Source organism: Hemiscyllium ocellatum, chromosome 10 (assembly GCF_020745735.1).
Source record: "Hemiscyllium ocellatum isolate sHemOce1 chromosome 10, sHemOce1.pat.X.cur, whole genome shotgun sequence".
Taxonomy (NCBI): Eukaryota; Metazoa; Chordata; class Chondrichthyes; order Orectolobiformes; family Hemiscylliidae; genus Hemiscyllium; species Hemiscyllium ocellatum.
In genome coordinates, this window is record NC_083410.1 from 109480906 (window position 1) to 109592954 (window position 112049).

The window sequence follows — 112049 nt, forward strand, 5'->3', positions numbered from 1 at the left end:
TAAACCTGTTGGACTATAACCTGGTGTTGTGTGATTTTTAACTTTGTACACCCCAGTCCAACACCGGCATCTCCAAATCATCACCTTAATAGAACGTGATTTCTTGCACAAAAAGTGAGGATACTGAAAAGGTTTCTTTGTGTGCATCTAATGAAAGTGAATTAACAAAGCCAAGAAGGAGAGACATCGGGTCCATCTTCACCTCCGTCCTCAAGGTCTTCTCTATTTTGCCTGCCCCAGCGCTCCAGTATGCCCACAGTCTGTGGCAGAACCAAAGACAATGAGTAAGCGTGCCCACACTCGCTTTACATTTAGGGCACATTGGAGATGGTCTTGCTTTAAATTTAGCGAGGAGATCTGGGACAAATGGACCCTATGGAGAATCTTCAATTGCAAGGCATGGGTCCTGTTGGAAATAGAGATCCTTCTTGCATTTTCCCAGGCATCATCACATATTTCAGAAGAGATTTCATTGTCCAGCTCCCTCTCCCATACCTTACAGAGCTGTTCAGCCTCATTCCAGGGATCCTCTCCCAGTCGATGATAAGCGTTGCTAACAGATAATGTACCCTCAGCACTCAATACCCTCTTTTCCATGGCTGACCTATAAGGAGCAGTTAGAAGTGTGGTCTCTTTTCGTATGAAATTTCTAATTTGAAAAAAAACAAGAGAGGTCACTACTGGGTAACTCATATCTCCGAACCAGCTGGTCAAAGGACATTAATATGGCACCTTCAAATAAATCACCCAGGCAAGGCACGCTCCTAGCTCTCACAATTTAAACCCAGAATCCACCATCCCTTGCTGAAAACCTGGCATAACTACTATGGGTGTAAAAAATGATGTTTTGGCAATATTGCTCCCACCCTGGCGCATTTCCCTCCATTCTTTGACAGTATGGATGACTACTGGGCTATGGCACTGTTCCCATTTTGTCTAAGAACAGCAGGCTAATAAGGGGGCACCTTGCCTGAGATGGTCCGATGTCCAACAATAATGAGTTAGGGTTCCCCCGGGCCCAGTCATTCACTTAAGAAAGCAAGGAGCTTAACTGATAGTTGTTGATATATTGGAGGCCCACTCCTCCCAGTCTGTAAGGAAACTGCAATTTAGTCAGTTTAATTAGGGGCCGCCTGCAATACCAGATGAAAGAACTGAACCAGCCGTTCAGTCTTCTAAATATTTGCTCAGTAAAAAGCAGAGGTAGCATTCACATGGGGACACAACAGGTGGGGTAGAATGTTCATTTAAACAAGGGCTATCCGACCTAACCAAGAGATCGGATGCGCCTCCCATCTATGAAGGTCCTGTCGAATAAATGGACAAAATTGGTTTTAGACAGCTGATTGAAAACAGGGGCAATAAACAGACCAAAGTAGAGAAAGCTCTCCTACATCCATCTAAAGCGGAACGGAGATCCGCCCTCAGGATCAGGCACTCTCGGGAGACCACCCATGGGCATGGCCTCTGATTTCATAAAGTTGATCTTATAACTCAAGAAGCCTCCAACTGGATTGATGTATTGTATCAGGAGTGACACTGAGACTGTTGGGTTTGATAAGACGACATGAAAGTCATCTGTATACATTGTGGTCTTATGTGACTTTGTCCCCATTTCTGGAGCGGTTATATTGGGACCCCTGCATATTGGTGATCGAACTGCTGGCGGAGGCAATGTGAATAGCAATGCTGCTAAGGGACAGCCCTGTGGACTGCCCCTACAAACATCGAAATTGCTTAACCGCACACCATTGGTCAGTACCACAGCAAGGGGGTTACTATACAAAACATCCAACAACCTGATGAAGGTTTCTCCCAGGGCAAACCACTTTAAAGTATAAAAAAGATATGGCCACTCGACCCTGTTAAATGCCTTTTCCACGTTTAAGGAGATTACCAATCCCTGTACCGATCACTGTTGACATACTTGGATCGTGTTAAGTAACTTCCTGACATTATCTGGCAATCTGCAACCTTTTATGAACCCTGTCTGGTCCTCCTTAATGATGGAGGGCAGTACAGTTTCTAGCCTTAATGCTCACCTCTCTTAGGGATGGTGGGAGGAGGCCACAACTATGTCAGTCATTAAACATACTGAGCATCAGCTCTGACAATATACTGATAAATTCCTTCTAGAACGCACTGGGGAGCCCTTCAGGACCCGGTGCCTTTCCACTCTGGAGTTGCCTCACAGCCTCCTGCAACTCTTGCTCTGACAACGGGGCATTGAGGAGAAACTGTTGTTCAGGGGTCACTCCCGGGAGGTCCAAATTCTTTAAAATAAGACTCCATCCTAACCCACCCACCCTCATGGCTTCCAGATCAGTATAGTTCAGAGTAAAATTTCCAAAATGCTGCACTAATCCTTTTAGAATCGTAAGTTAAATTTCAAGTGTACTCCGTGATCAAGGTAATGGCTTTGGGGGCACTCCTTTTCCTGGCAAGGAATGCTAGGTACGTGCCCGGCTTATCCCCATGCTCAAACAGCTTTTGGTTTGCAAATGTAAGCTCCCTTTTGGCTGTCTGAGAGCATGGAGTTCAGTGTAGACTGAAGCGCTGTGATCCTCTACAGTTTAGCTAGTGAGGGCCTGTCAAAATGTGCCTTTTCAGCTACTTTCAGATGGGGCTCGAGCAAGCATTGCTGCTCACCCAGCTACCGCTTCTCACTGGCTGAATGGGAAATAACTAACCCCCTAGCATAGGCTTTAGCTGTTTCCCAAAGGATGGATCGGCTACTGGCCGAGCCTAATTAATATCTAAAAAAGCCCTGAACTCAGCAGAAAAGAATTCAGTAAACTTGCTTCCTTGAAGATGAAGGGTGAGCCTACCAAAGTATCCATATTCCTACCCATTAAACACACTGGGGTGCGATCGGAAATAGTGATCTCGCCAATTGTACATGACGTCACTGAGCCCAGGTGTGCTGACAGGTCAGAAAAAAATCAATCCTGGTATGGTATGTGGGTTCAAAAAGAACGCAAGTTCCTGCCAGTAGGGTGAAGGTGCAAACATCTACAAATCCCAATTCAGCACACATATCTCCTAATTGTTCAGATTGCAAAGAAGATATCAGAGGGCCTTTGGGCAATCTGTCCATCGTAGGACATTGTTAGACAATTGAAATCCCCTCCTTCGATAATATGCTTCGAAGCAAGGTTAACAAGTCTAGAAAGTGCTTCTGTCAAGAATTTAAGGGGGTGGGCCAGAGGACAGTAAACATTTAAGATCCTGTATTCTTCCCCATGTATCAAAGCTTTAAGGATTACAAATCTCCCATGTGTGTCTTTAATGCACTCTAATAACTTAAATAGGAGATTCTTTCTAACTAAAATGGCCACCCTTCTATTCCTCATATTGAAAGATGAAAAATAAACCCAGTCATACCCATTCTGTTGCAGCTTCAACTGCTCTGCGTCATCCAAGTGTGTTTCTTGTAATAAGGCAACATCCACCCTCTCCTTTTTAAGGCTGGAAAGGACCTTTTTCCTCTTGACTGGCAAATGACTCCCCTTAATATTCCAGGTACACCACTTAAACACATCCATAGCATTATCCTCTATAGCACTACTTAGGCTCCAGTGAGGAAGAACCCAAACTACAATTCGCTAAGCTTTAATGAAAAAAGATCCACACAACCCAAAAACTACATTGACTAAAATAACTACAGCCAACAAATCTACAAAATGTAAAAAAACTATGCACAGCAAAAACAGTAAAACAAAAGATTGCCGAAGGCACTGATTGGAGGAATTTACCCCCTCCCCCATTCAAAGGGGGTACCTACACATCCTACAACCTTACGAACCATCTCAACTGCCCTCTCAACTCTTACCAGCTAGGGTCGTGCCACATACACTGGCAAACCGGGGGGAGAAAAACACCACCAAGAGCAAGATTAGTACAATAGACAACTAAATTAAAAAATAAATATGTCACCCATTCCTTAACATAACTTAGAGATTAAAGATAAATACTCTATCCATCCCAGATATCATTTAACACAACTTATTACCAGAAAGGAGATGCCACCACATCCTTTTTAAAGAAGAACAAACCTGAACAGCTCTGTCCTCTGTACCTATTCAACTCAAGTCAAAGTGTCCACAAAATTCTTTCCTTTCTCTGGTGAGTTGAACAAGAGTACGGATCCATTACAATTGATCCAAAGCACTGCTGGATATCTTAAAGAACACTTGATCCCAAGCTTCCTCAATCTCCTCTTGACGCCATTGTTGGACTTCCTTTTCTGGATCTCCGCAGCCAAGAAGTCTTGAAAAAATATGACCCTGGAGTCACCACATGCCATTGCCCTCGGATCCTTCTCCTGGGTTCTAGAGGCTTCCGTGACCCTCTGCTTGTCTTTATAATGATGGAACCTTACTACGACAGGGTGTGTGTACTGATCCATACCTGGCTTTCGTGCCACGGTCTAGTGAGCTCTCTCAGTTCTTATCCTTCCCTTCTCAGCCTCCAAAATAAAGAATTCCAGGAACCACTCTCCATGTGTCGCTCACCTTCTGTCCTCTCCGGTATGCCAACAATGCACAGGCTCTTTCTTTTGCCCCTGTTTTCGAGATCGTCTACCAGATCCAACAGACCTGTGTTTCCAGGTCTTCAATCCGCCTCTTGGAGGAGTCAATCTCTGTCTCTACCCCTGCAGCCCAGTGCACGAGCTCATCGGTCCTTTTTCCCAGGTCTTGCAGCATAGCAGATACAGGAACCAGCTCCTCTCTGATTTTTTTTTACTTGATTTACTTCCCCACGTACAAACCTTAAGAGATTTGGCCAGCTCCTCAGCTAGGGTCTGGTGAGTAAGCACGCCTGATGCTTCAGTGGGTTCGGCTGTGACCCCTCACCCGGCGAGCTTCCTCATTCCTTCGGTATTCTCCAGCTGCAAGAACAAAGGGAAGTTGCTATTTTTCAGGTTTTAGCTCCTTTACTGTGGTTTTACTCATGGGTTCTCACACTGTTGGGTCAGTGTTGTGGCACGGAGCACAGCAAACACAATGCGAACAGGATGCCGCCATCTTGGATTCTCACTCATACTTTTAACAAAGAGCACGTCTAAAGAATTTCAAAAGGTTTTGCAAACCCTTGCAGTGGAAACCAGCCCATGTTCACTGTCGTGTATCTGCCAAGCGTTTGACTAAAGACTGGGAGAGTTTTATGCCTCTGTTGTATGTCAGTCACTTGTAGTTGAAAATGTGTTGGTGGAAAAGCACCAGCAGGTCATGCAGCATCCAAGGAACAGGAAATTCGACATTTCGAGCATAAGCCCTTCATCAGGAAGTCACTTGCAGTTGTCAATTTACAGACTTGTAGATAATTTTCTAAACAACCTGCCGGTGACGTTATACCACACCTCTGGAGCAGGTGGGACATGAAAACAGGTCTCCTGCCCCAGAGATGGGACATTGCCACTACACCACAAGTGCCCTTATTTATAGACTTCTACAGTTGCCTGACGAGACCCTTTGCTGGTTTAATTGGTCTGAAATTAACTCAAGTTGACATGGGATACATTAAACTGGAAGGTAAGAAGACAGTCATTGAATGCAGTTTTCCAAAATGAGATAGAATGAAGTCGAAATGTTTCTGCCCACCCTTTCAATATGAATGTGAACCGAGACCCCTGACCAAGGAAGTTTCATGACACATGGTACAATATTAAAAGAAACAAGAGTAAAGTTGTTATACGTTAATTTCCTCCATAACAGAGAACCGAAGGTGAAACATACCTCTATATGCTCATGTCTGTCATCCCTTTGAGTTTGTTAACAGCCTTCTCCTTCTGCGAAAATCCTAAACATCTCAGGTTTGCTCCGTACGGAAAAATAGATGAATGGATTTGATGTCCTTCGCAGACAGTAAGAACATGTACATGCCATGTGCCTGCCTCAACTCAACAACTAGTTGGCAGTCATTCACTTCACAGGGCAATGCCTTAACCAGATTCAACCTGCCAGGTATAAATTCAAACAAACTGTCCTTCATCATCCACTGATGCATTCTCCATGGAAACACTTCCACCAATCAGAATCAAGTTGCCAACCAGTCAGTATGCCCTCCTCAACAGTATAAAAAATATTTTTAAATATCAGGCTGCCACTCCAGTAGGGAGTGCAGCACCGTCAGAAAGGATGTTAAACTGTGCTGCTATCTATCCTAATGCTGTGGCTCAATTGGGAGCACACTTGCCTGTAAATCATAAGGTTCCGCGCCCAAGTGCCATTCCAGAGTTCTGAAAAAGTCATACTGGGGCTTAAACTGCTAACTTTGTTTGTCTCTCCAAAGATGGTGCCGGTATTTGTGTTTTTGAAAGGTCACTGTGACACTGGAGTCTTTTTTAACAAGGCTCCTCAGAGATCACACAGCTGGAGACAACTATTTGCTTTGCTGTAGATTTCTACTGGAGCTGTTTGGAATAGTGGTTGATTTGGGGAGATTCTGGTTTTTCCACTGGCCTTTGGTTGGGCAATGATAAGCCTAAGAGACAGAGCTGCCCAGCTGATCTCTCCCATTTCAGAAAAAAAGCCTCTTGTTGAGTTCAAAGAGAAACCTATTTGTTCTTCTGAAAGAGTAATTGAGAGGAATTCTCAAAAGTGTAATTCCCAACCTGTATCTGTATTATAATGTTGCCGGGAATGGAATGTTTGAGTTATAAAGATAGGCTGGGACATTTTCACTGGAGTGTAGGAGGTTGAAGGGTGACCTTATAGAGGTTTATAAAATCATGAGGGCATGGACTAGCAAGGGTCTTTTCCTTAAAGTGGGGGAGTTCAAAACTAGAGGGCACATTTTAAGGTGAGAGGGGAAAGATTTAAAAAGGATGAGGGGCAACCTTTTACACAGAGGGTGGCTCGTGTGTAGAAAGAACTGTTCGAGGAAGGGGTGGATGCAGGTACAGTTATAATGTTTGGATAAATTTATGAATAGGCAAGGCTTGAATGGATGAAGCTGAAAATGTGTTGCTCATTGAAGGGCTCATGCCCGAAACGTCGATTCTCCTACTCCTTGGATGCTGCCTGACCTGCTGCGCTTTTCCAGCAACACATTTTCAGCTCTGATCTCCAGCATCTGCAGTCCTCACTTTCTCCTTGAATGGATGAAGGCCTAACACAGACTAGTGGGACTGACTTGATCTGGGAATATGGTCAACATGGATGAGTTGGGCCATGTTGTAAGACTGTGTCTAGGACATCATTACAGCAGACTGGAGAACATTCTACACTTTACTCTTTTGCTTTTAAGAATAAGCCATTGGTGATTTTTTTTTCAGAAAGCTAATCTCTGCACAGCAGTCTGCTCTCTCCCCCTTCTTTTCCTGAGGAATGTATTTGTTTGTTTGTGTGTCTGGTGGTAATACCTAGAGAGATAAACATTGATGCATTTTGGGAGGTCAAGTACAGGTAGAAATTATACTGTGAATGTCAGAACCCTTAGGAGTATTGATACGCAGAGGGATCTGGGTGTGCAGGTCCACAGATCACTGAAGGTGACAGTGCTGGTAGATAATGTAGTAAAAAAGGCCTATGGCATGCTTACCTTCATTGGAAAGGATACTGAATATAAGGATAGACAAGTTATGCTGCAGCTTTATAGAACTTTATGTTAGGCCACATATAACTTCGGTCATCACACTACCAGAAGGATGTGGTTGCTGTGGAGATGGTACAGAAAAGGTTGACCAGGATGGTGCGTGGTATGGGGGATTTTAGCGATGAAGAAACGCTGGATAGACTGAGTTTGTTTTCACTGGAATGCAGGAGGTTGCGGGGTGACCTGATAGACGTTTATCAAATTGTGAATGCCATGGAGAGAGTGGGAAGAGTGAAGCTTTTTCCCAGGGTGGAGGGGTCAATTACTAGGGGACACCAGTTCAAGGTGTGGGGCAAGTTTAAAAGAGATGTGCGAGGCAAGGTTTTCACGCAAAGGGTGGTGAGTGCCTGGAACTCGCTGCCAGAGGTGGTGGCGAAAGCAGACACAATAGCAGCATTCAAGAAGCTCCTGGACACATACATGAACAGGAAGGGAATAGAGCGATACGGATCCTGTAAGTGGAGGCAGTTTTAGTATGGAAGGGTAAAATGTATCAGTGCAGGCTTGGCGGGCCGAAGGGCCTGTTCCTGTGCTCCATTGTTCTTTGTTTTGTTCTTTGTTACTGACTGTATGTTAACCAATTATTGCATCTTTATTCAATAAGTTTAGCATTAACAATATATTGTTTTTATTAAAAACATGCTTGTTAGGTCTTTTTATTGTTAAATCCTGAAATAGATATTTAATTAGCTGGTTGGTAGCTGGAAGAATAAATTTTATGTTGTGCTGTGATCCATGGATTGGCGGGACTAGAACAGTGCATGCCTCTTGCTTCATTCATTATAAACCCAAAACTAAACCTGCCACGTTAAATACTGAAATTAGTCATGGGCCATTACCACCCTTCCTCATTCACAGCATTCTAAATCTGCTTTGAAATTGCAAATTTCACTAAAATCCAAGCATTACATATTTAATTTTTGGGACTGAAATAGGAATGATATTTTATTCCAATTGATTCCAGGTAGCTCTTGCTATACAAAAAACAAAGGTAGTCTTTTGGTAAATATCAAGCTAGTGTTATTTGAAATTGTCATCCTCTAAATATTTGTTAAATTATGCCATTGGGATTCTGTGTTTGCAGGTAATCAGAGACAATGAAATGAATGGTTCTAGCTGACTGAGCACATGAATCACAAAAGGTTAGTATGCAGATACAGTCAGCAATTAGGAAAACTAATAGAGAGTTATTATTCATTGCAAAGGTGACTGAATGCGCAAATAAGGGGTTGATCTTTCAGGTAAACAGGGAATTGACAAAATCATATCTGGAATACAGTACACTCCAGATTGGTTTCCTTATTTAAGGATGTTTGTAAATGTATTGGAAGTAACTCAGGGAACATTCACTGGGCAATTACCTGGGGTGGGGTGGTGGTCGGATGAGGAAAGCTTGGATAAGCTGGGCTTGGGGTTAAAAGAGTAAAGGATAAGTTGATTGAGACACAAAAGATCCCGAGGGGTCTTGGCAGGAGGCTTGTGCAGAGAATATCTGCTCCTGTGGGACAACCTCCAATTAGGGGACACTGTTATTATGTCGAGATTTTTTGAAGGAATTTCCACCACAAGGCCCAACGAGTTTCCTTGCTGCATTTTACCAAACTCAGCTCATTAATAACCTACCTCAGCCCCTGGTGTGCCTCACCACCTCTTCCAGACCTATCCTAACACAGGCCAGTCCCAGAATTCGCCACTCAGCTGGCATTCCAGAATTCCCTGATATTAAGGGCGGCACGTTGGCTCAGTGATTAGCACTGTTGCCTCTCAGCGCCTGGTACCTGGGTTCGATTCCAGCCCCAGGCAAGTGTCTGTAAGGAGTTCGCACATTCTCCCCGTATGGGCATGCATTTCCTCCGGTTTCCTCCCACAGTCCAAAGATATGCAGGCTAGGTGAATTGGCCATGCTAAGTTACCCATAACATGCAGGGATGTATAGGTTAGGTGCATTAGTCATGGGAAAACATAGACGAATAGGGTAAGGGAATGCATCTGGGTGGGATATCCTTGGGAGGATTGGTGTGGACTTGGGCCAAATGGCCTGTCCCCACACGGTAAGAATTCTTGCATTCACACCATCTTTGGACACACCCTGTCAGTCCCGAGCTGCCCTGCACAGTTCCTGGCATTTGCCCTGGGCATGGCAGAAAGGGGGAGGCCAGACTTTGAAGGCATGATCCAGGATGTCTTGCTGGACAGGGTTTTACAGAGCCAGGGCTTTCTCTTCTCCCAGGACCAGTGGTGGAAACCAGGACCTGAGGCAATCCCCAGACTGGTCTGAGGCTGCCAGCCAGATCAGTGCAGCCTCTGAAACAGTGCCCAGTAAAGTAGGAAGGAGGTCAATGAGCGTCTCCACTCTGCCAGGGTAAATGCCACCATCTTCTCTGTGATACCTCACCCTCACTCTTTCTGCAACTGCACCACCTCCGCCACGCACTTTCACTCCATTACCTGCCATGCCTTCCCCACTCGCTGTCACCCATCCTGACCCCTGACACCATTAACCCTCTGTGCTGCCCGCTCACTCATTTAGGATACTTCCTCAATCTGCATCAACAGTAACAGCTATGTCAGTGTTATGGACGAGGGCAGACCACTCAAAACATTCTTAAGCAGGCACCCCAGACTATAACTTTGCAATTTGTTTCAGTATGTATACAGTGAAAATTACCCAGATTAAGATAGCTAAGTTGACTACCAGGTTTTAAAACAGATAAAAATTTATTCACAGAATTACACAATGAAACACAAAGAACAAAGAACCCCTACAAAACTCAGTCTATTCAAACTAGACTTAATTATGCTGTTCCAAATATACACAACAGTCCCAATAAGCAAACCCCCTTAAAACACAAGTGAAAAAAGAAACAGATGCTTACAGGTTGAAGTTAGAAGGGCAGAGAGAGAGCCAACGAGCAGCGAAATCGACGTTTCGGGCAAAAACCCTTCATCAGGAATAAAGGCAGTGAGCCTGAAGCGTGGAGAGATAAGCCAGAGGAGGATGGGGGTGTGGAGAGAGTAGCATAGAGTACAATGGGTGAGTGGGGGAGGGGATGAAGGTGATAGGTCAGGGAGGAGGGGGTGGACTGGATAGGTGGAAAAGGAGCTAGGCAGGTCGGACAAGTCATGGGGACAGTGCTGAGCTGGAAGTTTGGAACTAGGGTGAGGTAGGTGAAGGAGAAATGAGGAAACTGTTGAAGTCCACATTGATGCCCTGGGGTTGAAGTGTTCCGAGGCGGAAGATGAGGCGTTCTTCCTCCAGGCGTCTGGTGGTGAGGGAGCGGCAGTGAAGGAGGCCCAGGACCTCCATGTCCTCGGCAGAGTGGGAGGGGGAGTTGAAATGTTGGGCCACCGGGCGGTGAGGTTGATTGGTGGGGTATCCCGGAGATGTTCCCTAAAGCGCTCTGCTAGGATGTGCCCAGTCTCCCCAATGTAGAGGAGACCGCATCGGGAGCAACGGATACAATAAATGATATTAGTGGATGTGCAGGTAAAACTTTGATGGATGTGGAAGGCTCCTTTAGGGCCTTGGATAGAGGTGAGAGAGGAGGTGTGGGCACAGGTTTTACAGTTCCTGCGGTGGCAGGGGAAAGTGCCAGGATGGGAGGGTGGGTTATAGGGGGGCGTGGACCTGACCAAGTACTCACGGAGGGAACGGTCTTTGCAGAAGGCTGAAAGGGGTGGGGAGGGAAATATATCCCTGGTGGTGGGGCCTGTGATCAGTATATACAATTGCCCCAGATGGTAATATAAACACTGAAATGTTGTAATGCAACACCAAGTTTAAAGTCTCTTTCTCCACCGTCAAATATTTCTGTTGATGAATATTCAACTTCCTGGAGAAATATCCGATGGGTCTTTCTATTCCCTTGTTATCCTCCTGCAGGAGCACTGCACTGACACCACATCACTGGCAACGATAGCCACCTTGAAAGGCTTTATCTAATCAGGTGTGGCTAATACTGGGACAGTGGTTAATGCAGTGTTTAGGCTGTCAAATGCCTTTTGACAGTTCATCGTTCACTGAAGCTTCTTGCCCTTTTTTGACAATTTCATGAGTGCAGCAGCCACATTGCTAAAGTTCGGCCCAGGAACCGTAGTAATTTTTTTTGTCAACGGTGTGGGAACTTCCCCAATTACTCTCATTTTCTCATCCCGTGGGGTCATTTGTCCATGTTCAATAACATGGTCCAGGATGGTGACTTGGTCTTCGGCAAATTCACTTTTAGCCAGGTTTATCACCAAGCCTGCCTTCCGAAGTTGATTTAACAAGTCCGATAAATGCTGTAAATGTTCCTTTTCTGAAATGTGGCTGGAGCACTTTTCATACCAAATGCTTTTCATACTTTGACTTGATATAGTCCACTTGGTGTTACGAAAGTCAAAATCGCCTTTGCTCTCACTGACTGAGGTACTTGTCTGTAGCCTCTGAGCAAGTCCAACTTCGAAGTGTAAGTTGCTTGTCCCAGTTTTTTTGACACAGTCCTCCAACCATGGATTTGTAATGGTGTTGACTTTGCAATAGTCCACATATAACCGTTGGGTACCATCTGGCTTTGGCACCATGACTATGGATGATCTCCAATCACTGTAACTCACTTCAATTATGCCATCTTGGAGTATGCGCTCTTTCTCCTTCTGAAACTGTGCCAACGTTTGAGGGTTACGCCTATAAGGATGTTGCTTAATCGGAACAGCATCAACTATCTCTACACCATGCACAATTAGGTTAGTATTTTCCAGTTTATTTCTGCATCTCCCTCCATGTGATAGTAATAACTCTTTCAGATCATTTTGATTTTCTTGTGAAAGGTAACTCAATAATTTATCCCAATTTTTGACAACTTCCTCATTGTCCAATTTGATTTGAGGCATGTCCAATTCAGAATCCTCTGAACCTGGCTCTTCCTTCTGCGCTGTAATCACTAACACCTTCTCCTCTTGCTTTCCTTCCCTATCAAAACACCTTTTGAGCAGATTCACATGACACACTCAGATTTCTCCCTGTCTGGAGTCCTTATCATGTAGTTCACTTCAATCTCCTCTCGATTTGATACCATCCACCAAACCTTGCTTTTAAAGGCTCCCCTGTTACTGGAAGTAACACCAACACCTTATCCCCAATTGCAAAATTGTGAATGTTTGAACTCTTCTCCACGTCCTGTTTCATTGTATGCTGTGATACTTCTAAATACTGTCTAGCCAACTCTCCATCTCTATTTAATCATTCTCTAAAAGTTGACACATAATCCAAATGGGTAGTCTTTGAATTCTGACTTATTAATTTCTCCTTCATCAACTTTAACAGCCCTCTCACTTCATACCCAAATGTTAATACAAATGGATGGAATCTTGTTGATTCATTTGGTGCACCTCTGATTGCAAAAAGCACAGTCGGAACTCCCTTATCCCAACCATCTGAATAATCCTGACCATAAGCCCTCAACATGGTCTTTAATGTTTGATGCCATCTCTCCAGTGCTCCCTGCAATTCTGGATGGTACACAGTAGATTTGAATTGCTTTATTCCCAAGTTAGGGGAGAAAGTGAGGACTGCAGATGCTGGAGATCAGAGCTGAAAATGTGTTGCTGGAAAAGCGCAGCAGTTCAGGCAGCATCCAAGGAACAGGAGAATCGACGTTTCGGGCAAAAGCCCTTCTTCAGGAATGATCCTTGGATGCTGCCTGACCTGCTGCGCTTTTCCAGCAACACATTTTCAGCTTATTCCCAAGTTATCCTTGAATAGTTTGGATGTGAAGTTTGATCCTTGATCTGACTGTATCTCTATTGGTAGCCTGTATCTAGTAAAAAAATTAAGTAATTCTTATACAACCATTTTTGCACTGATGTTGCGTAATGGGATTGCATCTGGAAATCTAGTCGACACATCTATTATTGTTAATAAATACTTATTCCCAGTCTTTGTTTGAAGTAGGGGACCTCCACAATCAATCAAGATTCTTGTGCAAGATTCCTCAAATGCTAGAATAGGTATTAAAGATGCAGGTTTTATTACTGCCTATGGTTTTCCGATTAGCTGCATTATATGACACATCTGGCAAAATTCAACTACATCCTTGTGTAATCCAGGCCAGTAAAAATGTCTTTGTATTTTAGTCTGTGTTTTCCTCACTTCTAAATGACCTCCAAGTGGTAGTTCATGCAGCACTCTCAGCACCTCCTCTTTATACCTTAATGGCAAAACAATTTGATGAATCTCTGCCCATTTCTCGTCTGCTTGAATATGTGATGGTCTCCACTTCCTCATTGAGATATCATTTGTTAAGTAATGAAACATAGGGATGCAATCACTCTCCTCTTCTGTATATGCCTTCCAATATAACTGTTTTAAGTTCTCATCTTTCTGCTATAACTCAATGAGCATAGCAAAGCTAAAGATACTTGCATGTTTACCTAATCTGTCTGACTTACCTGATCTAAAAAAGTCTCAGATAAAGCTATGTCAGCTTCTTTAACTGTGTCTATTGATCTCTCTTGCTTCAACTTGTGCTTCTGTGATCTTATGATCACACAATCTGGGGAAATTCCTGGATCAGCACCCTTTATTTCTTCAGTTGTCTGCGTCTCCACTGGCTTTTCAACTAGAGTAGGCAGCACACCTACTGGTGAATCAGCTATATCATTTGCAAGGACAAATTGTATTCCTGGAGCTGAGAGTTTGTCCAGTACTCTTACCACAAATTCTCCACTGTTCTGTGAACCCTCTACCCTCACTTTACATAATTGTTTTTTGTCTCACCATGAACTGCTGTTACCAGTAACTTTTCTGGTAATAGTCCCTCAGGAGTGCATATCTCCTCATCCTTCAGCATCTCAGACTGAGAGGATCCTGCATCCCTTAATATTGTAACCTCTCTACCTGCTACTCCTGGCCTATGTGAATAAATTTTACTCTTGCATGTATATTTTTTAAGCAGATCAGGCACATCCTCCTTAACCAACTTCTGATCATCTTGTACACTCTGAGACAATTGTGTAACTTCTCTTGTGGTTTTTGTTACTAGTTCAACAAAACTTCCAGGCTTATCTGGTTTTTCCACATCTGGCTTTCTCCTAGCCCACCAACACTGGGATTTCGTGTGGCCCACTTTATTACAATGAAAACACCAGAGATTTCTAACTTCTTTGTCCCGCTCAAGGGTTCCTTTTCTACCCTGTGGTAATTACCCTTACGATCTTCACTGGGAAGTACCTTTCCCTTTCCACATGAGGATTTCTCTCTGCCCCAATTTCTATCCCTCATGGACTGAAATTGATTCTGGAAGCCAAAACATGTTTTATGGATCAGCTCAGAATCATCAGCCCCTTCAGCTGCTAACCTTGCCATTTTAACTCTGTGCTCTTCCACATGAGTTCACACTACTTCTCGCTAAGGTTACCTTCAGCCTGTATCTCCAGCCTTTTAAGCTAATTTTCCTTTTTAAGCGTCAGTTTCTGAAGTTCAAAAGCTCTCTCTTTTTCTTTCTCTTCTGTTGCCCTCTCCTGCTTTTAATTCTAACGCAAACAATCATTCCTGCTGCCCTTTCCTCATCTCTCATCTTTAACTCAAACTGCTTCATTTGCAATTGAATCCTTGCCATCTCTATAGATTCTGATGGTTTCTTCTGCAAGTTTAAATGCTGACCTACTGCTGTAATTATCGCTCCTTTCCTCACAGAAGCAGGCAGGTCCAATTCCAGCTTCTCTGCTAATTCCTGCAGCTTGGTCTGATTCACGTTTTGCAAAACTTTCAAAGTCACTGCATTCACTTCCAGAAAACTTGTGGTGACTGAAAGATACTTTACTATCCCAAGCTTTGTCTACCCACCCAAACCAACACCCAAAATAAAGATGCTAGCACCTACCACATGCTGTTTAAAATCCCACAAAGAGCCCCCAATCTGTTATGCACTAGGCCAGATCATCACTGTACACTTACCAAAACAAATTGCAAAGTTAAAATTACTCAAAGTTAGCAAGGTTGACAATCAGATTTTAAAACAGCCAAAAAGTTATTCACAAAATTACACAATGAAACACAAAGAACAGAAATAAAGAACCCCTACAGGACTCAGTCTATCCAAACTAGACTTAATTATGCTGTTCCAAACATACACAACAGTCCCAATTAGCAAACCCCCTTAAAACACAGTAAAAAAAATGGAACCGATGCTTACAGGTTGAAGTTAGAAGGGCAGAGAGAGAGAGAGAACCTGTTCACACAGTCCACTGCCGAGCTCCTAACTAGTTCTGGTCTGAAATGCTCAGCTAGAGAGCTGACCACTCCCCTTCCATTATTCAGGTCACTTCTAAAACTTTGGCCTGAAATCTCTTCTGTTTACATACAAACAAATAGGCCTCGCAATACCCTTTAATCTCTGTACTAAACTAGTCTAATCGGAGGTCAGCCCATTTATGACCCCTCTGAAAAAAATCAAGGACACAGTATCCTTGAGAAAAGGAACAGCTTTTAGAAAAAAGGGAACAGCTTTGTGACACTAGCCACTTTCAGCCTTCTTAATATCCATCTCTCTCATTCCAGAAGGAAAACAGCCCATAATAGTCAAGACTGGTGGTGTGCTGCTCTGTGTACAGCGCCTTATCCTGACTCTGACCACCCTGAGCAGCTGATTGGCCGTGTCTAAGCCTGAACTGGTATTTGGACTGGATAGCCTTGACTAACTGTGCTGGGATTCCTTGTCTGAAGGCTATTCCCTCTTGACCTAAAGGCCACTGACAATGACAAGCTTCCTGCCCTTGCATCAGAGCTGAATGGCAAGCTAAGACAGTAGTATGGTCCTGGTATCTCTGGCTGAGGGGGCAATACTCGAAAAGGCAATGCAATGCAAGGCAGGAAAGCCATCAGCATCCAGGACAGTTCAGATTGAGTGATAGCAAGTGGACATCTCGGAGATCCAGCCTGGTGCAGTCCCTGAGCACACAGTGTCCTTGCTGCAGCATTACAATGAGTTACAGGGGCAGCCCAAGGTGCAGCATTGAAGGGCAGAAGCGTCCTGTAATTGGATCAGAGATGTGCTATGAGGGTTCAGACAGACTGGTATATGTCAGATGCCAGTGTGGACACGGGGTGCATTTGGCCAGTGGACATGGAGATGTGAGATGTTGGTGCCCGGTGTCCAACCTGAAGATTCTTCAGAGCAAGCAGCAAGCTGAATCCACCCAGGCTTGGCTTCTTGCTTCCACATTTTCTCCAGCCAGTTTGGTCAGATAGGGAGCTGAAAGTTAATGAGGCAAGTCAGGCAGTTATCAGGGTGTTTATCAAGCAACTATCCCCTTTAATTGGCAGTTTGTCACTGCCTAACAAGACTCTCACCACGCCACTTGTCAAAACCATGGAAGGTGGAGTGAGCTATGTCCAACGTGAAGATGAGTGTAGCCAAATTCTCATCTGATTCTGCCTCAAATCTCACCACAGACGATGTTGCTCAGACACCTACAAGATTCTACCCCAAGACTTTGAATATTTCTAAGCTACTGGTGGATAGGTCTTTAATAAGTGATGGGCTAAATGGTTATTGGGGCCTGGGGGGAGGGATAGGCAGAAATGTGAAGTATTCAGATCCATCACGATCTTATTGAATGGTGGAGCCAGCTCCTCATTTGTATGTTCACACGTCTCTTTCCTGTGACTTTCTGAAACTGCTGCACTGTCAGCCCAAGGACAGAACTGGAAGAGTGATGGCTAACAGAAAGCTGGACTTTTGAAAACAATTCTACCACTAACAATGCAATCTCCTTCTTTATGTGAGACACGTAAATCAAATTGTCTTTGATTTAATGAGTATATCAATTATAACGAAGGGATGATGAATGAAGAATTACTTTCGGGCTCATGATGTTGTTTAATGCGTCATGAACTGTGTAGGATTACTGCAGTTTAAAGCAACAGGTACAATAAGTTGATATCTGAATTACAAACTATCAAATCATGGAGTGATTCACCCATCATGCCCGTGCTGGGTCCTTGAAAGCTGTCTGTTTAATCCTACTTCTGCTCTTTCCCCATAACCCTGCAAACTTTTCCGTCCTTTTCAAGAACCCAGCTAATTCTCTTTTGGAAAATACCATTGAACCAGCTGGCACTTTCAGCTAACTTCTCATAAAAAGATATTTCCCCATCTCCCTTTTGTGCCATTTGCCAATATTGTAAATTCCCTTTGGTGCAATTATTTCAAAATCACCTCCTGTGCGAACACTGGTACTTGTTGTCTATGTAAGATGTGAACCAAAATCTGGCCCCAGTGCTATCAGCACAATAAAATAATGTGTACAGATCACTTTGGAGGAATTGTACTGATGTTTATGGACAGAATCCCTGTAGTGCGAAAACAGGCCATCTGGCCCATAAAGTCCACATCAATCCTCCAAAGAGATCCTCCAAAGACCCTCCCATCCAGATCGTCTGCCCAATCCCACTCCACTCTCTCCTAACACACCCAGCCTGCACGTCCCTAAATATTACAGGCACGTTAGCATGGCTAATCCACCTAAGCTGCACATCTTTGGACTGTGGGAGGAAATGAGCACTGGAGGAAACCCACACAGATACAAGGAGAACGTGGAAACTCTATACTGGCAATCATCTGAGGCTGCAATTGAACCCGGGTGCCTGGCACTGTCAGATAGAAATATTCATCCGAGTGCTGGCACCTTAGATGAGAGAGCATGAATGATTCGCTCTCAAAGCCAGACGGTCATGTGTCACATAATTTGTATAAACATCATGTAATAGGACAGACCATTTTTAATTTAACAGTGCCGATCTTAAAGTCTACAAAGCTTTAAAGGTCCATGCCCTATGCCACAAATATTTGCAAAATGCTTTAAAAGGTATTGAGGTGTAATATGAAAGCAATTCAAGACAAATTACAGAGCATCAACTTGCCAGTTAGACCTCTGTTAACTATCTTTTTTCTATAATACCAGTTGTATCTCACCATTGGGTAATATATGCAAACCATTGAAGTGATGGATTTGAACATTCAAAACACATTTGGATATGTACATCAATAGGAAAGGTTTAGAGGGATATGAGCCAGGAGCAGGCAGGTGGGACTTGTTTAGTTTGGGATTACGTTCAGTGTGGGCTGGTTAGACCAAAGGATCTGGTTCCATGCTGTATGATTCTATCTACACAATTGATAGTGAAATCCTTTTGTTCCCAATCCACATAGAGAGCTGGAGCTTTCTTCATTCTACCAATGTTGACTTCAGGGTAATTTATTTGGAGGTCTCTAGAACAATGGAAGAATTTAACTTTATCCAGTGCAGGCATAACATTTCAGCCCTTAAATACAATACTGGAAAGACATAGACGTCTCTGGCTGAACCAGCATTTATTACCCATTCCTCAGTCCCTTTGGAGAAGGTGGTGGTGAGCTGCCTTCTTTACCATTGCAGTCCTTGAGTATAGGGACAACCACAATCTTGTTAGGGAAAGTATTAACAGGATTTTAACCCAGTGACAGTGAAAGAACAGCAATCTATTTCCAAGTTAGGATGGTGAGTGGCTTGGAGGGGCGCAGGTTGTGATGTTCCCATGTACCTGCTGCCCTTGTCCTTGCAGATAGTAGGAATCACCGGTGTAAAAAGGAGGAAACATTTATATTCAGATGAAGCAGAGCAAGCAATTAGAAAGGCAAAGAGTAGGTTAACTTTGCTACAAAGGGCTTGAAGCAATATGATTACAATCATACAAGCTATTAGTGAGGCCACACCCAGGATTGTATGTTGTTTTGGTCTCCTTAATAAAATGCATTCTTGCCTTGGAGAGGGAATGTACTAGTTCCTGGGATGAGAGGATGATCTCACAAGATAAATTTGAGTTAATGATGTCTATATTCTCTGTAGTGGTAATCCAAATGAAACAAAATATTTAAAGGAGTTTGAATGGGGAGATGCTGAAAAAATATTTTCCTCCTGGCTGAGGAATCTACAATACAGGGTCACAGTCTCAAATCAACTGTTTCAGAAGAGATCTTTCTTTGTTCAAATGGTTGTGAAGATATGGAAATCTCTAGCCCAGAGAGTTGTGAATGCCCAGTCAGACAGTATATGCAAATCATCAACAGTGTTAATGGGGAATCCAAGATGGCGGCGACTCAGCAAGTCTGAGTCTATAGTACTCCTCCCAAGACTTGGGTAAAGTGGGCCACCCGCCTCTACCACACTTAGCAAATCATTTAAAGTAGTTTTTACTTAATGTAATTAGTTGCTCAGTACTAAATTTAAACAGTCTACTCTCCTGTAAAAATGACTAGGGGGAAAGGAGCCTGCAGTTCTCAGCAGGGAGGAACCCTTCCCCCAACCTCCCCAGCTGCAGCCACCCGGGGGACTTACCTACAGTGGCGAGCCTTGTGGAAACAATCTCCAAACTCGATGCGAAGATCGATGCTTTCATTGAAGAGTCCCGGAGCCGATGGGACTCACTCTCGGCCGCACGACAAAAGCACGACCGAGACATCGAGGAAATCGAGCGCCGAGTCAGAAGGGTGGAGTTAAAGGCCTTGACCTCCGAGGCCATCGCATAATCGGCCATGGATCGGGCCCGGACTCTCGAACAGCAGGTCTGGACTTTAGAGAATCACACTGACGATCTCGAGAATCAAGGTCGTCGAAAATATATTCGTTTGCTGGGCCTTCCTGAACGGGAAGAAGGCCAGCTTAATGTTCCTCGAGCAGTGGCTTCCACAGCTGTTAAATCTGGAGGCTGGATTAGGCCAGGTAAGGGTGGTATGAGCCTAACGGATTGCAGTGTAAGGGCCCGGCTCGAACCACCGCCTCCGCCCAGTCCTGTTCCAGCTGCAGAGCTACAAGGAGAGGCAGATGCTCTTGAAAGCTTCCGGAAATCTTGGGAAAGATCCCCAAGCCATGATTTATAAAGGATCCAAGATGATGTTATTCCAGGACTTTTCCCCAGCTTTGGTCTGAAAGAGGAAGGCGTTTGATGAAGCGAAGAAGTGTTTAAGGGACTTAAATATTCAATACGCCTTGCACTATCCAGCTACGCTATGCTTCAGCCGTGAAGGGTCCGTGTAGAACTTCAGATCGCTGGAGAAGGCCAAGGAATTTTTGGACTCTCTTAGATAAATTGTAAGAGTTCATTGATGTTGTTTTGCCCTCCCCCCACCCCCCAGTTTACCTCACTTTCTTTCCTTTCATTACCTTACTGTTTAATATTATCTCCAGGGGTGGGGAGAGGGGTTTATTTGTTTATTCTTCACTTAGCGATTTTCTTCCCCTTTTTTATATATATATAGGCCAGGGGGTCTAGATAATGTATTTGGTGGGGGGGGCAGGGGCGGAGTGGTTACCTTATCCTATTTTATTTCTGTCCTTAGGAGCAGGGTTGTTTTCCCGTTATTTTGTATTACTATATTTAATTATTTGCTGAGACTGTAATCTTATAATCATATATGTTCATTACATGGTATTAACATTACCAAATATATCCAGGTGTTGGTGTGGGTGGAGGGTGTAGGGTACTCATTGTTAATTCTAGCTCAGTAGTATATTTGAATTTTTTTTTATCCTATCATGGGGTGCCTGGGTCAAGGGTGGGGCACTGATGGGAGAGGTTATGATGGACTTTTGGAAAGGAAGTGATGCCCCCTGGGAACAAGGGGGAAGATCTCTGTTTAAATAAGTTTTATATTTTTTTTATTTAGAAATAGTTTTTTTAATTATATTGATCTGAGTGTATTCAAGAGCCTTTATTTTTGTGAATTTTATATGCTCTATGCTCAGGATGTTTTGGGTAGGGTTTCTTCTCTCGAGGGGTCTCGGACTTGCCCAGTGATTATGGTTAATCAGTTGATTAAATGGTGTACCTGGAATGTCACGGGGAGTAATTCACCAATCAAAAGGAAGAAAATATTATAAAACCTCAAGAAAGAAAGGGTTGATATAGCTCTCCTTTAGGAGACACATTTATTGGATAAAGAACACCTGAAATTACGACAGGGAAGAGATTATTTTCCATTCTCTCTTTCTGTGCAAGGAAAAACATTTTGGTAAACTGGGTGGCTGAGGGCCCTCATGAACTTTCAAATTGGCACTACTCAATTTCTGTGTTATCCATCGTTTTTTTCTCTCTTGAATAATGTAAGAGATTTAATCATACACGCTGGTTAGTTGTAGGTTAGATGAGTAGTTAGTTGAGTTTTGTTTTTTTTTCCTCTTAGTATTTTTTTTTCTGTTTGATAGATTTTGGCTATTATTTATTTAAGATTTAATTGTATATCAATGCTTATACTTGGATTTTTTTTAAGTTTTCTTTTGTAAATGTGTAAAAACATGTTACATTTTCAATAAAAATATCTATTTAAAAAAGTGTTAATGGGGAAACTGAGAGAAAGGCAGTGTAAGAAGTAGAAGATTCAACTACCAGCAGAGTCTGTGGCCTTGCAAATGGAGAGAAGAGTCAAGAGATAGTAAAGGTAAAGCTGCCAGGTACAAGGGCAGGGTGAGGTTGGAGAGGACTGGTGGTGGGCTTAACCTTATCATCAGCACACCTCAGGTGAGGGGAGAGTGAGTTTGAAAAGCAGTATCTTTCATGATAACCTCATGGGATTGAACCCACACTTTTGCTATCAGTCTGCACCACCAACCAACCCCCATGTCAGACATGTATATATATGTAGCAGAGGGTTTTTTTTAAAAAAGGGGGATAAGTGAGAGAAGTTGTACAATAACAAGGTAAGTGCAACGGTGCGTAGAATTCCAGAGGCTATGGCTGCCTTGAAGCTCCCAATGCCAAAATTTAGCTTGTGACTCCATGTGGCTTTGTCACCCCTCACTTTGGGAAGCCCTGATCCAAATCATTAAACTGGCTTCAACTGTGAGAGGTGAGCTCCAAACCAAACTGGAAACCCAGAACAATTTACATATTTTGAGTTGATTTTCTTCCCGTTTGAGAGTCTGTCAACACAAATAACATAGTGTCAATAACTGTGAACAGTTGAAATTATGTCAGATGACAATCAAAAAGCAAATATTGTTAAGTGCCTCCAGAACAAACTGTCCTGGGAAGAACTTGTTCTGCACTGTCAACCAATTTTTTGTTTGCTTTTCATTTGGGAACCATTAATAGGTACTAAGAGGTGAACTTGTAGATAATAGTTCAAATTCTGCAATCTGACTACTTTCAGTAGTTTGGAAGCACAGCACTGTCAGTTTCAAGCTGAAAGATTACCCAGTTTTTCACTGAAGTCATCCAGTGTAAATATTGCAATAATCTAGAATTGAAAATACTAAAACAAAAACACACCATAAAATCTAGCCTAAGTAATGTTCAACAGAGCAAAAGTTCAGCTTTAGTGGGGATATGAAACTGTAGTGTGGGAGGTCAATTTTATTGTCATTATTGGGGACTACAGCAATTATCTCCTATTGAGTTACACTTCCTGTCCAGTCTCCAGGATGTTATTAACAACTGGAGTTACATTTTGATGACAATGTTGTTAATATACAAGAAATGGCATTGAGAAAACATGTTGAAATATTTTGTCCCTGAACATGGCCTGAAAAATCAACAATTCATGATCTGGTCATAAAAGTTGACTCTTCAGGAGCACAACAGGCAGTGGAAAACCAGAAAATGTTGTTCACATCTATAAAGACACCACATTATTGCTGAGTATGATTTAGCGGTAGACTTGGTGGACTGATAAACCTCCCTGAAACAGAGCCAGAGGTTCATTCAAATGTCACAAAACACTGACATAAGATGTAACAGTTTTAGAACTAATGAACTCCTGTACTGGTGGTCACTTTCAAAATGAGAGGTCACCCACTTAAGGCAGAGAGGGAGAAATCCTCTCAGAGGATAGTGTCTCTTTGGAACTCTCCTACACAAAAGCCATTGGAAGCTGAGACCTTGAATATTTTTGAGGCAGATGTAGCTAGATTTTGATAAGGGGTGAAAGGTTATCGGAGTAAGTGGGAATGTGGAGTAATCAACTCAGTTATGGTCTTGCTGCATGATAGAATAGGGCTCAAAGAGCTGAATGATCTTATGTTGCTTCAAGATTTGTATATTGTCCATTTGCAGTTCCAGTGAGCTTGGTATTTCTCAGTTTGGCCACAATTAAATTCACAGGCAACTATTAAAAGGCTAAAAGAATTCCAATTCTTTTTTGAGGTGCATTTTTAACATTGGAGTTCCTTTATTAGTTTTGACGCTGTTTGGTTTTTCACTTCCTTCAGAAGAGAGAACTTTCTTTTCCCCCAGCAACTCAGTAGAATCGAGAGTTCGGTTCAGAAGGGACAAGAGTTTTCTCTGAAGAGGGGAACCAGTCATTCTAGCTGAAGGGTTGTCTGTTGTGGAGCTTCCAAACCAGGAGAGTTTATATAAAATTCTTCAATTAGTTAGAACAGAGAAAGTTTTGGCCATCGGAATTGTGAAAAGTTCACGGCAATAGAATTAGAAAGGAATTAAGCAGTTGAGTAAAAACATTAAATAGTTGACACACAAGCATATTTCTCTGAAATTAAGCATCTTGAAAAGGATAATGTTGGGAAATAGCTTGAAACTTGGTTTTGCAGTTCACATTAAGATCTTTCTATCACATTGATATAGCATTTAATGTTAAAAATCACAACACCAGGTTACTGTTCTACAGGTTTACTTGGAAGCACAAGCTTTCGGAGCGCTGCTCCTTCATCAGGTGGCTGTGGAGCAGGATCATAAGACACAGAATTTATGGAAAAAGATTACAGCATCATGCAACAAATTATGTATTGAACAAATCTAGCTTGTTGTTAATAATGGGTTGCAGGTTTCAGTTCAATAATATGTAAATCCCGGAACTTCTTTTAAGTCACATTCCTGAGATAACTTGTTTTATATAAAAAAAAGTGACATCTCAACTCAGACAATGAATGCATTAAAGGTGTGAGGTTAGAGTCTGGCTATATCCTAATCTTGAGTCAGACTAGTTCCATTTGCAAAGTGGAATTTATAAAATATTACATGGATTGACTGCCTGCAGACTGTGCATTTTTTGAGTATTCTGGGATATGACTTGTTCAGTATTACGATCTTAGAATAATGAAACATCCCAACGAAACTCCTACGTGTAACAAGATAGGTGAATGTATCAACTAATCAGTCTTTATACTAATGGACACTTCAATCATTTGTGCATCTAAAAATTATTTATCTTATCATTTCAATCATTACGCCAAACTGATTTGGCCTTCAGCCTCCTAATTATGTAGTTCATGAATACCAAATATAAATGCATTAGCATCTGAAAAATAGATTAAAGTACTTTTATTTGAATTCTTCTGTTATATCCATTAGAAAAGAAACATTTATTTTCTGTAGGCCACAAATATAGATCTAAAGATTTATTTAATGCTTCAGATTCATTACACTATTCATAACCAATCTTCTCTTGTATGTCTTCCATTTAACTCTAATGCCTTTGATTCAATCTGCCAATTTTCATATGTCACCAGAATTGCCCTTTAAATCCAGTCATTAGATGTAGATTAGACATGATCTTAAGAGAACGGCAAAACAGGCTCAAGAGGCTTGTATGATCTACTCTTGCTCCTATTCCTTATGATCTAACAGTCTACATTAGAGTGGTGCTGGAAAAGCACAGCAGGTCAGGCAGCATCCGAGGAGCAGGACAATCGATGTTTTGGGCAAAAGCCCTTCATCAGGAATCCATTCCTGATGAAGGGCTTTTACCCGAAACGTCAATTTTCCAGCACCACTCTAATCTAGACTCTGGTTTCCAGCATCTGCAGTCCCCACTTTTGCCTTATGATCTAACACCATATTCATGTGTGCTCTTAGTCAAATATCATTTTGAATGTTAATAGGGCAAAACATTAAAACGAATGCAATTTTGAATCACAGAAAATGTATACATAGGTACTGCAGGTGACTAAGGTGGCTCGTGAAATCTTGATGTTTATTACAAGAGGAATTAAATCAGTGTTTCTAAAGCTCTACTGGATATTAGTAAGACCATACTTGGAGGATTGTGCCCAGTTTTGATCTCCTTATTTAAGGCAAAGGGTGCACGGTGGCTCAGTGGTTGGCCCTGCTGCCTTACAGTGTCAGGGACCCAGGTTCGATTCCAGCCTCAGACGACTGCCTGTGTGGAGTTTGCACACTCTCCCGGTTTCTGTATGGGTTTCCTCTGGGTGCTCCGCTTTCCTCCCACAGTCCAAAGATGTGCAAGTTAGGTGGATTGGCCATGTTAAATTGCCCATAGTCTACAGGGATGTGCACGTTAGGTGCATTAGTCAGAGGTAAATGTTGAGGAATGGGTCTGGGTGGGTTACTCTTTGGAGGGTCAGTGTGGACTTGTTGGGGCAAAGGGCCTGTTTCCACACTGTATGGACTCTGTGATTCTATAAAGGGTAGGTTACTAGATGCTCAGAGGAAAAAGGAATCTGGAGTTGTCTGCCCACAGATCCCTGAAGGCTGTAAAAAAAAACTTGATAGGGTGGTTAAGGCGGCACATGGGACACTCCATCATTCATGACAGGGATCACAAGAGCAGGCAGGTCATGCTGGGGCTATACAAAACTTTGGTTAGGCCGCAGCTGGGGTACTGGGAGCAGCTGTACTGGGAGCTATAGGATGTGATTGCACTGGAGTGGGTGCAAAGGAGACTCACCTGGATGTTGCCTGGAATGAAGCATTTTAACTGTGTAGACAAGCTAGATAAGATCAGATTGCTTTCTTCAGAGCAAAGAAGGCTGAGGAGGCACTTGTTTGAGAGGCATAAAATTACAAGGAGCATGGATAAGGTGGATAGAAAGCAGTGGCTCCCTTTGTGAAGGGTCAATCACGAGGGGGCATTATTTTAATTCCTTTTCTCTAAAAAAAACACAATCCAAATTTTATTTCAATGAATGTGCTGAATATTTTTCAGATTTCAAAATTTGAAGTTTCGAAATAGAAAATGCTGCAAGCCGAGAATAATATTCTGTGAGCACAATTCTTCCTAAAGCAAAGTGAGATATCTTGGCAAAAATATTCATTCCAAATTTACATTTCTGGGAAAGACCAAGACTTTTAATTAAAATCTTTAATGGAAGCATTAAAAGACACATTAATAGCTAAATGCAATAACTCTGTTGTGGAATGTGCCATTTAAACTAAAACATTTTAAGCCTAATTCTGAAAGTTAGTGCAAGATGAGAAATTCAGAAGTTATTTTGAATGATTGTATCTCTGATGGTTGTTGTGGTTACTGAATCTCAGTAATCACAAGTATTGTAGATATTTTAGTAGTTGCCAATGAGCCACCACATCCTCACACAACAAATTTAAAATATGAAGCGAGCCAATACAGCAACTCAAACCAGCAGACAATTTGTACATGGCTGAAAATGATGTTTTGTTGAAGTTTTTTTTGCCCTGCATTATTCAGGATAATTGCCAAGAATACCAATTCAACAGGAAGAACACCACATATCGTACAGGAGGAGAATACAGACTAGTTGGTAAGTGGACTCTGATTGGTTGACATGTTAATGATGTCGGACACTGCTTGCAAATTGCCCTGATGAATGCAAATTGAAACATTATGGCAAAATGTCTTTCTTTAGCAATAATCATTTCCATATTACCAAAAAAATTAAGTGCATACTGTATTGACAAATCTGTACACCAATTATTTTCAAGCCAGCTTCATTTAAACAAAATCCCACATTATAAAAATAATTATTTCAAATATATATCCAACCTACAAGGTAAAAAGATGTTATGATTTTAACCTATTTTTGGTTTATCTAGAAACAGTGCACATTACAGAGAAATTCAACTGCAATCAACGATACTGCCTTTAAATAACGGCCATGAGCACGTCACACCAAGACAAGATTTCACTTTGACTTTCTCACCATACCACCGTTGACAACTAAAGAGCCTTGCCACGTAGAAGGAAATTGCCAGATTTACTAGGGAGATAGACAGGAAGGGACTCTGAAAGTGGTATTTTACTGGGATATTCACCAGATACATAAAGAAAGTTGAATTTGGATACATTTTTAAATTAATACATTTCTATCCATTGCAATGCAAAACTCAGTGTTTATAGCGACTTTCCAGATCCAAGTCCATTCAACACAAACAATGGCATTCACCTTTCCATCAGTTTTAAAACCTGATGAATGGCTTTTGCCCGAAACGTCAACTCTCTTGCACCCTGGATGCTGCCTGACCTGCTGTGCTATTCCAAAATCACTCTAATCTTGACATCAGTTTTAAAACCCTATTAATGTATAGGATCAGCATCAGCTTTCTCTTCAGTAGCAGTACTGTTACAAATGCACATCCAGCTGGTGACCAACAGGAATTCTGTTATTGGGGGGAATGGAAGGAGGAGTGCTAAAAGCCCCTTGTATTGAGTGCACACTGCAGAGAACCCACAGAGGTTAGTTTCAGAGTCACCTTGGTGGTTAGGTAGTCAGGAGAAAGTGAGGACTGCAGATGCTGGAGATCAGAGTTGAGAGAGGGTGGTGCAGGAAAAGCACAGTAGGTCAGGCATCATCCGAGGAGCAAGAGAATCAGGCAAAAGCCCTTCATCAGGAATGAGGTAGTCAGATCTACACCAACCATAGAGGAAGGATAGCTGCCAAGATCAGAAGTTGAAATTAGCATTAGACACCTTAATGCATTAGTGCACCGCTCCAATCTGAATCAGTTCAGCCAGATAAGGCTAGACATCCCTTTCAGATTCCAGGAATTCCATTGACACCACAGCAATTTGTGGGCATTTCTGTGATCAAATCAGAACTTTGACATCAGCCACAGAGTTTTTTTCTTTAAATTTGTTTTATTGCTTTACATCTGAACTCAAACAGACTGGTTGCTGGAAAAATGCACACCTAAGGAGGTATTAGGCATTCAAAAACAATGTGCACTCTGGCCAAAAAAGTATATTCTTCACTGCCTCTCTAGTACAAACCAGAGGTGTTTTGCAAATTTTACTAAGTAGTTAAACTTAATTCTAGTGGGCATGCTTGAATCAGTTGACAAATGTGGACACTAACTCCACAGTAAAACTCCAAAACTGCTTTATGTTTGGCTCTTTCCTTACCTGTCATTGAGGCCCTCTTTAAATGAAAGACAAAATTAGACTTTGCACTTAAGTTGCCAAAACCTGAGGACATGTAGCTTGCTAGGACAGCTGAAAAGCCCAAAGATAATCCCCTTGTTTTCACTAGTACAATGGTAACAATAAACTGAAATATCACTCCTTAATGCTTATCTAGCAACAAGCAAAATTCTGAAAACTTTATGTCCTTCCCCTAACTATCCATCAAAGCAGACACTGAAAAGGCTCAAATTCCATTTCCAGAACTCAGTGAACTAATAATTTTGAAGTGACAGATGATTCAAACCTAGATATGAATTAGTAACAAGAGGGCAGTCATGTGATTCTGAACATAAAAAGTTAACTCAAGCCAATAAACGTCAGTGCTAGTGCAATCAGAAAGAAAACAGATTCTCAGTGCACCGAGTTGAAAGGTACAAAAAACAAGCTTCATTTTTTATTTCTTACAAATCTATTAGCTTCTTTTGTTAGTGTTTCAATATCTTCATCACTATCTGAACTTGGCTCCCAATCAGAATCCTCATCAGTTGGTTCCAGATCCTCCTCTTCATCGTCAATAAAGCTATCATTCAGGTCATACTGGTTAGGTTCACCATCATCATCACTCTCACCATTCAGACCTCTTTTATCTGGCAGAAGGAAAACATTTGAGATCAGCAATTATTGGCACATATTAGTTCCACAACAGAGCACTCACTACCGATCAAGAGTTATTACCATCGCAGTAGAGGGGAATGATGAGCTCCTATTTGACAACATTAATCCAACTTGGTCTTAAAGCTTGCTTCTGTTTGCAGTGTGGAATTGTAATATTTCTTAGATAATTCTGCTCATACCTTCAAATCTTGAAGTGTTTGTTGGATTCAGATGTATGCCTGTTTTCTATTTCCCAATATGAATTGACAACGCTGTGTATGGAGATATGATATTAGGATAATTGAGGATTTAGATAAGACATGTTGCTTGGCAACTGATCCTAAGTGAGTTGCATGAATATATGTTACTTTCTTAGTGGACATTAAAAAATATTTACAAAATGGGGACACATAAATGAACCATTCAGCCCCTTGAGCCCGATTTGTCATTCAGTTAGGTTTTAACCACTCTGAACGTCAACTCCCTTTACCCACAATTTGATCAGAATCTTTTGATGCTCTTATGTTAAACAAAATGCTGTAGACTTTGGTCTTGAAAACAGGCAGGTATATTAATACAAAAGCAAAAAAAAACTACAGATGTTGGAAGTCTTTGCCATGAGTAAGTTCAGGAGGTCAAAAATGTTTATGCAGAATTAAAAGATATATTCATCAATACACAGGATGTCTGAGACAACTATTAAAAACTTATGCACATTATGGAGCTATCATGAATAAGGGCATTTGACAGATACAAGATTTTTCTCTTTGTATATAACCTCTGCCATTATTTCACCAAACTGAATATTAAATAAACACAAAATTCACATTGAATAACATTCTTTGTTTGGTAGACTGCAGAACATTCAAAGTTTGGGAGAAGATTTGTAGCTCGGGTGCTCATTGTTGTAGTTTTGTTCGCCGAGCTGGGAATTTGTGTTGCAAACGTTTCGTCCCCTGTCTACGTGACATCCTCAGTGCTTGGGAGCCTCCTGTGAAGCTCTTCTGTGGTGTTTCCTCCGGCATTTATAGTGATTTGTCTCTGCCGCTTCCGGTTGTCAGTTCCAGCTGTCCGCTGCAGTGGCCGGTATATTGGGTCCAGGTCGATGCGTTTGTTGATAGAATCTGTGGATGAGTGCCATGCCTCTAGGAATTCCCTGGCTGTTCTCTGTTTGGCTTGCCCTATAATAGTAATGTTGTCCCAGTCAAATTCATGTTGCTTGTCATCTGCGTGTGTGGCTACTAAGGATAGCTGGTCGTGTCGTTTTGTGGCTAGTTGGTGTTCATGGATACGGATCGTTAGCTGTCTTCCTGTTTGTCCTATGTAGTGTTTGTCCTATGCAGTCCATGAAAGGACTGCACAAAACACTACAGAGGACAAACAAGGAAGACAGCTAACGATCCGTATCCATGAACACCAACTAGCCACAAAACGACACGACCAGCTATCCTTAGTAGCCACACACGCAGATGACAAGCAACATGAATTTGACTGGGACAACATTACTATTATAGGGCAAGCCAAACAGAGAACAGCCAGGGAATTCCTAGAGGCATGGCACTCATCCACAGATTCTATCAACAAACACATCGACTTGGACCCAATATACCGGCCACTGCAGCGGACAGCTGGAACTGAAAACCGGAAGCGGCAGAGACAAATCACTATAAATGCCGGAGGAAACATCACAGAAGCGCTTCACAGGAGGGTCCCAAGCGCTGAGGATGTCACCTAGACAGGGGACGAAACATTTGCAACACAAATTCCCAGCTCGGCGAACAGAACCACAACAAGAATGTTATTTTCTCCAATGTTGGCTTCGTTTTCACTTTTAACTCTATTTAATGTTTCAGGTTCCTACTTGCACATCAAATGTCAAGCTAAGAATGTAGGTATATGTTAAGTGGGCTCTTCAATAACAATAAGGTCACCGCATACAATCAAACATACTGTTCTGTTCCAAGAACACCAATTTTCTGTAACAAAAACTGAACACAAATGTGAACTGATTGGAACATTGTAAGCTCTCAGCATAACATCTCTAGACTTGTCCATTATTATTCGAATAAGATACCTTAACTATTGGCTCTTCTAATCCCTTTGTCTGAACACTGATAGTCTTGGCATGTCTATGATTAATGTTGTGTGACAATTTAAATCAAAAACTTTTCCAAGGCCTTTTAGGGTGAAAAATCTCCACATTTCTAGTACCCCTTTTTTGTGATAAAGGGCTCAAATTTCATTTGTTATTGGCTACAATTTTCAAGACTGTACGCTTTTGTTCTGAATTTCCTTAGGTGAATAAAATAGCTTTTCATCATTAAGTCTAAGTCTTGACTCCTTTTATTATTGTCATCATCTTTCAACTATGGACCAACTATTTTATGCAACCTATCCTCATAATTTACCTCTTTGAAGCAATACCGTAATTCTAATACTGTGTCTAAAGCTGAACGTAATTCTTCATAAGCCAGTTTTAAAAATGTATGCCATTATGAGATGTAGATATTGCTGACAAGGCCAGCATTTATTGCCTGGCCTTAACAACACCTTTAAATGAGAGCCTTGATAGGCCACTTCAGAGACCTATTGAGTACAACCACACTGCAGTGGATCTGAAATCAGATATCCACCACTACACTGAGGAACTACAAACAGTAAATGAGGCAAATGACAAATTTTGATTGCACTGGTTGAAGAATGACAATCTAAGTGTGATTTAAAAAAAAACTCTTACCTTTTTGAGACCCTTTCCTCTTTGGTCTTCGTAATTCACTTTCTAAAATTATAATGTTATCAAATAAGAAAACCCAAATAACATGATTATAAATGACAAATTACAGCAATCTGAATTCTTGCACAAAATTCAACCAGTCTGAAGTAGATAACTATTTTTGCAGGTGATAAGGTTATGTCACTAGTTAACACAGAAATCACATTCATTTATGACTGACTACAACAGATTGTTTTAAAAAAACACATGCAAGAACTGGTCCCACAATGGGTTATGCTTACTATTAATTCATCATTAGAGGCTTGGTTTGAGCTTTCCACTGAAGAAAAACCTCTCTCTGCTGTAGGAGCAAATTATTGCAGAAGCTGGAATCTGTACTGAAAACAAAGTGCTGGAGATCACAGCAGGTCAGGCAGTGTCCATGGAGAGAACACAATCTGCAGGGGGCAGCAATGGGGGGGGTAAGGAGGAGAGAAATGTGGAGTGGAGCTGGTTGTTCTTTCCAGTCTGACAGTTAGACACACCATTTGTTCTGCAATTCCCACATTCCGATCACTTAATCTGCCCGATCAGTACCCTTTCTCCCCGAGCACTCCACAGCTTTGCCTCCCTGCCCCCCCCCCCCACCCCACAACTTGCACATAAACACTGGCCCCTCCACACGTCAGTTCTGATGAAGTGTCATCTAGACTTGAAACATTAGGTTGCTCTCTCTCCACAGACCCTGCTTGGCACGTTGTGATCACCAACATTTTTCATTTTCATTAATCTCTGCTGGCCTTGAGCATCTATACAGGAACCACGATTATCCAGCATTTGATTAACCGAACTTCGGGGGGATCATCCCATCAAGATCGCAAGGTCCCAATGCATGGCTAACTACGTTATCCGGTATTCGATCAACTGAGCGAAATACGCCCCGCCTGTGTCCTTTCGATAATCGAGGTTCCTCTGATATGAAATGGGTTTTAGCAGTCTTGAGACAACAACTTTAACCCCGGGCACAAATTACAGCACTGGCCCTAACGTGTCAGCAACCTGCCATCTCCCTCACCAAAGGTCTAAAAGGGAACAGTGCGTAAAGGGTATAGTGAGAAATGAGGAAAAAAGTGATTGACGTGGTACAGACTGCTATTCTGAACCCGAGGTTAAGTCACCTAGTGGAAGAAATACTCTACATACGGCTGTGATAAGCTTGGCCTGACTGTGTTGAATCCTGAGTTGGAGTGCTTGAAAGAAAAGAAAAAGGCTTCCACTTCTCCAGAGAGATATTCCATTCACTGCTCAGCATCAAATTAATCTTTATAACATCTTAATCATAAATATTTAAGTGTCTCTTAGATGCACATCGGTCTATACTGTAGCGCTGGTAACTTTATTTACCATTCTCTTAGAACAAAGCACACACTTACTTATAAACTGCAAGTGGAACTATGATTTATATCTATTTTGCTCGACCATACTATGCAATAAATGAATCAAAAAAAGGTACTTCTATATATCTTGACTTAAAATGGAAGCTAGAACTGAATTCAAGTATCATGGGAATGAATGTGACAATGCAGATAATGATGCAATTCTGATATCAGACAGAGGCATGCTTTTGGGATCCGAAGACAAAAGGAACAGAACTATATTAGAGATGTGTAATCAGTATTGTTTCAGGATTTAAATAAAGAGTTCACTGGAACTCCTAAGATTCGACATCTTAAGTCACACTCATAAGGCAGAGGTAGAGGTGCCACAGAATCAGAGTAGGAACAGTCTGGCTAAGTACAGTATTCTCAAGAGTGCAATACAGAACTGATCACACCGAGCCCATTGTAGGCAGAATCCACCAGGGCAGAATTAAATACAGTGCAATCCATGGAATCCACAGATCATTATGGAAGTGCTGTAATATATCAGACATCCATGAATTAATAACAGTTAACAGAGAAATGGAATTGTGGACTTTTATGAAAGCATAGAAAACTTTGTTATAACTGGCACCTTATGAACTGGCACTCTTGATAAACCAGCAAAAATTACATACCTAAAATACTGGAAGTTTACTGTATTATCGCAATCTCCGCAATGTAGAGTGGCCAGTTGAGGGCGAGTGTGAGAAGGCACTCTGCGGGTATGCTTTATTTAAGGTAAGCTTGTATTATTTAAGTGCTTTATGGTGCAAGCAATGTATAATAGTGATGTGCATCCTCTTGCATCACGTTTCTATTATTTAGTCTGTGTTCTTATGTTGACTATGCGGTCCTCTTGAGCAAATAGAATATTTGCCAACTGGCAAATTCCTGGTCTAAGAGGTGCTGGTTAAGAAATCATCTGCTATAACATTATTTACATTTCAAATTCAGGTCAAGTTGACCTAGATTTGTCATTACACTAAAAATAAAAGGTGATTGCTTTTCATGGCACTAAGTCATTTACTACCTTCTGAAATTGCTGTATCATAAAGGAGCACCCATAAAACCATAAGACATAGGAGTGGAAGTAAAGCCATTTGGCCCATGGAGTCCACTCTGCCTTTCAATCATGGCTGATGGGCATTTCAATGCCACTTACCTGCACTCTAATATAGTTCTGTTCCTTGCAAGATCAAGAATTTATCAATCTCTGCCGGGAAGACATTTAACGTCCCAGCCTCCACTGCACTCTGTGGCAATGAATTCCACAGGCCCACCACTCTCTGGCTGAAGAAATGTCTCCTCATTTCCATTCTAAATTGACCCCCTCTAATTCTAAGGCTGTGCCCACGGGTCCTAGTCTCCCTGCCTAATGGAAACATATTCCCAGCGTCCACCCTTTCTAAGCCATGCATTATCTTGTAAGTTTTTATTAGATCTCCCCTCAACCTTCTAAACTCTAATGAATACAATTCCAGGATCCTCAGCCATTCATCGTATGTTAGTCCCACCATTCCAGGGATCATCCGTGTGAATCTCTGTTGGACACACACCAGTGCCAGTATGTCCTTCCTGAGATGTGAGGCCCAAAATTGGACAAAGTATTCTAAATGGAGCCTAACTAGAGCTTTATAAAGTCTCAGAAGCACATCGCTGCTTTTATATTCCAAGCCTCTTGAGATATTCCAAGCTCTTTACTCAGCGGGTTGTGAGTTCATGGAATGCTCTGCCAGTAGCAGTGGTGGACTCTCCCTCTTTATGGTCATTTAAGTGGGCATTGGATAAGCATATGGAGGTTATTGGGCTAGTGTAGGTTAGGTAGGCTTTGGTCGGCGCAACATCGAGGGCCGAAGGGCCTGTACTGCGCTGTATTTTTCTATGTTCTATGTTCTATAAATGACATTACATTTGCTTTCTTAACCACGGACTCAACCTGCAAGTCAACCTTTAGAGAATCCTGGACTAGCACTCCCAGACCCCCTTTGTATTTTGGCTTTATGAAGTTTCTTGTCCAAAGTTTTGTTTTATATCATCAGTGAATCATAAGGCCTCCTTCCATGGAAGTTTTCATGGAAGAACTGACAAGTTCAAACAAGATTGCACATCAATTATCAGAAGGTACAATTAAACCTAATGTTAAACCTGGAGTTGGAAAACGTGAAATAAAAGTCATCCTTGTTAGTTTATTAACTTGTTAATATAATCTACTCATTATTTCCAGCATGTTGATGTTTGAAATGTCCAACTCAAAGTAAAGAAAACCTTTAAAAATATTTCAAATACTTTGAAAAATTACCATTTAATGTTTGTGTGATAAATGATAGGGATATAGATGAAAACAGAATCAAATTTATTACAAACTTCTGCAGTTAGAGAAAATTTATGACAAAACCAAGATATCAATTAAACTTTATGGATACTGAAATCAATACCTGGAGGTTGCGTGTGCTTGTACTCCTTCTTGTGTTGGGGATTCTTCCTGTAAAGAAGTGAAACACGTTAATTTATTAATTAAACACAATATATGCCCTAAACTGCTAACATGCTTCATTCTATTAGCCTTTACAAATGGTAGTAGGATTATTTAAACAGGACAGTGCAATGATCATAAATATTCACTGGCTACACTTTTCCAGTTTTGCCTTAAAACATTCACCATGTTTGACAATTTTATTTCCAATTCTATTCTGAAGGCATTTTATTTCTGTTGGGTGAAAGTCCCATAGGTTCCAATCTCGCCCAAATTGCCTACATCGAGGGATTTAATATTCAGCTCTCCATTCACATGGAGATCAACAAAAGGTACTATTTTTGCAGATGCCACCGAAAGGAAAGCTAGGTTACAAAATATTGAAAAAACAAAGAGCATAATGGGGCACACATCACCTCTTACAAAAGTGAGGGACTTTAGGGAACTCAAGTTCAGCGTGACAGCCACCTGGTCCTGTTTGCTTCTCTAGATGAATTGTGGAAGAATTTGAGAGAGACTGTTTTCCAAAATTGCCTAATATTTGCATCCTTTGTTTCATCTCTCCTTGGAGATTACAAGGTTTATGGGTAGCATGTGAACTGTATTTACCAAGATGTGGAATCTATTGCAGCTGTGGGGGACAGGCTGGACAGAACATAGAGTCTTGACCTATAATTATAATGGACATCATATCTTTATGTAATCCATCTCTGAAAAGTAATGTTTCTCTGTGACAGTTTCACAATTCCTTGCAGCTTAGCTGTGTGATACCAGAATACATTGATAAAGTGTGTAGAACTGGCTAAGGTGTCAGTTTTGAAGCTGAAGTCAATCAGCATGAATGAAACTAATTTCAGCACCTCAATAACACTTTCTAGGAATTTGTTTTAATTTTACTTTGTATGTTATGGTAAATAGGTGCCTTTGAAGGTGGTCAAGTATATTCATTATGTTCTGCAAATATTACGGAGCAAATAACAACCATGCAGATATAAAATAATTGTCTTCAAACAGCCATTTCTACAAAAGAACACAGTCTTTTCACAGCAATAACTCTTAACTTCATCACTGGGCTAGGAGAAGGGACATGGCCACTGTTAAAATAAAACCCATCCATCAAATCACTTAAGTGCATGGCACCCGCAAAGTGGTGTTAAGTATTAACTGCACTTAAATGTGAATTGCACAACTCAAGGATGGGTGGGAGTGCACAGAACATTTTCACCTGTATCTTAACAAGATAGGATTCAGAGTAGCAAAAAGATGACTGGATTGCCCTTATTTTGAAAAGTTTATAAGTCTAAGTTAAATAAATAATTAATAAAGCATAACTTCAATAGGATTGAATTTTCCACATGACTTGTCAGTTTCATGGTATTAAGGGATTCTGAGGCTTTCAACCGATAAGCGACCTAAGGAAATTTATCTATTAAAATCAAAATAGCTTTAAATTGAAGCAAATATACAACAATTTTTCTCTCCCCGCAAAATAAGTGTTGTAGCGTAAATTACTAACCTATAGCAAGCAGTACCAAAAGGACACTCTGGTTTGTCATCATCTTCCTCCTCACCCGCTAACTCCTCGTAATCAGGATCGCCAGGATGACTCAACTCTTGAAAATGCAATGGATTTTTCCTGAGGAAAAGGTGAGTTTATACATCATGTAAGAATAAAAGTGTTACAATTATGCAGTTAATAGGTCATTATAACTGAAACTGTATCTTCAAAATGAAGATAAATGAAGGGGGTCACTGATCTGTTCTCCAGGTGGCTGACAGCAAGCATGAGCTGCTCCATTGCTAGAGTTTAAAGGGAGGCTGAGATTGTTTTAGTTGGAAGATGCAGCAACATATTTAAGCTTGAACACGGTTTCTTCAGTTTATAATGAGTAGACTGGTTATCCTAAAGTCTTAGAAAAAATAGTAAATAGTTTTGTTGTGAATTATTCTTTTACTTCTAAGGTGAAATAGAAGTTCAGGTCAAACAGTCCATTGCTACGTGAAAGGAGGTAAATGAGTTTCACATTGTTATGGAGAAGAAAACAAAGGCAGCCTGTAACCTGTTGTCAAAAATAGCTTTGTGACAAATAAAGGTCTGTATGGTCAGCAGAAAGAAATGGCTACTGGCTATGTGGAACACCATAGCCAGATGCAGGAGAACGGCTATGGGGTGCATCCTGCAACAGTTTAGACATTCCAGAGGTTTGCTCTGGCATGTCCAGAGAAACAAATCATCAGAATTGGCCTGACTGCTGGGGTGATTTAAGAAACTCTCTGAAAACAAAGGACAGCACTTAGGGACAGTCACCTAAAGTTACTACACAATGAAGTGTGATTACGGAAACCTATTGGAAACTGTAGCAACTGTGGACTGTTTCTCAAGATGATTGTAATTCTTTGGACAATGTGATATCTGATGAGTATACAGGGGAACGGCTATAGTTAAAGAATTAGTCACTTATAAATGAAAATAGTGTTTAGTCAACAGCAGTTCTTCAATAATTTGTTACAGTAAAAACTTTACAACTTGGAATCTTGTCAGGTCATTCTGTCAGGTAACAAAACAGAAATATAATTTTTAAACACTGTCAGTCTCCAAGGAGATGGCAGCTTTATAATGTGAAAATGCCAAAATACTTATTATGTTACACAATAATAAAAGCCATAGATATAGCTAGAATCAGCAATATTTACACTAATGTGAATGCTTCTAAATGTGACAGAGAGAGAGGTCTTTGGCTCAATGATTATCATAATTAACTCTAAGCCAGCTCAGTGTTTAAGTCTCACTCTGGGACTTGGTCACATTCTGCTGCAAAGTTGTATGCCTCTCCTGCTCAGCCAAGATTGTGAGTTGGTTGCAGCCCAACAACCACCTTGCATTAAAAGGCTCCACCCACAGGTCTTTGACACAGGATATACTCTCCAGCAAGTGTCTCCCACAAGACTGCAAGCAGAGAGAAATGCACTGCTTTTGTGAAACATGGAAAATCAATTTGCTAAATATTTTAGGTTGATAGTTCCATGTTATGCTTTGAATTGGATAGCAAGAGCATGCACACTTCTAACTATGGTAAATCCTTGGTCAATGCAGCATATTTAGGAATGGCATTAGCAGGGGAAAACATTACCAAATTGCTTAAAGATGTGGTGAACTCATAATCCCAACTAGAATGCATCTATAACTGAGTCACTATTCAATCAGAATACATCTCAGTCATTAAAACACAAGCCAGTATAAAAAATTTCATTAACTGGTTTTATGTTTGAGGTTTGTTCGCTATGTGAAGTAGGTTAGAATGGTCAAATAAAACAGCAACGATGTCAACAAATTCACTAAAACCAGAGACAGTCCAGCAAGCTTTGTCTACAGCATGTGTATGCCCTCTCTCACATACACACACATGCACCTCCCACACTCACATCAGCACATGCACCCGCTCACACATATCCAATCTCTCTCTCTCTCTCACACACACACACACACAAAACTATCATGTGCACTCACACCCACATGCACACACTCAATCTGTTGTCTGTTGCTTCGACAGACACACACATATAAGCTTATGGGGTGAATTTGTAATTGAAAAGAAGTTCTGGGGTTTACATATCAAAGAACAGAAACCAGCATATCCCATTAAAAAAGCTGAAAGATTTAATCTAAGATTGTTTTCTGTATCACGTCTCCCTGACACTGAACTCCTTTGGCTATAAATTCTGTAAGCATGATCTTAACTTCCACAACCACCTGATGAAGAAGCAGCGCTCCGAAAGCAAGTGCTTCCAAATAAACCTGTTGGACTATAACCTGGTGTTGCGAGATTTTTAACTTTATATTTGTAAAGTGAACAGTCAACTCTTCAGAAACCCCAAAGAACTGAAGCCACAGACATTATGCTTTCTTGCAATTTTCTCTCAGTTTTCATATAACCCAATTATTTCTTTGCCTCATTATTTTTCTCTAACTCTCATCATTTTTGCTCAGTTTCTTTTTAAGAAAATTACCATCTAAGTTAGTCATCACAAATTCAAAGTTGGATTGAACATTATAGATCACTCTTCCCTTCATGATGCATGTACTACTTAATGTCAAAACTTTCTTAACCCTTTCTAAACCATCTCGAAACGTCGAATTCTCTATTCCTGAGATGCTGCCTGGCCTGCTGTGCTTTGACCAGCAACACATTTGCAGCTGTGATCTCCAGCATCTGCAGACCTCATTTTTTACCTTTCTAAACCATGCCTAGAACTGATTTTCTGTGCCATTGCTTTAAACCAATGCTTTAAGATACTTTTCCCAACCATAGCACAATCCAGAATCTGCTTTCTACTATTCAGAATTATCCTGATTTATTACATTTTTTTCTTCTTACATTTAAGGGAAAAAAAATCTAGAACATGAACTTTATTTTAAATTTGAAGTGTTATTGATTAAACAACAATGCTTTGAGAGATACTGCTCCCTTGTGGAGAAGTCAATAGAAGATGCATTCCTGAGAAGTTTAACTACAGAACTCTGTTGTCAGTCAGACATATGCAAATCTGAACCTTGAGACCAGGAAGGTTCACTTTCACATTAAATGTTGGGCCATAATATAAATCAACACTGAGCTGCAAAACATTTGCTTAGCTAGATATCTTAGACATCAAGGTAAAATCTACAATGATGGACCGGAGCAGTAGCCATTATGGAATAAAATGCACATCTTTTCCTGGCAGTCTCACAGGACGAGAAGGAAACTCTCCAGGGAGTCTTTACAGAAGGAGGAGGCTATCACACTGTAGTAACTCACCAGAAACTCTGGCATTCATTTCATCTGACATAAGTGTAGAGGCCATTCTGCTATAACACGGCGGTTGTGTTCCTCTGCAACCTTGCACTACAGAAAATCACACTGTGAAAAACTGCTATGGAAAATCGCATTGTAGAAGATCACTAATAGAAAATCACTAAACCCATTCAGTAGAAAGCTTGCCTTATCCAAACAACGTCCCCAATTATTCATTCACGTTATAGCCAATTCCTGATGATCAAACGTGCCTATAGCAGAGTGACCTGTATTAAAAGGATTTTCAGGGTGATGACCAATCTGACTGGCCACATCATATCTTCCATGGCCATTAAGTCTTAGAGTGTGACCTGAATCTGGGGTCTCTGCCTCAGAGGCAGAGACACTACCACTGCACCGTAAAGCTTATTACAACAACATACACCTACAGAATTCAAACGGCCAAGACAGCTCAACATTTACAGCATGAAGCCTTAAAGTTAAATAGTTGTTTCAAAATGTAAACAAAACAAAAAAAAATCCCATTCCTGGGCCAATGATTTGGAATTATATAAAGTCTTTATTCCATTGAAATTAATTCTAGGAATATGAGAACTAATGGTGTTTATTGTCAACTCATGTCTCTTCAACAGGCAATTCAGAGTACAACACTTTCCATCTCACCCCTTTACTGGTTGCCCCATTGGTTTCCCTCACTCTTTACCACATTTATCTGCACTTTTTCTGCCAATGTTGGAAGTTTTGGTTGTACAGATTACACTCATCTCTGTGTCATCCACCCCCAACATTATCACACCTGTACATCTTCATTCCAAGTTCATATCTGCTCTAAACATCTACATTGCCTGAAGGTAAACTCTCAATTGATGACCACATATATTTGCACCCTGCTCTGCCAACATTGACTGCTCCAACTTATTCCTCCCAGACTACATGAAAATATGGAAGACTGGTCACTTCATTCACTTACACTTGGTCCCAACTTTTGATGGAAGCTTTGTCTCCATTCCGGTTCTCCTCAACACCATTCCACAAGAACAAGAATCCATCTGTCTTCTTAGCTTTGAATATACACAGTGACCTAACCTCCACAGTCCTCTGGCACAAAGAATTCCATAAATTTACTACCCTTAGTGAAGAAATTTCTCCTCAACTCAGTCTTAAATGTGAGATTCCTTATTCTAGGATTATGTTCTCTCACTCTCAAGAGGTAACAGCCTTTCTGCATCTACTCTGTCAAGTCCTCTAAATAACCTTAAAAGTTTCAATAAGGTCTCATTCCTCTATGTTCTAATAAGCACATAACCAACCTATCAACCAGTCCTATGATAGCCCCTTTGCACTTGGTATCAGCCTGGTACTTGCATTCCAAACACTACCCATTCTCAAGATTGCCCACTGCTTCACTGAGATCCCTCAATCTGATTTTTCAACCATCATTTCTAACTCTAAAGAGCCTCGATATCTTGAGCCACTGCAATTAACACGTGTTCTGAAAGATATAATCCAGCAATTGCCTGAGATTCTTGTGCTAACATTCCTGGCTCAGAGAACTGGCATCCACTTGCTCTGGTTTCACTTAGATTTATATCCCTGGAGGCATTCATTCCCAATCTTCTTCACTTTCTCTTGAATTGTGCAACTTGTGTCTATCATATTACAAACTGTGCTCCCAATTCTAAGTTACCAGCATAGTGAAGCCAAAAGGATTTTTTAAAAAAATAAATGTTGTGTGTAAATTCTCTTCTTCAATTGCAAATTTTGCTGACAACTCCTATCTGAATTCCTGCTTTCACAACTTCAGCAGTTGCTACTGAATTTTCTAAAGTATTTTTTAATCATTGAAAAGCTTGCTTGGTAACTTCCTTTAAATCTTCAAATGTAATCTGTTTCACTCCTCAAGCAAAACACAAAGATTAGTACTTGAAAGATGCAATAGATATAGCCATACACACATTTCTAAAATGTGATTATATTTATCTGTTAATATACAGATTGTTGATACCTGTAACAATTACTTCCATACATGCAGGGGGCTCTCCGAGGCTTGCTCTGCTCTACAGTTTGAAGAGTCTTTATGTCTTCTGCTGCTCCTGCTTCATCAGGAGCTGGCCTGCTGCTTTTATCCCTTGTGTGAGGGGTCTCCAATGTCTGCGCACTCTCCAGCTCACTTTGTCTGCTCATCAGTTCCACTTCTTCCTCCTCCTCCTCCTTCTCTTTAACATTCATTTCCCAGTCACTTAGCTCATGGGACCGCTGAGAATCAAGACCATGTCGGTGTATGGCTTCCCCACTATCACCGACCATCAATTTGTAATTAGACCCGGAAGGTCCGTCGAGATTGTTCTTCTTTTCCTCTTTGCTTTTTGCATTAGCAGAACTTGTGCCTGGAGTATTCCCTTCAGTATTGTTCTAGGAGACACAGAATTGTAGCCATCTGTTACAGAAGATATTTACTTATTTTTGCAGAATTATACAAAATTGCATAAAGAAAATTTATATGAAAGCAAAATACAATGGATGCTGGAAATCTGAAATATAAAGCTTAAATACTCAAATGCTCAGGCAGCAGCGAAGAGAGAAAGAGTCAATGTCTCAGAAATGGTCAAATTAGAGATCATAATTTCAAGCGACTACAAAGCCAAAGACAGGAAAAGCCAAATAGAGGGATGATAAAAATGAACTTCAAACCAGATTTAAAACACAAAAAACTCCCCAACTAACATGTCAACTTTTCATTGTATTTCTTGCATTTATCTTCTTCATCATAGTTCACTGCTTTCAAGTTGGTGACATGACAACCATATGTACATATTAAGGCTGACTTGTTTGATGATAGAGGGTACACACTTAAAGCATCAAAATCACTTTCTCTTCAGAGATGCTGACAAGCCTGCTATACATTTCCAACATATTGAGCTTTTACTTCAGCTCTGCAGATATTCCTCCTTCAAAGTATGAAAATAGATATTTTAAAATCCCAATTTCAAAATACACAATTATTAATTTTTTCCCATTAAAAAAAAAGTACTCTCGATAAAATTTCATCATGTGGAGCTGATTTTTTTCCATCAAGTTGCAAGCTCAGAGAACGAAATGATGAAGAATATTACAGAAAATCCTTGATTAAGTAGGAAATTGAATACAGTCCTGAAATTAGGATTGGTAAAATTGGTAGGATTGTCCAGTTAAACCAAGATCCTGAGAATAGACTTTAAACTGGTCCCAGCTTGTTAAAGCAAACATGCTATTCATTCATTACTTTAATATTAATGTTAAGCATGCCAAGAACAAATTATGAATCCCATACCTTGCTTTGGTCTTCATCTTTATTTGGTTGTGTTTTCCTTCTCCTACCTTTTTTTTCCTGTGGTTGATCTGTTGCTTCATTCTCTCGGACATTCTCACCAGACTCGTGTCTTTTTCTTCCTGGTTGGGTTACCCGAGTTTTTGTCTGCCCTGCATCACCTCTTCCCCGCCCCACTGCATTTCCTAAAGTAAAACGAAGACATAAAAACCATGGATATGACAAAGTAGCCCAAAAATAACTGGAAATGCAAAGAAAGAACAAAGAAAATTTACAGCCCAGGAACAAGCCCTTCCGTCCTCCAAGCCTGAGTCGATCTAAACGTACTGTTTAAACCTGGTCAATTCCTAAGCATCTGTATCCCTCTGCTCCCCACCTACTCATGCATTTGTCCAGACGCATCTAAATGAATCTACTGTGCCTGCCTCTACTACCTCTGCTAGCAACGCGTTCCAAACGCCCACCACCCTCTATGTGAAGTACTTACCATGTGTACCTCCACTTAAACTTTCCACCTCTCATCTTGAAGGTGTGACCTCTTGTTATTGAATCCTTCATCCTGGGAAAAAGCTCATCTCTATCCTTCCTGTCCATACCCTTCATGATTTTGTAAACCTCAAATCAGGTCCCCCCTCAATCTCCTTTTTTCTAATGAAAATAAACTAAGATGAACAGGAAAAGATACTTTCCAAAGAAAGCAGTTCCCAATAGATTCTGTCACTATCTCCACAACAGATGCTCAAGTGGATGGTATGTTGTTAATATAACAAAAAGCATTACATCAAATCTGGAAGGGAATGGCTTGTAAAGAAGCCATCATGATCATGCTGTGTATTGATATCTGATGGAATTAACATATTAATGACTGTTATATGATTGCATAGCAACCTTGTTAATAATCTCAATGATGAGAAACATTGTTAAATGTCGAAACATCTTGCTGCACCATTATGTCACCGGATCATCTCGGAACTGAAACTTTGATTACTTTCAACAACTTACATTTGTTTTTTTGACATATTGAAACATGACAACACCCAATAGGGAGAAGCAGGAGGGTTACTGGGGAAGAGGAGTTGTTTATTCAATCCTTAGCAGAGATTTACTTTTTATAACTGTGGTATTTTCCTGCAGCAAATAAAGATGTCCCCCCAAAGAACTCAACATACCTCATTGTTTCTCTTAGAACTCAGAAATAAATTTATCTTATTGGAGATATGCACCTCCCTCCCTTCAACTGCATAACTGGACAAACCAACCATAACACCAAGGCAACAACTTAAGATATATTTTCTCGTTTCTCCATGTCCCATTTATTTATTTGAAATAAACTGTCCAGAATTCATCTCATCAGACAAAGTTAGTTCATGTGTTTTGTGATTTTAACACATTGAGTAATGCTGAGAATTCACCTTCAATGATACTTTGATTAAACTAATGTTGGGCTTTCTTTTGGATTTGCAGCATGAATTATAAAATATTATTTCAGATATTCAGCTTGGAGCTATGTGATTAGTTACTTGTGAAACTTGTTTATTTGTATGTCAATTCTTACATTTGACAAGTAACTTTTTAAAATTCAATCTATTTTATTTGATAAAAGCATCAAGATAAATAGCTTGAGGATGGTTGTCAAGATCTTTCAGAATGTAATTTTTAATTAACAAAAGACAGCCATATGTTTAAATTGCAATTTTCACAAAACGCCTACACTGAAAAAGGACCACACTGAATTACTGAAGGCACTGGAGACTGCAAAGGCTGGAGGCCCTGGCAACATTCTGGCAGTATTTGTGCTCCAGAAGCCAGCCCAGCCTATCGCCAAGTTGCTCCAATACAGCTACAATACTGGCATCCACAATGTGGAAAATTGTCATGTATATCCTGTGCACAAAAGGCAGGACAAATCCAACCAGGTCAATTACCACTCCATCAGTCAATTCTCGATCATCAGTAACAGATGAGATCATCAACAGTTCTGTCAAGTGACGCTTAAGAAATAACCTGGGCACTGACTGTGTTTGGGTTCCACCAGGATCATGCAGTTTCTGGCCTCATTAAACCTTGGTACAGACATGGACAAAACAGCTAAACTCCAAGAGTGAGATGACAGTGACTACCCCAGACATCAACACAACAGTTGGTTGAGAATAGCATCAAGGAGCCCAAGAAGGTAATCAGGGGTAGATCTTTTGGGGATTGGAGGAATACCTACCAAAAAAGATGTCGTTGGTGGAGGACAGCCACTGGACATCACTGTAGGACATTCATAGGATCGTACCCTAAACTCAAAAATCTCAGTGGCTTCATTAATGATCCTTACTCCATCCTAGCTCTGATGTGGGGATATTTGCTGAGGACTACACAATATTCAGCACCATTCACGATACCTCAGCTACTGAAGCAGTCCAAATCTATGTGGGCTAAGACCTGAACAACATTCATGCTTAGACCGACAGGCAGAAGTAACATTCACAGAAGTGCCAGACTATGACCATCACGTCATGATATTCAACAATATTACTGTCAAAGAGTTTCCCTCACCATCAATATCATGCAAATTACTATTGGCCAAAACTGGTCACTGAACTGGACCAGCCATATAAAAACTACAGCTATAAGAGCAGGTCAGAGTTTAGGAAGCTTACAGAGAGTAATTCACTTGTCAGTCAAAGCTTGCCCACCATCCACAAGGCACAAGTGATAGGATGCTCAACAACTGCCTGTATGAGTTCAGCCTCAAAAGCACCCAAGCAGCTTGACACCATTCAGGACAAAGAGTGGCAGTAAAGTGCGTCTATTAGCTTCAACATGCACTTCCTTCATCACCAACAAGTGGAGGCATTGTGCACCATCTACTGGACATACTGCAGCATCACCCAGATCCCTTCGACAGTACCTTCCAAACCTACAACCTCCGCTACTTAGAAGGACAAAGGCTTAGGAACATCACCACTTGCAACTTCCCCTCTAAGTCACACACAATCCCTGACTTGGAAATTTACTGCATTTCCTTCATCCTTTGAGGTAAAATCCTAACACCACAAGGACTGCAGTGGCTCAAGGACGTAGCTCACACCGCAGCAATAAATGTTGGCTTAGCCAACACCACCCAGGTCTCATGAACAGAGGGAAAAAAAATGCTGCCAGTGGATACACGTAGACTGGGATTTTATCAGAGTGATGCAGGTTTCATCTAAGTTGGTGAACTCTCAGTTGTCAGGATGGCTTGATGTGATCAAAATCCACTGTTGGGTCTTCGCTATGATTGAGGTTCCCAGATGTTCCATCCATCAAACAGAAGCCAGTAGCCGATCTCACTGCCAGTGCAGCAGGCCTGTCACTGTTGGTGGCACCAATGTGGCACACCCCTCCCCTGCAGGCCAAATGTAAATAAAGGTGGGATGGGTGCAGGTACCAGGGAGCTGGAAGCAAAACCTGGGGATAGCTTTCAGCCCCCAACTGATGCAGGGTTCCTCAATCAAACACAGGATCCTCAATCAAACACAGGATGCCTGACCATGCTGAACTCCCACCCGAGAAAGCTGCTGGGGAGACCAAGGGTTCTCTGAGCCATTCCTAAGTGAAGAGCTGCCATGTAATCCTTGAGCATCCGTTCAGAAATAATGGACTTAAATTGGCTCATCAGTGATTCATCTGGGATCCTGTCTCTGGTGGCTGGGATCCAAAATCACCCCCTTCTACTTTGCTGTAGCAGGAGACTGATGTAGGGTCTCTCCCAAGCCAAATGTTCAGCCACAACAGAGAGTGTTAAAATCCAGCCTATTGTTTCACCATTATCTTTGTCAGACATTAAAGGAATTTAATGAAACAGATGGAAAAAGCAAGTATATATACAATAAATAATATATATATATATATATATTTATTTGGAGAGAGAGAGAGAATACAATGACAAGTTCTCTCATTTAACTATAACAAAAAAAAAGAAATTTAAAAATCCTAAGTAATGGAAAAGCCATAAGTAATGTTTTGATCGCAGTAAAGTCTGTTGGAAAATAAAATACAGTCCAAGTGGAATTGTATTACAGGCTATTATGCACAATTTTAATCTGGCAAAAGCTAGCTATTATTTGGTTTTCAGTTAAAATGAAAACCTAAAAATGGCTATAATAACTAATATAATTTGGAAACTGTTTGATATGCTTGACTGCAGCCTCACAATTGGCTAACCTTTCCGAAGAGAAAAGGACTTGTATTCAATAAAACAATTAGTTATTTAGAGAAGAAATAGGGAATTCATAAGGCAATTTGGTTTTCTGAAAAGTATGTGTTTAAGAGTTTAAAGTATAAGAACCCCACATTTTGTTTAAATAATTGAACGAATTGCATATAGTCCCTCTCTAAACATTTAGTACAGAGCATGAAGACACATAACCTTTGAGTGCTTGCGCCGCCTTCTTCACACTAATTACCTCGTTATACTATTGCCAATTACACACCAAGAGATGGATGGGATGGTGGCAATGTTACAGGATTAGTAATCTAAGAGGCCAAGGTAAATGCCCTGGCAACATGAAAGGTGATGAAATTTAAATTCAATTAAGAAATTTGGAGTTGAAGGAAAATGAAAGTAAGAGCAACTATGAAAAACAACCACAGATTGTTGTAAAAACTCATTTCGTCCATGAATCTCCATTAGGGAAGTTTAAAAAGATGTTATGCTTAGTCTGGCCCACATCAGACTCCAGATCTACAGCAACGTGGTTAACTCTTAAATGCCTTCTGAAATAACATTAAAGCAAAGTATGTAACTTTACACCAGAATGTGATATGTCACAATGTCATGTAACTATCTCAAAAGGGACTGGCCTGTAGTCTCAGTTATAATGCATCTTCAAAACATCTCTCAAAAATATATATCTTTGACCATTCTTTTCATCGCTTCAACTCCTCACTTCATACTCTCAGTCCTGTTTTCCTCACTTCTTCTTTTTCCTCTTTCTTTGAAAGTACTTCAGGACATTTATTCATTTAAACATACCTTCCAACCACAGGATTTGACAGGAGTTAGTTACATTGTTGAGTGTAGTGTCTGAGCAAACTTATGCAACCTCCTTGTCTTGAGGCTGTTTTAAGTTGCTGCAAAGTCACTGATGTGATTTTGGTAGTTGGTTCACTGTGGTTCAACATTCAATTCCAACAGATAATGCACATGGCACAATTTGGTTTCTATATTACGCAATTTTACTTAAAACGTCCTGAAGACAGTTACAAGGCTAGAGATGATGACTTGTCCTAATGATAGGATCCAGCTGCAGGATCTGTTTTGGATTTTTCACTTACATACTTCACACAATTGATTACTTCTCAACATATATTTTAAAGAGATCAGCACTGCAGCACGTTATCAATTTGCTGTTGAAGTAAAGAAAGCAACATAAAAGTACATAAAGCTCTGAAAACAAAGTATCTCAAACTTCAGCTGCTGATCACCCCTATCTGCAGTTATTCTTTATGTATTCAAAACCACTTGAAAATGCCAGCAAATGAAATGCTGTGCTAAAGGATTTACATCAAAATATTTATACTATTCATCTTACATATGTTTTTTAAAAATAAACAAAAACCCCTCCCTAAACAATAACTTATCCAGGAAAATTTTAGAAATACGAGCCAGGCTAATTTGCTGACACAGTATGCTTCTTGCTCAGTCAAGTGAATCATTTGTATTTTTGTCTTCCATGCAGAGATATTTGCACTAGCAGCAAGCTGCTTCAGTTAAACCACAACATCAGGTATTTTCATCTACAAAAGACAGATGTAAACAAATAGTTGATTGTGATTATTATAAATGGCCATATTACTACAATATGGAACTATTTTTACACTGTATCATTTACTTCACTAATGAAATTTATTTTCAAGTTGTATAATGTCACAATACATGATTGCCAAAGAAATCTGACTTCATTCATTGAAGGTCAAAACCAGAAATAATATCTTCTTTCTAATACAAAGTCACCAAAAATATAGTTTCCATGCTCCACATTATATTCTTCTCAAGGTCCTTACTGGACAGATCAGGTTGCAAACTACAACCTTGAGGATTGTACAATTCAGTTTTGCACTAGAGGATAAACTTAACTAGAAAGCCACTGAAAGGTAAGTATTTCAATACTATACCATTAACCTGAAAGAAAGCTAAATTTGCTTATTAGCCCAAGAACGATGCGAAACACAATTTCAAACAGAGCACTCTTTTTAAAAATCCACAGATGCAGAATGGAAGCCTTCTTCTTCCTGGCTGTAAGAGCTGTGTGAAAACAAACAGAATGTTTAACCTAATTTCTGATGGCTAAGGATTCACAGAATAAAGTCTGTATTCTGGATTAGTGGTGCTGGAAGAGCACAGCAGTTCAGGCAGCACCCAAAGTGCAGCGAAATTGACGTTTCGGGCAAAAGCCCTTCATCAGGAATAAAGGCAGTGAGCCTGAAGCGTGGAGAGATAAGCTAGAGGAGGGTGGGGGTGGGGAGAAAGTAGCATGGAGTACAATAGGTGAGTGGGGGAGGGGATGAAGGTGATAGGTCAGGGAGGAGAGGGTGGAGTGGATAGGTGGTAAAGGAGATAGGCAGGTAGGGCAAGTCCGGACAAGTCATGGGGACAGTGCTGAGCTGGAAGTTTGGAACTAGGGTGAGGTGGGGAAGGTGAAATGAGGAAACTGTTGAAGTCCACATTGATGCTCTGGGTTTGAAGTGTTCCGAGGTGGAAGATGAGGCGTTCTTCCCTAACCAGCAGCAAACCAATAAATGTGCTTCAAATAAAAATATTCTGTGTGTGAACTAATCAGTTCACATTGGTGCAATGGGATACTCATCTCAGATTGGGGTTAAAATAATAAGAATAGTGTAAAGAATGTTTGTAAGGCTGTATTTGTGCTAGGTGGAGCACTATCCACATGCATGCAACATCAAAGTGTGGTTTTTAAATACATGTCCTGCTGCACAGCGCTATGTATTCTGAATAAATGTAAATGAGGTCACCAGGACAAAAGAATTGCAAGAACATCTGGGAGGAGCCCTTGGCAATTGTTTTCAAAGTGCTCAGTGAGTTTAGAATTTTGAATAAATCATTTTTGCTGTGTTTTAATATAATCTACGTACATCAATGTCATTTTACCTAGCTCTGACTTTCAGTCGAGGGTGCTCTTTCTGTTCACTGAGAAAATATTAAATTCTATGATAGGACATACAATAGCAGAGAATTTAGAAATACATTACGTAATCTAATCAAGGATGACTCAAGATTGTCTGATGAAGGGGATATTATACCTGACAAATAATAGATTCTTTAAGATGCGACAAGCAGGAAAATTGGGAATTGGAAGATGCAATATATTTGCATTATCAATAGGCGTACAGTAAAGTACCACAAATAAGGCTGCATCATAAGGTGGGGTTGCATATTAGTATAGATATAGAATTGGCTAACTAATAAAAGACTTGGGATAAAGGAATGCATTTTCAGGGTGGCGATCTTAACTACTGGAGTGCTAGAGCCTCAATTGCTTACATATCAATGAATTGCATAATAATAACAGATGAAGGAAGTGAATGTACCATAGCCAAGTTTTGAGATGACTTCCAAGTAGGTAAGGCAGCAAGTATTGAGGGTGACGAAATGAGTCTGCAAAAGGATATTGACAGATTAAGTGAGCGGGCAAACATTTGACATGGAATTTAAGATGGAAAAATGCATTTTGGCAAGAGGAATAGAGAAGCAGAATATTAAAGTGGAGAAAAACTACAGAAAGCAGCATTGAGATGTGGGCTCCTCACGGACATTAGCTTTTTATGATTTGTGCAAGTTCAGCCAGTAATAGGGAAGGCCGATGGACAACTGGAAATGGATCATAAAATAGGGAAGTCTTACTGAAATCATACAAGGTACTAGTTAAATCAAAGCTGGAATACTGAGAACAGTTATGTCCAACGAAAATTACACTGGCATTCGAGGCAGTTGCGAGAAAGGGAATTAGGTCGATTCTAGGTACAGAGGGATTTTCTTATACGAGGAGAGATTCAGTAGTTTGTATTCATTGGAGTTTAAAGGTCTGAGGTGCAATCTTATCGAAACATGTAAGACTTTTAGCGGACTTGATTGTATAGATGTGGAAAGACTGTTCCCCCTTGTCGGAGAGTATAGGACCAGAGGGCATAATTCCAGAGTAAGCAATTATCCTATCAAAGACAAAGATGGGAATGAACTTCTTTCAGAGGATATTGAATCTGTGGAATTCATTACTAGAGAGAACTGTAGAGGCTGGGTATGATGACATTCAAGTTTTAGATAGATTTTTCACCCATAAGGGAGTGAAACGTTACGGAGAGAAAAAAAAAGCAGGAAAGCAGAGTTGATGTTATCAGAATGCAGGAAATCTAAATCAAAAGCAGAAGCAGAAATTGCTGGAGAAATTCAGCAGGACTAGCAGCATTAGACATGGTCACATCGAATAGTGAAGCAGACTTGATGGGTGATATGACCCATTTCTGGTTCTATATCTTAAGACCCACCAGCTTCCTGTTTTTAATTGTGGAAATAAGTCTGACTGATTTTACAATCTTTCAGTTTTTGTTTAACACCCTATTATTTGGCACACTGGTGGTTTGCAACTTTGAGATGGTATCAAGAGCTTTAACATTAAATACCTGTCAAGACATTCTTCCTATTAAAGCAAAGTACTGTGGAAACCAGAAACATGCTCTTCCTGTTTGAGCCTGTTGCAATTGCACTGTGGGTGCATCAATACATGCGCCAATGGATCATTGCCATTAAAAATACGCACTGTGCCCTCTCATCTACTTTGGGAACACAGCTTGTGCAGCTTAGCATTTTATATGATGGCTGGAATAAATGACTAAACTGAGAAAGTTGTTGCACATGTCAGCCCACATCTCTCACCTAAAAAACACTAACCTACCACATTAGCTATACCAAAAAGCTTTACCCACTGCACTACTCATCAGATGAGATTTGATGTGGCTTCTTTAGAAAAATCCCTTAACCTTCAATTACAGAAATCTCCATCGAAATTTGTTCATTTTTTGAAGACAACGACACAAAGGTCCAACACATAAAAACTTCACGAATTTTAAAAGGAATTTACACCAGGAACATAGTTTTCTAAAGTATTTGGAGAACAAAACCCAAATTAGACAATTGTAAAAAGCTATTTTAGTGAACGCTCATATGGTAACTATAAAAAGTGAATCTGATATACTGCTAAGTTTCTTGCATTACCCAAGTGACGCTGAAAATCAGGATGATACTTCAACTAAAAAAAATTCCTAATTTCATTATTTAAACTGAAGTGATCAATAAGCCAGCGAACCATAACAGATGAGAAATAAAAACAAATTGCCGGTGAAGCTCAGCAGGTCTGGCAAGGGGTTCTGAAGAAGGTCCACTGTACTCAGTGTTAAAGTTGCTTTCTCCCCACAGATGCTGCCAGTCCTGCTGACTTTCTCCAGCAATTTCTGTTTCTGCTTTTGATTTAGGTCTCCAGCACTTACAGTTCTTCATTTTATTTTCATGATAGAAAGGTCCTGTAGCAAGTATACAGTAGAGTCAGCACTGCATAAGAGGTTTAACAATTTTACTATCGTTGCAACAGATATGCTTTTGTGCTTAATTTAAATTCAAAATTAAAATACAAATATAAACTATTGTAATTAATGTGCAATTCAATTGCTACCGTTATTGAGTCAGAGTGCCCATTGAAAAATGACTCAAAACTATATTGAGAAGAATCAAATAGCAATTTTCAGCATTTTTACAACTAATGTTCAAACCCAGCAACCTGTTTAAACAACACTGCCAGCAATACTTGAATTTATACAAGCCAAATGTGTTTACTGAAAGGCTCCAAATCTGTCATTTTAATTGTTTTAAAGATTAACAATCTTGCAATTTTACCAAAACAAAAGCAAACTCTTATGCTGCACTTCAATATCTGAAAGACTACCCATAAACGTCAAGCCACGTACATTCATAATGATGTGTGACTGCAGACAAGAGTTATTTAAAAACTGATGCAAAAACTAACCCATATTGCAACAATAAATGGAGAATGATTCAATTACTGTAAAGCGCGATGGAAAAATAAAGCTTCCGCCCTTTTAAACCATTTAATGAAATAGAGCATGCCATTTATACAACAGGCAGAAGCAAAGAAGAATGCTGACTGGCTGGAGGTCATTGGTCTCAAGTTATATACACTCTGATCCTCCTGGCAAAGTGCCCCAAAACTGGAGTGATAACAATATTGAGTTTCATTAAGATTCTCTGCACGATGGATCACCTGGCTATATCAAATGTTTCATACGTTACAATAGGCCACTGAGGTGACAAGACAGAAAAGTGGATTTGCCTGCCACACATGCCACAAAACCATCCAGAAAAGAGAGGACATATGAGGAAACCTTTTCCCCCGAGATTAGCTGGTGAATTCTTTGCTATGAGTTTGAGAAAGTTAGATGACTGAAACCAATGTCAGTCAAAGATTTACTTACTCAATCTCAGCATTTTTGAAATTTGAAACCTTTTGAATGATACAATGCCATCTTGGTTTCTTTTTGTGATTATTACCAGTGCCTTCCCACCTTGGAATGTGTGTCTGACAACAAGAAATATGATAAACTAGTAATAAAAATAAACAACTGCGTATGCTAGAAATCTGAAACAAAAAGAAACTGCTGAAAACTCAACAGGTAATAGAGTCAGAGTCAGAGTCATAAAGCATGGAGAGAGTCTGGCAGCATCTGTGGAGACAGAAACGAGATATGACTCAAATGTGATGTGACTCTTCTTCAGATAAACCAGTGTTCATTATCTGCCATTATCAATTTCCCTCTCTACATTTGTTTACTTGCAAATAGCAAGTAGAAAACTCTAGTACTTTTAGAACTCCATGAGGAAATCCCATGATGACGCAGTATTCTGTTGAAATCACTCTCCCTTCCCATTATTTGACACCTATTCCAGTTTTTGCTTCACCAACTGCCTGATTCTGGAACTGTTAGATTGCGTTAGACTCTTCCCATACAATGTTCATGTTTATCTTAAGTAGCCAAGAGACTTCCAATAAGCATCTTCAACAGTGCAAATGACACAAAATGACATAAGCATATCTATGACTGAATGACATTCAGATCCACTTGGCATGCTCAGCACATATAATGTTGGACAGTTACCGAGGTGAGACAGTGGTGCAATAGAAATGTCACTGAACTGTTTATAGACAGGCCCAGACTATTTGCGCTGGGGACCATGGTAGCCAGTGGAATTTGAATTCAATAAATAAATCTGTAAAATAAAGCTGAACTCAATACTGGTGACCTTGAAAATTATCTTCTACTGTAAAAGCCCTTGTGGTTCATCAATGTATTTTATGGAAGAAACCATCACATACTCTGGCCTACATGTGACTCCACATACACAGCAATGTGGATGAGTAGCCTATCAAACCACTCAGTTCAAGCATAATTAGGAATGGGTAACAAATGTTGACCTTGACAGAAGTATACAGAGCCAATGAAAGAAATAAAAAGGCTATTATTTTTAACATATTTATACTTTTCTTTGCTAATATTAAAACTTTTGAAGTGAGTCTTTTGAAGCTCATTCCTAAATCCATTTCTCCAGCTCGCTCAATATCATCATTGCCTTTATTATTAGACTCCTTGTCTGACATCCAATCCTGTTAAAGTTAAAAATCTCACAGCACCAGGTTACAGTCCAAAAGGTTTATTTGAAAGTACAAACTTTTGGGGTGCTGCTCCTTCATTAGGTAGCTAATGGGGCAGGTATACAGGACACAAAGTTTATAAGTAAAAGATCAAAGTGTCATAGAGCTGATGCAATGTATTGGACAAACCTAGATTTGAGCAATACATCACATCGGCTGTGTGACACTTTGAGCTTTTACTTATTAATTCTGTGTCCTATGCACCTGCCCCATTAGCAGGAAATGCGTTCGGAAAGCTGGTACCTCCAAATAAACCTACTGGACCATAACCTGGTGTTGTGAGATTTTTAACTTTCTCCACCCCAGTCCAACACTGGCACCACCACGCCCTTAGATAAAAACCAGGGTACACTGAAGTAACTAGGAGAAAGATTTGTTGGTGTACACAAACTTACATCAATTCTTCTGGGGCAATGAAAGCAGCACCTCACAAACAAAGTACTCCCTCGCAGTCTTTTACCTTACCACAATCTTCAAACTGTCACATTTCATTCTATTTCCTTTTCAACTATTCTTGGGTAGATCTTGTTGAAACATTCAAAAGCCTGAAGGAACTTAATTAGGGTGGGCAGTGAAATGATGCTCCCTCCCCATGGAATTCTAGAACTAGGAGAGAGTTTAAAAACATTTGGTCCTTGATTAAATGTATCAATGTTTTGACTTGAAAGCCTTAAACATTCTCAAATATCAGAAAGTATTTGTGGTAATTTTCTTTACAGCTTTCCCAATGTGCCAGCAATTTGCTGGAAGACTCAGTCTAAGCATACACAGCATGAATTTGACATTGGCATGATATGTCCTCATAAAATCAGAGCCTTCTTAGTTAAAGCACACAAATAAAACAGGAATTTCAGCCAGGATTTTCAAGTTTTTTTCCCCAAATTTTGCTTTAGAAAGGTATATACTCTTATTTTGGATCTTTATTTTCTGGATTTGAGAAGATTCAGAGGCAATCTTGTTGAAATATACAAAATTCTTGGATGGTTTAACATATGCAATGAAAGGCCTTCCTTGGCCAGAGCACCCAGAGTCACTGACTCAAGATAAGGAGATGGTCATTTCAGACTGTCATGAGAAGTTTCTTTGCTCAGAAGGTTATGAGTCTTTTGAATTATCTATCTCACAAAGTTATGGATGCTGAGTTGATCAGGATATTGAAGGCCAATTATGAGAATCAGGCAGCAACACCATCTGCTTCTTCTTAGCAGCTTGCTTGAATTGCCTTTATATTCCTCTTAGTCAATGAATGTTAACACAAGACAACAGATTCGGTACCACTCTATGTCCCTGCGCAAGTATATTGAACATCGTAGAATGGAAAATGTAGCAGCCAGAATTTGCATCATCACGTCTGACTGACTTCCAGCTCAGATCGATCTGCTCAGCATCAATCTTTGCGATGTATGCAGCATATTGATATGCTGAACCTGTAAATCTGAATAGGTACTCCTTAAAACAAAAAGTATCCTCATGTGATAACCAACCTTAGGATTTGTAAAAATTAAACATGTCTGGAAAAAGTGTGACTTAAAATTAATAAGTGATCATGCATCCAACCTGCTTCACCCCTAATGAATGAAGGAATAAATCCTAAACTCATGATTTTGAAAAAAGACACGACTTGCAGGTGCTATATTTTGTTTCAAAGCATAATTTGAATGTAATCTTAAAATTGCCATTCTGGACAGCTAAAAGAGGAATTATACTGAGGTTTCTACAAACAGGTCACATGCCTACACTGTCTTTTTGTGCTCCAGTAACTCTGATTAAGGAAGGACCTACAGGAGGATTTAAATTGCTCTCCACGTGAGACAGAGTTTAAAGTGATACAAGTGTCTAAGAGTAATTGCCACAAGGAATGTGAAATTATGTCCTTGGAATTTCACATCTACTTTCTGGATTGTTGTACAATGAGGAAACCCACCTGCAGAAACTCAATCCCAGTTGTAAGCAGAGTTCTAGCTTAAGAAATACATAGGTATAATAATTACAAACATAACAGTGACACATTTTTAGTTGCTTAAGGCTTTACTTTTGTTGGCTCTATTGAATGCAGTTAATGAAAGCAGCCGCAGAAGATTCAACAGACTATTTAATTTTACAGTGTGAAAACGCATCATAAGCATCAGAAATTAAAGCAGCTAGCAGCAGCAAGCTTTCTGACTGAAAGCCAGCTGCACATTACACATTCCATTGGGTTGCTAACTCAAAATAAAAAATGAAATCAAACCACTAAATGAAACAAAATTGACCAAGAACAGCAACTTGGAATTACATCAACAAGCCACTGTCAAAATAAAAGTAATTAACGCAAATTCTAATCAGAGTAATACCCCAATTTCTTTGTGATTACTTAAATGAAAAACAATTTTCAAAACGAGATGATAAAATTATGATTCCGAGTTGTCAAGTAGAGTTATCTGCAGAACTGCCAATGAATACAAGATTCTTGATTCAACATTGTGTGTCTGTACATTTAAAGATGTATCAGGAAAATACTAATCAGGGCATGATAGTATCACAGTTATGATATTAGATTAGGAGGAGGACACTAGGAAACGTAAGTTCAAATATAAGCTCAAATCCACCGAAATAGTCAAGCAATTTACATTTCGTTAAGTAAGTAAATCTGGAATAAACAGCCAGTATCAGTAAAAAGTAACAAGTAGCTACTGAATTGTCCTAAAACCCAATCAGATTCACAAATGCTCCTCAGGAAAAGAAACTCGCTGTTCTTACCTAGCCTGACTGATAGAGCAGTCACATTGCCAATAAAACAGCATAACAAGCCACACAATTGTGTTCAAGAGAGCAAACAAAGGTGGAAAATAAACACTGGCCTTGCTAGTGTTACCCTCATCCTGAAAAAGGAATGATAAAAATACAATCTAGAATAAAAGTACACTGTTCAGTTAAGACAATTCAGTTCATAACTGGAGTAAGGCAAATTTTAATGGTATGAAACAAGAACTTTCAAAAGTTGGATAAAGGGACGACTGACAAGTGTGATAATGAGAGTTCACAGGCATTATGTCCCTATTCGAGTACAGTAAGGTTGGTAAGACTAGGGAGCAATGAATGAATAAAGATATTGAGGTTTTAGTCAAGAATAATAAGTATTAAGTTAGATACTGGGATCAAATGAACCCCTTGAAGTGTATAAAGAGTGCAGTAGCATTCTTACGAGGGAAAGCAGGAAGGCAAAGGGGTGATACGAGATAAGGCAGATGAAGCTAAGGATAGCAAACAGCTCAGTGGTTAGCACTGCTGCCTCTCAGCGCCAGGGAACTGGGTTCAATTTCAGCCTTGGGTGACTGTCTGTGTGGTGTCTGCACATTCTCCGTGTCTGCGTGGGTTTCCTCTGGGTGCTTCGGTTTCCTCACACAATTCAAAGACGTGCAGGTCAGGTGAATTGGCCCTGCTAAATTGCTCAGTGTTCGAGGATGTGTAGGTTAGCCAGGGGTACATGAAGAGTAATCGGGTAGGGGAATGGGTCTGGGTAGGTTACTCTTTGGAGGGTCAGTGTGGACTTATTGGGCCGAAGGGCCTGTTTCCACATTGTAGGGATTCTATGATAATCCAAAGAAATTCTACAAGTACATTAAGAGGAGAGAGAGAGAGATCCCTTAAAGATTGTTAAGTTGCCTTTGTGTTGAACTCCAGGAGATGGGAGAGATATTAAATTAATGTTTTGCATCAGCTTTTACTACAGAGAAAGAAATTGAGGCTGGAGAACTCAGGGACATAAATATTTATACTTTGAAAACAGTTCACATTACAGAAGAGGAAGTCCTAGAGGTCTTAGAAAACACAAATCTCCAGGACCTAATCAAGTGTATCCCAGGACGTTGTGAAAGGTTAGGGAGGAAATTGCAGGGCTCCTAGCAGAAATATTCATATCCATATCATCTATAACCAGAAGACTGGAAAGTGGCTAAAGTTGTGCCTTTATTTAAGAAAGAATGTAATGAGAATCCTGGGAACTACAGACCTGAGAGTCGGTAGTGAGTCAGTTGTTGTTGATTCTGAAGATGGATTTCTATGCATTTAGAGGGGCAAGGAATGATTAGGGATAGTCAGCATAGTTTCGTGCAAGGGATATTGTATCTCACAAACTTGATTGGTTACTTCCTGAAAAAAATCAAAACGATTGATGAGGGCAGAACAGTAGATGTTGTTTACTTGGACTTCAGTAAAGCCTTTGATAAGATTTTGCATGGTAAACTAATTAGCAAAGTTAGGCTGCATGGGATTCTGGGTGAGCTTGCAAATGGATACAACATTCGTTTTATGGTAGCAGAGGGTGGTGGTGGACTGGTGGCCTGTGATGAGACATGTTCCACAGGGATTGGTACTGGGTCGACTACTGTTTGTCATTTATGTAAATGATTTGAATGAGAATATAGAAGGCATGGTTTGTAAGTTTTACGGGTGACAGCAAAATTGATGGGATAGTGGACAGTGCAGGTAGTTATCAAAAATTACAAAGAGATCATGATCAATGGAATGAGATGTCACAGGAAGTGGGGGAGACTGGTACAATTGCAACATTTAAAAGGCATTTGGATGGGTATACGAATAGGAAGGCTTTGAAGGGATATGGACCAGGATACCTGGTCAGCATGAACGGGTTGGACCGAAGGGTCTGTTTCCGTGCTGTACATCTTTATGACTCCAATTGGATCAAGGGGCTAAGAAGTGGGAGATAGAAGTTAACTTGGATAAATACAAGGGGTTGCATTTTGACAAAACCAAGAAGGGCAAGACTTTTATAATTAAAGGTAGACCCCTGGATGGTGTTGCAGAACAGAGATACCTTGGGGTTCAAGTTCAAATTCTTTGATTTGGAGCAGCGGTCTGAAAGCTAATGCTTCCAAATAAACCTGTTGAAGTATAACCTGGTGTTGTGATTTTTAACATAATTCTTTGAAATTTGAATCACGGTAGACAGAGTGATTAAGAAGGCATTTTGCACACATAGCTTTCATTGCTCAGACTTTTTGAGTATAGGAGTTGGGGTGTCATGTTGAGGTTGTACAGGACATTGGTGAGGCCTCTTCTGGAGAACTATGTGCAGTTCTGGTGGCCCTGTTCATAGAAAGGATATTATTAAACTGGAGACAGTATAGAAAAGATTTACCAAGGTGTAGCCAAGAATGGAGCGTTTGAGGCTGGATAGAGTCATAGAGATGTACAGCATGGAAACACTCCCTTCGGTCCAACCCATCCATGCTGACTAGATATCCCAACCCAATCTAGTCCCACCTGCCAGCACCCGGCCCATATCCCTCCAAATCCTTCCTATTTATATACCCATCCAAATGCCTCTTCAATGTTGCAATTGTACCAGCCTCCACCACTTCCTCTGGCAGCTCATTCCATACACGTACCACCCTCTGTGTGAAAAAGTTGCCCCTTGGGTCTCTTTTATATCATTTCCCTCTCACCCTAAACCTATGCCCTCTAGTTCTGGACTCCCCAAACCCAGGGAAAAGATTTTGTCTATTTATCCTATCCATGCCCCTCAAAATTTTGTAAACCTCTATAAGGTCACCCCTCAGCCTCCAACGCTCCAGGGAAAACAGCCCCAGCCTGTTCAGCCTCTCCTTATAGCTCAAATCCCCCAACCCTGGCAACATCCTTGTAAATCTTTTCTGAACCCTTTCAAGTTTCACAACAACCTTCCGATAGGAAGGAAACCAGAATTGCACCCAATATTGCAACAGTGGCCTAACCAACGCCCTGTACAGCCACAACATGACCTCCCAACTCCCGTACTCAGTACTCTGACCAATAAACAAAAGCATACCAAACGCTTTCCCACATACAAAGCTATGTTGACTATCCCTAATCAGTCCTTGCTTTTCCAAATACATGTACATACTGTCCCTGAGAATTTCCTCCAACAACCTGCCCACCACCGACATCAAGTTCACTGGTCTATAGTTCCCTGACTTGTCCTTACCATCCTTCTTAAACAGTGGTACCACGTCAGCCAACCTCCAGTCTTCCGGCACCTCACCTGTGACTATCGATGATACAAATATCTCAGCAAGAGGCCCAGCAATCACTTCTCTAGCTTCCCACAGAGTTCTATGGTACACCTGATCAGGTCCTGGGGATTTATCCACCTTTATGCATTTCAAGACATCCAGCACTTCCTCCTTCTAATTTGGACATTTTGCAAGGTGTTAAGATCTATTTCCTTACAGTCTATATCTTCCATATCCTTTCCACAGTAAATACTGATGCAAAATACTTGTTCAGTATCTCCCCCATTTTCTGTGGCTCCACAAAAAGGCCACCTTGCTGATCTTGGAGGGGCCCTATTTCCTCCCTAGTTAACCTTTTGTCCTTAACGTATCTGTAAAGACCCTTTGGATTCTCCTTATTTCTATTTGCCAAAGCTATCTCATGTCCCCTTTTTGCCCTCCTGATTTCCCTCTTAATTATACTCCTACAGCCTTTATACTCTAAGGATTCACTCAATCTATCCTGTCTATACCTTACACATGCTTCCTTCTTTTTCTTAACCAAACCCTCAATTTCTTCCGTCATCCAGCATTCACTATATCTACCAGCCTTTCCTTTCACCCTGACAGGAATATACTTTCTCTGGATTCTAGTTATCTCATTTCTGAAGGCTTCCCATTTTTCAGCCGTACCTTTACCTGCGAACATCTGCCCCCAATCAGTTTTCAAAAGTTCTTGCCTAATACCATCAAAATTTGCCTTTCTCCAATTTAGAACTTCAATTTTTAGATCTGGTCTATCCTTTTCCATCACTATTTTAACTCTAATAGAATTATGGTCACTGGCCCCAAAGTGCTCTCCCACTGACACCTCAGTCACCTGCCCTGCCTTATTTCCCAAGAGTAAGTGTAAAACTTGACCTTCTCGAGTAGGTACATCCACATACTGAATCAGAAAATTGGGACTTTTTTCACTGATGTGTCGGAGGTTGAGGGGTGACCTTACAGAGATTCATAAAATCATGAAGGATGTAGATAAGGTGAATAACAGAGGTCTTTTCCCTAAGGTGGGTAGAGTTCAAAACTAGGAGGCAAATTTTAAGATGAGAGCATAAAAATTTAAAAAGGACATGGGGGCAACTTTTTTTTTTCCAGAGAATAGTTAGCGTGTGGAATGCACTGCCGAAAGTGGTGGCAGATGTAGGTACAGTTACATTAAAAAGACATTTGGATTAGTTCATGAATAGAAAAGGTTTGAAGGGATATGGGTCAAATGCAGGCAGGTTTGGGAACATAGTTGGTATGGACTAGTTTAATCAAAGGTTTTGTTTCCTTGACAAAGCTTCTTTCCATCAAAACTCTTGCACTGATTACCCACTGGCATCCAAAACTACCCTTCCTCACTCTGTCACTTTAACACTATTGCTGTCAGCTCTCCTTCTTAGCTCAATCAGACAAAAGAATGATAACTCTCACTCCTGACTTTCAATCTTGGCTCTGCCTCTCCATGTTTACTCAGCTGGTTCTGCATGAGCCAGAATTAAGTTTAAGATGATGTAAGATGCGTTAATAACTAGAAAATTCAAGTTTATAAGGAAAAAGCTCATAAGATGTTACATTCTATCCATTCCCCTGTCTGTCTCAGAAATCTGAACAATGAATAAAGATTACTAGTAGAAATAAGAGGCCCTATAAAATAATAAGACATCTGTTAAAAAAGACTCCCACATACTGACCTGAAGATAAGTGAAGAGGTACTTGAATTTCTAAGCACACAAAGAACTCTTAAAAAGTGGCATCCAGAAATGAAAATGTCAGTATATCAACAATTTTATCATAGACATAAAACTACAGAGACCTCCTAGAGGGCAAAGTGGAGGGTGGCAGATAGCGGTATAATCGACATCACTGTGGTCACAGATGAGCTTCAGTAAATGTGAGAGGTTGGCACAAGACAGATGAATGTGACATACCATGACAACAGATTGCTGAACAGAAGTGGCTACAACAGCAATATCTAACACGCTGACTCCCTTCAATTTGAAATCTGACAAAATTCAAAGTTGTTAGAATGAAGGTCTGCCATTCAAATATCACAGATTTGGTGGAGCAAGAAGACAGCTTACAGGGAATAGGGAAGACACCTCAATGTGTGTTCTTCCTCCAGTTTGTAGTTTGTCTTAATTGCATTTGAAAAGTAATGATAAACAAAATACAGTCTTGTTTCAAGATTGAGGCAGAGATTTGGATTGTTTTTCTTCTCATGCAACAGGGTCAGAGACAGCTGACAGAAACATTCTGCACCAGTTCCTGCATGTGATATTTGAATACATCTCACTCTTCCTACTTCACTCGAGATATCTATGCTGAAAGAGAGGGAGCTTCAACTGGTCAGTTATCAGAGTGCCAAAGTATGAAAACCTCCCGGCAGCAGTTTCTCCACCTCACCACAGGTTTAATAGCCAAGATAGCAACTCATTCTCCAAACTGCAGACTTCACTCTAAACTTCTGTAGATGTTGCTACCTGGTCTGTCAAGCAAAGCAGTCACCATCCACATACAAAGATTACTACTACTGCTAATGCTGCAAATATTAGGTTCTCACCTGGCTTGTAAGAATACATTGTGAGCTTATGGTGCACTACAAACATTTCTCAAAGATTTCACAGAGGTATATCCCACACAATGAGCATAAGTAAAATGTGTTCCATAAAATATTTATCCATGAAGGGTTACATTCTCTGAGCAGAAAGCATAGCTTGTGGCTCAGCAAAACCCAAGTTATCGCATTTTGTCTAACCACAAAATAGTTAGCGATATTCAACAGCCACCAATGCAAACATCTGGTTAAGCAGTTTTCACATTAGACTGAAACATCCACATCGTGTACTCATGAGAGATCTAACATATTGTAATTGTCATCGAAGTGCCATTTCATGGGTGTGCATTGTCTTTCCGATCACAGCAACAGTGGGTGGCTTGGTTGTTGGAGCTCAGATTAAGCCAGTCTTTGATGTTTGTTATGGACTGGGCCAGAACCCCTCAAAACATTTCAAGAAGGTAGCCCAGACCCTAACTTTGTTATTTGTTTTAAGCAAGTGAACAGTGGATATTCCAGGAGAGAATCAGCTGGTCAAACTACTTAGTTTTAGGCAAAACAGAATTTATTTACAAGATTACTGAACAAAACACAAAGAACAGAAAACAGAATAACCTATCCTATCTGAAAACCAACAAGCTTCCAAAATACTTGCAACAGAGTGAGAAAGAGAGAGGTGAGAGCAGAGACAGGGAAGAGAGGAAGAGAGGAGGTGAAGTAAAAGAGAGAGAGAGAGAGAGAGAGAGAAGCAGACTTTCTTCACACACACACCCACACCTGCATGAAAACCAAACCAGAGAAAAACTGAGCTGGGAGAATTGGCCACCCACTTTTCATTATACAAGTTTTTTTTAAAACTTGAAAGCCTTCTGCCTGCAGCAGTATCTATTAACTATGATCAAACTGACCATAAAACTCATCTAAACTCAGACTTTTCAGAACCTGTGTTTTCATGACCACCTGAAGAAAACAACCGAGGACAGCATAACCTTATTAAAGGCACAGCTTCATCACATATTGTCTAGAGGCTTCCATTACTTTCAGCTGCTTTATCTTTATCAGTTAATTCTTTTCGTATTGATTAAACACGTCAACACTTCTGCATGGATAACATGCCTGAAGAACTCCATCGTCTTCTCTTGACAATTTCAGAGTTCACTTGTTCTTTTTGACTTATTCACTACCATGTTAGTTCATTTCTCCATCCAGGTTACCCGCATGATCCTTTGGCACCATATTTTAAGACTGTCCCACGCATTGGTAATCTACTGAAATTCAAACCAATATCACCCAGTATCCAAGACATTTATTCATCAAGTCCCTTACTATCACCATTCTAGGTGACACTACTGAACAAGATCAACTTGGCAAGAGGAGGTTTATACACGAGCAGCATTTAATTGCCTAATTCTTTGGAGCCTCTACACAACCTACATAGCTCATGTTAAGACTATGATACAACACTCAACAAGATGCAACTTCAACAACAATTAAGGGGTTCAATGCCATTCAGGACATGGGAGGTTGCTTTGATTGACGCTTATGCTATTAAACTCAATTTGCTTTCTAGCTTTGGCACGCTGTGCTTGCTGTATGCACAACCTGCAGAAACTAACAAACCTCACTTTAACACCAGCTCTCAATCCTGCAGGGGCCAAGAAGTGTATGGTCATAGAAACATCATTACCTATTAACCTTGAAGGCACACACCTGCCGGACCTGGATGTATATCAATCCTTCACCATTGTAAGAAAAAATGCTGAAGTTGTCTCCTCTAACACCACAGTACAAAATGAAAGACCATGCTAGTTTAAAAGCTAACACTTTCCGCCACCTTCTTGAGGCAATGAGTTGTTGACAAATATGCAACCTCTGCAGCATAATTTATGTCGAGAATAAGGCAAAACTATTCCACGAGTTTGCATTTTCATCAAGTGATTGGCTGCTTTCCATTGGATTAAAATCAAAAGATGCCTTCATTGATAAGTAATAACAAAGGCAACTGCAAATGGAAAAATACACCACAGAGCAGATAAAGACCTCATAAATTTAGAATTTATATCATTTATGTCTGAAAGCAGCAAGGAAGTAATAATAACAGAACCTGCCAAACAAGTGGGCAAAGAAAGGCTTTAGCAAATAGTTAGCCTTCAAAGGCAGTGAGTTGTGAGAGCCTTCACTAGCACAAGAGATGTTGGAGGACAGTTGTAAACCATCCTGCTACAGTGAAGTAAGATAACCTACTGATGAGAAAAACATGGTGTGTTCTTTATGTTTGATGACTATTTGAAAATTAATTGTGCAGACAGAATTTAGTAAGTTAGTTCAATGATAACAGTTATTTTATTATGATGGTATGACAGTGAAAGGACGCATCTGGCCCCAATTAAATACATCCTGGATTCATATTAGCAAGATTGAATCACAGAATGGCACAGGACAAAAAGCAGTTACGCAGCCAATTGAATCTGCATTATATTATTAAACATGAACTAAAGGACAGCTGACATTTGGACTTGGGTGAAGGAACTGAAAGCATTGTTGCAAAGTTAGCAGATGACCCAAAGATAGGTGGCGGGATAGGTAATGCTGAGGAAGCGGGGAGGCTGCAGGACGTGAACAGGCTAGGAGTGTTTGCAAAAAAAGTGGCAGATGGAAACAATGTGGTCAAGTGAGAGCTTACGCACTTCGGTTAAAGAATAGGGGTGTACACTATTTTCTAAAAGGGAAAGGCTTCAGAAACCTGAACATAACTTAAAAACTAGGAGCAGGAGTAGGCCATCCAGCCCCTCAAGCCTGCTTTGTCACTCAATAAGATCATGGTTGATCTTTTCGTGACTTCAATTCCACTCCTTTACTGTTCAAAAAATTCTCTCTCTTAGCGCTAACCTTGCCGCTAATGATAAAAATATAAGGAGTTTTAGAGCCACTCACATCACTAAACAAAACTTGGGATTACACCCTATGACAAGCCAGTGATCCCAGAGTTTATTTTGTATCAATGGATAATTACCACTTCCTCCACTCAACATCAGTGTGGTTCAGTGGGACAGATAGGTGACGGTAGCACTGCCAGAAAATGCGAGGCTGTACCTAAATCAATATACCAAACACCAATTGCAAACCTCCAAAATCCTTGAATCTGTATAGCACTCATTACAAATCAGGATGTCTGAAAATGTTTCAGTCAGGTCCTCCCCTGCTCTTCTAAGAGTGTCACAGATATCCTGGAACTTAAATCATAACGTTTGTCTGCAGCTGCAGTGAGGGATTGGTAAGGTAAATGGAATGTTACCTTTTATTGCCAGGGGAATAAGGATGTTCTGTGACAACTGCATTTTGCACAGGTGAAACCTTAGCTGGGGTACCGTGTGCAATTTGGTCTCCTTATTTAAGAAAGGATACAATTGTATTATAGGCAGTTCAGAAAATGAGACGGCTATTTTATGAGGAAATATCAGACAGGCTGTGCTCCATCTACTGGAATTTAGAAGGTAAAAAGAGATCTGACTTTTCAGGCTAGAAGGTGGTGTGTAGTGGTTAGTATTGAGACGCTTGCCTTTTCTGACATACATAAATGATGTAGACCTTGATGTATAGGGGATAATTGTGAAATTCGTAGATGACCCAAAACTTGGGAAAACTGTATTCAGTGGGGAGGACAGTGTAGAACATCAACAGAACATTGATGTGTTGGTGGGGTGGGCAGATGGGTAGCAGGAGAAGTGAGAGGTGATGCACTTTGATACAAAGATCATGGAGAGTCAGTATAAAATAAAGAATACAATTTGAAAAAGTGTGCAGGAGTAGAGAGACTTGGATGTGCCTCACTATGTGAAATACATGAATGCATTGCTGGGGGTGTTGCAAAACTTTATCAGAATGGTGGCAGGGATGGGACACTTGAGAAATGAGGAAAATGTGTAGAAGTTGGGTATGTTTTTCCAGAGAGAGAAGGCAAATAGGAGATTTGATGACAGTTTTCAAGAACCCGAATGGATAGGGAGAAACTATTCCCGCTCATAAAAGGATTTAGATCAAGAAAGCACAGTTTTAAAGTGTTTTGCAAAAAGAAGCAAATGTGAGGTGAGAAAAATCTTTTTCATGCAGCAAATAGTAAGGATGCAGAATGCACTGCTTGTGATGGACGTAGGTTCTACTGGATGATTATTTAAATAGAAACAATGGGTAGAGCGGGGGCGGGGGGGGGCGGAGAGAAAGGCAGGAAGGTAGCATTAAAGTTAAAGCTCTCAGAGCCACTGCAGACATGATGGGCTGAATGGTCTCTTCCTGGACTATAACAACTGAGAGATTCTGAGAGGCATACAAGATCCCAAGAGGAGTTGAAAGGTTGGATGCTGAGAGGATTTCTCTCCTGTAGAAGAGACTAGAACTAGGGTAGAGAGTTTAAAAATAAGAGGCATTCTATTTCAGACAGAGATAAGGATTATTTTTCTTATAGGGTTTAGAATTTTTGGAATTGTCTTTCCCTGAGAGGTGTGCAGATGAAATAACTGAATATTTTGAGGTAACTATCAGCAACTGTGATCTTACTGAATGGTGGCACAGGGTAGAGAGGCCAAAAGGCCTACACTTGCTTCAAATGTGTGTGTGTTAACACAGGGCCTTTAGCTACATCCGAGAAGGCAGAAATTGCCTCAGTGAAATACCCCAGCTAAGTGGCAGTGGACTCCTCTACCAAAAGTGTAAGATTTAAAAACTCTGATCTTCACAATGGCAGGTTTTCAAATCTATTTTAAAAATGTAAAGACATTATTGCAAAACCTACAGCAGTTTGATCTTTCTTTCCATTTAGAAACAGCAGTGACAGTATGACATTTGTTTTGTCACACTAATGATCAGAAGTTCAGATCTGCAGACAGCAAAGAAGGTGCATGACTCAACAGCCATAAAAGGATATTTCTGGACAAAAAAGTATTATTGCATTAAACTCAATTAGAATTATTTGCTGTTAATGCAACAAGCATCTTTAGTAGTCTGCAGTCCTACCTTTTTTACTGACTGCCGATGAAGAGTCTTGCATTTCTGCAGTAACTTGCAGCATCCAAGCTGGCAAGATTCTTTTCCTTTGTACAGTGGCTGGTGCTGCATGACCACTCTTCAACTGCTCGCTGTCTGACTAAAAGAACACAAGATTGGCTTGGTTAGCAGAGGATGGGTCACACTACTTCAACTTATTTTAATACTTGTCTCAAATGGGATTAGAAAATTGGAACATTACAACAGAATCCAATCACATCGTATTTCAAGAGTGACAATCATTTCATTGGGATCAGGACCTAAAGCTGTGACCAAATGATTTTTCTTGACTTAATAACTGAGCTGAAAGCACTGATGTTAACTGAAGTTCTAAGGTGAGGTGCTAACCTATATGATTCAGCAGCTTACGAGATGATTTTACTGATACATTGTGAAAGCCCAAAAGCAGTAATTTTCAATGTTTGTTAGAAAGGACTTCTCTTGTTTACTTGGCTATTGCTAAAAAAGTTTTTTTTTAAAAAACTTGATTGAATTATCAACTTCTAAAGTCTGGAAGAAAGGGCAGTAAAAGACTGCATTTTTATAGGACAATCAGAAAGCTTTCAGTTGTTTCTTTCAATTCCAAGAACCTTACATTCATATTTCATGAAATCAAACTTCTAGCTTGTACCTATAAGATTGGAGCACACTATTAACTTTGTGGATCAAATTTCCCAATCTACTATAGTTTTCACATAATTGAAAATTGAAATAAGAAATCTGGAAGTAACTGCAGGATTCAGAACATTTTAAGCAACTACCTGTCTGCTAGTGCGGAAAGTACCTGCTGTTGCAAAGTCAGGCTAACTGAACTAACGAATACCCATTAAGACCATCAGCATAAACAGCATTAATCTTCCAGACTCTTGAAAGGAAGAAAACAACTGGTATTTATACGACACTTTGAATGACCATATAGTATCTGTAATGATCTGGAATCAGAGAAATAATGCAAATTGGTAATGGCAACGAGCTAAGACAATCAAACCAGGGCAAGGTATGAAGTGGAAGGGATTAAAAAGGACTTTAGTGGAGTGTAAGTAAGGATGTGTTTATTTCAAATAACTGGTTATAATTCTTTCACCTGTGTGTAGCTTTGCTTCATTATAACTTCAGTAATTTGCATGATGTGTAATGACCAAAAAGAAATCAAGTTAGGAAATGTCACTGTATAAAAACACGCATACAAAAACTGTGATGTCTAAGTGAGGACTTTATCCTACTTTCTTTTCAGTCACCCATGAGACATGGACACCGCTGGCTGGCCAGCGTTTATTGCCCATCCCTAGCTGCCATTGTTACAAATGGATGCGTGCATACACTTTTTTAAGGCAATATGATGAATTAAATAAAGGATTCTAAATCTTCCCTGCGCCTTCAGCCACATTTAAAAATCCAGAATGTCCTTCTCCTCCTTTAACAACTACTCTCAAAACACATCCTGGTCAAACCTTCGGTAACCTTTGACTCTGTATCTTTGTCATCTGTGCCTCTGAAGGTCCTTGGGTTAGTTTACAACATTAGAAAGTTCTATATATAACTGAAAACTGAAATTGCCATCACAGCAATTCAAACAAACATTGTGATTTGAGATGTACTATCTGTGAACTTGGCTAAACAGCCTTAACATTCTTAAAAACTAGAACTAGATTTAAAATTAAAATGAAGTGGCAATGTTCTCTTCATACCACACTTAATATCAGGCAATTCAAATTCATTCAATAAGTGATTGCTGCATGGCAAGAATTCTTACTTTATAATAGACCATAAAAACTCTTCGGGTTTACAGCAAAGAAAGGAGGCAGTGTTTGTGTTCTTTAATTTTTTTTTAAAATGGTTAACGAAAATCTTACACTAACCATATTCATAATATTAGGGTGTAAAAAAGTGTGTACTTGGACTGAGGCAAAGTGACAGCATCTTTAAAAACTCTACAGTAATCAAGGTAAAAGAGTTAGATTAAATAGCAAATCAATTAAAAACAAACAGGACCATTTGGTTACAATTTTAAGTTAAATGGATGGATTTCACCCAAGTTGTTGTTCTTTTCATGCCAGCGGAGCATCAATAATTCAAATATGTAAATCAATAATTCAATCCAACCGACTTGTACACTTGCAGCAGAAAAATTAGCCGATCGCAATCAGCATTCAGAACCAGCAACTCAATCTATTGCCTCCCTTGTCTGAGAGCTGTGGCAAATTGTGACTGACCCAAATAAGTTAGCCTCCTTTAATATGTTTGCATACTTCAATATTAATTTGCTTACACTGAATAATCCTGCAGACCAAGTCAAAGGTCCACAACAGTCCTAGTTCTAAAAGCCTCAGACTGAATCCTAGAAGATTACATGAAGTTGATCAGTCCTACCTCAGCAGGTGCAGTATTAGACTGGGGTTAAATGAGTATTCATTGCTTTAAATGTTTAAGTGTAAAATCTGCTAATTACATGACCCTTACCACTTTCTGCAAGATGCCATTTGGTTCAATTCTGCTGGATTGCTGTCGGAAATAATCATCTGTTGTTAATGCCTCGGATGATGTAGTGGGTTTTTGTGAGTAACCCCGAGGTATATCTGGGCCCTCGCTGACATCCCCTTTCTCCTTATGCAAACTTCCTGCAGGATTAGATTGCTCATCATCCTCAAAACTTGATAGATCGCTGTTTCTGCAATGCATTAAAAGGTGGCATAAATGCATTTTCATCGACTAAAGAAAAATCTTCTAGACATGACTCAAAATTCGCTTGTCAATATAATTACCATTTTAGGTTTCAGTGCAACATGTGAATCTAAATTCCTTCTCGTAATTTGGTTCAATTTAACACCACCTTTTAAAATCCACCAACAAAACAAATCCTTCTCTCAAAACACTATTGATTAATGAAGGCATTTTGAACAGAATATTTATAATTCATGTTTAATGAGTATTACAAATATTCAGTTACAAGTTTATAAATATACATTTATTTCCTCAAAGCATATTCTAAATATCCTCATATAGGTGAGAACCTACACTGGTAGTATAGCCTTATGCAGTATATAGTTGATTACACTTGTCACTAACAGTGATTTCTGTATTACACTTCAAAGGTTTTATGAAAATAACATGGTGTTACAGAGACTCAAGTTACTTTATTCCAAAATTTACTTTACATATACATTTCACTAACTCTTAGAACTAATCAATTCAGGATACGGACAAAACTGAAGGATAGAAAGGAGGTTTCAGGGAAGGGAAAAATGTCCGAGCCAAAAAAATACCGTTCAGAATAATTTTTATTATTCAGAACAAACTATAACCTTACTGCAATATTTATTTTCTAGATAGAACAGAGCATCTAAAACACTGAAGCCCAGAAACAATTATCAAGTAGGATAATACATTAACTTTTCTCCATTGTATACCTTCCAGAATTCTCAAGTGCAGAGGAATTGAGGTGTTCCAGTGCATCCGTTACAACAGATTTGCATGGAGGTACAGCACTTAATTATGAAGTCTACTGGAGTGCTATTGTTTATTATAGGAAGAACTGAAAATAAACGTAAGGATGCTACACTTCAGTTATACAGGGCTTTGTTGAAACATCATGAACACTGTGTGTAGTGTGGATCTCTGTTTGAGGGAGGATGTATATGGGTTGGAGGTGGTTCAGAGGAGCTTTACTAGTCTGGATGGGTTATCTTAGATTGGAAAGACTGGACTTTTTTTCTACTGGGAGTTTAAAAGAGTGAGAGGTGACTTGATGGTAGTGAATATGACCCTGCATGGCCTCAACAAGAGTCGATACAGGAATGATGTTTCCTCCTGTGGTTAAGTCCAGAAGTACAGAGCACTGTCTTAAAATTAGTGATTTCTTTTCTCTCTCTCAAAATGTGGTGGAATTTTGGAACACTCTGTCTCAGAAGGTGGTGGAGGCAATATCACTGACTATGTTTGAAACAGAGGTGGATAATTTCATGCAGGATAAGGGAAGTAAGGAATAATCAGCAGTAGATGGCAATTTGAAGGATAAACATATCTACCCACAATCTTATTGGATGGTGAAGCAGGCTTGAGGAGCCGAATGGACTGCTTCTGCTCCTAGTTCATATGATTCTAAGCATTTTCATGGACAACAGAGTAAGTTTAAACACATTTATCCATCAATTTATGGCAACTGTGAAAACAGAACCAATCAATTCTCATACAAAAATAGCTTAAGATACAAACTATTCAACATGAGTTAGATGATATATTGATCTAACTGTTCAAAGACATTGTTCACCAAAAATGACCATGGTAACTTGTTATAACAGGGTTCAATGGGGTTTGAATTTGCTTATTGCATGGGAGTTGCACAGCTCCCAGAAACCAGCAAATCATTATCTAAATCCTTGTTTTGCTGTTACAAATAGGAAAAAGTAAGCATTTTCTTATTAATGTGGCCCAGCTAACCAATTCACGTTTAGGAATGAAAACATCTGGGTTACAACAGACTTCTACCATACTGTCCTAACCTTTACAATATCAGAATGGGAAGTCAAAGGTTAGATAATGTAATGCTGTTAACTTTCTGTGAAAACATCACACCATTAATGTTGAATGCATTCATATACAGAGATATGATTACTGTTCATTTGCTTCTGATTTAAAGATTAAGTCACCTTAACGTCTGTTCGAAGCTGGGTAAGATTACTTTGAATATGTATTTATCTGGCAGTAAAGAAAAACAGTCTCCTGGGTTCAGCCAGTGCCATTCATCCTTAGCCAGGGGCAGAAGCTGGTCTCCATTTGATGACCGATAGAAGCATGGATTGGTGTGTAACTGGAATAAAGAACAGAGATGAGCAATACCTGATGCAAACTGACATCCTAACAATACTAAGTGGTTAAATAATGCACCGTTTCTCTATCTTGAGTCCAGAAAGGCTTTTCAGGAGGTCCACAAAATAGTTAATTCACCCTGCCACAGCTCACCTGTTGCTGAAATTATTAAATCATGCTTCTGTTAGCCAGAATTGATTTATAAAACAAGATTTACAAGGTGGAGTTGACCATTAGGCCTTAGAACCTGTCTGGACCACCATTTGATAAGATCATGAATGATCTAATTGTGGTTTGAGGTCCACTTCCTAGCCTGCCCATCACACACCCATCTCCAATATTACTGAAGTAGGGATACAAGTGATAATTGACAGTTAAGCCTCAAACTTTCAACACAACTGGCAAACATTAATGAGTCCGAATCATTGTTTCTTCAACCACAGATGTTGCCTGACTTGCTGAGTACTTCCTGCATTTTCTGTTCAAATTGCTGGTTTCAGAGGTTTCATTTTTGGAACTCCAACTATTTTTCCACAAAAACTGGATCATTTGTCTTAACAATAGCCATTGCAGAGACAGCAGTTTACAGGGGAAATTGTGTGAGTGACAAATAGCTACCATGAGATTTTGTGTTACAAGTTCACATAGGAGGAGGAGAAAGAGATTTGGATCACTGAGTCACACAGCACAGAAAGAGACTCTTCGGTCCAACCAGTTCAGGCCGACCATAATCCCAAACTAAACTAGTCCCACTTGCCTGCACTTGGCCTATATTCCTCCAAATCTTTCCTATTCATGGGCTTATCCAAAAGTGTTTTAAACGTTATAACTGTACTGCATCTGCCATTTTGTCTGGAAGTTCATTCCACACACAAACCACTCTGTATATAAAAAAAAGTTGTCCCTTGTATCCTTTTTAAATCTCACCTTAAAAATACGTCCCCCAGACTTGAAATTCACCATTATCGGGAAAAGACACTTGCCATTCACCTTATCCACACCCATCACGATTTTAAGAACCCCTATAAGGCCACCACCTAATCTCCTACACTCCAATGAAGACAGTCCCAGCCTGTCCAGTCTCTCCCTATAATTCAAACTTTCCATTCCCAGCAACAGCTCAGTAAATGTTTTCAGAGCCCTCGCCAGCTTAATAATATCCTTCCTATAACAGGGCAACCAGAACTGCACACAGTACTCTAGAAGAAACCTCAAAAATGTCCTATACAACCTCAACATAACTTCCCAATTCCTATACTTAATGATCTGAGTAATGAAGGCAAATACCTTCTTAATCACCCTGTCTACATGACATAAACTTCAAAGAATTACATGCCCGAATCCTTGGGTCCCTCTGTTCTACCACACTTCCCAAAGCTCATCTTTAACTGTGTAAGTCCTGCCCTTATTTGTTTCACCAAAAGACAATACCTTGCATTTATCCAAATTAAATTCCATCTGCTCCTCTTCAGCCCATTGACCCAATCGATCAAGATTGGTTTGTAATTTTCGATAACTTTCTTCACTGTCCACTATACCACCAATTTTGGTGTCATCCGTAAATTTACTAACCAGATCTTCTATATTCTCATTTAAATCATTTACATAAATGACAAACAAAACACCGATCCCTGTGGAGCACTGCTGGTAACAGACCTCAAGTCTGAAAAAACAATCCTCCACCACCAATGTCTCCTGCCAATAAGCCAATTACATATTCAATTGGAAAGCTCACCCTGAATCCCATACAATCTAACTTTACTAATTAGTCTAGCATGCAGAATCTTTACCAAGACTTTACTAAAGTCCAAGAAACAATGTCGCCTGCTCTGCCCTCAACAATCATTTTGGTTACTTCCTGTGTTTACTCTTTGCAGCCGGACACTTCTGCTATGCTGTTCACAAAGGCCAGCATTCTCTTCCCAGGAACCAATCAACATGTTGTCAGGCAGTCATTGCTTAATATACAATTTATAATGCTCCTGGAAATTTTATTTTTAAAGCTGCAAACATCTCTGCACAATCTTCATGGCTTAAAACAATATATTTTCCCATTTTAAGTCCACAGTCTAAAAAAATGGCCTTTACATTGACTAGGAGAAAGTGAGGACTGCAGACACCGGAGATCAGAGTCAAAAGTGTGGTGCTGGAAAAGCACTGGTCAGGCAGCTTCCTGATGAAGGGCTTATGCCCAAAATGTCAATTCCCCTGCTCCTCAGATGCTGCCTGACCTGCTGTGCTTTTCCAGCACCACATTCTTTACATTGACTATAGTCGGAAATTGAAGTTGGACAGCTACATAACTAAAGGTAGTAGGAGGGTTTTAGTAACTTGAGGATCAAGTGGGATTATGTAGTGGACAGTTCAGCTGCACAGGCTTCTGCTACTTCACTGAATAGTAAAATGGATAATCTATGGGACAGAATGACATTAGCGGTCTCTGAGTTGAAGAAATAATAATGACAACTTGTTCTTGCCCCTAACGACAGCCCTTGGATTGGTCAAGCCACAGATTGTTACAGAACTCTATGTCATCCAGAAGCCTGTACTCAAAAAACATCTTTCACCATCTGACCGTGAAAAATACAAAACCTGAAACCTCTGAAAGGAAAGAATTTCAAATCAACATCTAGTTCTACCCAATCAGCTACAGAATCAAACCATCATTCTTCAGACATTGTGTCAACATTGCTAAAATAAAAATCAGAAGGATCAAACTTGTATAAAACTTATTTTAAAAAGCTATCTGGTTCACTAATGCCATCTGGGAAGGATATCTGCCATCTTTATCCAGCCTTACCTACATGGGATTGCAGACCCAAAGCAATGTTCTGCCCTCTGAAATAATCGAGCTGTTCACTTGGTTCAAGGCAGTTATGGGTGGGTAACTCTCACACATGAAAGAATTTAGACAAGTATGACCAGAATTTTGGGTTCAGATTCCATAATTCCATCTTTCCTTCATGTAGCAGATCAGTGACTGGAAACTAATAAGTCAAGTTCTATTTTTCACTACGCTGGTTTTGTGACTTTTTTTTAAACAAACGCCTTCTGGAGTTTCAAATACTTACAACATATCAAGTGATATGGAATCAAATACCATCTTGCTTTGCTGGAACATGCTGTAGAGCCTCAACAGTTCTACAGTAAATAATGCAGAATTTCTCAACACAAAACAAGCACGTTCATGTGTTACAATCACCAGTATTTACTTTGAAACAAATTCGAACAGACTTATACTAGAGAAATATCATCTTAATGCAGAAGGCCTGAATGGTCATCAATTGGACTATGCTAATCATTTGCCATTAAGGTTTAAATTGAAGGGAAAAGAGGTGTATGGTGGACACTTAATTTTCATGAATTACCACAAGTGGTGGGCATGTTTAAGAGTTTAATTTTCTAATTTAACAAAACGTATAAATATACTACAAAAAAAAAGTCCAGATATAAAATTCTCTACTCCTGCTTAATCATTACCTTGCCTTCATTTATTTTCAGCAAAACTTTACAATATTAATAAAAATTAGGCCCATATTTTAATAGTTTCAGAATGGTCTAAATAATTAATCATAACTGGTTATTGGTTATCCTTCAAAAAATTCCAATTTATACAGGAACATTGTAACATAAAACACATTTGCACAGGTCTAAAAAGAAGTTATCTTAACACAGTGCTGCATTAGAACAGATTAAATCCCAAGGGTATGAAGACCCATCCTGTCATTTTTATTTATAGGTTAAATAGATCCCACTACAGAAGGCTGCTGTTTTGTTTCTCCAGAGTTAATCTTAAACATGAAAAATCTAAGTGATATAAAACAACAGTTGAACTGAGATAATGTTATTCATGTGTTTATAAATTTTATTTATGGATTCTGCTGCAGAAACCCATATCCATACTTGTGTTCTTTCTAAATTCCACTATTCAGTAAGATTTTAATAATGCTGGAAATGCTCAGCAGGTCAGGTAGCATCTTTGGAGTCAGAAACAGAATTAACATTTAAGGTGTGGGGCGAACCTTTCATCAGGTCCACTATTTGAATATTCTGCAATCAGCATCTAATTATCCATCCCTTGTAAATTTTGGCTTGCCCAAAGCTCTACATTTCATCCGGTTTCCTCCCACAGTCCAAAGATGTGTGGGTCAGGTGAATTGGCCATGTTAAATTGCCCGTAGTGTTAGGTAAGGGGTAAATGTAGGGGTGTGGGTGGGTTGGACTTCGGCGGGTCGGTGTGGATTTGTTGGGCCGAAGGGCCTGTTTCCACACTGTAAGTAATCTAATCTAATCTAATCTAATACCTTGTAATAAGTACTACAGGGTACTTACTAATCAGCCCTGTGATCTCTTAGCTGGATTAGGAACTAAACTTTATAAACTGAAAATTGAAACCCCATTTTAAAATCCTTCCAGTACATTACAATACCTTACCCTAACTCTATAATCTCTCCAGCCTGAGGGCAGAGAAATCCTTTCATACCTGCAACTGCAATCTCTTGCTCAGTTTATATATGAACATACAAATTGAAGGAATAGGCCATTCAGTCGACGTGAGACTAGAAGAGCACAGCATGTCAGACAGCATCCAAGGAGCAGGAAAGTTAACGTTTCCTGGGTGAATGGAAAGATTCTTGGTAGTGTGGATGTGCAAAGGGATCTTGAAGTCCATGTACATAGATCCCTGAAAGTTGCCACCCAGGTTGATAGTGCTGTTAAGAAGGCATACCGTATGTTAGGTTTTACTGAGAAAGGAATTGAGTTTCGGAGCTGTAATGTCATGCTGCAACTAGTGTGGCTGCACCTTGAATACTGTGTACACTTCTGGTCGTCCCCTTACAGGAAGCATTGGAAAAGGTGCAGAGGAGATTTACCAGGATGTTGCCTGGTCTGAAGGGAAGGTTTTATGAGGAAATGCTGAGAGACTTGGGTTTGTTCTCATTGGAAAGAAGGCTAAGAGGGAATTTGATAGAGACATACAAGATGATCAGAGGATTAGACAGGGTAGACAGTGAAAGTCTTTTTCCTAGGATGATGACGTCAGCGTGTATGAGGGGGCAGAGCTACAAATTGAGGGGTGATACATTTAAGAAAGATGTCAGAGGCAGAATCTTTACTCAGAGCGGTAAGGACGTGGAATGCCCTGCCTGCCAATGTAGTTAACTCAGCCACATGAGGGAGATTTAAACAATCCTTGGATAAGCACATGGATGATGATAGGATAGTGTAGGGGGACGGGCTTTGATTAGTTCACAGATCAGCACAACATCAAGGGCTGAAGGGCCTGTTCTATGCTGTATTGTTCTATGTTCTACGTTCTAAAACCTTTGTCAGGACTGAGGAGGGGGAAGAGGAAGGGGAGCCCAGATGTAAATAGAGGGAGAGGGGCAACACTTCCTCCAGCGTCAACCCCATCTCTCCATTTACTTCTAGGTTCCCCTCCCCAGTCCTGACAAAGGTTTTCGGCTCAAAACGTTAACTTTCCTGCCCCTTGGATGCTCTCTGACCTGTTGTGCACTTCCAGCCTCACATCTATTGACTGACTTCTGGCATCTGCAGTCCTACTGTCTCCCTGTAGCACAGGCCATTTAGTCCCTTATGCTTGGTCCACTTTCCAGTAAGATCATGGCTGATTGGATTGTGACCTCTACTCCACTTCCCCATCTACTCCAATACCCTTTGAACCCCTTGTTGTCAAGAAACTATCTCTGCCTTAAAAATATTTTATTCATCCTGCCTCTATCAAACTTTGGGGAAGACAGTTCTGCAGACTTTCAACTCTTAGAAACAAATTCTCATCTCCATCTTAAATGAGAGACATCTTTACTTTTAAACTGTATTCTTCTAGTTTATGTCTTGCCCACAAAGGGAAACATCTGTAAAACTTGAAAGGGTTCAGAAAAGATTTACAAGGATGTTGCCAGGTGTTATGACACAGGGTAAACCCTCCTTCTTAATTTAAAACCAGCAACACAGCAAAGATTTATCCAGCGCATTAATCTGTAAAAACTTGAGTTGCCAAGAACTATTTAAAGTAAAATTTAACTTTATTTCTTTCAGTATAACAAAAAATAATTAACTAATACTATTTATCATTTCTTCCTCTAACTTATCTTTTACCTTCCCTTCTATTACACTAGTACGATAAAACTCTCAATTAAAAATTTACAAAACTACACTTCTTATCTCAAACCAGGCAACTTTTGTTCTTCTATTTGGATCTCCTGTGTCTTTTTTCCTTTTTCTTAGAAATTTCTGTGTCACAGGTTACTGATTGAATAGGTCCTTTTAAGAAAGCTATTTTTCGAGCAGTTTGTTTACAGGCTTGGCTTGGCAGTTCTCCTCCCAACTGTTCAATTTTCCCCAGTCTTATACCCCCAAAGCATCAGATTGTGTCATTGGCTTTTAAGATTGTCAATATATTCAATTCAAACTGGATTGGAGTTTGATAGTTTTCAGGGTATAGTTTAAACTAATTGGCCAAATTCAAATTTGTTTTTGTCTCCAGGCAACGAACTAATCGAGTTGCTCGACCCAATGTTACATTGTTACCTTATTGAGAACACTTGGTGCTGTGTCCAGTAGTTCTGCTGCTTTTAACTCTTTTAAAGTATACACATATCTTCATAACACAGAGTTGGAGGATTTGAGCCAAAGGGAGAGGTTGAATAGGCTGGGGCTGTTTTCCTGGAGCATCGGAGGCTGAGGGATGACCTTATAGAGGTTTATAAAATCACGAGGTGCATGGATACGGTAAAAAGACAAAGTACTTTGCCTAGGGTGGGAGAGTCCAAAACTAGAGAGCATAGGTTTAGGGTGAGAGGGGAAAGATTTAAAAGAGACCTTAGGGGCAACCTTCTTCACACAGAGGGTGGTGTGTGTATGGAATGAGCTGCCAGAGGAAGTGGTGGAGGCTGGTACAATTACAACATTTAAAAGGCATCTGGATGGGCATATAAATATGGGCCAGGTGCTGGCAAGTGGGACTAGATTAAGTTGGGATATCTGGTCAGCTGGACGAGTTGGACCGAAGGATCTGTTTCCATGCTGTACATCTCTATGACTCTATCCTTTCAGCATCCACCAGTCAAGTACCCTACTTCACTATGCACTGTTAGCAATCATAGCCTTCAACTCGGTCAAAAGCCTGGAAATCTCTTCCCATTAGCACATTACTGCTGCAGCAGTGCAAGACAGCAGCTCAGCACCATCTTTTCAAGTGCAATTAGATGCCTGTATGAACAAAATAAACAGAAACTGCTGCAACCCTAAGTTCTGCAATTCTCTCCCTATCCCAACTTTGTCCTTCTTCAACATCTACCTATTCTCAATCTGTCCTGAATCTCATGCCCCTCAATGTTACATCTGGTCTGACAACAGATCCCATGAAGTGTCTGAGAATACTTCACTATATTAACGACAATATATATGCAAGCTATTGCTGCAGTAGGCACTATCTAAATGCAAGCTCTTGCCATAGCAAATATAAAGTTCTACTCAAAGGTGGTTTAGAGGTCAGTTGAAACGAATCAAAAATATGGCCTGGTTCAGAAGTAGTGTCTTTTTTTACAAAATGATTGGGAACTAGCTGCCCTCTACCAGTAACCTGGTGCAAAACACCTTGCAGAACTTGATTTACTTTCTAGCAAAGTATTCTATTTTTCTTTCCCGAGTAATACCGAGATTTTAAATAAAAATCACGCATAACAATTACAATATTTGTGGAAAAGATAGATCATTGACTTAATTAGACACAGGAAGAAATGTATTTGCAGGTTTAAATTTATCAGGATTTAATGCAGTCTGCATAATAGATATCAAAGTCTAAAATGACAAACATACTTTTTTTTTAAACACATTTTTGAGGATTATAAATCAAAATTTTCTTCACCTCGTGATGGCAGCAATTGTAGCTAATGTACATGTATTCTAACTCCCCTTTTAGTTAATGGCCCACAGACATACTATCAACTTGACCAAAGATAATATCTGGTCAGTATAATTGTCATTCTGCTGAAAATAAATAAGTTACAATTTTTAAACATTGGCAGAGACACCCACAAACGCATATAAAGCATTACATTTTCTGCAAATATCAATTGCGTGTTTTGGAACTAAATCCTTTGCTGTCCCATTTAGATGATAAATTAGCATCACAGGGATGAGCAGAAGTCCAAATAAATGTGACAAACTTTCAAAATGTCACTTTCATAAACAATAAACAAAAGATTGAATAATTATTCAAAGAATCTACCACAGCATTAAATCTCAGTATTCAAAGCTGAAAAGCAAGCATGAATTTCTCAGCTCAAAGACTTGGATCCCAGTATAAAAATATGGCCTGGTTCCTGAAGAAGGGCTTATGCTCGAAACGCCGATTCACCTGCTCCTCAGATGCTGTCTGGCCTGCTCTGTTTTTCCAGCATCACATTTTTCAACTCCCAGAATACTGTGTTGATGACAGAACACCCAATTTTTGCCCTCCAGTATGTTTGAGCCATTCAGAAATTAACCTTTGTTCTACTTCATATTTCCTTCTATTATCCATTCTTGGGAGGTGGGTATTGCTGGCTGGATGAGCACTTATTGTCCAGTCCTAATTGTTCTTGTGAAGGTGCCTTCTTGAACTGCTGAATCGGTACACATACAGTGCTGTCAGGGAGGGATTTCCAGGTTTTTTTTGACCCAGTGACAGCGAAGGTAAAACCATCGGAACCAAGAGTTGCACGTGAAATCGGCACAGTCAGAATTTGTGAAACACTCTAATATGAATTGTGCTTTTGTTTTCACTAGGGCCATGAGGACTGATGCACTGTGTATCTCAATATTGCAGAATAGGAAAAGCGCCACTAATGTTCCCATATGAATGTGGATTTAATAAAATCCAAAGTAACTTCTGTAGAAGCTAAGTCATAAAATGAAGCCAATCAACTGACACAGCACTGCTGTAATGCTGAGCCATCACAGAAATCGATGAAGGTTATAATCTTCCACACTCAGTATTCCCAGACAGAACACCATTTAAGGACTAACTAGGCCTGACTCTGATGCTTTAAGAGATTAGGTGGCTAATCTTACTAGTTATAAAGTATTATCTATATTTGCAGAAGTTTCACTATTAGATAGAAACCTACTCACTGGTTTGATGCGCAACTTCCCATCGAGCACTTCCAGCAGACCATGATTCCTGGACACTCGTTTATCAGAAATCTGAAAATGAAAGAATCCATCAAAAGAGTTACATATGATTACCACAGCATTGTAATTGTATCTTGAATGCTAAGATCCCTAACTGAAAATAAACTAAGAATAGTGTAAACCAGAGCAGAACATTTGTTAGACAGATAAAACAAGCACAGAAAATGCCATGAGAGGAGACATGTGAAAAAGCAGAGAGATATGTGGGTTCAGTGACTGGCAGTGGTAATGCCCCATAATTTGTCTCTGTTCTCGGGCCTTGTCTCTTTAAAATTGCAACACAGCCATCTTCAAGGGAATGCTGATTGTCCACACCACATTCCTAATTGCAGCAAAGCCCTTGGGTAATGTAGTGAGTACATGGCAGTCCTTTGGGCCGAAGAGCCTGTTCTATGCTGTATTATTCTAACCTACTGGAGATTTTTGGCCAAGAGAAAGGAAGAGTGACGGCTGACGAGACTGTCTTAAGTTCAGCAACAATATGCTTGCAGTTTCCTCATCTGAGATGAGGGTGCAGGCAGTGGGCTTCAGGGAGACAACTCATTGAAGACAGATGAAGCAGGGGGTTATCTTCACTTTCCATGATGATTCTGTAAGGAGAGCCCATTCTGACAATGACTGATGCTGTACAATCAGATTAAAACAAGAAACAGCAATGCCAATACGCATGCCTTAGACCGGAGAAAGATGGCAAAAACTGAAGTAAACTAGAGGGAACAATTAACATCAGAAACAGTGATGTGTCTTCTACTGGTCAAATTTATGAAACAGAGTTCAGAATGACTGGGCAAATCAATGATTGCTGGTTTGTTAATTGCTGGAATCTGGCACCTGGGAGAGGTTTTTGTGTGTGTAACAAAGGAAATAGGATTGAAAGGGGTTAGTTATATACGAAAAATAGAAAAAGTTCAGTGGGTTTAGTTTCATAAGAACTAGGAGCAGGAGTAGGTCATCTGGCCCTTCGAGCCTGCTCCGCCATTCAATAAGATCATGGCTGATCTTTTTATGGACTCAGATCCACATACCCGCACTCTCTCTGTATCCCTTAATTCCTTTATTAGTTCAAAAATAATCTATCTTAGCTTTAAAAATGTTGACACTACTTCAGTGGGCAAGGAATTCCATAGATTTACAACCCTCTGGGTGAACAAGTTCCTTCTCAATTCAGTCCTAATCTGCTTTCTCTAATTTTGAGGCTATGCCCACTTGTCAGAGTTTCACCCACCAGTGGAAACATCCTCTCTACTTCTACCTCATCTATCCCCTTCATAATCTTATATGTTTCCATAAGATTCCTTCCTCATTCTTCTGAATTCCAATGAATATAATCCCAGTTTACTCAGTTTCTCTTCATAAGCCAACCCCATCAACTTCCAAATCAACCTTGTGAACCTCCTCTGCACCCCATCCACTGCCAGTGCATCTTTTGTCAAGTATGGAGATCAAAACTGTACACAGTACTCCAGGTGGAGCCTCACCAGCACGCTGTATAGCTGCAACATAACCTCCCTGTTTTTAAACTCAATCCCTTTATCAATGAGGGACAAAATTCTATTTGCCTTCCTAATTACCTGCTGTACATACAGACCAACCTTCTGTGATTCATGCACAAGGACACCCAGGTCCCCCTGCATAGCAGCATGCTGCAAGTTTTTACCATTCAAGTTACTTTTTTTTATTTTTACTCCTATCAAAATGTATGACTTCACATTTATTAACATTGTATTCAAGCTGCCAGACCTTTGCCCACTCAAAGTATCTATATTCTTCTGCAAATTTTCAGTCCTCTGCAACTCACCTTAGTGTCATCTGCAAACTTTGACACTATACATGTCCCCAACTCCAAATCATTTACATAAATTGTGAATAATTGTGATCCCAACACTGGATCCTGAGGCAGACCACTTGTCACTGATTGCCAGGTAGAAGTACACTCCTTCATCCCCACTCTTTGCTCCCTGTTAGTCAACAAATCTTCTATCCATGCTAATACTTTACCATTATGCCATGCATCCTTATCTTACGCAGCAGCTTCTTGTTTGGCACCTTGTCGAATGCCTTTTAGAAGTCTAGGTGCATCACATTCACTGGGTCCCCGTTGTCCACCGTGCCTTTACAGAGTTCCAAAAGATTTGTTAAGCATGACCTGCCCTTCATGATCCCATGCTGTATCTTCCCAATGGGACAATTTTTATTGAAATGCCTTGCTATTTCTTCCTTGATAATTGACTCACCATCTTCCCACAACACAGGTTAAGCTAACCAGTTTATAATTTGCCATCTTTTGTCTATCACCATTTTTAAACAGTGGGGTCACATTTGCTGTTTTCCAATCTGCTGGGACTGCCCCAGAGTCCAGTGAATTTTAGAAAATTACCATCGGGTGCACTTGCTATTTCTCCCGCCATCTCTTTTCGTACCCTGGGATGCAACCATCAGAGCTAGGAGACTTGTCTATCCTTAGCTCCGTTAACTTGCCCAACACTACCTCTTCTGTAATAATGATTGTTCCCATGTCCTCATCTACTTTCACCTCTGTCAGTTACTGGCCTGTTATTAGTGTCCTCCACTGTGAGGACCAATACGAATACCGGTTCAATGCCTTGGCCATTTCATCATTTCCCATAACTAAATGCCCCTTCTCATCCTCTAAAAGAGCAATGTTAATTTTAGACACACTTTTTCATTTTATATTAGCGAGTTCTGAGAAGAATTGTTACATATACTTTATTTATTTATAGAAACCTTTGCTATCTACCTTTATACTCTGTGCTAGCTTTTTTTTTCTCATGTTCTATCTGACTTTTCTTTATAGCTCTTCCTGTTGACCTTTAAAGTTTACCCAATTTTCTGGTGTCGAGTTGATTTTGGCCACTTTGTACGCCTTTTCTTTCAGTTTGATAACCTCACTGAGACACCCCTGGCAGATTACCCTTTTTCTGGGAAGGGGGTGCCCCCAGGAAGTGGTGGGGGCGGGGAAGAGGTTCGGAAGACCGAGGGAGTGAGGGGACTGGGGCAGCTGCTGAGCCGCATGGGGCTGCGGGAGGGAGGAGGGACGGGCTGCGGGAGGGAGGGGATATGTAGGAGGTCTCTCACCCGGAGCAGGGGGCCGCGGCCTACGGCGGTCAGGCCTCCCGCTAGAGCGATATTCCCGCTCCCGTCCTCTGGCTCCAGTTCCATCCTCCTCCCGTTCCTGGGAAGATGCTCACATTCCTCCCGCTGCTCTAAGGTGGCGCTCACCGTGCGGCCCCAGCACAAACTGTCCCTCCGCTGGGACCGGGAGAAAGAAGAAGCGAAGAGTACCGTCAGAACTCCCCTAAACTACAACTCCCAGGAGCCTTCGCGCCCGGCCGCCGGCCCCCGCGCGCCTGCGTTCTGCTGACGGCTGACGGTCGCCGGCCCCCGCGCGCCTGCGCCCTGCTGACGGCTGACGGTTGGATGCCCCGTGCGGTGCGAATGCGGAAGCGGTGCGCGAGAGAGTGACGTCGGAGAAAAACAAACATCAACGGCCGGAGATTTAAACCGAAAACAAACAAGATCAGAATAAAGTGAGAGAGGAGGAGGAGGAGAGGGAGAGGGAGAGGGCAAGAGGGAGGGGGGAGTCAGAGGAGAACGAGGGCTTGGGGGATAGTGAGGGGAATAGGTGAGAGGACATGGGGGTGAGGGGAGATGGAAGGGAGTCTGTGGGCAGTGAGGGATGAGGAGGAGTGAGGATGGGGGGATGAGGAGGAGTGGGGAGTGAGGATGGGGGGATGAGGAGGAGTGGGGAGTGAGGAGGAGTGAGGAGGAGTGGGGAGTGAGGATGGGGGGATGAGGAGGAGTGGGGAGTGAGGATGGGGGGATGAGGAGGAGTGGGGAGTGAGGATGGGGGGATGAGGAGGAGTGGGGAGTGAGGATGGGGGGATGAGGAGGAGTGGGGAGTGAGGAGGAGTGAGGAGGAGTGGGGAGTGAGGATGGGGGGATGAGGAGGAGTGGGGAGTGAGGATGGGGGGATGAGGAGGAGTGGGGAGTGAGGATGGGGGGAGTGGGGAGTGAGGAGGAGTGGGGAGTGAGGATGGGGGAGTGGGGAGTGAGGATGGGGGAGTGAGGAGGAGTGGGGAGTGAGGATGGGGGGATGAGGAGGAGTGGGGAGTGAGGATGGGGGATGAGGAGGAGTGGGGAGTGAGGATGGGGGGAGTGGGGAGTGAGGATGGGGGAGTGAGGAGGAGTGGGGAGTGAGGATGGGGGGATGAGGAGGAGTGGGGAGTGAGGATGGGGGATGAGGAGGAGTGGGGAGTGAGGATGGGGGGATGAGGAGGAGTGGGGAGTGAGGATGGGGGGATGAGGAGGAGTGGGGAGTGAGGATGGGGGGAGTGGGGAGTGAGGATGGGGGGATGAGGAGGAGTGGGGAGTGAGGATGGGGGGATGAGGAGGAGTGGGGAGTGAGGATGGGGGGAGTGGGGAGTGAGGAGGAGTGGGGAGTGAGGATGGGGGAGTGAGGAGGAGTGGGGAGTGAGGATGGGGGAGTGAGGAGGAGTGGGGAGTGAGGATGGGGGGATGAGGAGGAGTGGGGAGTGAGGATGGGGGGATGAGGAGGAGTGGGGAGTGAGGATGGGGGAGTGAGGAGGAGTGGGGAGTGAGGATGGGGGAGTGAGGAGGAGTGGGGAGTGAGGATGGGGGAGTGAGGAGGAGTGGGGAGTGAGGATGGGGGGATGAGGAGGAGTGGGGAGTGAGGATGGGGGGATGAGGAGGAGTGGGGAGTGAGGATGGGGGGAGTGGGGAGTGAGGAGGAGTGGGGAGTGAGGATGGGGGGAGTGGGGAGTGAGGATGGGGGAGTGAGGAGGAGTGGGGAGTGAGGATGGGGGGATGAGGAGGAGTGGGGAGTGAGGATGGGGGGATGAGGAGGAGTGGGGAGTGAGGATGGGGGGAGTGGGGAGTGAGGATGGGGGAGTGAGGAGGAGGGGGGAGTGAGGAGGAGTGGGGAGTGAGGATGGGGGGATGAGGAGGAGTGGGGAGTGAGGATGGGGGATGAGGAGGAGTGGGGAGTGAGGATGGGGGATGAGGAGGAGTGGGGAGTGAGGATGGGGGGATGAGGAGGAGTGGGGAGTGAGGATGGGGGGAGTGAGGAGTGGGGAGTGAGGGGGAGTGGGGAGTGAGGATGGGGGAGTGAGGAGGAGGGGGGAGTGAGGAGGAGTGGGGAGTGAGGATGGGGGAGTGAGGAGGAGTGGGGAGTGAGGATGGGGGAGTGAGGAGGAGTGGGGAGTGAGGATGGGGGGATGAGGAGGAGTGGGGAGTGAGGATGGGGGGATGAGGAGGAGTGGGGAGTGAGGATGGGGGAGTGAGGAGGAGTGGGGAGTGAGGATGGGGGAGTGAGGAGGAGTGGGGAGTGAGGATGGGGGAGTGAGGAGGAGTGGGGAGTGAGGATGGGGGGATGAGGAGGAGTGGGGAGTGAGGATGGGGGGATGAGGAGGAGTGGGGAGTGAGGATGGGGGGATGAGGAGGAGTGGGGAGTGAGGATGGGGGGAGTGGGGAGTGAGGAGGAGTGGGGAGTGAGGATGGGGGAGTGGGGAGTGAGGATGGGGGAGTGAGGAGGAGTGGGGAGTGAGGATGGGGGGATGAGGAGGAGTGGGGAGTGAGGATGGGGGGATGAGGAGGAGTGGGGAGTGAGGATGGGGGGAGTGGGGAGTGAGGATGGGGGAGTGAGGAGGAGTGGGGAGTGAGGATGGGGGGATGAGGAGGAGTGGGGAGTGAGGATGGGGGATGAGGAGGAGTGGGGAGTGAGGATGGGGGATGAGGAGGAGTGGGGAGTGAGGATGGGGGGATGAGGAGGAGTGGGGAGTGAGGATGGGGGGAGTGAGGAGTGGGGAGTGAGGGGGAGTGGGGAGTGAGGATGGGGGAGTGAGGAGGAGGGGGGAGTGAGGAGGAGTGGGGAGTGAGGATGGGGGGATGAGGAGGAGTGGGGAGTGAGGATGGGGGATGAGGAGGAGTGGGGAGTGAGGATGGGGGGATGAGGAGGAGTGGGGAGTGAGGATGGGGGGATGAGGAGGAGTGGGGAGTGAGGATGGGGGGATGAGGAGGAGTGGGGAGTGAGGATGGGGGATGAGGAGGAGTGGGGAGTGAGGATGGGGGGATGAGGAGGAGTGGGGAGTGAGGATGGGGGGATGAGGAGGAGTGGGGAGTGAGGATGGGGGGAGTGGGGAGTGAGGATGGGGGGATGAGGAGGAGTGGGGAGTGAGGATGGGGGGATGAGGAGGAGTGGGGAGTGAGGATGGGGGGAGTGGGGAGTGAGGATGGGGGAGTGAGGAGGAGTGGGGAGTGAGGATGGGGGGATGAGGAGGAGTGGGGAGTGAGGATGGGGGGATGAGGAGGAGTGGGGAGTGAGGATGGGGGGATGGGAGGAGTGGGGAGTGAGGATGGGGGGAGTGGGGAGTGAGGATGGGGGAGTGAGGAGGAGTGGGGAGTGAGGATGGGGGGATGAGGATGGGGGTGTGGGGATGGGGGATGGTGGGGAGTGAGGATAGGGGAGTGAGGATGTGGGGGATGGTGGGGAGTGAGGATGGGGGTGTGGGGATGGGGGGATGGTGGGGAGTGAGGATGTGGGGGATGGTGGGGAGTGAGGATGGGGGGGTTGGTGGGGAGTGAGGATGGGGGGGTTGGTGGGGAGTGAGGATGGGGGGGTTGGTGGGGAGTGAGGATAGGCGATGGGAGATGGTGGGGAGTGAGGATGGGGGAGTTAGAATGGTGGGGAGTGAAGATGGGATGGTGGTGAGTGAGGTTGGGGGGATAGTGGGGATGGTGGGGAGTGGGGATGGTCTGGAGTGAGGATTGGGGAATGGGGATGGTCGGGAGTAAGGATTGGGGTAGTGGGCATGGTGGGGAGTGAAGATGGTGGAGTGAGGATGGTGGGGAGTGAGGATGGGGAGTTAGGATGGTGGGGAGTTAGGATGATGGGGAGTGAGGATGGGGAGGGATAGTGGGGAGTGAGAATGGGGGAGATGGTGGGGAGTGAGGATGGGGGAGTGAGAATGGGATGGTGGTGAGTGAGGTTGGGGGGGATAGTGAGGATGGTGGGGAGTGTGGATGGGGGGAGTTGGGGTTGGGTGGATGGTGTGGAGTGGGGATGGGGTGGATGATCGAGAATGAAGATGGGAGAGAGGGGATGATCGGGTGTGAGGATGGGGTAGTAGGCATGATGGGGAGTGAGGAATGGGGGAATGGTGGGGAGTGGGGATAGGGGGAGTGGGGATGGTGGGTAGTGAGGATGGAGGGCGGAGACAGCGGGGGAGTGGGGATATGGAGATGATGGGGAGTGGGGATGGGCGAGTGAGGATTGGGGAGTGGGGATGACGAGTGGGGATGGTGGGTGGTGTGGATAGGGGAGTGAGGATGGGGAGTGGGGATTGTGGGGAGTGAGGATGGGGCGAAGTGAGAATGGGAGGGGAGACAGCGGGGGAGTGAGGATGGAGGGGGGAGACAGTGGGGGAGTGAGGATGAAGTGGGTAAGTAGTAGAAACAGAGAAGGCAATGCCTCCAGAAATAAGCAACAGATTGGACCTCAAATTTCAAATCTCAAATCTAATGTTGATAGTGTTTTTCATGCACCTTCTTCACAGCCGTAACTTTGTATTCCTCCCTCTGGTCAATCACTCTATTATCTTTGTATGTTATGCTTTGCCTGTACTACACGCAAAACAAAACTTTTCACTGTTCATGGTACAAGTGATGATAATAAATCAAATCAAATACATGTCAAATCAGGACAGTCATCTCTAGGTGATAAGCCATGGAACATGAAAAATGTGTCATGGTCCTGTGATGAATACAGAAAAACATTGACAGAAAATGGGGTTTAAAAAAGACTAAATTTCAGATTAATTTGGCAGGTACAGAGAGTTAAGCTGTAAATAGTTGTGCTAAAAGGACAGGCTAAACTATACAGACCAAAATATGCACTTTACATATTCAAAGATATCATGCCCAATTATCCTGCATTTGATTATCCGGAATTTGATTAACTGAATGACATACTGCCTGTCCTGTGACCTTTGGATAATTGAGGTTCCTCTGTACATGGATAAACAGTGTAGACTGATGATTTACCTGCAGTGAAAGAAGTTTCACAGTTTGCAGATTCAGGTACAGACTCGGGTTATACAATTGATAGTTGCAGGATAACTTGGTATAAATTAGCAATTTATAATCCAGAACCAATTACATATTTTGTATTTTAACAACAGGTATCAGGTTAAAACTGACATGATAAAGCCTTTCTACTAATGATGAAATCAGAAGTTGCTGCAAAAGGTCAGTGGGTCTGGCAGCATCTGGGGAGCGAAAGCAGAGTAAACATTTCAGGTCCAGTAACCCCTCTTCAGAACCTTTACTGGATCCAAAATGTTAACTTTGCTTTCTCTCCATAGATGCTGCACAGCTGCTGAGTTTTTCTGGCAATATTTTGTTTCTGATTTCCAACATCTGCAGTTCCTTGGTTTTTCCTTTCTGTTAATGATTTGCTGTGTGTCTCGAGCATTAAAAAATCCAAAAAAGAATAAATCTGTAAACAATATTTTTCAGAGGTCTGCAGAGTAGCACACGGCCTGAGGAGAGGAGACTGAGGAGCTCATAGACAACCGAAAGAAAGGAGATTAAAGAAAAAAACAGCAATGACAGTGATGTAAGAAATTCACAAAAAAAGGGATGAGTAATAAATAGAAGGACAAGCAGTTTGGCGATAACGTCTTATGTGAGTGAGACAGAGAATCAACTAATAAGATTAGTTAAAATTTGATTTGGTTGATTCAAAAGATCTCGAGATTCTGGAACAAAAATAAACTATGCAAAGGTCTTGCAAAAGAAATAAGCAGATTGCTATTCGTGAAGACAAAACAATTTTCTCCACTGGGCAGAAAAAACTGCAAAATCGTTATGATTTTGCCCAGTTTTTGCCACGAGAGTTAACTCTGAAAATTTTCAGCGAACTGGACATTCGAAGCCTGGCTAATGCTGCAATAACATGCAAAGCATGGAATGATCTGATCGAAACCAGTGACAGCCTGTGGTACAATCATTGCCTGACCATATTGGCTGTCTGCAAGAGAGAGGTACAGTGGGATCGAGCACATGGACTTTCATGGAAGGTTTGTGCAGTTGGCAGTGATTTGCATGAAAGTTTAAGCATTTTTATTGTTGACTTCCACCCTGTTCCTTTTTTCTCAAGAGTGTTTCACTGTCACCACTGTTTCTCTTTTTCACCAGTATTCTCCCTGCTGTTGTCCAATATATCATTATAAACGCAAATATTATAGTAATGGAAACACTTTAAGGAGAATGCTCATTCCATCCAGCAGGGAGCAGCATGCACTTCTGATATAAAAAATTATTAGCAAAGCCCAGGATAGACAAGTATGGTAATGCCAGACCATATGAGATGAAAAAGACCATGATAGATGTTAAGAGGATATAGAAAGGCTGCTGGAGTGGACACCGTACAGTAAAGCAGGTAAATAGCGATATAGTAGTAGTGTCATTGGACTAATGATACTGGTACTACTTTGGACATGTGGGTTCAATTGTAAACAGGCCAGTTTGAAAAGAACACAGAGTTTGGAGAGAATACAAGTATTCCCTCCAAAATCTTTGTGTTCTTTTCAAATTGAACCCAAATCTCCAGAGCAAAAAATATCCTCTATTATTAGTCCAGTGACACTACTACTACATCACCAAGATAGTTCAAGGGATGAGGGATTACAGTTATGCAGAGACACTGGAGAACTGGGATTGTTCTCATTGCAGAAAAGGCAACAGGAGGTTTGATGAAGGTATTTAAAATTAGAGAGTTGAGGGAGTAAGATCTGTTTCCGGTTGATAACCAGAATACAGAATTCTGAGTTGATTAGTTAAAGAATGTGGAGTGATATGAGAAAATCATTTTTTGCAGCAAGCAGTTATCATTTGGAATATGCCATTTGATAGGCTGATGGAGACAGTTTTGACAGGAGCCCCTCAAAAAAGAATTGGATAAAGACATGAGAAAGAAAATGTTTCAGGAACATGGAAAAAGAGCTAGCACAGAATTGATGATCCAAATGGCCACCTTCAGGATACTTTCTGATCAACCTGTTCAGAAATTTTATTACACGCCTCTGGAGCAGATGCGACTTGAACTCCAGACCTCCTCCTATCTTATTCAATGATTTTATGACCTCTGTTTATGCAGTACAGGACATATAAGCATAACTACATTTTGTAATGTGACTTTCACAGAAAAAAGCTATGAATATAAGCAGAGTTGATTAATCACTGTAGATAAAAAGCAAATTGATAGTTTCAAAATAAAAATAGGAAATGCTAGTATTACTCATCAGGTCTTCCAGCATCAGGTTGATGACCTTTCATCAGGACTGGGTGGCACGGTGGCACAGTGGTTAGCACTGCTGCCTCACAGCACCTGAGGCCCGGGTTCAATTCAGTCAGGTGACTGACTGTGTGGAGTTGGCACGTTCTCCCCGTGTCTGCGTGGGTTTCCTCCGGGTGCTCCGGTTTCCTCCCACAGTCACAAAGATGTGCGGGTCAGGTGAATTGGCCATGCTAAATTGCCCGTAGTGTTATGTAAGGGGTAAATGTAGGGGTATGGGTGGGTTGTGCTTCGGTGGGTCAGTGTGGACTTGTTGGGCCGAAGGGCCTGTTTCCACACTGTAAGTAATCTAATCTAATCTAAAAGAAAAACCTGCGATGGAATGGAAATCAGGAGGAACTGAGTGGTAGAAGAGCTAGGCCCCAGGGCCAAAGAAAGTAAAGTTGGAACAAGGAAAGAAACAAGATGTACCGAGAGCAGGTGCACAATGGAGGGGATCTGAGTAGGACTGGAGCAAGGAATGTTCCACGTATCTGATAAAAAGATTGGCATGGCTAGGATCTAAATGGATATGCATAGCAACACCTTTTTGGAGGTAGTGAAATGAGTTAAAGAAGAAATCGTTAAGTCTGATCGCAGATTCCGCCAGATGGACGGTGCCAGTGGTCAACAGACACTTTTTTTATTTACATTATGTTATTTTTCTTTCGGTTTGGCACCTGCTCTTGGCACATCATTTAGAATCATAGCACAGAAACATACCCTTTGGTCCAACCAGTCCATGCTGAACATAATTCCAAACTAAACCAGACCCACCTGCCTGCATTTGGCCCATATCCCTCCAAATATTTTTTTAATTCACGTCCTTATCTAAATGTCTTTTAAATATTGCAACTGTACCTGCATCCACACCCTCCCCTGGAAGTTCATTCCACATATGGACCACTCTCTGTGAAAACCAATTGCCCCACATTCTTCTTAAAATCTTTCTCCTCTCACCAGAAAAACATGCCCCCTAATCTTGAAATGCCCCACCTTAGGCAAAAGATAACTGCCATTCCCTGGAACTATATCTGTCATAATTTTATAAATCTCTATAAGGTGACAACTCAAAACCTTCATTTGCTGCACCATCCTATTCTTAATCCTCTCCAGCTTAACGATATCCTTCCTAAAATAGTTAAAAATCACACAACACCAGGTTATAGTCCAACAGGTTTAATTGGAAGCACACTAGCTTTCGGAGCGACGCTGTTTCATCAGGACCTCCGAAAGCTAGTGTGCCTCCAATTAAACCTGTTGGACTATAACCTGGTGTTGTGTGACTTTTAACTTTGTACACCCCAGTCCAACACCGGCATCTCCAAATCTTCCTATTATTATAGGGAGGGACCTGCTGTCGGTGTATCTTTTGCCTTTTTCCTTGTCCCATCTGCATTCTCTTTGAAACATTGGTTTAACTCTTCTGTATTCAATTCCTCCTGTCTTCCTATCACAGACCCTCTTTTTGTTCTTGTCCTACCCAGCCCTCATTCAAAACCTATTCTATCTCTTAAAAAAATTATCGACTTAAATCATTAACTCAGTTCGTCTGTTCACAGAAGCCGAGTCTTTCCAGCATTTTCGGTTCCTGGTTCAGATTTCTGGCATCAGCAATGTTCTGATTGCCAGTCACAGTGTTTCCTTTTATTGATGTTTATGAAGCAGTGTAGTTTTTGAATCACTTCACCATGCTGATTTGGAAACTTATCACTATTCCTTCAGTGTTGTGTGGTGAAAATCTTGGAACTCCCTCCCTAACCTACAGTGTCTACCTAGAGCACATGGACTGCAGCTGTTCAAGAAGGCAGCTCTCCACCACCTTCCCAAGGGGAACCAATAATAAATGCAGGCCCAGCCACTTAAGCCCACATTCCAATGAATAAATAAAAAAAATCTTTCTTCATATGACCCACATTTGTAGAGTTCTGCAATAAACATTTGTTGCAATTTTTCTTAAAAGCTTTTGTATTGTATTGAAAGTTGGATAACTCCATCTGTAATAACCGTGGGGACCACTGCAAGTATGCAGTGTACTTTAGTTTGGCATACTCAATGTTTTGACAGTGCCAAAGCAGGTCCTGAAGGGAATATTAATGGCACCTTCTCACCTCATTCCCGAAGAAGTTGCCTGTTATTCTGAGACTATGGTCCCCACCCTGAGAGTAAAGCAACATCCCTTGTGCATTTAATCTGTCTATCCCTTGATGAATTTTGCAAGTTATATGAGGCCAACTCTCATTTTTTTAAACGTAAGAGAATGCAGGCCCAGTTTCCTATTTCTCTGCTCCTGGATAGCTCCATCATTCCAGGAATACCTCTGTGGCAAGTGTACCCTTCTTTACTGCACACAGTATTCCCAATGTGCTCTAACACAGGTTCTATACAATTGAAATTTTCCTACCTCTGTGCTGCCATCCTCTTGTAATAAAAATTAACATGCTGTCTACCTTCCAAATTGCTTGCTTTCAGCAACTTTGGAATGAGGTCATCCAGGTCCCTTTGGATTTACTAATCTCCCATCATTTCATAAATACTCTGAACCTTCATTCCCCCTACTTACGTGAATATTGTCACACCTATTCACATCATAGTCCACCTGGTAACCTCTTGCCCCATTCACTCAGCATGTCTAAATCCAGCTAAGTCCGTTTGCATTCTCCTCGCAACTCTCATTCTCACAACTATCAACTACAATCTTAGAAATAATACAGTCTGTCCCCATATCCAAATCATTGATATAGAGTGTGAACAACTGGGACCCAAGCACTGATATCTATAGTACCTCGCTGGTCACAGCCTGCCAATCTGAGAGTGATCCATTTATTTCTGCCTGTTAACAATCTTCAATCCATGTTAGAATATGCTTTAATTTCATATGCTTTAAACTTAAATAACTTTCTGAGTCAGACTTTATCAGAAGTGAAAATCCAAATATTTCCACTTGTTCCCTCACACCAACTCTACTGATATCCTCAAACAGCCACATCAGGCTTGTCAAACGTGATTTCCCCTTCATTAATTCATGTTGATTCTTCCCAATCAGACAATTATTTTCTGTGAGGCGCCAGTATTGGGTTGGGTGGACAAAGTCAGAAGTCGCATGACACCAGGTTATAGTCCAACAGGTTTATTTGAAATCACAAGCTTTTGGAGCATTGCTCCTTCTGCAGGTGACTTCACCTGAAAGGTTGTGATTTGGAGTTCACTTGTTAGACTATAACTTGGTGTCGAATTTTTTTTTCTAACTTTCCAGAAATCACAACCTTTTATAATAGTTTAGAGTATTCTCCTTATTAGTAAAGTCAAGCTAACAAGTCTGTAATCCCCTGCTTTGGAAGCCCCTTCCTTATGCATCTTGCTGTTTACTTTCATATTCTATTCACTTTGTCTTGATTAATTGCTTGGTCTTCCTTAACTGAATTCTAAAATTCTCCCAATCCTCAGACTTGCAACACTTTTCTATGTTAACCAGAAGTTTAGCACATTTTCATTCACCTTTAGGACCTAGCTTCAATCCATCTTAGACTGATGGAATAAAAAAAGTTTATATTTTTTTCTGTTTGAAGAAATTATGCATGCAGTTTGGGCATTTTTAACCTAGTTTGACCATACGTGTATTCTATAATCTGCCACACTGTTGGGATTGTAGGATCCCTCAGCAACCTGCCTTTATTTCTAGTAGCAATGTAAAGTTTCCACTTTACAGGGAGAACTATAACCAAGATATCATAGCAAAGTCAATACTTTGCATCTTTTTTTAAACAGAGATTTCAATTGCATCTTTCACAAGTAAATCTTAAAAGAAACTCCATGTGAGAGCTACTAGCACAAGAGTCTCTGTTCATTAACCCCGATATTGTTGTTAAAAAATTAACAAGAGTTTGTCGATCTACTGTTGACTAAGAGATCACGAAATATGTGTTTATTACAAAAACAGTTTCATGTATTTACATAATGTCATTTATATAATAAGACGTACCTGCAGGAAAGTGCTATAAAGCACAATTTCTCACCAAATCCCAAGTGGGTAGATGACCAAAAGCTTGCTCAAAGAAATCAGATTAAGGAGCCTCTTAAATGAGGTGGAGAGTTTGGGGAGGGAATTCCATGATTTGCAGCTGCATTGGTAGGGCAATGAAAATTTAGCATGCTTTTAAAATTGAAACGTTTGACCGGGATACAAGGTAGATCAGAAAACAAAAAGGCTAATGGCTGAGGCAACAGAGTTTAATGATAAATTATAACATGGATTGTATAAAAATCATGTCATGCTGTAAAATAACATTGCATTCACAACATTTTTAAAAAAACTGACCAGCCTTTTTTCCTCAGTCAGAGATGAAATTGGTTATTGTGCAGCATTTTCATCAAATGTAACTTTCTACTTCGTGCAAATACATTATTGGCAAGTAGAATGTCCTTAGTTGTTGATTTAGCCCATATACGCTGTTGGCTTTTATTTCATAAGTGATAAAAGGAATATTAAAATTGAAACATTTTATTTGCTTAATATTCAGGTTACTTTGATGAGGAACTACAAGAAAAGCAACATAAAACGCGCATGGTTAGATGGTCAATACAGTCACATTCATTCTGCAGCTGAGCTTCTGCACAACAGTATGTGTGAAATGGATGCAGATGCTTGGGGAGAGATACTGGAGGCAGAACTGGAAAGATAGTGTTGTGTTAAGTTGGGGCATTTTTTGCAGTATCATGCACTTACAAAACAAAGCTAAAAGCACTAAAATAAAAGTTTTATTTGTCAAATGGTTTATGCTTTAAAAATAGTAAATAAGAAATTTTATTGCATTTGTAATCTTTGAATAGTTAAAAATGGAATTTATTTTAAAGTTGCAATTTTAAAAGTATGGCTTCTTTTTCAAGAAATGTGTTCCACTGTTTTAAGCACTTTTGTTTTTCTTTGTTACTTGATCATGGAGGTGTGATAATAACACTATTTTTGATTTCTTTCTGTTTGTAATGTACAGTCAGAAATAAACCTTGGACCTAGTTGTTTTGACTCATCCATCTGTTGCCAATTTTGACAATTCTGTAGTTCATTCAGCACCACTTAAAAAAATCTAATTGATTTAGGTGTGCTACAGGAGTGAATATAATCATTACCTTTTTCAAATCTTAGTAATATTGAATAATTCAGTCAACGCATTTGTTTCTGGTTTCTGTTAACTTTGAGGTTTGTTTTATTACTGAAATTAAAGTTATCAATTTTTTGATGGCTTTGTTGATCAATGCAAAAACTGAAGAAAGCAGACTGAAAGGTTCACTGCTGGTCTGGGCTCGGTTAGCCATCCTCAGCTGAAACTACGGTAGAGATATCATAGTTCACCCTCGTGGCTTTTATGGGAATTGGAATAATAATCACTTACATTTGTAATCATATCTTTTTATTCCTAGAATGTGAGTTCAGATGCTAAAACTAGAGGGCATAGTTTAAAGTGAGGGGGGAGAGAGACACAAAAGGGTCCGGTGGGGCAATGTTTCCATACAGAGGGTGGTGAGCGTCTGGAACAGGCTATCAGAGGTAGCAGTGGAGGTGAGTACAACATTACCATTTAAGAAACATTTGGACAGGTACATGGATGGGATAGATGTGGACTAGACAAACGGGACTAGTTCCTTAAATCAGCTCCATGTTTTGATTATCCCCACCCCCTGGATCTTGCTGCCCCATTCTATGCCTCCTAAGTCTTGCCTAATCGCATTATAATTGCCCTTCCCCCATCTATAACTCTTGCCCTTTGGAATGTACCTATCCCTTTCTCTCACTGAACTAAACGTTACCAATTTATGGTCACTCTCTCCAAAGTGCTCACTTATCACTAAATCAAACACCTGGCCTGGTTCATTACCAAGTACCAGATCCAATGTGGCTCCTCACTTCTTGTCAGTCCTTCGATATACTGTGTCAGGAAACTCTCCTGCACATATTGGACAAAAATTTTCCCCAGAATGAGCCTCAATTTCATAAACCTGTAACCCTCCCTCCTGCACCATCCCTGCAGCCACGTCTTCAGCTGATATCTCTCTCTATTACTTGCCTCGCTATCACATGGCACGAGTAACAAACCAGAGATAACAACTCTGTTCTAGCTCTCAGCTTCCACCCTAGCTCCCTGAAATCCTGCCTTACATCCCTATCCTTCTTTCTACCTATGCCATTGATACCTACATGGACAACGACTTGGGGCTAGTCACCCTCTCCCTTCAGGACCCCAAAGATATCCAAGACATCACGGACCATGGCACCTGAGAGGCAACACACCAACCATGAGTCTCTTTCGTTCCCAACAAACCTTGTATCTGACTTTTCTCACTACTGAGTTCCCAATGACTAACACTCTCCTCCTTTCCCCCTTTCCCTTCTGTGCAACAGAGATAGACTCTGTTCCAGAGACCTGAACCCCAGTGCATGCCCCTCGTAAGTTGTTCCCCCCCAACAGTATCCAAAAGGGTATACTTGTCTTCCAGGGGAACAACCACAGGGGACCTCTGCACTGGCTGTTTTTCCCCTTCTAAAGGTTACCCAGCTTTCTTCGTGCCGAGGGGTAGCTACTTCTCTGTAACTCTTATCTATCACAGCCTCTGCCTCCCGAATGATCTGAAGTTCATCCAGCTCCCGCTCCAGTTCCCTCACGCGGTCTTGGAGGAGCAAGAGTTGGGTGAACTTCATGCAGATGTACTTGGATGTGACACTAATGGCGTCCCTCACCTCAAGCACCATGCCGGAGGAGCATTCCTCTCCCTGCACTGCCATCCCAGCTAGACCTCTTATCAGAAAGTTTAAAATAAAGAGAAGCTTAGAAGAGAAGCTTACCTGATGTCCATAAGACCATAAGACATAGGAGTGGAAGTAAGGCCATTCGGCCCATTGAGTCCACTCCGCCATTCAATCATGGCTGATGGGCATTTCAACTTCACTTACCCGCATTCTCCCCATAGCCCTTAATTCCTCGAGACATCAAGAATCTATCAATCTCTGCCTTGAAGTCATTTAGCATCCCGGCCTCCACTGCACTCTGCGGCAATGAATTCCACAGACCCACCACTCTCTGGCTGAAGAAATGTCTCCACATTTCTGTTCTGAATTGACCCCCTCTAATTTTAAGGCTGTGTCCACGGGTCCTAGTCTCCTTGCCTAACGGAAACAATTTCCTAGCATCCACCCTTTCCAAGCCATGTATTATCTTGTAAGTTTCTATTAAGTCTCCCCTTAATCTTCTAAACTCCAATGAACACAATCCCAGGATCCTCAGCCGTTCCTCGCATGTTAGACCAACATTCCAGGGATCATCCGTGTGAATCTCCGCTGGACACGTTCCAGTGCCAGTATATCCTTCCTGAGGTGTGGGGACCTAAACTGGACACAGTACACCAAATGGGGCCTAACCATTGTCTCCCTGGTGTTTAAGGTTAGAGGAGGTAGACGGGTGGTAGGTCCTTCAAGTGTAGAGTCTCAGGTTTAGAAAATACTCACTTATAAAGCTGAGTGGAAGAAAATGTCCCTCCTTTGCCAGAAACCTCTGCTGTCCAAGGTACTGCTGACGCTCGAGGTGGCTTTTAAGGTTTTAAGTCAGTGACTCACCTTTCCCGACAGGCCCCTGGTCCAAGCTCCTGTTCTTCCTGCTGTTGGCAACTGAAATGGAGGGCTCTGATGCTCAAGGAAAGCACAAGTGGTAAAATCCCACATGTAGGAAGTGCAGATTTGCAGATCTTTAATAAGATGTAGATATTTGACTGTACTGGCATGTACATATATATAGGTCACAGGGGCCTTACTTTTGCAGACAGAACATGCATGCACTTGGCCTTTTCAACTCAATAAAGTAAGTGACAACCGTTTCCTAGTTTCGTTCCTCAGGGCAATGCCTTAGCCAAGCAGACTCAACCAGACTGGTTTAAATTTAAACAAGCTCGGTGGTTCACTGTCGGTCACCATTCAACTGGTGCATTCTCCATGGTAATGCCTCTACCAATCAGAGCTCACTTGCCAACCAATCAGTACACTCCTTTCACACAGGAGAGAGATGCAAATAATCCTGGTGGGTTCAAAAAAAGCTTCAAATTTTTAGTATGTTTTTCAGTAGAATTAAGTTGCGTGGTATTATATTTGAGATTGATAGATGTTAACAAAAGGCATGAAGGAATATGGGACAAAGGTGGGAATGTGGAGTTTAAATCGCAATGAGCAATGATCTGATGGGAATGAGGCTAAATGAACCCCTTCTCTGTGACCCCAAATGTTATGTATCTGGGCCAACAGATATTTTCACAGTGTATTCCAAAAGGATGAATTGATTATATTTACTCGACCTTGATTGAATTCTGAAAAAGAAAATGATAGGAATCTGAAAGGGTTAATTGCCTGGAAGACTGAGAGTCATAGGAACAGGAGTCGGCCATTCAGCCCCTTGATCCTGCCCTGCAATTCAATAATATCATGGCTGTGGGCAGCTCTTCTATATTCATGAGGAGTCAATTCCAGCGTCACCTCTCCAACGTTCAAGTGAAGACGGAAGTACAAGAATGAATTGTGTTGCTATACTTCACACCAATAGTTGGCAATGCAGCTCACAAATTTACGTCATTGTAGGAAGTGCCGCTTAGCTAATCAGCTCAGCACAGACACAATAATTCACAGACTACTAAAAATGTACTTGGGTGCAAGTTGATCAAAAACAAAGTTTCTGCCCATCCATATCTCTCTTGTGTGGAATTAACAAACAGTGACATTTTAACAATACCAGAGGCTGAATAACTTTTCTGTTGACTTTGAGTACACAACAACACAGTAAATAAGGTCTAAAGACATATCCAATAGAATTGAACATAGTTTATTAGTTAGTCACGGCAAATGTTAGATTCCACTTGATGAATATTCCTTATTTGTGCAAGAATAAAGGTGACCTCCTTTACATCTTTCGTGGGATACATCATGTTTAAACCTAACTTGGGATCAGAACCTTCTGGGAGAAAACAATTCCTTGCTTTGTACACATTCTTGAAGAATGTTACAGTTGTGTAGAACAGACGATGGCCGCTCTGTCCATTGTGTGTGTGCTGGTTCTTTGACAGTATGATTGAATTAGTCCCACTGCCGTCTCCTTCCCCATCAGCATTTCATTTTTATCCTCTTAATGTATTTATCAGTTGCAGCTTGCAATATCAGATTTGTTTGTACCATCCTTTCAGACAGCCTGTGCCAGAATGGCACACTTTTCTTTCCTTCAGATGGAGATTGCAACCATGGGAACTGAACAGATTTTTAAAAAAGCAACCTCAGATTGAAAGAGCACCTCTTTATGGTTCTTTGTACTGAATGAAGTACTTTTGGAACCTAGAAAATGAGGCAAACAGTTGGAGCACAGCAAGATCTCACAAACCATTCATATAATTAAAAACTGGCACACCTGGGTAACTCAGAGGCTAACACTGTTACCTCACAGTATCAAGGACTCGGGTTCAATTCCACCCTCGGGGCAACTGTGTGGGGTTTGTGCATTCTCCCCGTGTCTGCGTGGGTTTCCTCTGTGTGCTCTGGTTTCCTCCCACAATCCATCTCTGGCCTTGCTAAATTGCCCATAGTTTTCAGGGATGTGCAAGTTAGGTGGGTTAGCCATGACAAATGCAGGATTACAGGAATAGGCTGCGTCTGGGTGGGATGCTCTTTGGAGAGCCAGTGTGGACTCACTGGGCCAAATGGCCTGTTTCCAAGCTGGAGGGATTCTATGATCTGTTAACAGGGCGATGCAGATGGAGGCATCAGTTTTGTGGAAGGAAAGCAGGAAGAGCTGTTCTGCTATTCTTAGAATCGCGTCATGAGACTTGAACCCACAAGTCTGTGATGCTACCACAGAGCTGAAGCTGGCTCTTGATAATCATATTTCCAGTTCAAGACTCAGCCCTGCTCTCTGTGAGTTTTCCAGCAAGGAAAACAGCAATGAACTCAAAGGTTTGCACCTGATCCCTCCCAAGAACAATCCAATAGTATTTCTTCACTTGTGGATATTTGACAATCACGGATCACTGTGGTGATGTGCTGCTCTGTTATCCTCCTGAACATATCCGACCATAGACTGGACCTTTTGTGTATCCATGTGTACAGTAGCACAGTGGTTATGTTACAAGACAAAATTAATGCACATTAAGTCTGCAATCTAAAGGACATTGCTAATAGTGAGCAAGAAGCTGCCAGATTGCTTTTAAAAGAATCCCCTCACCCAATTTACAAATGTCCTTCAGAGCAGGAAGCCTGGCACTCTTCCTCAATCTGTCTGATCTGTGGCTCCAGACACACAAGGTTTCCTCTTAACCCTTATCTGAAGTGGTGAACAAGTCACTCTGTTGTATCAAATCAATATGAAAACACTGAATAAGAACAAAACTGGTCAGACAGCCAAACAAAATGGAGGCACATTCTGATAGGCCCACACTGCAAAATCCGACAGAACCACTCTCTATGACTCTGTATTAACACCTTGGGGCGGGGTTCGGGGGGAGGGCATGCGCCAAAATTGGGAAAGCAATCCCCAGATCAGCACAGCTACAATACCGGTATCTGCTTGGTAAAGTGGAAAATTGTCCAGGTACGTTTGTTGGCAAGAGGAGGTTAAGAGGGGATTTGATAGAGGTTTCTAAAGCCTGGTACCATGAGAGCAGTAGAGAAAGATTCTGCTGAACACTGCATAGATTAATATAAACACACAGCATCGAAATTGGCCATTCAGCCCAACTGGCCCCTGCTGGTGTTTATACAGCACACAAACCTCTTCCCCAACCCTGCTCCTCTTCATCCTACCCTAGAGTATATCCCTCTCTTTCTTTGTCTTTCATCTGCTTGTCTAAATTCCCCTTAATCTGTAACACTCAACCCAACTCCTCCCTGTAGTATCAAGGTCCACTTTCTCACTACTCTCTGGATAAAGAATTTTCTCTTGAATTTCCCCTTCGGATCTGTTAGCAATTATTGAATATTTATAGCCATCTGGTGCTCGTCTCGCTGACAATTGGGAACATAATCCCCATGTTTACCCTGTCAAACGTTGCAGAATTTTATAAACCTCCAGCAGGTCACCCCTCAAATCTTCACAGAACCCCAACCTCTTTGACACTTTCAGAGGGAGATAATATTTTCAAATGTCTCTGCTTCCTGTTCATCAATGTGAGGTTCTGCATTTTGGAAAAGCAAATCAGGGCAGGAGTTACACAATTAATGGTACGGTCCTAGGGAGTGGTGCTGAACAAAGAGACGTTGGAGGTCTCATAGTTCCTTGAAAGTGGAATCACAAGAAGACAGGATAGTGAGAAAGGTGTTTGGTATGCTTGCTTTTATCGGCCAGTGTATTGACTATCGGACTTCAGAGGTCATATTGCAGTTGTACAGGGGATTGGTTAGGCCACTTTTGGAATGCTGTGTTCTATTCAGGATAGGCTGAATAGGCTGGGGCTATTTTCCCTGGATCATCGGAATGACCTAACAGGGGTTTATAAAATCATGAGGGACATGGTTAGGGTAAATGGCTCAGGTCTTTTTCCTGAGGTGGGGGAGTCCAAAACTAGAGGGCATAGGTTTAAGGTATAAAAGGATAGATTTAAAAGAGACCCAAGGGACAACCTTTTTCATGCAGAGGGTGGTATGTGTATGGAATGACTCCCAGAGGAAGTGGTGGAGGCTGGTACGATTATATTTAAAAGATATCTGGAGGGCATATGAATAGGAAGGGTTTAGAGGGATCTGGGTCATCTGCTGGCAAATGGGACTAGATTAGGTTAGAATACCTAGTCAGCATGGACAAATTGGACTGAAGGGTATGTTTTCATGCTGTGCATCTCTATGAGCTCACCTTTGCTCGTATTGACTTGTAGCTCCAACAGAAAAGCATCTTTGTCTAAAAATTGTCTGCCTTATGGCTTCATGCCTCCTTATTGACTGAACCTCCTCCAGCCCCACAATCTCTGAACTCCTCTGATTCTGGCCTTTAGAGCACCTCTCATTTTAACTGCTACATCATTGGTGACTATGCCTTCAGCTGCCTGAGCACTCAGCTCTGGGGTGTGCACCCCTAATCTCTTCATATTTCTTTCCTCTTTTACCAAGCTTCTTGAAGCCTATCTCAAGCCTTTTGTTCCTTCTTTTAATACTTTTCCATGTGGTTCAGTCTCAAATCATAGTTGATGGCACCCTTAGTTAATGGTCTTGGGTCATTTTTGGGTGACAAAAGGGATTGGCTAAACGTTATTGTTAATCTTTATGTATCATTTCAAAGTTAAATTTGCATAAATGCTGTGACCGCGTGAATACACTTCATAGTTCTTTACAAATGAGACATTTCCTGTGTGGTCATAGGTCTGGGTCAGCTGAAATAAGGTCTACGTGTGTGACAGGAAATGAGGAACTTGTAACTATTTGAAAGTTACCAACAGCATTGAAGGGAAACTTACCGTGCTGAGGGGGTTGTGATCTTGTATTCATCTGATATTGCAGCTTCTCCGACATAGAACGTAGAACATTGAACATTCCTTCAGCCCTCGATGTTGCGCCAACCTGTGGAACCAAGCTGAAGCCCATCTATCTACACTATTCTATTTTCATCCATATGTCTATCCAATGTCCATTTAAATGCCCTTAAAGTTGGTGAGTTTACAACTGTTGCAGGCAGTGCATTCAGTGACCCTACTACTCTCTGAGTAAAGAAACTACCTCTGACACCTGTCCTATATCTATCACCCCTCAATTTAAAGCTATGTCCCTTCATGCTAGCAATCACCAAACAAGGAAAAAGGCTCTCACTGTCCACCCTACCTAACCCTCTGATCATCTTGACACTTACCCAGTGATTGGAAAAAATCAGAACTGTTCCAAACAAGAGATTATGAAAGAAATTTTGGCGACTTAAAGAGACAGGCAAGCAGGTTACTGGAAACCTGGACAGAGATATCAGGTTTTGAGGTGAGATTTAGAGAAGAGAGAGAGAGCTAAGGGAGCCTTAAGGAAGGAACTGCAGACTAGGCAGGCAAAGAGATGTTTGAGTGATTGGATTCAGGGCTGCTCAAGAGGTGGAATTTGGAGGAACGTAGATAGCTTAGAGGCTTGTGGAGTTGGAAGTAGTTGTGGAAATAAGAAAGGTGGAGACTGTGGTGGAATTTGAAAACAAGAATGAAAACTTTGACGTTCAGCATTTCTCATTTTGACTGCCTTTGGAACTTAACTGTACAGAAGAGCACTCTGAGAGCCAGTCAAAAACCACTCCTCACGATCAATCAACGTTCTCCTGTTGCTAGTGGGTAAGAATGGTCACAGATTTGTTAAGGTGTAACCAAACAAGGTCCAACTGTTTAAATCAAGTTTGATATTGCATTTAAGTCAACTTCAGGAAGTGTCAAATATTAATAGTCCCTGAGACTTGCTTCCTCAGTCAATTCTCTATCCTTGCACTTTATTTTTCAATCATTGAATCCCTACAGCAAGCCACTCGGCCCACCAAGTCCCTCTGATCCTCTGAAGGACGTACGATCCAAACCTACCCACCACCATTTCCCTTTAACCCTGCATTTTCCATGTCAACCACTACACTTCCAGGAAGTGCATTCCAGACCACAGCCACAGGTTGTGGGGAAGAAGTTTTCCTCACATCACATTTGCTCCTTTTGCAAATTCTTCTCAATCTTGTTCTTGATCCTTTTCAAGTGAGAACAGTATCTCCTTATCCCCTCAACCCAGTTCCCACATGGGAGGACATGACACCCGTCCAAGAAAAACTTGCCAAATGGAATTGAAAACATTGAGGGGGCTTTTCAATTTTCAATTTTCAACTACATTGAGGGGGTTGTGACCTTGTATCCATCTGATATTGCAGCTTCACCGACATAGAACATTGAACATTACAGTGCTGTACAGGCCCTTCGGCCCTCGATGTTGCGCTGACCTGTGGAACCAATCTGAAGCCCATCTATCCTACACTATTCCATTAAATATGAAAACTCACATAAGTAAGAATGGGACCAATGTCCTAGTGGCAGGGATAAATGAATTGAAGATTGAAATTGTGGACATCTGAATGTTACTGCTCATGTAATGTGTGGAGGAGGCATACTAAACACTTCCAATTTGTCATGAGTTCCTGAGCAGTAAGATCTTGCTGTGGCTCACTTCTCTTTCACCATCTGGTGCTTTCTCCTCTCCTTGCGTACGTGTGATCTCTGTGAGAAAGTTTCTATTTCTGTTCCCTCACTATCTAGCTTGGTGGGATTGTTAATGTGATAGAGCATTTCCTGTTCCTGGCCTACAGCAAGTCTGTAGAGAGGCCGGATTTGTCTCCATGGGTACGCAGGACAGGGACGGATGGAGGTTTTGACACAACGCCTCAGTTCTCACCAGTATTTAGGTTCCACCATCTGAAATGATTCCAGCAGAATCAGGGACAACAGTATCACGAGACAGAAATTGGAAATGTAAGCTGGCTGTTACTATTGGCACTTTTCAACACAGAAAAGAAACAGGAGCCTGGGGGGGTTTGGGGGGGTGGGGGCAGTAAGTTGGCTTTTCTACAGGAACAGGAGGAAAATGTGCACTGACTTTGGACATTCGAAAAGAGGAGAGTCTCCTAAGTGACTTTTAAATATCCAGTTTCGCAGGACAACCTCCAAGAGGGGGAGTGACACCCCAGAGAGAGAGGACAACTACCTGATGAAGGAGCAGCGCACCCAAAGCTAGTGCTTCCAAATAACCCTGCTGGACTATAACCTGTCATTGTGTGATTTTTAACTTTGTCCACCCCAGTCCAACACTGGCATCTCCAAACCATGACCATCTCTCCTGACCGACAGAGGAACGGAAACAAAAACAGGATCATGTGTGAGCTGGTGTAGGGGTGTATTGGATGTAGACCTTAGGGATGACTTTCCCTCAGACAGTCAGGAACCATTCCCTGGTCCCTATTCTTGGACATAGCAAGACAGTTTTGGGGGAGCTGTGTTAGTGGGTCTCTGACCACCATCCACTTTGGGATGGGGAAGGCACTTCCAAGGGACAGGAGGTGATGAGCCCCCTCTTCCAGAGATTAACCTCCCCCCTTCACACGCACACACACACATTGGAAAACTCAGCTTCCACCAGGGACAGGACTGCGTGACCTCCACTTTGCTGACTTAAATGGCAAAGAATGGTTTGGCTACTGCTTTCATCCAAAGGTTCCTGCTCTGTAACCAATACCTCAGTTTGGATAAGGTACTGACACAGCATGGTGCTGACACTATTATACAAGGCTGTGGTTCTGAAAGGGTTAAGGTTGGACATGGCATCAAGCTCCACCCAACCTGATGATGTCATATAGTTTTGGGGCGGGGTAAAGAGGAGTCTTGCTTGAATGGAGACCAATGTGTCCTTGTTTTTTTTAAACCAACACACTACCGCCTAACTGCGGTAGTGCTAATTTTTCCCCTAGCACCCATGGTGTGTGTGTGTGTAGGTGTGAGACACAGTGAGAGACACAAAGTGCATAAATCTTTATTCAATTTCCACCACCAGGAAGATAGGAAAACACTCGGGTGGCCAGTAACAAGCAGTGCCCTTCACATCAAAGGGCAATGCTGTGTGATCAAACAGTGAAGGGGAGGGCAGGGACTAAACCAAAATAGAGTTGGAGGGGGAGTGACCTTGTTATTATGTGTAACGAGCCAATGTAACTTTCCTATCATGCAATAAACTCATTAAGCTAAATACCTCTTTTTGTTGAGACTTCTTATCCTGTACCAGTGTTCACCAAATAAGCCCTTAGACTACAGGCTAATAGGAGGATTGGCCTCTAGAGACCAGTGGGCACCATAATGGCTGGGGTGCATCAGCCCAGATAGTGATACTTTGACTTGGTTTTTATACATTTCCATTGATCGTCACATTTTGGTTTTGTCACGATGTCCCAGTGGGCGCTGTTTAATTTTGCCGCACATACAACACACCCCTCTGACAATTATAGGACACCAACGACAAATACCTCATGTGCACCAGCTTACTGCTTGCTCACTGTTGCCGGGTGGGCAGGCTAACATCACCGAAACGTTGCCAGGGGACAAATTGCTTGGAGGTGGCAACAGGCCAGTAAGCCATCTGCCATTTCCTTGCATCAAAATTGCCATCAATCCAGGCTCTGAACCCACCATCCCCATAATAGCAAAGTTCCAATCTCACAACAATGCAAAGCCCAGATAATGGGACAGACTCAGAGGATAGTGTTATTCTTCAGGTAAGGCAGAGGTAGATGTAGAGCAGACTCTGAGTGCAGATAGACTCTGTCTAAGAGAACAGCCATCACAATGCAGTATAGAAGCTTTAGTCTGAGATTCATGGGTAGAATCCCTGAGGACAGAGTGACTGAGGGTGATATCCATCGAGGCAGATCTACCCACAGTCCAGCTCAAACCATTGGAGGCTTTTCTGAAATATAAACACTGCTGTGATGGCTCAGATGGGCTGAAAGTACAGTTTTGGTCCCCTTGTTTAGCGAAAATATTACATCATTGGAGGCAGTTCAGAGAAGGTTCATAAGGATTCCTGCAATGGAAGGTTATCTTCTGAGCAAAAGGTAAAACAGGTTGGGACTCTACAGACTGGAGTTTGGAGGAATGACAGGTGATTCCAGTGAAACAAATCAGATTCTTAATGGGGCTTGACAGGGTCAATTATTAGAGGATGTTGCTCCTCATGGGAGAGTCCAGGGCCAGAGGGTATAGTCTCAGAATAAAGGGGCACCAATTTCAGACTGAGATGAGGAGGAATTCCTTCTCTCAGCAGGTTTTGAGTCTTTGGAATTCCTTGCCACTGAGAGCTATGGTAGCAGTGTATACCTAAGGCTGAGATAGATAGATTCTTGATCAGTCGGGGAATCAAGGGTTATGGAGAAAGGGCAGGAAAGTGAACATGAGGAATGTTGGATCAGCCATGATCCTTTTGAATGGTACAACAGGATTGAGGGGCTGAATGGCCTCCTCCGGTTCCTATTCCTTAGGTGAAATGGTCTTAAGGCCTGTTCCTGTGCTGGACACTTTCTGTTATTCTATGTACGCTCACTGCTGGTTTTTAAACATGAGGGAAGACACAACAACCTCCAATACTGGGAGGTGTGGGTAGGTTGTGAGCTTCTGACAGTTCCATTATACAAGGCAGTTTGCATCAGTGCAGAACAGCTTCAGCTGCGAAGTCAAAATGTGCCCACATATCTCATTTCTTTCAAAAGATAGCGTCAAAACTTGTTGAAGACTTTCAAAATGCATTATCAGGCCGTGAAGTAGTCAACACGCTATTACTAAATGTGGAACTGACAGGCAGATAGAGGGATGAACATAATATCGCATATCATTCCTGACAAACCACATGAACCATGTTTACAGGAAGGTTTTGTATCTCTCAAAGCAACCAGCATCCTGTGTGTCTGTGTGTGTGTGTGTGCACGTGTGTGTGTGTGTGTGTGCGTGTCTGTATGTGCATGTGTGTGTGCATGTGTGTGTGTGTGCATGTGTGTGCGTGTATGTGTGTGTGTGCACGTGTGTGTGCGTGCATGTGGGTCTGTGCATGTGTGCATGTGTATGCGCGTATGTGCGTGTGTGTATGCACGTGTGTGTGCATGTGTGTGTGTGCATGCGTGTGTGTACGCGCGTGTGTGTGTGCGCGTGTGTGTTTGTATGCATGTGGGTGTGCATGCGTGAGCGTGTGTGTGTGTGTGTGTGTGTGTGTGTAGAGGTTGGGGGCGGGGTTGTTGGGTGGTGGTTTCGGTGGATGGAGCTCCTACACACAGTAACCGGTCAGAAGTTGTGAGAACATATCCCCACAAGGTAAATCACTAACATACTTGAATGAACAATAAACTGGGCACAATGTTAAGACCTGCATTTGTTCTCACATTCTCATTTATAGGCGTTGGGTGGGTTTTGGTGACCCTTAGAGTGGACGTATTCTTGTATTCAAACCCAAGGATATCTTCAGAGTGAAATTCACCAACAGCTGGGGAAATCGACTCGTGACTCACTGGTAGCTGACTTTTCATCTGTGTTTATTTGCCAATGACTTGGAAAACATAGACAAAATTTTAAATTCCAAATCGAGTCAAAATGACAGTGAGACTTGGAGTTGGGTTTTCTGGGCAGAGCTTGGACGATTGGTGTGTGAACTTCAGTGAAAGAAGTTTTGGGTTTGGTGAAGAATCACTAATTTGATGCGAGATTGTTTAGGG

At 41.5% G+C, this 112049-nt stretch overlaps 2 protein-coding genes across 2 annotated transcripts; one reads left to right on the forward strand and one right to left on the reverse strand.

Annotated features, from left to right (window-relative positions):
- Positions 1-29112: 29112 nt before the first annotated feature.
- Positions 29113-86772, reverse strand: aplf (aprataxin and PNKP like factor). Its single transcript, XM_060831854.1, has 11 exons — positions 86529-86772; positions 83373-83444; positions 74075-74235; positions 71889-72096; positions 69399-69528; positions 44053-44234; positions 42748-43154; positions 37466-37585; positions 35912-35958; positions 32080-32121; positions 29113-29335 (listed from the first exon to the last, which is right to left on the reverse strand). The coding sequence occupies exons 1-11, from the start codon at positions 86610-86612 to the stop codon at positions 29136-29138; spliced, it is 1653 nt and encodes a 550-aa protein (XP_060687837.1). The 5' UTR covers positions 86613-86772; the 3' UTR covers positions 29113-29135.
- A 62-nt stretch (positions 86773-86834) lies between these two features.
- On the forward strand, positions 86835-98735 carry LOC132819899 (F-box only protein 48). Its single transcript, XM_060831855.1, has 3 exons — positions 86835-86980; positions 91986-92548; positions 98325-98735. Exons 2-3 carry the CDS (start codon positions 92246-92248, stop codon positions 98484-98486), a joined length of 465 nt encoding a protein of 154 aa, XP_060687838.1. The 5' UTR covers positions 86835-86980; positions 91986-92245; the 3' UTR covers positions 98487-98735.
- The last annotated feature ends 13314 nt before the right edge of the window (positions 98736-112049 follow it).

What these genes read in the sequence shown, in the direction of transcription:
- LOC132819899 (XM_060831855.1), top strand. Translation starts at nt 92,246, where the DNA reads ATGCAAAGGTCTTGCAAAAGAAATAAGCAGATTGCTATTCGTGAAGAC. An exon ending in CACATGGACTTTCATGGAAG is followed by an intron (nt 92,549 to 98,324) that starts GTTTGTGCAGTT and finishes CTTAATATTCAG; the next exon opens with GTTACTTTGATGAGGAACTA.
- aplf (XM_060831854.1), bottom strand. Translation starts at nt 86,612, where the DNA reads ATGGAACTGGAGCCAGAGGACGGGAGCGGGAATATCGCTCTAGCGGGA. An exon ending in TATGGAAGTAATTGTTACAG is followed by an intron (nt 37,586 to 42,747) that starts GTATCAACAATC and finishes CCTTTTCCTCAG; the next exon opens with GAAAAATCCATTGCATTTTC. An exon ending in TTTGGTACTGCTTGCTATAG is followed by an intron (nt 35,959 to 37,465) that starts GTTAGTAATTTA and finishes ACTTCTTTACAG; the next exon opens with GAAGAATCCCCAACACAAGA.